The sequence below is a fragment of the Piliocolobus tephrosceles genome, chromosome 20 (assembly GCF_002776525.5).
Source record: "Piliocolobus tephrosceles isolate RC106 chromosome 20, ASM277652v3, whole genome shotgun sequence".
NCBI lineage: Eukaryota > Metazoa > Chordata > Mammalia > Primates > Cercopithecidae > Piliocolobus > Piliocolobus tephrosceles.
Genome location: NC_045453.1, coordinates 11,051,925 through 11,189,148, shown reverse-complemented (window position 1 = coordinate 11,189,148; position 137,224 = coordinate 11,051,925). Strand labels below are relative to the sequence as shown.

At 48.3% G+C, this 137,224-nt stretch overlaps 2 protein-coding genes, 1 long non-coding RNA gene and 1 other non-coding gene across 6 annotated transcripts in view; 1 reads left to right on the top strand and 3 right to left on the bottom strand.

The window, feature by feature from the left end:
* The window catches only part of BPI (bactericidal permeability increasing protein), a 33,080-nt gene extending 23,150 nt beyond the window's left edge, over positions 1–9,930 (bottom strand). For 2 of the 3 annotated variants that reach the window (XM_023227976.1, XM_023227978.1), the window contains exons 1-5: positions 9,707–9,930; positions 6,367–6,481; positions 4,991–5,119; positions 3,392–3,553; positions 2,119–2,182 (exon numbers count right to left, since the gene is read on the bottom strand). In XM_023227976.1, coding sequence (XP_023083744.1) covers positions 2,119–2,182; positions 3,392–3,553; positions 4,991–5,119; positions 6,367–6,481; positions 9,707–9,848 — 612 coding nt within the window. In that variant the 5' untranslated portion in view covers positions 9,849–9,930. The remainder of the gene's footprint in view (positions 1–2,118; positions 2,183–3,391; positions 3,554–4,990; positions 5,120–6,366; positions 6,482–9,706) is intronic. The other variant, XM_023227977.2, reaches the window with a different exon arrangement.
* Positions 9,931–12,349: 2,419 nt separating this feature from the next.
* Positions 12,350–12,456, bottom strand: LOC111553326. Its single transcript, XR_002734900.1, has one exon. It is a non-coding gene; the product is annotated as a U6 spliceosomal RNA (small nuclear RNA).
* Positions 12,457–25,536: 13,080 nt separating this feature from the next.
* On the bottom strand, positions 25,537–54,443 carry LOC111553291. Its single transcript, XR_002734882.1, has 2 exons — positions 54,262–54,443; positions 25,537–25,763 (listed from the first exon to the last, which is right to left on the bottom strand). It is a non-coding gene; the product is annotated as an uncharacterized LOC111553291 (long non-coding RNA).
* A 3,074-nt stretch (positions 54,444–57,517) lies between these two features.
* On the top strand, positions 57,518–100,754 carry KIAA1755 (KIAA1755 ortholog). Its single transcript, XM_031934712.1, is given in 14 exon segments — positions 57,518–57,589; positions 67,650–67,847; positions 71,823–73,170; positions 74,014–74,211; positions 82,415–82,538; positions 85,539–85,632; positions 86,541–86,627; positions 87,993–88,109; positions 90,165–90,263; positions 91,198–91,346; positions 94,046–94,184; positions 95,448–95,570; positions 96,341–96,562; positions 100,053–100,754. Coding segments are annotated over 14 exon segments (3,672 nt in total).
* The last annotated feature ends 36,470 nt before the right edge of the window (positions 100,755–137,224 follow it).

Genomic DNA, 137,224 nt, shown 5'->3' with positions numbered 1-137,224 from the left:
CCCACCATCACCATCATCATCCCCACCATCATCATCATCATCCCCACAATCACCATCATCATCATCATCATCCCCACAATCACCATCATCAACATCATCATCCCCACAATCACCATCATCAACATCAACCTCACCATCACCATCATCATCGCCACCATCACCATCATCAACCTCACCATCACCATCATCATCATCCCCACCATCACCATCATCATCATCACCATTATCATCCTCACCATCACCATCACCATTATCATACTCACCATCACCATCATCACCATCATCCCCACCATCACCATCATCAACCTCACCATCACCATCACCATTATTATCCTCACCATCACCATCATCACCATCATCCCCACCATTACCATCACCATTATCAACCTCACCATCATCATCACCATCAACAGTAGTAGCAGCAGCTTTACTACTTATTAGCTTGGCTGCTATAGAGGGGCCACTTTTAAATGGTACTAAGAAATAATTGTAATTGTTCCAAATGTTAAATGTTATCTCAACACTCTTCTCAGACTATTACTTGATTATACAGACAGCTGAACTGTGGGTGAGCTAGCCTAGTGAGTGAGCACATTTTCTGCATTATCTCATGAATCCTTACAGTGCCTTGGTAAAGAAAGTATTAATGTCCTCTTTTTTTTTTTTTTTTTTTGAGACAGAGTTTCGCTCTTGTTGCCCAGGCTGGAGTGCAATGGTATGATCTTGGCTCACCACAACCTCTGCCTCCCGGGTTCAAGCGATTCTCCTGCCTCAGCCTCCCGAATAGCTGGGATTACAGGCATGTGCCACCACGCCCGGCTAATTTTGCATTTTTAGTAGAGACAGGATTTCTCCATGTTGGTCAGGCTGGTCTTGAACTCCTAACCTCAGGTAATCCACCCACCTCGGCCTCCCAAAGTGCTGGGATTACAGGCGTGAGCCACCACGCCCAGCCTAATGTCCCCATTTTAAAGATGGTAAAATTGTGGTTCAAGAAGGTCAAGTCATTTCCTCAAGGTTATACAGCTAGTTAAGCCCTGGAGCCAGGGCCAAAAATTACCCCAAGATGCTACCCTGAGACTTTGGTTGGGGATTGTCCTGCTCATTGGAACTGTCCCATCTAATCCCAACCGAGCCACTGGCTCCATTCTTGCCATGTGACTCTAAAACCCACTCTACAGTCCACTATGTTATGCGTTTTAACAAACATGCATTGATTTCTTGCTTTTTAAGCTTTTGACACAGTATGTTCAGATAGATGATCTCACGATTGATGCCCCCCTACCTGTTTAGTGTCTTTAACAAGGAAACCAACGTCTTCCACCTAGAAGACCACATGAGCCTCCTCAGTGGTCTCCTTGCCCCTACTCTTGGCCCCTCCAGTCATTCCCACAGCGGACAGGGAAATTGTTCTAAAGCACAGATCTGGCCAGGTCACCCCCTTGCCTAAAACCTTCAATGACTTCCATTGCCCTCTGGAGAGAGCCAAAACTCATTGCTTTTTGAGACAGGCTTAGATGATTCTTAAAAACTGATAATTTGTTAATGGAAGACCAGCCGAATGAATGGCCTCGTCCCTTATCTGAAGTATCTGGGTTGTGGATTTAGGCTGTGGGCACGGTTGGAGGAGTGCTGGCTGACACCTGTCCCTTATATTAGTTCCAGCCTCAGGGAATGGGCTACTACCGGGGTTTGGCCAAAGCCCAGAAGTGTAGCTTCATCAATGGCATTTGTTCTGAATGGGGAGCATCAAGGAAGGAACTTGGGGTGGGGTGGGGTGGAGGAAGGAGTCTACCAGGGGTATGGGAAGAGAGGGAGGCAGGAAGAGAATGGCATTTTCTCAGCAAGGAGGAAGGCTGGGGAAAAGCAGAGGTGGCCCAAGCAGGCATGAGAGAAAGTTTACTGGGAGTGTGGGAAGTGATCATCTCTTGGTCTCTTGGTGGACTCTTCAGCAAAACATACATGACTGGCTTTTAGAGCTGGGGTTGTGGTTTCAAAGGGCTATAAGAAGTACCAAGGGGTCTGGAGTGACAGCAGAGTGTCCAGAGAAGGGGGAGGTGTGTGGTCACTGAGGGCCCTTCCCCTCTGTTCGCTGATGGGGCTCCAAGCCCCTCCTACCTGGCTGTTCAACTTGTTTCGAAGCGTAGACTCAATTTTTTTGCGGAAGAGTCGGATCAGCCACCTAGAGATGGACAAGTAGGGAGATAGATGAGGCTTTTCGGTTGTCCCCGGGCTGGATTCAGGAGGCTGCCTCGTCTCAAAAGCTTTCTTCCCTCCTGGAAACAGGCCTTGGCACCCTCGCCCCTGAGCTCTCACTGCACACACCCCATCAGACACCCGATTTAGTGACCTGTTCGTGAGGCTATTTCCTGAATCCCTGCATGGCTGGGCCCCTGCCCCAGTCTCATTCCTCACCAGCCCCCTCCTTCATTGCACACCAGCCACACTGGCCTGCCATGTCCTCTCTCCTGTGTGTCCTCCCACCACCGTGCCTTTGCACATGCTGTTCCCTCTGCTTAAAACACCCCCGTCCCTAACACGTCCCTCACTAATGCCTACTTACCCTTTCATCTCAGTTCAAATGTCATTTTGCCAAGGAAGAATTGGCCTGCCCCCAGATGGGGTCAGAGCCTCCGGTTCTCTGTGTTCATAGAAGTTTGTACCTTTTTTTTCTTAATTCTTATCTCCTTTTGTAATTCTGTGTGAGCCACTCATTCATGCAATGCTTTGGTTAATGATTTTCTTCCCCACTGGGCTGAAAACTTTAAGAGAACAGGACTGTGTGTCTGAGTCTGGGGTGAAATAGACCTGCACTTGAACACTCATCAGCTGTAGCAACTTAAGCTGTTGCCTCTCTCTCCATGCCTTGGTTTTCTCCCCAGAAAACGGGGTAATAATAGACCGATCTCACAGAGTCATGGTGTGGCTTGAATGAGATGAGTGTGCTCAAATCAGTGCTGGGCACAGTCAGCCTCTGATAAATATTAGCTCTTACTAAGTTTTCATTGGTCACTCATTTCCTGACCACGTTGCACAAGCCTGGTGCAGATCGGAGTCTCACTAGATATTTGTTGAATGGATGGATAGATGAATGCCTGCAGATTTGTGATGACGATATAATTTAGTGCATATGTAACGTGCTTAGTATGAGCCTGGGACATAGTAAGTGCTCAGTTAAGTCTGCTGAATGAATATGGACTAAACAAATGATGCCTTGAGAAAGAGAGTGTCTGCTTCATCTGTGGACCCCTGGCTCCCGTGCCATGCCTGAGGCCTCTGAGCAAGGCCTGGCATGCAGGTGGCACTCTGGGTGTATTTTCGCAATACCGGGATGATTGGGAGAGTTCTTCTTTAGGTCCCTCCTCCCAGCCACAGCCCTGGGAGTCCATACCCCACTCTGCTCTTTGAGATGCGCACGTGGACCCTGTTGATGTGGCTGCTGCAGCTGGAGCAGGTGACGGTGGGCTTGCCTGATGTGGAGTTACTGCCCAGCTTCAGATCAGCCGAAATGGACACGCCTTCTACTCTCAGGTCAAAATTGCCGCTTGTTCTTCTGGAGAAAAACAAAGAGGAACGTGGAACAAATCCTTTCTTCCCACTGCCATTCAAACTTTACCCCAGTGCTGGAGGGCGGGTTTTGTTATTATCCCCACTCCAGGCGAGGAGATGCAGTTCAGAGACAAGAGGCAGCTTGCCCAAGGTCACACAGCAGCTGAGTGGGACAGTCAGGATTCCAACCTAAACTCTGAACTCATGTCTGACTGGCAGGAACCTGCTCTTAACCACTGCCTCAGCTGCCGCCCCAGCTGTGTGGCCTTGGGCATGTTTCTTACCTCTCTGAGCTTCCATTTCCTCCCTCAGACCCTGGTTCAGCAGTCAGACACCAGCGTGTGTGTCCCAGCTTTGCTACTAAAAAGCTGGGTGTTTGGGGCCAATGACTTTCATTAATTAATGCCCCCATTAATTCAGTAATGAGGTTAATAACTGCTCCCTCAGGGATGCAATGGGTTTTGGATAAGACAGTGGACATTCTTTTGTTTTGTGTGTGATCAGCAAGGGAAAAGATAGATGCAAAAGAGCCCAGGGAGAGACTTAAGTGATCCTTATTGTGGGGAGGAGACACACCGAGCAGTTCTTGTAAGGGCAGGCAGACTCACGCCCCTTTCATTCGCCAGGGCGGTTTCTCCTCCATTTTCCTCCCTAGATTTCCCACAAAGGAGACCTTCCTAAAGCAATGGTCACTCTGAACCACTATTGTTAGTGGGCAGGGTAGCTGCGGGGAGAGCCCAGGATTTAGATTCGGAGGTGTAGTTTGGGTTATTTGCCCCTATTTTTCACCCTCCCCTGCATTCATACCCTTGCCATTGCCTATCGTGGCAGGGTTGAGGAGGGTGCCTTTGCTTGTCCTTGACTTTGGGCTTGGCCACGTGAAATGATTTGGCCAGTGTTACATAAGTTCCGAGCCTGGGCCTTAAGAGGACCTGTGTGTTCCTGCTTTCCCTTTTTGCACCTCTGCTATCACCAAGAGTATGCTCTGCATAACCCACTGGTCCAAGGAGGAGGAGACACAGGTGGAGCCAAGCCTCCTTTGCTAAGCCCAACCCAGGTCAGCTGAGCCCCAGCCGGCACACAGATATATAAGTGATGACAGCTGATCATTGTTTTAAGCCACGGAGTTTGGGATAGTTTGTTACACAGCAATAGCTAACTGATAAACAGAAGCAATTGAAGGTTCCACCTAGCTTTCCACCGGAAGCCACATGCACCAACTCAGCCTTGCCAGTATTCTGCACTGAGATGTGGATAAATGCTCAGTTATTAACCAAGGGTTATGTAAAATCTTCTCATGTGTAGAATTTCCTGAGGAACCCTGTGGCGATAGGTGGTGACAGACAAGGCAAAAGTTGGGCATTCCAGAGGCCCTGACTCTCTAATCCTGTCCAAATACCACCAAGAGCACACCCAACAAACCGCAAGCGCAGAAACGCACATGAAATGTTTTCGTGCCTTCCATTTCCCGCTGATCTTGATGTTGGCGTTGCTGATGGAGAACTTAAGGCCCACATTGGGCACCATGCTTATCTGGCAACTGGGAAGCTGGAATTCACGGATGTCCATGCTGCAAAGGAGAAATGTGGATTTCATATAATTTCATATAATCCTAGGTGCCCACATGAGGACTTGGTTAATGGTTAATGCAGACTCATCCCCCACCACCTAGTCCTTCACTCCATCCATTCCAGGAGGAGCCCAAAGCTAAGACAGCAGCCTTGACAAATATGTAGGCAACTGGAGTGGCTTAGGTTTTGAAGTCAGAAAAAACTTGCATTTAAATCCTGCTCTTTAATATACTCTTGGGTTACCCTGGGCATAATTACCATGAGCCTCAGTTTCCTCATCTGTAAAGTGGTCACAATGATCTCTATTTTGCAGGGTGTGTGACAATCAATGAAGATAAAATAGGAGGCCCTTTAACTGGAAACTCTGTATAGGAGAGCTCTGTATAGCTCTGTCTTGTTTCACTATTGCAGCCCCAGAGCCTGCTGTGTCAGACATACAGTGGGTGCTCAAAATATCTGTGAATGAATGGATGTGCAAAACTTTGCAGAGGACTTTTAGGAGTTTTCTGCCCAGTGCACAACCCCCTTCTTATGATAACAGAACTACTAGATTATTTAGAGGAAGCCCCTCCCCACATCTGTTCCATGCCACTCCAAAGAAAGTTGCTCTCATGTCCATCTTCAGGGGGTGGAGCTTGCAACTTAGGCTCGGCCAAGTAGTGTATTTCATTCCCTGGCCACAGTGATTGGCTCAGGGCTGTGTACATAACCTAAGGTGGGCCAGTCAGAGTCTTAGGGCTCTCCGTTCAGAGTGCTGAGCAGGAGATCTAGCGAGACTTACTGGTGACTGTCTTGCCTCTGGAGGGGACACACTGCCTGCCAATTAGGCCTGTCCAAGGAAGTGATGCTGAGAGGTGGCAAGAGAGGAAACAGGGCCCAGTGGCATGTAAGCCTGCCTCAAGCTGAACCTGAAGCCAGACTCTTCCAGTGACTTTTCAGTCATGTGAGCCAATGCATTCTGCCTTAAGCCATTTTGGAAAAGATTTTCTGACCTTGAAACCTGGCACATTCTAATTGATATGTGGCACAGAGTTTGGGGGTTCATGACATTTCCTGGGAGTTGTGGTTTTTGTGGCTTTCTCCACGCTCAGCTGGGAGGTTGCCTCTCCTTGGGATGATGTAAACACAGGCTTTGGGATATGAAACTCTGTGGGTTGAGGAGTTTGTGGCTCTGCGTTCTAGCTCTTGGTGGTCCCAGAACACTGCAAGTCCTGCAAATCGAGGATTGAGCTCTGACAGGCCTCACCTGTAGAAGCTATAACGCCCCTTCCCAAGAAGCTTGATCTTAAATCTTCCTGAGTAGTCAGGAATCTTGATCCTCTTCAGCTCCTTTTGCAGCGCGGCTGTCCCCTGCTGGCTGGCTGAAGGGAGAAGGCAGGGGTGACAGTCAGAGGCACGGCCTGGAGCAGGTGACAGAGGGGCAGGGCAGGCTCTGGACCCTGGGCCCCTGTTCATAGCATGAACAGTGGCACTGGAAGGGTCAAAAACAGGGACCAGTTAAGGTTTCCTAGAAAAGGCCAAATAGTAAACTGACCCTTTATAGGAAACCAAACTGCCTCTGTCACAAATACTCAGCTCTGCCGTTACTGCACAAAACAGCCATAGACAATATCATGTTCTTCTGTGTGCCTGTATTCCAATAACACTTTATTTGTTGGCATTGAAATGAGAATTTCATATAATTTTCACATGTTGTGAGATAGTATTTTTCTTCTTTTGTTGTTGTTTTGAGACAGGGTCTCTCTGTGTCACCCAGGCTGGAGTGTGGAGGCATGATCACGGCTCACTGCAACCTTGACCTGCTGGACTCAAGTGATTCTCCCACCTCAGCCTCCCTAGCAGCTGGGATCACAGGTGTTTGCCACCACACCAGGCTAACTTTAAAAAAATTTGTTTAACATTTTTGCAGAGATCTGGGGTTTCACCATGTTGCCCAGCTGGTTTCGAACTCCTGGGCTCAAGTGATCCTTTTGCCTCAGCCTCCCAAAGTGCTGGAGTTACAGGCATGAGCCACTATGCCTGGCCCTTTTGATTTTTCCCCATCATTTAAAGATATTAAGACCATTTTTGGCTTATAGGCCATGCAAAAACTGAGGGCTGTAGTTTGCTGACCCCTGGTCTAAAATATCACCCCTGAAACACCCAGTTATGCATCCTACTAGTATTTGTTGGAACTTAATTTGTTATTTGCTCCATGCTACACCCCCCCAGATCCCCCACCTCTCTGAGTTTTGGGCTGCCTCCCCAGGGCCTTTGCACATGCTATTTCTTCTCCCTAAGAAATTCTTCCCTCCCATATTCACCCAGTCAGCCTCTAGTCAGCTCATTCATCACTTCCTCTGGGAACCCTCCCTGGCCCAGTAGATCAGAGCAACACCCTGTGCTATTCTCATGATGCTGTGGATGGCTCCTCCAGAGCCCCTTTTACCATTTGTAATCATGCACTTATTCACATTACTCTGACTAATGTCTCTCCCCTATTACATGTAAGCCCCCTGAGGTCAGCAGCAATCTGTTTCATTTACTGATGTGTCCGCCATATTCCCATTGTGCCTGACACTTTGAAGGCACTTAAGATTTGTTAGATGAGGCTGGGTGAGGTGGCTCACGCCTATAATCCCAGCACTTTGGAAGGCCAAGGCAAGTGGATCACTTTAGGTCAAGAGTTCAAGAGTTCAGCCTGTTCAACATGGTGAAACCCCGTCTCTACTTAAAATACAAAAAATCTGTTGGGTGTGATGGTGCGGGCCTGTAATCCCAGCTACTTGGGAGGTTGAGGCAGGAGAATCACTTGAACCCCGGAGGCGGAGGTTGCAGTGAGCTGAGATGGCGCCATTGCACTCCAGCCTGGGTGACAGGGCGAGACTCGGTCTCAAAACAAAACAAGAAAAGATTTATTAGATGAATAAATAATGTCCTAATGGCAGGAATTCTACCACCAGTTATGATGTGGCTAACAGCATCAAAGAACCAATTAAAAGGCAGACACATGACCTGAAAAGGAGTAAGTAGTAAGATGAAGGAGCCCAGACTTTGGGTTTTCTCGGAGCTAGTTAGGAAAAAATAATATCAATGAAATGTATTGAGCTTTACTCTGTGCCAAGCGCTGTTCTAGGCTCTGTGCATGTATGAATTTGTACAATCCTAGGAAGTAGGTCCTGTCACTACCCTCATTTCACAGATAAGGAAGCTGAGGTTCAGAAAGCTGACGTGACTTGCTAGGGGCCACACAGCTGACAAGGGGCAGAATTTGAACCCAGGCCTTCTGGTCTCAGAGCCCATGCCCTAGAGAAGGCTTTCTGGGGGTTCAAAAGTAAATGACACATAACTGGTCACCGTGTGGAGGGAAAAAAATGTGCAGTGTCCAGGATCTGTAAGCTGACAGAGACCAGGCCTCGAAGGGTCTCCAATGCCATGCCAAAGGGTCGGGATAGCTTCTGAAGGCAGTAGGGAGCCACGGAGAATGTGAGCCAGGGGAGGACATGAGCAGATTTGCTGCATTTCAGAAAACTCACTCTGATTGGCACAAAGGGACTGGGTAGAAGGGGAAACTGAGGCCGCTATGACGGAGCGTGAAGACCACCGAACTTAAAGACCCTGACTGAGCCTCTGCTTCGACAGGCTTCAGGGCCATACTCCTTCCTCCTAGCTCTTCTGTCTTGTGTGGCCTCCTGTCTGCAGCTCTAGGATTCAGAGACGTCCTGCCGGGCTAGGGTGGGAACTCAGGGATGGGATACCAGCTGCCCCTGAGTCCTGTCTGTTTCCCGAGGACACCCCAACTGGAGAGGCTCTGCCTTCCCCTTGGTCTGATTTCCCTGGGGCTGGGTATCACCCACTGCTCTGCAGGTCATCTCTCTGCCACTGAGAGGCAGCATCGAGCAACCCCACGCTGGGGCATCAGGCAAGACCAGAGCTCAAATCCAGGCTGCCCATTTCTCCCGTGTAAGTGTTGACAGCAGCAGTTTGTCTTACCCAGGCTGAAGTGAGGGTAAATGAGATTGTGTGTGTAAAGTTCCTAGCTCAATGCCTGGCACAGGTTAGAGCAGGACAGCAGGGGCTGTTTCAGGCCCTTCTCTCCTCTGCCTGGGCCTGGGTGAGGGGTCTGGGGGGACCCTCTTTGTGTCACCCAGCGGAGCACTGTGCACAGTATGGCCACCAGCCCCTGCACTGGGGAGAGCACGGGGTGGGGAGGTCCTCCCACTCTCCCTCTGACTCTGCTCAGCCTCCTCAGCATCGAGAAGCAAATGGCAAGGCTGAGAATTGGCTTTGGAAAGAAGAGAAGGGCTTAGAAGTCCAAGGTGGACGTTGCAAAGAGGGAAGGAGGGGACCATGAGGACCCTCAGGGGTCTGAGCACTGGACTTGGAGTCCTCTAGACCAGTTCTCCAGTCCCAGCTCTACCATCCCAGCCCTGTGATCTTAGGCAACTTGCTCTGCCTCAGTTTCTTCATATATAAAATGGGGGCAAGGGGACCTGCCCTGAGGAGCTATGAGTATGCCAGGTGATACGTCTAAAGGGCTGCACACAGTAGATGCTCAATAATTGCTCCTCAGGGGTGGAGAGGAGGGAAGGGAGCCATCCAATTACCATAGTCCAGGCCCTTCTGGGAGATCCTGACCACGACGCCAGGGTTGGCGGCCGCTGTCACGGTGGTGCCCACGGCAACCAGCACCAGCAGGGATGCCCATCTCGACGCATCGTGAAGGCCCCTGGCCATGTCCTCTCTCATCCTCCAGAGCTGCCAAGACCTCAAGGCCTTGAGGTGGGACCACGGAGCTATAAAGGAGTCCACTGGGGAAATGCAAGTCAGTAGAATGCGGAAAGGAGGAAGGAACCTGGCGGAGTGGGAGAGAGGGAGGGCAACTGTGGTTTTCCTTTGTGGTTAGGGCCCCACAGGCAGGGAGAAGTGCAGCCTGGGAGGCTCGCATGTGCATCTATGCATGCCTGTGTGTGCACGGGTGTGCATGTGTGTATGTGTGTGTGCAGATTGGTTCCCCTCCCTAAGCACCCCATCCCCTGTTCTGTGCCCCCACTCAAATCTCCCCACCTACCGACTCCCTTGAAGCTGGGTGGCACAGACATAAGGATTCATATTTTTCTTTCTACTTTTGATTTCTTTTGTATTTTTGATAGTAAAACATTTAAGAAAACAGATGCTTTAGTGTTTTCTTGTCCTGAGAGGCAGTAGTGGTAATGATTAAATGCTCACATTTTAGAGTCTAGTATCTTGGCTATGGTTTTACATCTTAGCCCTGTCTATTTCTCTAGTGGTCTGACCTCATGCAAGCCCTTTAACCTCTCTGAACCTCAGTTTTCTCTTCTGTAGAAGAGAAATATATAGTACTGCTCCCTCTCTGGATTGTGGAGAAGGTCAAATGAGCTTAAAACCACGTAAAGCATTTAGCACAGTGCCCATGCAAAATAAACGTCCAAATACTTAATGTTAAGGTTACCCTAATTTCAAAAGTAATCCATGTTTATTGGCCAAAATTTGAGAAAGAAACAAGAGAATACAAATTACATGTAACTCCCTCTTCCAGAGACAAGCCAAAGTGTATTTTAGAGCATTTCTTTTCTCCCTCTTTTGTTGGTAAGCATAGGTAGAGGGTCCATGTTTGTTTGTTAATGAATATAGGATCACCTGGTCAGTTTGGTAAAGTTGCCTTTTTTCAATAAACAATATGTAGCGAATGTTCTTCTCCAGCATTAAATATTTCATTGCTTCCTCATCCCACAGCTTTCTTATCCAAGCTTCTGTTTTTGTACATTTTTACTCAATCCTTTGGCAGATGTAGGACCTGAGGCTTCACCAGGGGAAGGGTTCTTCCCACAGTCACTCAGCAAGCTGCTAGCAGAGCGAAGATCAAAACACAGCCCTCCAGATGCATCCCACACCGGCCCGAATCCCTCAGCGCCTTGGGAGCTGGGGGGATGTAGACACTCCCCACCGCCAACCCAGCTTTCTAGACAGGTCCCTGTCTGCTCAGCCCCTGCCCCTCCCTCTGCAGCAGCCTCAGGCCTTGGGTGGGCAGGAACCCCACCGGGCAGCCTGCTCTGTCTCCATGGTGATGAGAGGAGGGGCGGGGCTGTAGAGGGGGCAGCCGGCTTCTCTCCCGCTGGGTCCTCATCAGCCCCCTGGTGCCCTGTCTCCCCGACTTTGGATTTTATGAAAGTCTAATGAAGTCCGCTGAGCCTGGAGGACGTGAGACCTTCTGAAGTTTTCTTCTTTTTTTCTTAAAAGTTTTTTTCTTCCTCTCTTTGTTTGGTTCTAAAAGAGTCTCCCCTCCTGCTTCCATCTGCAGCAGCTAGAATTCTTCTGGCTTGCTTCAGAATGAAAGCAGTGGCCGTGTGTGAAGCATCCACTGTGTACCAGATGCTTCACACGCATCATCTCCAAGCCAAAAAACAACCCTGAGAGAGGGATGATTCTTCCTCATTTTGTTTTAATATTATTATTATTATTGTAGAGATGGGGTCTCACTATGTGTCCTGACTGGTCTTGAACTCCTGGGCTCAAGTGATCCTCCTGGCTCAGCCTCTCAAAGTGTTGGGATTAAGGCCGAGCCACACTGTGCCTGACCTCGTCCCCATTTTGGAGAGAAGGAAACTGAGATGCAGCGATCACATCACTGTCATGGTCATTCCTTCTTTCATGGAGAGAAGATTTTCCCTCACCTGAGGCAGGTGCCAGGAGGAGTTATGACTGCAGGCCCTCACCCCGGCTCTCCCTTTTTCCAAGTGATTTGAGCCCCCAGACTCAGATGTCTGCATCTGTACCAGGAAGACTAGCAGCCAGAACACATAGATTGATGACTTGTCACAAAAATTAGATTTTTGAAAAATTATCTTGCACATTTTTGAACACTTCCAGTTCTTAGTTGCTTGAAGTTCCTGAGTTCCCCAAGGCCCAGGTAGATGTGGTATCAGTGAGGGTGTCAGCTAGGAAACGAATGTTAAGATGAAATCACAGGACAACAACCTCCATTGCTATAAAATTAGAATCTTAAAACCAGCTGACAGCTGGGGGTGGTGGTTCACATCTGTAATCTCAGCACTTTGGGAAGCCAAGGCAGGTGGATCACTTACTGCCACGAGTTCGAGACCAGCCTGACCAACATGGTGAAACCCTGTCTCTACTAAAAATACAAAAATTAGCCAGGCGTGGTGGTGTGCATCTGTAATCCCAGCTGTTCAGCGGGCCAAGGCACGAGAATCTCTCTTTTTTTTTTTTTTAATATGGAAAGCTTCACAAATTTGTGTGTCATCCGTGCACAGGGGCCATGCTAATCTTCTCTGTATCGTTCCAGTTTTAGTATATATGCTGCCGAAGTGAGCACCACGAGAATCTCTTGAACCCAGGAGGCAGAGGTTGCAGTGAGTCAAGATCACGCCATTGCACACAAGCCTGGGCGATAGAGCAAGACCCTGTGCTCCCCACCCCACCACCACCACCAAAACAAAAACAACAACAACAACAAAACCAGCTGGCAAGTTTCTGAACAAGCAACCCACTGGCTTCCCTGATGTCTCATGCCCAGCCAAATCTAGATGAGCCCATCAGTGACTTTCCACCGCCTCCTTGTCAGCACTGCTGCTGGCCATGGAGCTGCCCCACTGCTTTAGATCTGACCCTGTATCCTGTATCAGGGAGTGTCTTCATCCCAAGTATCAGAAACCACCAACTCACATTGCTTCAACAATAAACAAATTTATTATCGCAGAGAGGAAGTCCAGAGGGAGGACAGGCTTGAGATTCTGATTGATTCAGCAACTGAGAGACATCTACAGGATCATCTTTCCATCTCTCTGTTCTCCCATCCCCGTGTGTCAGATTTGCTGTTACACTGGCTTCTTTCATGGTTGCAAGATGGCTGCAGCAGCTCCAGCCATCCCATCTAAACAGACTTTCCCCCAAATATCCTTTTCCTCTTCCTCCTCCTCCTGCTTTTTGTTTTTTCTTTTCGCTAAAATTATTATAAAATATTTCAAACCTATGGACAAGAATAGAACACCTGGGTTTATAAAACCTTAACATTCTGCCATATTTGCTTCCTAGAGTTCCTTTTAGTTCTAGGAATTTTGATACATCTATAGCTATGTGTTGTAACCGGGACCACAATCAGGATACAGAAGAATCCTGTCATCCCCCAAAACTCTCTCCTGCTCTTTCAATTTGACGCAGCTTAAATCATAGGGAAAATATATTCTTCTCAGTAGAAATTCACAGATGGAGTGAATCAAGAGTTGGTCAATTCAAGGGCTGGATCTGTCTATTTTCCCGCTCTTCTGTCCTTAGGCTGTCGACTTTTTCCAGAAGAAAGTGAATTGGGTTTAGAGCCAGGCAGACCTGGGTTCATAGTCCCAGCCAGTCTACCCTACTCTGTGAGCCTGGCCAAGTTCCTCCACCTTTCTGAAATTGGGGTTCCTCATTTAAAGATGAGGAAACAGTGCTCCCCATGGAAGTTGTTCCTGAAGATGAAATGAGATAATAGGTGTGAATCGATTTACACAGAGAAGGTGCTGAGTAAATAATCATAAGTCAACCTTCATCATTAGCTGACTGGAGAGCCTCAGAGCCCCCAGGAAAACACGCCAGCGGCACTGGAAACTGGCTCTTGGCCCTCTGGCCTCTGGGTTTGGACTGGACAGGTGCAAAGATAGAGGAATCTGTGGCTGACATTGTCTCTGTGAGCCTTCCACTCTGCCAGGGGCTGTGAGGAGAAGCAGCCATTGCCTGCCTTAGGTGAGCCCCTGAAGCACAGCAAGGCTGTTAAGGGGTGGTTTGGAACCTGACAAATCTGGGTCCAGATCCCAGCTCTGCCACTTCCTCACTCTGTGACTGTGAGCTTCCTGCTTAAACTTGCTGAACCTGTTTCCTCGTTTGTCCCCACACTCCATCCTCAGGCACAGGTCTTGCTCGGGTTTAACAAGAGGTCACCTCTGTGGTCACCTGAGGCCCTGTACTCTCCCTCCCCTCAGCTCTGATTCTCTAGCCCTTTCCCTCCCTCACCCACCAGGGTCCCCCTTCCTCCGTGTGTCTGGCTTCCAGGCTATGCTGCCAGCCATTCTTTGATCCTGAGTGGGGGTTGCAGGTGAAGGAGGAGCTTGTGGTAAATGCTGGAGGGTGAAGGGGAGGAGAGGAGCAGGCCCTCCTGGAGATCCAGCCTCAAGGTGCAGTATGGAAAAGACAGTCAGGCCAGCATGGTAGGAAGCCTAGATGGGCAGATCGTTTGAGTCCAGGAGTTCGAGACCAACCTGGGCAACATGGCAAAACCCGTCACTACAAAAAATACAAAAATTAGCCAGCATGGTGGCCCACACCTGTAGTCCCAGCTGCTTGGGAGGTTGAGATGGGAGGATCACTTGAGCCTGGGAGGCGGAGGTTGCAGTGAGCTGTGATCTGCACTCCAGCCTGGGTGACAGAGCAAGACTCCGTCTCAAAAACAAAAATGAAAGAAAGACAATCAAACATTGTGTACATTTTGTATTACGGCATAAACGCTTAAGAGGGTTTCTCTCCTGCTTTGTTATGCTAAAAAATACACTGTCTCCTTCCCAGCTTCACTTCTCATAAACGGGCTCCTTTCAGTAATCTGGTCAGAAGGATATGAGCTTCCAAGGGGCACCGGGTGGGGGCTGATCTTCTTCATTATTATTAATACTAACATTCATTATTTTTATTACAGCAATCCCAGAGTGGGACACAAGATATACTCAACAGTGAATACATTGAAAAAAGAGTCAGAGCATAGTTCCAGATCCTAAGTGCTTGGAGACTACGGACAAGCTCGGTCTGGCCTGGCAAACCCCCAAGGCTTCCAGTGGGAGGCGTCTGCCTCGGTGCCCGGGGGCTGATGGAAGGAGGGTGGTTTTTCAGACTAAAGGCCTGAGCCCTGAACAAAGGGCAGTTTCTGGGACCAGCTGAAGGCTGAGGGAAAGGAAAACAAGATGGAGCAGCTCTCCAGGGGTGGGTGGACGGGAGGGTGCCCCTCTGGCTTCTTTTGCGCAGGAAACTGGAGTGTTTCACCTGTGTCACAATGTTGGCTCTCGGGAGGCCTGGTCTCCTCCAGCCCGAAGGAGGATCATGGGAAGAAAAGCAATAGGGGCAGTTGGCTGTTGCCAAATATGAAACGGCCTCTGATAGTTGGGGCTGTTTCCCCTCAGCCACACTAGGAAATTAGCCAAGCCCCAACCGGCTGAGCCCTGAGAGCTGCTGGCGGCAGCTGGTAGAGAGCTGCTCGCTGCCTGGCCCTGCCTTATCCTGGGGAGAGCACGAGCTGGGAACATTGGCAGGCTGGGGTTAGGGGGAGGTTAGTAGGGACCAGGGCCTGGGATGGAGCCTTGGTTTTGCCTCTGCTTGGCTGTGTGAACCTGGACCAGTCTTTGCCCCTTTCTGGGTCCTAGGGTCCTCATTCATAAGAACAGCCACCATCTTTGAAGGGCTTAATCCATATCAGAAACCAAGCCAAGCCCTTGGCTGACATTCTCTTTTAATCCTTATCTAACCCTGAAAGTAGGTATCATTGGCTCCATTTCACAGATGAAAAAATTGAGGCTCAGAGAAGTTATGCAACTTGCCTAAGGCCACACAAGCAGAAAAATGGGAAAGAGATGTTGAAGACTTCAAAATGAGGGGAGGGGGCGCCTCCTGTTGCGTTATGTGATGGAGGTGACTGTGGATTGTGGACTCCTGGAGAAGCATGAGGGGTAATTTGTAGGCAATGACAAAAAGCCAGTGACACTTAATGTGACCACAGTTTTATCCACAGATTGGTGAGGCCCAGAAAAACAACCTCCAGGGAACTATCCTTTCAAGCTTCTGCACCGTTGACTATGCCATTTCTTCTACCTGGAGACTTTCTGTCCATAACTGGAAAACTCCGATACATGCTTCAAGGCCCAGGTCAAATATCGCCTCCTACATGGAGCCTTCCAGGTTCTCTGGGCTCCCTTCAGAGTCTGTCTCCATAATTGCCACCCTGTGTAATTGTCATCTGTTTACTTGCCCATTTCTCCATCTCTCAGAAATGGAGAGCACGGGTTCTTAAGCCAGTTTGGCCTAGGTTCAATTCTGGTGTCTGTTGCTTTCAAGCTGTGTGACCTCAGGAAAGTCACTAACCACTCTGAGACTCTTTCCTTTTCTGTAAAACAGGATTAACAATATCTACCGTGTGTTGTTAATGTTAGATTAAACGAGCGAACGCATTGGAGTCCGTATGAGATGCTCAATTATGGTAGACGTGTCTATTATAATTTGTGGTTGTTAAGACTCTAAAATTGCTTTCTATTTTTTTATTTTGAAATAATACCAAACTTACAGAACAGTTTCAAAAATAGTACAAAAATTCCTATATTTACCTCACACAGATTGTCCAAGTTAGTAAAGTTTTACTAAACTTATCTTTCCAGGTGTATCTATATATGAATACATATGTGCATAGATGTATATATGTAAATATTTTTTCAGAATTATTTGGGTGTAAATGCATGCATAATATTTTAGTTTGTATTTCCTAAAAACAAGGACACTTTCCTGCATAATTACAGCACAAACAGCACTTTTTTTTTTTTTTTTTTAGACAGAATCTCGCTCTGTCACTAGGCTGGAGTGTAGTGGTGCGATCTCAGCTCACTGCAATTTCTGTCTCCCGGATTTAAGCGATTCTCCTGCCTCAGCCTCCCAAGTAGTTGGGATTACAGGCACATGCCGCCACGCCCAGCTACTTTTTGTATTTTTAGTAAAAACAGCGTTTCACCATGTTGGCCAGGATGGTCTCGATTTCTTGATCTTGTGATCTGCCTGCCTCAGCCTCCAAAGTGCTGGGATTACAGGTGTGAGCCACCATGCCTGGCCTATCATAGCACAAACATTAATACAGTATTACCAGCTAATCCACAGACCCCATTCCCATTTCACCAGTGGTACCAATAATGATGTGAGTGGGTCTAGGTTCCAACCCAGGACCTCCTGTTGCGGTTTCTTCTCATGTCTCTTGGTCTTTTTTTTTTTCTTTTTTTTTCAGATGGAGTTTCACTCTTACTGCCCAGGCTGGAGTGCAGTGGTGTGATCTCGGCTCACTGCAACCTTCACCTCCTGGGTTCAAGAGATTCTCCTGCCTTAGCCTCCCGAGTAGCTGAGATTACAGGCATGTGCCACCACGCCTGGCTAATTTTTGTATTTTTTGGTAGAGACGGGGTTTCACCATGTTGGTCAGGCTGGTGTGGAACTCGTGACCTCATGATCTGCCTGCCTCTGCCTCCCAAAGTGTTGGGATTACAGGCGTGAGCCACCGTGCCCAGCCTCTTGGTCTCTTTTAAGCTGGAACAGTTTCTCGGTGTTTTCATGACTTACATTTTTGGAGAGGGCAACCCAGCTGCTTTGCAGAATGTCTGTCAGTTTGGGTTTGGCTGTGTTTCCTCGGGACTGGACTCAGGTCATGCCCTTTGAGCAAGGAAACCACAGAAGGGATGCTGCGTTCTTCTCAGTGCCTCAGGTCATGTGACATTCAACGGTCCTGTTGCAGGGGATATTGACGTTGACTCTCTGATTAAGGTGGAGGTGTAATACATGAGGAGGGACCAGCAGGTGGGAGTCACTGGCCAGTGGGTGCCAGGATGGCCTCCCCAAGGACCTCACCTGAGTCATCCCATCTGGTGTAGCAGGAAGGCACCCAGGGATCTCAGGGCAGTGTCTAGGTACCAACCAGCAGCAAGTGTGGCTGCAGTCATGGCTGTCCTTAGGCAGAGCCCTGGGCAGGCAAATGTTTGGAGTCTCCTCAAATCAGCATGTGAGGACCATTCTGGCAGCCCAATTTCACATGACTCCACCAAAGTAACATCGCGCTGGCCAGCAGGGATGATCAGCTCTCCAGGCATCCTCCTGAAACTGGGACCTGGCTCCAGGGCCCCAGGACACCTCGTAGGATGAGTTCCAGAGCTCTCAGGGCACCTGGCAGGTCCATCCTCAGGGTCCAGGGCTGGAAAGTGCTCCATAAAGAATAAGTGAGGAATGAGACAGCAGATCGGGGACTGACTCCAGGCCTGGGCTGCCCACGCCGATGACACTGCTATCCCTACCTAGCTGGTTCTAGGTGCCAGGTGGGACCTAGAAAGTTCTGAGGAAGGCACTCTAAGGTGTGGGACACCCTGAGGCATAGGGCCTGTGGGGTCCTGACCTGCCCTGGTGTAAGGGCTGCAGTGCTGGCTCGGCTCCACCAGTTCTCCAAACCCAGTTCCCTGTCACCTCCTCCATAAAGCCGGAACCTGGAAGCCCTCTTCAAGCCCTCCTTCTCTCTTTCTCTATTCTTTCTATGCTCTTGACCACTCTGAAGTCCAGACCTGATTCCTGCTGTCTGGCCTCCTGATGGCTGCTCCGGCCTTGTCTCAGGTGCTCAGGCTCCAAGCTGGTCACCTACACCTGCCGAAGAGATCTCTCTGAAGCTGACACCAGCACCGTCCCCCCTCTGCTTCACATCACCAAGGGGCAAGGCCCACTTCCCTAACAGGCTCACAGGGCCCTCCAGATCCCACCCCACGGGTTCTCGCACTGCCACATTGAAGTACAACCGCCCAGGAGCTTGTGACCACGCCAGTTTTCAAAAGCAAGCCCCACGCCCTGATCCTGAGTACAGGGTAGGCGACAAGGCTTGGCAAGCTCCCAGTTGATGCCACCCCTCAAGAAACACTAACTTAGAGAAATAACCTTGAACGTGTGAACCTTTGTCACACCTCCACGCCTTCGAAGATGCATGTCCCACCGTCTGGCATGCAGCACTGCGTCCTCCAGGAAGTCTTCCCTGAACTCCCTCCCTCCCACGGCAACTTGGGTTTATTCCACACAAAATGTACAGCCTTTGGCAAGCCAGGCCTGGACCACGGAGGCAGTTATTACTCTTTGTTGAGGGGATAAATGCTGACTGTGTGGCTCAGTTCAATCCCACTCCCACCCATTAGGAAGGGTTGCTACCTCAGCCACCCTCAGTTTCCTCATCTGTAAAATGGGATAGTAGCACCAGCCTTATAAGACTTGCTAGAGGAGTCAGTGTAATCAAATGTGTGCATGGCACTTAGTAGCCGGTCTGAGTGTCTGCAAAGGTTTGGGTTCCGTTTTCCTTCTCTCTTGAGACTCCAGTTCCTCCCACTAACTGGAGCCATGGGGGAGCCTCTCAGTGGCTCAGGTGACAGCATATATTCAGGCTGGGAAACTTAAGGGGCATTTTTTTTTTTTTGGCTGGGTCTCCCTCTGTCGCCCAGGCTGGAGTGCAGTGGTGCAGTCTTGGCTCACTGCAACCTCTGCCTCCCAGGTTCAAGCTATTCTACCACCTTAGCCTCCTGAGTAGGATTACAGGCACATACCATCACACCCGGCTAATTTTTTTTTTTTTTTTGGTAGAGATGGGATTTTACCATATTGGTTAGGCTGGTCTCAAACTTCTGACCTCAGGTGATCCGCCCACCTTGGCCTCCCAAAGTGCTGGGATTGCAGGTGTGAGCCATCGTGCCCAGGCTTGAGGGGCATCTTATAGGCCAGGAAACAGCAGGACTCACACCTCCTCTGTCAGCCAGGGCAGGAGCCTCCTGTGGAAGGGGAAGGAAGTGAGGCTCAACCTACTTTGCCTGTTGCTTCATATTCCTGATTCTCAGAAACCTAGGCCTAGGTCTGTCACCATCAAACGGCCAGTGTCCCAGAGGAAGATGACTAAGCTAAATGGATGCCTGGTGGAAAACCCAGTAACTAGCTGCAGGGCAGGGCTCAGTGCACTCAAGGTGACCAGGTGTGCATTTCTGGACCAGTCCCTCTGCCTGCTAGATGTATGGGTGGGGTCAGGTACGCAGCACCGAAGGCTAGAGGCTGTGAAGAGGCTGGTGGCACAGTCCAGGTGGGACACCATGCAGCCAGCAGGAACTGCCTCTCTGAGCTGGCATCTGTGATGGCATAGGAGGGGCATGGGGGAAGGGCAGGCCAGGTGGAGGGAACTGTTTAAGCAAAGGCACTGAGAGCCATGCTTTGGTCTTGTACTGGGTGGTGGATGACACTCCAAGTTTTTCAAGTACAAAGGTCCTCTCATGATAGTAGTTAGATTTGCAAAACACTGAGAAAAAGCCGCTGAAAATTTAGCAACTCTTTTAAACACATTTGCATTTTTTAGTCCCCAGTTTACAGACGTCTGAAATGGAGAGCCAGGGGCATGTTGGATGACATTTGATAAAGTTTGGCCAGAGGGACCTTGGAGCAGAAGGCCCCAAACTTGCCCTGCCAGTTCCCTGCCCCCTCTTCCCCACTCTACCTGGGGAAACAAAGTACTGATTCATTGGCAGCTGGGCCCGTGGCCTTTAAGCCACAGAGCCTCCTGCCCACTAGAAAACAAGGCTCAATCAATGTCCCAAAATCCAGCCAATCGGAGTGGCAATGCTGAATTCCTACAGGAGGGAGAAGGAACTAGGAAAGCGGAGAAGCAGGCAGAGGGGTGGAGGATGAGTGCTGGCCTACAGACAATGCTTCATGGGTCTGTGGGTTTGCAGACTCTTGGAAAGAATTTGGAGCCTGCACCACCTCCCCCATCACAAGTATCCACAGCCCAGAGGCCAGGGTTTCCATGTTAGACAATTGGGTCTATGAAAGGATTTTGAGCAGAGGTGTCACACCATAAGATGTGCTTTCATTATTATTGGATAAGAGTTACTGAGCACTTACTCTGTGCAAGGCACAATGCTAAGTGTGCATCTCAACTAATTTTAATAAGGTTCATTCTGCCTTCCAGGTGGAGACCTGGAAAATTTCCTGTGATTCCATAAATCAAATAATATCCTTTTGAGAAATTCCTTTTCTGTTTAAGTCAGTCATGGTTTCTTTCTGTTGCTTGCAACTAGGAACCCTGGTTGATATAATGCTCGTGAGTTTCTGTGTAAACGCGGGGGATACACGAACATGCATGTGTGGCTTGAGTAACTGAGGTGACCATAGGTGGTAAGAGCCACAAAAGGCAGTATCCAGGGGTCTGTCCCCAAGGGCCTGATAGTCTGAAGGTGGAGGCTTTCTTCCTGAGGGAAAAGGGAGAATGAGCACTTACAAAACCCCACATGTCTCCATATGCAGCATCTCATTTAATCCTTTCCACCAAGGAAGAGACTAATACGTGCATTTTACAGATGAAGACACAGAGGGTCAAGGTGGTTGCTGACGTCTCACAGGTACTAAGAGGTGGATCTGAAGATAAGTCCACACCCTCGTCTCCTCCCATTGTACCCACTACCTGACCCATGGGACTCACAGACGTACCTTGAGGACTAATGGATGGGAGATGAGCCAGGGGAGGGTATACAAACAGGTGAGGCACTGTGCTAGCTTTGAGCACGGTGACTTTTAAGAGGAACCCTGGCTGGGCTGGTGAGCACTACTTCCAACCCCACTCCAGCTCGCCTCCCCAGCACATTACTGGATTCTGACATGGGCCTTCTGTGGACTCAGCAAGAGATTCACCTATAGGGTGCCCCAGAGGGCCCTGCCAGCCACCAAGTGCCTACTGTGCACCTTGCCCTGTGCTGCAAGCTCCCCAAGGAGTGAATAGTCACTCCTCGTGCCCCGAACCTGCTGCCAATCCAACTGGGTACAAGGCAACCACTGTACAACGAAGGCACCCTTGATGAACTCCTACTGTTTGCCAGGCTAGGGCTGGTGCTTTCCACAGGTAATGGGACACAGTTGCTGATGACTGAACGTGCCCAGCCTCTGCTGGAGCCCTGCCTACTGGAGAGCCTGGCTTGGCCAACTCAGATCCTTCCTCTCCACCGCCCTCCCAGGAAGGGCTGCAGGGTTTTCTTGGGTTCTGGGTGCAGAATGAGGAAGAAAGGGGCAGGTCAGAGGAAGACCAAGGGTCTGGGCTTTGCTCTGGGGAGACCTCTAGAATCTACATGTGGACAATGGGCATTTTTCATCTATTTTGTTTTCTGATTTATTCTAAGAGCCTAAAACAGCAGCTGGCACATAGCACGTGCCCAATAAACACTGTTGGCTGAATGAAGGAAGTCTGGAGCAGGGGGACCTCCAAAGACATGGCAGGGACTGTGCTGAGGAAGTGGACAGTTGAACTAAGGGAGTGTTAGGAAGTAGTTCTATAGACTGTGCCTATTTCCTTCAGGAAGCTCAGAAGCACAAGTGAAGTCCTTGAGTCATTTTAACATTATTTTTGGGCCGTCAGGACTACGATCCTGTGACACCCACTACGATCCTGTGACACCCACATGCCCTGAGATGGGACCATAGGCTTACACATCAGGCTGCTGGGTTGCCACAACAATCCTCCTAAGCATTTACTGAGCGTGTAAATGGTACCAGGTGGGGCTCTAAGCTCTTTGCACATATGTATATGCATGTATACACACACAACATCCCCACGAGGCAAGCACTGTCTTTATCTCCATGTTTGGAGGAGGACTCGAGGCACAGAGAAGTTGAATAGTTGGCTCAGGGTCACACAGTTAAGTGATTAATTGGGAGTCGATCTGGTGGGCACCAGAGGGCGCCCTTGGCCTTCCACTCATCCACAGGAGTCCAGGCAGAGACAAGGGGCCAGTGAATGGGAGCCACTGGTTCAGAGAGGGCCAGACTGCCTTGTGGCCGCTGGAGGGGGGCTTCTGAGTCTGAATTTCTGGCCCCTTCTTCCAGTCTCCCTCCTTGTCTGCCCAGGGAGGAAAAGTAAACATAGGTTGTCAGCCAGGGTTCATCGGGAGGCTGCGGTTTTCCCAGCTGTGGAGTGGCCACCTCCTCCCAGCCTCCCTGAGCCAGCCATGGACGCCAGCGGGAACACATTGTGGGAAACGTCGTGGGAAAACAGCAAACCCAGGGAGTAAAAGAAAATAAAGACCGGCAGTGACGCCTCCACTCAGAGAGACCTGTGGACACCATTTGCGGTGTTTATCCAGCAGTTTTTTTCTTTCTACCGGTGTGTGCATGTATGCGTGCCTTTGTGTACATAGACTTGTGTATTATTGAGCTATGCAACATGGATATTCATTTGACAATACTGTGAAAGTTTTTCCATGTCATTAAACGTTCTTACATCACGTATTTTTCTTAAGCTTTCACATTGTTGCTGTATTTTAATTTACAAAGCTATTACCTGCAGCGCCTTTTATAGCTTGCGATTCTTTGTTGAGGTGTAATTTACATATTGTAAAATTTATCCTTTCTAGTGGGTAGTTTCTAGTTAGTAGGTTTATGAATTTTGACAAACCCATAGTCATGTAATCATCACCATAATCAAGATACAGAACAGTTCCTTCACCCCCAAAACGTCCCCGTGCCCCTTTATAGTAAATCTCTCCCACTATCCCCGCCCCTGGCAAACACTGACGTTTTGTTTTCCTATAAGAGTGCCTCTTCCAGAATATCCATATAATAAATGGAATCTTAGTGTATGTAGCCTTTTGGGTCTGGCTTCTTTCACTTAGCACAGTGCTCTGAAGTTTATCCGTGGCATTGCATCCATCAATAGTGTTTCTTTTTGTTGCTGAGTAATGCTCCATTGTGTGGATGAACCACAGCTTGTTTATCACGCACTGGTTGAAGGACATCTGGGTTGCCTCCAGCTTTGGGTGAATGGAGCTATGATGAATTTTCACATACTGGCTTTGGTGTCAACATAAATGTTCTCATATTCTTAAGAAAATACCTAGGAATGGGTTGCTGGGTCCTATGGTATTAACCTAAGCATATGCAACATCATGTTTTTTTAACATGGAAAAAGTGAACAATTTTTATTTATGATTGCCTGATATCACTATAAAAATTCATATAATATACTGGGATGCTAAGAAGACAAACTTTTTTTTTAAAGCCAGATAATACAGATAAACCTCTTGCAGTTTGGTATATATCCTTCCTCTTTTGTTATTTGTCTAAGAACATACCTCTAGATTACATAGTGAGGATTATACTGTGTCTGGATATGGTTCCATAGTCTGTGCTTTACAATTTTTCTTTCCATGTCACCACCTTAAAATCTACCATGTCAGGCCGGGCGCGGTGGCTCAAGCCTGTAATCCCAGCACTTTGGGAGGCCGAGACGGGCGGATCACGAGGTCAAGAGATCGAGATCATCCTGGCTAACATGGTGAAACCCCGTCTCTACTAAAAAATACAAAAAAAAAAAACTAGCTGGGCGAGGTGGCGGGCGCCTGTAGTCCCAGCTACTCGGGAGGCTGAAGCAGGAGAATGGCATAAACCTGGGAGGGGGGGCTTGCGGGGAGGTGAGCCCGCCCCACTCCCCCCCCCCGGGCAAAAGAGGGAGACCCCCCCTCAAAAAAAAAAAAAAAAAAAAAAATCTACCATGTCTTTTTAGATTACTCATAATGTTCCATTGTATAGATGTAAGAAAATTTATTTAAACAATTTCTTTTGTTGCATATGCAATGAAATTATTTGCTAATTTTTGGCTCTTATAAACCACATCTTTGAGATAATTTGTTTTTTTTTTTTTTTTTTTTGCATTTACAGTTATTTCTTTAGGATAAGCACTTAGACATAGACTTGCTGGGCCAAAGTGTTGCCTCTACCATTTTATTTTGCTTGGCTTTTTCCTTAACATTTTTTTCTCATCATATATGAAAAGGTGATAAACAACGCAGCCTGCGTCACAAATCCAGGAGAAAAGGATGGTCTTCCCAGGAAATGGTGCCAGAATAACTCACTATTCATATGGAAGAAAATGAAAATGATTCCTTATGTCATCCCACACATTAAAAATCCATTCCAGATGGATTAAGGATTTAAATATAAATGGTAAAACTTTACAACTTTATAATAAAATATAGGAGAGCATCTTTATGAAAAGATTCTTTAATGAAACTTAAAAAAACATGAGATTAAAAAGTTTAACCCATAAAGAAAATAGTTGACAAATTTGACTATATTAAAATTTAGAGGACCCTGTCATGAAAAGACCCCATTCAGAGAATGAAAAGAAGAGTCACAATTTGCAAGATTTGCAACACATGTGACTAACCGAAGAGCAGCATCCATAATATAGAAAAACGCCTATGAACAATAAGAAAAAGATTAATAAATAACACAATAGAAATTGGGCAACAAAAAACAGGAATTTCACAAAAGAAGCATAAATGATTTAAAAACATGAAAAAATGTTCAATCTCATTATCAATCAAAGAAGTGCAGATTAAGACTCACTGAGATATCATTACATATCCACTGGATTGGCAAAAATTTTAAAGTCAGGCTAGGCATGGTGGCTCACACTTGTAATCCCAGCACTTTGGGAGGATGACTTGGGTCCAGGAGTTTGAGACCAGCTTGGGCAACATAGGGAGGCCCCATCTCTATAAATAAATAAACAAACAAATAAAGCCAGACAGCACCAAAGGCAGATGAGGGTCTGGAGGGAGCTGGTGAACATGTAAACTTTCATTTTTAAATTTTTATTCTTAATTTTATTTTTGCATGGTAGTTACATCATGTTAGGCAAGTAAACTTTGGAAAACAGGTTTCCATCTTCAGTAAAAGTGTAGAGGCTGTGCTGTAATTTGACCATGCATGTCTATGCACTCCCATTCCCAGGGATGCCCAGAAGAAGCCTTGCATCTGGATATCAGTCACAGATACGGAGATACTCAAAGAAGCATTGTGCACCTGGAGAGAAATCAGATAGCCATTAACAATTGAACACAGAAACATTGGCTGGGTGCAGTGGCTCACGCCTGTAATCCCAGCACTTTGGGAATCCGGGGCAGGCAGATCATTTGAAGTCAGGAGTTCGAGACCAGCCTGGCCAACATGATGAAATCCCGTCTCTACTAAAAATACAAAAATTAGCTGGGTTTGGTGGCTCACACCTGTAATCCCAGCTACTCAGGAGGCTGAGGCAGGAACATCGCATGAACCCAGGAGGCGGAGGTTGCAGTGAGCTGAGATTGCACCACTGTACTCCAGCCTAGGCCACAGAGCAAGACTCTGTCTCAAAAAAGAAAATAGAAACATTGTAACATGAAGATGATCATATACTATACAGCAACCCTGCTTATCTGTGGTTCCACTTTCTGTGGTTTCAGTTATCCGCGGTCAACCTCGGTCTGAAAATAAATGAAAAGTTCCAGAAATAAACAATTCATAAGTTTTAAATTGTGCACCGTTCTGAGAGCACGATGTTTAGTCTGCCTTGCCTTGCCTTGCCTTTCCCCTGGAAACTCCAATAAAGCCTCGACCTGGTGCTTCTACCTCCTCACCCAAGGGTGTACACTCTTGTGTCTTTGCCCCTGCTTCTACCTCCTCACCCAAGGGTGTACACTCTACAGGGTGCACAGGAAGCATGACGCAGGCATCTGCACGGCTTCCTGGTGCTGCCCCCATGGCCCTCTGTGGCATTGTGTGATGCTTTGTCTTGGAATTGGAAGTAATGCATTCTTCTTTCTCTCTCTGTCATCAGTCACCCCCATATATTAACATTCCTGCTTCAATCACTGAGGCAGGGGGGTGTGATCAGGAAGGAGCATGCAGAGTGTCAGGGGTAACAGTAATATTATATTTCTTAAATGTATTGGTGAGTTCAAGGGTATTTATTGTTATTCTTCAGACCGTATATATGTGCCTTTGTCTCTATGGCATGTTCCACAATAAAAACGAAAAAAGTCCATAATTACTTTCATTTCCTACAAAAGTAACAAGTCATTGTACCAATGTTGATGTCTTAGTTTTGTAAATGTGCTATGGTGTTGTAAGACGTTAACGTGAGGGGAACCAGAGAAAAGGTATCCTGGAATTTTTCATACTGTCTTTGCAACTCTTCTGTAAATCTAAAATTATTTCAAGATAAAAAGCTGCTACAAAGCAATGCAGAAGCTGAAGCATGCAGAGCCTTGGAGGTCACTTTAAAGTGTCTGGGTTTTGTTCTCTGAGCAGTCGGGGGTCCCTGGAGGGTTTTCAAAAGGTGGGCAGGACCCGATGGGTGTGATAACATAAAATGCAACTTCTGAAGAATTTCAAATATTGTCATAGATGTGGAGGCGGAACTTCCCTGCGGCCAGATGGAGATTGCTTTGACCACAGGCCTGTGCACCCCCGGGGTGAGGCCATGGCCCCTGCGAGGCGGGGACACGTGGAGGGGAGCCAGAGAGAACACAGCATCCATTGATCAGCAGGACAGCTGTGGGGAGGGACAGACCCACAGGCCGTAGGAGGGGCCCTGGGAGAGATGAGAAGGAAACGGAAGGACAGAAGCTGCCAGGATGGGTTGGGGATTGGGAGGGAGGTCTGGGGGCTGAGAGAGGGCTGGGAGCCCCCGCTTCCTGCAAGCTTCCTGTGTCCCTCAGCCAAACCCTGAGCCTTCTCCCTCCTCAGGGCCCTTGCAGCCTGGCACCTCCTCACTCAGCAGATCTCCTACCCCACACCATGAACATACACCTGCCTCTCCTCCGTCTCTCTCTTCCTCTCCGCACCCAGAAGAGGCCCGTCCCTCCACCTGCGGCCTTGCCCTCCTTTTCTGATTTTTGTTTTTGTCTTTTCAGCTTACAAGATTTTTCATCATAAAATCAGATAAGACTCCCTCTTGATCCCAGGTTTCCCTCCAGCCACCACCCCGGGCTCCCTGCTCAGCCAAAGCTCCTCAAAGCTGCACATGTCTCCTGGTGACTCTCCACCCTCTGTCCGCTTCTTCTGCTCCCCACCCCACTTTCTACCTACAGGCCACCCCTCCTTTTGCCCATCATGGACCTCCCCCGGGCTGCCTTCTCCCTCTCCATCTCCCCGGGCTCCTCAGGTGTTATAGACCCCTTTGCTTATCATCTCCCTCACTCAGGTTATGAGTTAAATTGTGTCCCCCCTCTGAAAATTCCTATGTTGAATTCCCAACCCCCTCAATGTCACAGAATGTGACCTTATTTGAAGAAATGGTCTTTACAAAGGAACCCACATTAAAATGAGGTCATTAGGGTAGGGCCTAATCCAATAGACTGGTGTCCTTATAAAAAGGGGAAATGTGGGCACTCGTACATATGGCAAGGATGCCACTTGAACGTGAAGACGGCTGTCCACAAGTTAAGAAGCCAGCCTGCAACAGGCCCTCCCCTCACAGCCCTCAACATAACCGGCCCAGTTGACACCTTGATTTCAAACTTCTAGCCCCCAGAATGGTGAGACGATACACTTCTCTTGCTTATGGGACTCCATCAGTGGCATTTTGTTATGGCAGCCCTAGGAAAAGAACCTAGCCCGTGAGGGAGGCGAAGCCCTGTTCCCTTCACCATTTCCAGTGCCAAGAACAAAGCTTGGCGCACAGTAGGAGCTTCACAAATATTTGTGGTTTGGATATATGAAAAAACTTCTTTCCAAACTCCGTGGACACTCCTTTTGATTATCTGATAATCATTTTTAAAATATGTATTTATTAGAAGAGGAGAAAAATGTGAGATTCAAAAAGTTCGTGAAAAGTACATCTTTCCAGAGATGTTCTATGAAAGTATAAGTACATAGCTTTTGTATTAGTCCATTCTTGCACTGCTATAAAGGAATACCTGAGACTGCATAATTTATAAAGAAGAGACATTTGGCTCACGATTCCACAGGGTGGACAGGAAGCAGGATGCTGGCATCTGCTTGGCTTCTGGGGAGGCCTCAGGAAACTTATAATCGTGGTGGAAGGTGAAGGGGAAGCCAGCACTTCACGCGGCTGGAGCAGGAGGAAGAGAGAGAGCAGGGAGGTGCCACACCCTTAACCAGATCTTGTGAGAACTCACTCATTATACCAGAGGGGATGGTGTTAAATCATTCATGAAAACTCTGCCCCCATGATCCAATCACCTCCCATCAGGCCCCATCTCCAACCCTGGGGATTACAATTCGACATGAGATTTGGTGGCGACACAGATCCAAACCGTATCAGCTATCGTGTGTTATGTAATTGGGGAGCCTTTAAAAAGCTTCCACAAATCTTTGTGAATGAAACATACTGCTGAGAACTTCATGTTTACACTTTGTTTGTCTTGGGGATGCCAGCCTCAGATGGTTCCCAGGAACCCCTGTCTTCATGAATATCCCCTCCCACACTGGATAGGGCTGACTGCACTAAGACATTGTGGAAACAGTGACAGTGTGTGACTTCTGAGGTTAGGTCATGAGACACAGTGGCCCATGGTGCTCCCTCTGGGATCACTCACTCTGGGGGAGGCCGGTCACCATGCTGTGAGGACACTCAGGCAGCCTTGGGGAGAGGTCTGCAGGATGAGGAACTGAGGCCTCCTGCCAACACCAGCACCAGCTCATCAGCCATGTGAGTGAGCCATCTTGGAAGCAGATCCATCAGCCCCTGTTGAGCCTTCAGATGACTGTAGCCCTGGCCAGCAGCACTGTGACTGCAAACTCATGAGAGGCTCTGAGCCAGAGCCACCCAGCTAAGCCATTCCTGAATTCCTGGACCACAGAAACTGTTTGTTGCCACTTTAAGCCCCTAGGCTGGGGAGTCATTTGGTACCTAGCAGTAGGGAACAAATACAACCTTTCTTTTAATTTAATTGTGTTTTTTTGAGACAGGGTCTTGTTCTGTCACCCAGGCTGGAATGCAGTGGTGTGATCTCCGTGCACTGCATCCTCGACCTCCCAGGCTCTGGTGATCTTCCCACCTCAGACTTCCCAGTAGCTGGGACTACAGGCATGCACCACCATGCCTGGCTAATTTTTGTAGTTTTTATAGAGATGGGGTTTCATCATGTTACCCAGGCTGGTCTTGAACTCTTGGGCTTAAGTGATCTGCCTACCTTGGCCTCCCAAAGTACTGGGATTACAGGCATGAACCATTGCACCTGGCCTCTTTTAATTTTTATTTTTAGAGATGGGGGGATCTTGCTTCATCACCCAGTCTGGAATGCAGTGGTGCAATCTTGGCTCACTGCAGCCTCCACCTCCCAGGCCCAGGTGGTCTTCCCTCCTCAGCCTCCTGAGTAGCTGGGGCTACAGGCATGTGCCACCACACCTATCAAATTTTTGTATTTTTTGTAGAGATGGGGTTTTGTCACGTCGCCCAGGCTGGTGTCAAACGCCTGGGCTCGTGATCTGCCTGCTTTGGCCTCCCAAAGTGTTGGGATTACAGGTATGAGCCACCGTGCCTGGTCCTCTTAAACTTTTACTTTTAGAGATGGGGTCTCATTCTGTCACTCAGGCTGGAGTGCAGTGGTGCAATCATAGCTTACTGTAACCTCAAACCCCTGGGTTCAAGCGATCCTCCCACCTCAGCCTCCCGAGTAACTGGGACTACAGACACATGCCAACCTTGCAGATAGATCCACATTAGTCTGTTAAGAGAGGTGTCATTCTGTTTACTGTCTGCCAACATTCCAGGAACATATTTTCATCCTTGATTTAGTAGGTCTGGGGAAAACCTTAACATTGCCTGTCTCTTTCCCACTGAATCATCCTTTGAAACTCTCTCCTCATTCTCCCTGGGGCCTAGACGACTCCCTGGTTCCCTTGTGAGCTTCAATTCCACCCTTTAAACCCTGGGGGTTTCCTGGGTTCTGAGGTTCTGTCCTGGGCCTCCTTATCTCCCAGTTCAATAGTCACAAACCACGGCAAATGACGAGTGGGTCAGGCACTACTCCCAACCCCCCATCATGATGACAACTCCTCAACCTCCTTTCCGGCTCAGATCTCTCTGGAGCCCCAGATCGTCATCCCCAAGACAGGGATGTCCCATAGGAGCCTCAGGTTCAGGCGTTCAAAACTAAATGTGTCTTTTCCCCAGTCCTGCTCATCCCTGTTTGCCTCTGTCTAAGAGATGGGCCTGCCTTCCTCCCATGGCCTCCCATCATCCTGACCAACCCAGCAACAGCAACCAACCTAGCCCTATGGGTTTGCCTCCTTGATAGTTAGTTCAGCACCCCCATTTTTCCTCCTCAGCGCCCCATGCCCTCCATCCACCATCCAGGCCACCATCACTTCCAGCCCGGACCACATAACAGATGCCTCACTGGCCCTCCTGCTGCCACCTGGTCCATTCTCCACATGGAAGTCAGAGGAACTTCAAAATCTAACCTGGGGCGTGCCCCCTCATCTCTACTTAAACCTTTTGCTGACACAGGGGCCAAGGGAGAGCCTTCTCCTTGGCCCCCTAAAGGTTCTCTGAAAAATCACCTCGCAAAAGGCACATTAACTAGAGAAAAGGTACACAAATTTATTTAACATGTGTTCATGGGAGTCTTTAGAATGAAGACCCAAAGATACAGAGGAAATTGTTCATTTTTTGCTTATGTTCAATGAAGTACAAACAGCCATGTAGAAATACGACTGGACAAAAAGGGTCTAATCTAAAGCTGATAGACTGAGTGGGAAAACCCAGCACGGCCTGCCTGTCTAGATTCTTGTTGGTCTCTCTGAGCAGTACTTCTTCCTTCTGGGGATGGAGCAGGACCTTTTCTGGAATGGGGGTCTTATGACCTACAGTCAAAGGAAAGATCATTTCTTTATGGCCAGTTTTTATACAGAAAGTTGGAGGGAAAGTTAGAGTAGTATTTTTAGGTTTTATGACTAGCTTTGGGGAGAAGAGGTTCTGGTTTCTACAGCCCATGTTGTGGAAGAACGATTCTAGTTTCTATGCCTAGCCTTCAGGAATAGGACTGAGAGCTAGGAGGGCAGGAGGGAGTCAGAGAAGAAACTCGCTTCTGAGGCCTTCATTTCTGTTTTCTAAGTCTGATATGGTTAGGCTGTGTCCCCACCCAAAATCTCATTTTGAATTATAATCCCCATAATCCCCAAGTGTCAAAGGTGGGACCAGGTGGAGGTTTCCCCCATACTGTTCTCATGACAGTGAGTGAGTCTCACGAGAGCTGATGGTTTTATAAGTGGCTCTTCCCCCTTTGCTTGGCACTCACTCCCTCCTGCCACCCTGTGAAGAAAATGCCTGCTTCTCTTTTGCCCTCCACCATGTTTATAAGTTTCCTGAGGCCTCCCCAGCAATGTGGAACTGTGAGCCAATTAAATCTCATTCCTTTATAAATGACCCAGTCTTAGATATTTCTTCACAGCAGTGTGAGAACAGACTAATACAGTAAATTGGTACCAGGAGTGGGGCGCTGCTGTAAAGATGCTAAAAAATGTGAAATTGACTTTGGAACTGGGTAACGGGCAGAGGCTGGAACAGTTTGAAGGGCTCAGAAGAAGACAGGAAGATATGAGAAAGTTTGGAACTACCTAGAGACTTGTTGAGTGACTTTGACCAAAATGCTGATAGTGATATGGACAATGAAGTCCAGGCTGAGGTGGTCTCAGATGGAGATGAGGAACTTTTTGGGAGCTGGAGTAAAGGTCACTCTTGCTATGCTTTAGCAAAGAGACTGGTGGCATTTTGCCCCTGCCCTAGAGATCTGTGGAACTTTGAACTTCAAAGAGATGATTTAGGGTATCTGACAGAAGAAATTTCTAAGTGGCAAAGCATTCAAAAGGAAGTAGAGAATAAAAGTTTGGAAAATTTGCAGACTGAGGAGGCAATAGAAAAAGAAAAGCCCATTTTCTGGGGAGAAATTTAAGCCTGCTGCGGAAATTTGCTTAAGTAACCTGGAGCCAAATGTTAATCACCAAGACAAAGGGGAAAATGTCTCCAGGGCATGTCAGAGACCTTCATGGCAACCACTCCCATGACAGGTCCTGAGGTCTAGGTGGGGGAACAGTTTTGTGGGATGGGCCCAGGCTCCCCCCGGCTCTGTGAAGCCTTGAGACATGGTGTTGTGTGTCCCAGCTGCTTCAGTTCCAGTCGTGGCTAAAGGGGCCCAAGGTATCACTCACGTCATTGCTTCAGAGGGTGAAAACCCCAGGCTTTGGTGGCTTCCACTTAGTGTTCAGCCTGTGGGTGCACAGAAGTCAAGAATTGAGTTTTGGGAGGCTGTGCCTAGATTTCACAGCATGTATGGAAATGCCTGGATGTCCAGGCAGAAGTCTGTGGCAGGGATGGAACCCTCATGGGGAGCCTCTGCTAGGACAGTGTGGAAGGGAAATGTGGAGTTGGAGCCCCCACATAGAGTTCCCACTGGGGCACTGCCTAGTGGAGCTGTGAGAAGAGGGCCACTGTCTTCCAGATCCCAGAATGGTAGATCCATTGACAGCTTGCACCATGCACCTGGAAAAGCCACAGGCACTCAATGCCAGCCAACTAAAGCAGCTGAGAGGGGGGCTATACCCTCCAAAGCCACAGGGGCAGAGCTTCCCAAGGCTTTGGAAGCCCACCCCTTGCATCAGTGTGACCTAGATGTGAGACATGGAGTCAAAGGAGATCATTTTGGTTTACTTAAAGTTTACATGGTAAACTTAAAGGTTTAATGACTACCCTATTGGATTTCAGACTTGTATGGGACCTGTAGCTCCGTTGTTTTGGTCAATTTCTCCCATTTGGAATGGGTGTATTTACCCAATGCCTGGATCCCCATTGTATCTAGGAAGTAACTAACTTGGTTTCGATTTTACAGGCTCATAGGCAGAAGGGACTTGCTTTGTCTCAGATGAGACTTTGGACTTGGACTTTTGGGTTATTGCTGGAATGAATTAAGACTTTGGGGGACTGTTGGAAAGGCATGATTGTGTTTTGAAATGTGAGGATATAAAATTTGGAAGGGGCCAGGGCAGAATGATATGGTTTGGCTGTGTCCCCACCCAAAATCTCATCTTGAATTATAATCCCCATAATCCCCACATGTCAAGAGCAGGACCAGGTGGAGGTAATTGGATCATGCAGGCAGTTTCCCCCATGCTGTTCTCATGATAGTGAGTGTGTCTCATGATATCTGATGGTTTTATAAGGGGCCCTTCCCCCTTCACTTGGTACTCACTTCATCCTGTCACCCTGTAAAGAAGGTGCCTGCTTCTCCTTTGCCTTCTGCCATGTTTGTAAGTTTCCTGAATCCTCACCAGCAATGTACAACTGTGAGTTAATTAAACCTCTTTCTTGAATAAATTACCAGTCTCAGGTCTTTTCTTTCTTTCTCTTTCTTTCTTTCTTTCTTTCTTTCTTTCTTTCTTTCTTTCTTTCTTTCTTTCTTTCCTTTCTTTCTTCCTTTCTTCCTTTCTTCCTTTCTTTCTTCTTTCTTCTTTTTTTTTTTTGTGACAGAGTCTCACTCTATCACCAGGCTGGAGTGCAGTGGCATGATCTTGGCTCACTGTAACCTCCTTCTCCCAGGTTCAAGCGATTCTTCCGCCTCAACCTCTTAAGTAGCTGGGATTACAGGCCTGTGACATGATGCCTGGCTAATTTTTGTATTTTTAGTAGAGATGGGGTTTTGCCATGTTGGCCAGGCTGGTCTTGAACTCCTGACCTCAAGTGATCTGCCTGCCTTGGCCTCCTGAAGTGCTGGGATTACAGGCGTGAGTCACTGCACCCAGCTGGGGATTTTTTTTATAGCAGTGTGAGAATGGACTAACAAAGCCCCAACGCTGGCTTCTTACACTTTACAAAAAGAAGAGGAAAGATAATTCTTAGCATGTCATGTAAGGTCCTTTTCTGAATTGGCCTCTGCCAACCTGTCTCCGGCCTCACCTTGCTTAGGCCTTAGGACCTTTGTGCTCGCTGTTCCCTCCTCCTTGAGCGTACCTTACCCAGATGCTTTGCCACTCACTGCCCTGTCTCCTTCAGGTCTCCACTAAGGATATGTTCATCAAGAGGCCTTTTCTGGCTACATGTCATGAAATAGGAGCCCCTTACTCCACGTTATTTCCCCCCTCAGCACTTACCTCCTCATGAATATTATGCCTTGGTTTGCTTATTGGTTTGGTTTTTTTCTCCTCTTTCCCTTAGAATGGAAGAGCCATGAGGGCAGGGGCTTTGTGTACATTTGCTCATGGTGCCTAAACCCAGTGCCTGAATAGGGCCCTGCATACAGTAAACACTCAGCAGGTGCGATAAACTTCTTGCCTCTTCCTGCCACACAAATCTGGGCTCCTGCAACACTGAACTGCTTTTTGCTGCCGTCTCACACCACTCTTACCTCCAAGTCTCTGCCCACGCTGATCCTCCTGCCTGGAGGGGCCTTCCTCCTTTGTTTTTCAAATTTTCATTTAATTAAAAAAAAATGTGTATATATATTTTCCAGAGATGGGGTCTCACTCTGTTGCCAGGCTGAAGTGCAGTGGCACAGTCATAGCTCACTGGAGCCTCAACCACCTAGACTCAAGCCATCCTCCCACCTCAGCCTTCCAAGTAGCTAGGTGCACACCACCATGCCCAGCTAATTTTGTATTTTCTGTAGAGATGAGGTCTTGCTCCTCTGGTCTCAAACAAACAAGTTCAACCAACTCCTTGCTCAGGCTGGTTTCAAACTTCTGGCCTCCCAAACAACCTTCAGCCTCAGCCTCCCAAAGTATTGAGATTATAGGCATGAGCCGTAGTGCCTGGTCATTTGCATATTCCATGGCTCCTTTAGGATTCTACTTGTGTTGTCACCTCCCCTAGGCATCCCTCCCTGACTATTTCCCCTCTGCCTGGTCAAGTACCCTTCCTGGGCTCCTGCAGTATCTCAGACATCTCAATTGCAGTACTCATCATTGCACTTTTGAAGGATGTTTGTTGTTTACATGCTTGCTTGTTGTGAGCATCCTGTGAGCAAACTCCCGCCCTGGTAAACCCTTGGCAAAGGGCCTGAAGTAGTCAATGCTGAGTGAATTTTTTATGAATGAATGAATGAATGAATGAATGGAGTTAGCTTGGGTTTGGCCATAGGTCTTATTTAGTGACCCTGAACAATCTCTGTCCCTCTCTGGGCCCCAGTTTTTCTCAATCTGTATAGTCAAGCTGGGTCTACCTAACCATCTGTGTTTATTAACACTGCAATTCTGGTCTCCTAGCCCCTGGGGTTCTAATCCTATTGGGGGAGGCAGATGTCTGCCTGGATTGCATCCCCATGGGTCATTCTGATGTGGCAACAGCTGGATCCATGAAGACCTGTTCCCACCCTGCAGACCTCAGACTCTGCTTTATAAGAAGCCAGGTGAAAGGAGCACATGTGGGCTCCTGGAGGACAGTCTTGGAGGACTCCCTGGGATGGGGGAACTCAGGCAGGAGAAAAAGTGACCGCCTCCAGCTTATCCCTTTCCCTATCAGGGCTGCGGACTGAAAGGGGGGAAGAAAAACAAGCACAGCTGCACAGGACAATTTAGCTCTTTCACCGTGAGTTAAGTTCCCAGCCGCCTGTTGGGTGAGGCCGCAGCATGACCCCGGCCCCCTCCGTGGCGCCACCGCCATAGCATCTGCCCAGTTTTTTTCATACTGTAAGGAAGAGGCCTGGGGTGTCCTTGGGTGGCCCCAGAGTTCTGAAGTGGGGCCATAGAGGGAAAGGGGCCGTCCCCGTGGGAAAGGAGGGAGAGGAAGCTAGAATGTTGGGGAGGGAGATAGCTCAGTGCTGAGAATCCAGGGATGGGAGGAAGCTGAGCTAAGCTGTGGCTGTTTGGGGTGTGTGTGGCTTGTGGAGCCCCTCTACTATTTTTTTTGTCGAGATCTTTTTTGCTTTTTTTTGCAGCTGGACCACTCTAAGAGGATGTGGGCAAATTGCACAAGCCCTCAGGGTCCCCTTTACCTTCTCTGTGAAACAGGTGCGGCAACTCTGATGATGCTGTGAAGAGGCCAGTCAGGTGTTTGCCACTCCCAGCATGCTGTGTGGCCCTGGAGAAGACAGTTACACTCTCTCTGAGGACATCTTTGCAAGGCAGGTGGGGGCAGAATAGAGATGCCTAAGGCAGCCTGTATCTGAAGCGCCCCATCCTTACACAGCATATCAAGACTGTGTAGTATTAACACAATTTATTACTGTTGATGTTGGCCTTGATCACCTGGCCGAGGTCGTATTTGTCAGATTTCTCCATGGTAAAGTTACTTCTCCTCTTTCCCATGCTGTAACTTTTGGAAGGAAGTCACTATGTGCAGTCCACACTTTAGGAGTGGAAGTTGTTTATTTATGCTCTATCGCCTTGGGGGTGAAGTATCTACATAAACTATTTGGAATTCTTCTGCATGGGAAATTTGCCTAATCTCTCCCACTTACAGTCATGTGCCGCATAATAACACTTCCGTCAACAACGATGGTGGTCCCGTAAGCCTAGACCTTCCAGTAGGACGAGATGTGGAGGTGACAGGCAGTGATATTGATGATCCTGATCCAGTGTAGGCCTAGGCTAATACGTGTGTTTGCTTTTTTTTTTTTTTTTTTTTTTTTTTTGAGATGGAGTTTTGCTCTTGTTGCCCAGGCTGGAGTGCAGTGGTACAATCTTGGCTCATTGCAACCTTCACCTCCTGGGTTCAAGCAACTTCTCTGCCTCAGCCTCCCAAATAGCTGGGATTACAGGCATATGTCACCACACCTGGCTAATTTTTGTATTTTTAGTAGAGATGGGGTTTCCCCATGTTGGCCAGGTTGGTCTCGAACTCCCGACCTCAGGTGATCCACCAGCCTTGGCCTCCCAAAGTCCTGGGATTACAGGTGTGAGCCACCACACCCGGCCCATGTTTGCAGTTTAGTTATTTTTATTTTTTGTTTTAATTTTTAGCAACAAGTTCTCACTCTGTGGCTCAGACTGGAGGGCAGTGGAGGGATCCTAGCTCACTGCAGTCTTCACTTCCTGGGTTGAAGCTATCCTCCTGTATCAGCCTCCCGAGTAGCTGAGACTACAGGCATGCATCACCATGCCCGGCTAATTTTTCTTTTAATAGATAAGTCTTGCTATGTTGCCCAGGCTTGCCTTGAACTCCTGGCCTCAAACTATCCTCCTGCCCTCAAACTATCCTCCTGCCTCTGCCTTCCAAAGTGCTGGGATTATAGGCACGAGCCACTGCATCTGGCCTTCCATTTTAGTTTTTAACAAAAAAAGTTTAAAAATTAAAACAAATTTAAAAATAGAAAAAAGCTTATGGAATAAAGATATAAATCTTTATATATAAATATATATAATTATATATAAAGCTTATATATATAAATATTTCTTTAAATCTTTTTTTGTACACTTGCTTAATGTGTTTGTGTTTTAAGTTGTCATTACAAGAGTCAAAAGTTTTAAAAATTAAAAAGTTTAGAAAGTAAAAAATTACAGCTAAGGTTAATTTATTATTGAAGAAAGAAAAATATTTTTAGGGCCGGGCGCGGTGGCTCACTCCTGTAATCCCAGCACTTTGGGAGGCCAAGGTGGGTGGATCATCTGAGGTCAGGAGTTCATAGACCAGCCTGGCCAACATGGTGACTCTCCGCCTCTACTAAAAATACAAAAATTAGCCAGGCGTGGTGGCTGGCATTTGTAATTCCAGCTACTCGGGAGGCTGAGGCAGGAGAATCTCTTGAACCCGGGAGGCAGAGGTTGCAGTTGAGCCAAGATTGTGCCACTGCACTCCAGCATGGGTGACAAAAGCAAAACTCTGTCTCAAAAAAAAAAAAAGAAAGAAAAAGAAAAATATTTTTATAAATTCCATGCAGTCTGAAGGTACAACGTTTATAAAGTTTACGGTAGGGTACAGTAATGTGCTAGGCCTTCAAATTCACTCACAACTCACTCACTGACTCACCCAGAGCAACTTCCAGTCTTGCAAGCTTCATTCATGGTAAGTGTATTTTTACGGTTCCTTTTGTGTGTTTAGATACACAAATATTTACCGTTATGTTACAACTGCCTACAGTATTCAGTACAATAACACAGTGTACAGGTTTGTAGCCTAGGAGTAGTAGGCTATACCATATAGCCTAGATGTGTAGCTGGCTATACCACCTAGGTTTGTGTAAGTACACTGACGTTCACACTATGACGAAACTGCCTAACAGTGCATTTATCAGAACATATCCCCGTAACAATGCATTTATCGGAACGTATCCCTGTCAATAAGGGACATGTGACTGTTTATTTATGCCCTTATTTATTTATATCAGTGTATGCTTTATTTTCTTGTTCAAGTTGTTCCATCCAGCTTTGGTCATTAGAAGCTCTTTCAGTTGTTTTCTGTGTCCCTTTCACATCCTTCCATCATTGTGGATTTCTTTGATGTTTTAGGCATTTTCTTACCTTCTGTCATTGTACGATGCTCCAGGCTCATCTTGTACATTGTACATTTTCTAACCCAGTCCTTGCTTGAATCAGCCATTTCTCTCTAAATTTCTCTCTCTCTCTCTTTCTCTCTCTAAGACAGATCTCGCTCTGTTGCCCAGGCTGGAGTGTAGCGGTGTGATCTCAGCTCACTGCAACCTCTGCCTCCCAGGCTCAAGCCATCCTCCCATGTCATCTTCCTGAGCAGCTGGGACTACAGGCACCTGCCACCATGCCCAGCTGATTTTTTTATTTTTTGTAGAGACAGGGTTTCGTCATGTTGATCAGGCTGGCCTGAACTCCTGGGCTCAAGCAATCCACCTGCCTCAGACTCCTAATGTGTTGGGATTATAGGCATAAGTCACCATGTCCAGCCTGAATCAGCCATTTCTCCAGGGATCCCTGTTTTCTTTTACTGGAGAATGTAATCAGACACCAAAATCTGGATGTTAAGTGTGCTTATTACTACCACAATATCGATGCTTCTAAGTACTCTTAGCTGATAGAACAAGGAAATATATGTATATATGAACTTTTGTATATACACATACCTATAAACATTTCTGTATGCAACTATCAACTTACCTGTCTGCATTGGGAGGCTACTGTCTCCAACTCAAATCCATTGCCACATGGATCATTCCAGCCCCTTGCTTGTCAGTAATCTCTCACTCCAACGGTGAGAAACCTCATCATTCTTCTCTTGAGAATCAAATTGTCTAGACTTTGGCTAGTGGGAGCCCCTTTAAGTTGGCTCCTTTAGACTTGGCCTCATCATTCATTGAGTGTTTCCTTGCATTTTGACATGAGATGCTTCAGGTTCACCGTGCACTTTCCCTGCCCAATCCTGGAATCAGCCATTTCTCTAAGGACACTAGTTCTGTTTAGTGGGGAAGGCATTTAGGAGACAAGATCTGGACCCTGAGCGTGCTAATTGCTATAGATATGTTGCTTTTCCCTGGTCTGCTCATATCAATGTCTCCAATTAACACTCATAGCCATAGCCACAGATCCTTCCTCCACTCCACGTTTTTTACTTCCTTTCCCCCATAGTCAGAACGCTGAGTCCCAAAACATCAGCACGTTTACTCATTTCTTCCATCATACAACACAGAGATAGTAGTTTTAGAATTATAACACTAAATACCTAGACACCTGTGGTTAAACTTATTTATTTTCTTTGTGTGGCTATATTATTATTTGACATTCAGTTAAGCTCATCTCTTTTCTCTTGTTTACAAGTTTACAGTTTACATTTTTATCTTTTTATTTGATTTTATTTTTGAAAATGTAAAATATTTGCATAGTTAAAAAGTCAAAAATCCTGTACAAATATATTCAGAGGAATCTCACTCCCGTCTCTTTCTTCTCCATCGATATTCCCAGTAACTCCTTAAGAGTAACCATTTGCAATAAGTTTCTGATTTATCCTTCCTGGGTTTCTTTTGCATAATTATTTAAATATGTATGTAAATACATAAATGTTTCTTTTTTATTTTCTTAAAGGTTTGTTTAGTATAGGTAGTCCTTTATTTTGCTTTTATCTTATTTTGTTGTTTAACAATATATGCTGGAAATCACTCCCTGTAGGTTTATAGAGATCTTCCTTCTTGCCTTCACGGCTGCATAACGTTCTCTCATGTGGTACCATAGTTTATTCGTCCAGTTTCTACAGATGGGCATTTGGGTATTTTCAACATTTTGTATTATAAATAATTCCTCAATAAATAACCTTGCATATACATTTTTCATATTTGTGGAATTATATCTTTAGGTTAAATCCTAGAAGTAAATATCCAGGGTCAAAGAGTAAATGCATATGCTGTTTTGTTCTATATTACAAATTCCTTCCTAGGTTTATTGCCAACAGGCATTACTGACAATTTATAAGAATAGCTATTTGCTCAAAGCCTCACCAACAGGTATTGTCAAGCTTTTGAAATTTTGTCAATGTGATTGATGAAAAATGGCATTTCAGTGCAGTTTTGATTTACTTAAAAAATTCTTGTATGTGCCAGGCCCATTGTACATATGTTTCCCGAGGACATGTGTTGGGTCATTTCAAACAACTCCAATACACTGGATCTTAGGGCTGACCTAATCCTATGGATGTTTGGTGGCTGTGGCTCTCCACCATGCCTTTGGGGCCAGGAGGGTCTCCACAGAGGGTCCCAGCTTCTCAATACACTCCTCTGGTTCTGCAGGCTACTGACCCTGCCCTGAGTCCCCCACCAGCTGAGAAACTGCTTCCTCCACACAAAGAAGACTCTGACTGAGGAGGATGACTTGGCTTCTGAAAAATGCTGAAGTCTTGACCTCCTCCACAATTCCGAGGGCCAGCTGGGGCCAAGGAATGATGGAGCCAGGACCCCAGGGTAGGAAGGACTAGTATGGACTGCTGCTTGAGGAAGCTGGATTTGGAGACACAGAGTGGCCTGTCTCCCCAGGATGAGTGGTCTAGCCTCTGATGACCTCTTGGCTTCAAAACTCACTAACTCTCTCCTTCTCTGGCTGCCTGAATAACCTCCCTAAAGCTTAGAGATGACCAGGGATTACAAACCTCTTCTGGCTCTCCAGGCTCTGACCCTCACTTTTTCAGTGGGACTTCCCCCGTTACCTAGTGCACTCTGTGTAAATCCATCCAGTCATCCAACTATCCAGTCATCCACCCATATTAGTTATCTATTGATGCATAACATAACATTATTTCACAGCTCAGCATCTGAGACAACAATAAACATTTATTGTTTCACACAGTTTCTGTGGATCAGGTGTTTGGAAGCAGCCTCACTGGGTGGTTGTAACTCAGGGTCTCTCATGAGGTTGCAGTCAAGCTGTCAGCTGGGGCTGCGATCATCTAAGGCCAGATGGGGCTGGAGGAGCCGCTTCCGAGGTGACTCACTCACATGGTTGGCAAGTTGGTGCCGGCCATTGGCAAGACGCCTCAGTTCCTCGACAGCTGGGTGTTTCCACAGGACTGTTTGAGTATCCTAACAACATGGCAGCTGGCTTTCCCCATAGCAAGCAATCCAAGAAACAGCCAGGCAGAAGTCACAGTGTCTTTTGTGACCTAGTCTCTGAAATCACAAGTTATTACTTCTACATGTGGCTGTTTACAGGGGAGTCTCTGAGTTCAGCCCACACTGAAGGGGGCTCCGGAGTGTTAAGAAATTTGGGGACATATTTTAAAATCATCACACCATCTACCCACTTAGCCAACAAAGATTTATTGGGCACCTGCTGTGTGCCTGGCCCTGTGAATAGCTCACAGTCCAGAATCTTGAGGAGTATAACATCTAGGTAGGAGTGCAAATTCAAATGTCCACAGGGTTCAGGAAGTAGTATGAATGAGTGAACTGAGCCAGGTGAGGACTCTGGTGAGCTGGATAGCATGTACCTAGATAAAGGCAGAGGCTGCTGCCCAGTTCTGGAGTGTCTGTGAAGCCTCCCAGCTTTTAGATGTTGACAATTGATTCCATTTTCATGGTTTTTTCTTTGCTTTTTTTTTTTTTTTTTTTTTACCTTCTCTTTGCCTGATTTGGCCTATCCACTGGCAGTTTGCAAGCTCTGATGCAGCCACACCAAATTTCTCAATGTTCCCTCAAACATTGATTCATTCAACAAACATTTGCATGCACTGGGCCCCTTTCACACATTACAGAAATAACTTGCGATCACCCCCTGCACACGCTGTTTCTTTGGCTTGGAACGCCTTCTTATTTTTCTCCCCACGATGAACTTCTATTTCTCCTTCAAAACCTAGGTGTACATGTCCCTTCCTCTGGAAAACCTCGTCTGACCCAATCTCTAGGGGTTTTATTGGTTCCCTCCTCTAGGTTCCTACCATATTTGTGTCCACAGTTCCATCAATGCACCCCTGCCTCACTCACCAGAAGGTGGGCTCCTGGGGGTTGAATAAAAAGACAGGTTGGAGAAGATTGTCTCTGGCCACCTGGCAGGGCTTCCCAAGGGAGGCGGTCCTGGAAGGAGGAACAGGACTTGCAGAACAGGGGTCACCTGGTGGGGGAAAGAGGAGAGCAAAACCAGAGGCAGGAAAGCATGGGTGGGGCCTGAAGCTGGGAGGGTCCCGGCTCCTTCCTCCACAGAGCTCACCCAGCCACCAAGGTTCTTGGCTGCCTCCCCAGCTGATGAGGGGCGAGGCCTGCAGGCCCCCACAGAGGAGCCCAAAGTAATCAGGGGAAGGGAGACTGCTGGAACAAGAAACCCAAGTCCTGAATGAGTCATCGATGGAGTCTGTCCTACAATAACAAGAAAGGGCTGGACTGGGAGGGAAAGAGAAACTCCAGAGGTGCAGGACTTCTCCAGAGGCTCCGGGATGTGCTGGGGGAGCTGCACAGCCCTCTGTGTCCCCTGCCTTGGAGTCTGCAGCCCCAAGTCCCCCCAGAGCCCTGACTTTTGGCTTCCACCACCCTTGGAGCCCAACTTTTCTCCAGCCCCTCATGTCAGCCCCCTTGCTAGTGGGTCTCTCTGCAGCCCCTGCCCCTCCCATGGTCTCCTCCACCCAGCACTGGAGGAACCTTTTGAAGGGAGGTGGGGGCAAGAAAAACCTAATCTGATCACATTACTCCCTCCTGAATTCCTTCCCATGGGTTTTCATGACTGTAAGGAGAAAATTCAAACTCTCTGGTATACAGAGCCTTGCCCATGCCTCCCATCTCCTCTTGTGTCCCTGTCCCATCATTCTCTGGCTTTTTTCTGCCTCCAACATGCTCTCTTGCTACAGGCCTTTTGCATGTGCTGTTCCCTCTGACTGTAATGCTTTTCTCTGACTTCTTTTTTTTTGTTTGTTTTGAGACAGAGTCTCGCTCTGTCGCTAGGCTGGAGTGCAGTGGCGCGATCTCTGCTCACTGCAACCTCCGACTCTCTGGTTCAAGCGATTTTCCTGCCTCAGCTTCCCGAGTAGCTGGGATTACAGGCATGCGCCACCACACCCAGCTAATTTTTGTATTTTTACTAAAGACAGGGTTTCATCATGTTGGCCAGGATGGTCTCTATCTCCTGACCTTGTGATCTGCCTGCCTCAGCCTCCCAAAGTGCTGGAATTGCAGGCGTGAGCCACCGAGTCCAAACTTCCCTGACTTCTTATGTTTTCTCTTTGAATCTCAGCTTAAGCCCTCTGGGCCACCCTCCTGGACTTCCACTGGGTTCCATTGATTTGTGCTTTTTTTTCCCTTTAAGACCTTACCACCATTTGTATGAGGCATTCATTATTAACATCTGACTGTCTTCTAGACTGTGAGCTACATGAAGGCAGGGGCTGTCTGTCATGTTCACCCTGATACGGCCAGCATCCAGCACGCTGTCTCTGGCACAGACTGGACACTCAATAAATGCATCTCGTGACCTCCATCCCTAGGGAGACGTGACATATGCATGTGTTGTTGCCTCACAGCAGACAGGGGCAAGAGGCAAAGCAGAGGTTATGGGTTCCATTTTACAGGTTAGAAAACTGAGGTTCTGAGAATTCAGGCAAACCCCCAAGATGTCTCAAGGAGTTAGTGGGCACAGAGGGACCTGAATTCCAAGGTCTCTGCTTATATATCACAGGTTTCTCCATCAGGAGGCCATTTTAGGGGCAGATGAAGTATAACAGATTGTTGTCCTGGCTGGACAGTGCGACGATGTGAGTCATACCTCCCTACGTGAAGCTCCCTGGCATAAATCAGGACGGTTAAACAAGGTAAGTTTTCAGTCTTTTTTAGGAGCTCTAAGAGGTTTTATTCCCACAGGTCATTTCCATCTCATCCTTCCCACCAAGATTGTGGGCACCCTAGGAAAGGGTGAGACAGTGTCTGAAGTCCCTAATGTACCCACAGGTCACTCTCCAAAGTCCGTCCTAGGACCTGATCAGGAAACATTTAAACATCAGATTTTCCCCTGTGAAAAGAGGAGGTCATTGAGAGAAGAAGCTGTCTTTTTTTTGGTCTTTTTCCTCCTCAGTGTTTCTAAGTGGGTAATGATCACCAAAGGTTTTGTTGTTTACCTTGTGTTCCCATCCCCCTCCTTCTGTTTGTTTTGGAGAGCTTCTCCTCTCTCCATGCAGCCCTGGTAGAGCCATCATCATGTGCTTCCACCCAAGGGTGGGCATAGAATCTATTCCAGCCAATCAGAATATCTTCATTACCTTGGTCACAGTGATTCGTTCAAGAATTGACATGTGACCCAAGCAAAGCCAATCAGGGTCTTCCCTGAGATTACTATTTTGATGATGTCTCTATATTAGGATTGCCAGCTTGAGACCTTATAGGCCTGGAGGCCAACTTCTCTAGTCATAGGGAAGAAGCTATCAGAATGATGACAGAGCTCCTGCACCACTTCTCTGTTATAAGGCGCTTAAAGTCCCTTTTTACTTTGAGATTGAGTTGAGTTTCTATCATTTGCAATCAAGAGTCCTTGGCCAGGCGTAGTGGCTCATGCCTGTCATCCCAGCACTTTGAGACCAAGGTGAGTGGATCACCTGAGGTCAGGTCGAGCCCAGCCTGGCCAACACGGTGAAACCCCGTCTCTACTAAAAATACAAAAATTAGCTGGGTGTGGTGGTGGGGCACCTGTAATCCCAGCTACTCGGGAGGCTGAGGCAGGAGAATCACTTGAACCTGGGAGGCAGAGGTTGCAGTGAGCCGAGACCACACCATTGCACTCTAGCTTGGGCAACAAGAGCAAAAACTCTCTCTCAAAAATAAAAATAAGAGTCCGTGATGGGGAAGGCCAATTTCATGCTGAGGGAGGTGCCCTTCAGCCTCCCTGTCCTGGGTCATTCTTTGCCCCTAGCACTCACAATAATCTCTGTGCCACCCCTATTCTCCCCATTAGAGAAGATGAGGATCACTCCTTTTCAGCCCAGTCTTCTGCAGCTCACAGCTAATGTCACCTGTGTCCTCTGAGAAACAGAGGCCAAAGACAGAGTTAAGAATGCCAAGAGATGCATGGGGGTAATGCCTGCAAAGGATAATGGGGAGAGGGAGCAGGAGAAAAAATGGGAGCCTTTGGACGTTGATGCAGGTCTATGAAAGAAGACGGGGAAGGAAGAAGGATTGGGTAGAAAGAGCTTCAGACTGTGGTGCATCTCTTAGACAGTCTTGGACAGCCCAACAGGGGACTCTGGCACAGAGATTATTCATAGAGAAATCCTATATTAGGCAGAAATAATGAACCCTCATTCACAGTGTGCTTAGCTGCAAGCTGCCCAGGAAGCAGGTGGCCTCAGCTCAAAACCTGAAGCAGATCCTAAAGATATCTGCAGCTCACACAATCTATCTTGAAGGGAGATCTCAGTGGACTCTATGGTTGATACGCTCTCTTAGTGCCTATACATTATCATAAGGGCCTATGGCAAAATGCAAACCCAAGCCTTCTGTCTCTGGAGCCTTCTGCCTCTGGAGCCCATTTCCTTACACGTTGTGAACTTCAGATGGTGAATAAGCATCGTCTTCATGTCAATATGTATTGATTGGTAGCAGCTGCCTGCACTTTCTGTTGAGGAGGACTCTGGGGCAGTTTCTAGGTTTAGCAGAAATTTCCAATATGGATTAGTGATGTCTGTCATGGGTATGGGAGGGGTGAGTATATGCACACATGCCAAGTATTTAGCATCCTCATAGTAGGAGCAAATAAATTTTTATTAAACGATTGAATGAATGCATTCTGAATCCCGTGACATCCTGCTTAAATTAGGCAACTCCCTTCCCCCAAGTAAGCCTGTCCCCTGGTGAGGTGTCCTGGCACGTGGGCCTGGGAATCTCAAAACCACAGGCAGAGCTTCCATTTGCTGAGAACCTGTTATATGCCAAGCATTGTGTTAAACGCTTTCAGTGCATTCTTTCACTGGATTCTTACAAGAGCCTTACGAAGAGAGATTATATAATCACCATTTTATGCTGAGGAAACTGTGGCCCCGTGCGGAGAACTGCACAGTGAACCAGTAGCAGAGCCCATTTCCACAGTCCTTCCCCATTTTCTCACTCCACCATGTATGTAAGACCAGTGATGGATTTTGTTATTTCTCAAAATTTAGTGTAGCAATTGGCACATGATTCAGTTATTTGTTTGCCAGAGAGAGAGAGGGAGGAAGTGAATACTTGAAGTCCTTGGAAGATCCACTGGAAATTCCCAGAGAGATGAACCAAGTCCAGTCCAGCAGTTAAGCCTGTGTATTTGAAGGGTGAATTCACAACCCCTAGCCCCTAACACAACACTATTTTATTCTATTTTTATTTTTATTTCTGTGGGTACATAGTAGGTGTATATATTTATGGAGCACATCAGATGTTTTGATACAGGCATTCGATGTATAATAATCACATAATGAAGAATGGGGTATCCATCCCCTCAAGCATTTGTCCTTTGTGTTGCAAACAATCCAATTATACAGTTAGATATTTTTAAATGCAGTTAAATTATTATTTGCTATAGTTATCCTGTTGTGCTACCAAATACTAGGTCTTATTCATTCTTACTATTTTTTTTGTACCTATCAACCAACCCCACCCCCCCCCCCCCCACCCCCCCACCACTACCCTTCCTAGCCTCTGGTAAACATCCTTCTACTCTCTGTCTCCACTCATTCAATTGTTTTGATTTTTAGATCCCACACATAAGTGTAGCATGTGATGTTTGTCTTTCTGTGTCTGGCTTATTTCCCTTTGCATACTGATCTCCAGTTCCATCTATGTTGTTGCAAATAACAACATCTCATCCTTTTTTTATGGCTGAGCAGTACTCCATTGTGTGTAAGTACCACATTTTCTTTAGCCACTCATCTGTTGATGGACACTTAGGCTGCTTCCAAACTTTGGCTATTGTGAAGAGTGCCGCAACAAACATGGGAGTGCAGATGATCTCTTCCATATACTGACTTCCTTTCTTTTGGGTATAGACCTAGTAGTGGGATTGCTGGGTCATATGGTAGATCTATATTTGGTTTTTTGAGGAACCTTCCAGCTGTTCTCCATAGTGCTTGTACTACTTTACATTCCCACCGAGAGTGTAAGAGAGTTCCTTTTTCTCCACATCCTTGCTGGCATTTGTTAATGCCTGTCTTTTGGATAAAAGCCATGCTCACTGGGGTGAGATGATACCTCATTGTAGTTTTGATTTGCATTCCTCTGATGATCAGTGACGTTGAGCACCTTTTCATATACCTGTTTGCCATTTGTATGCCATCTTCTTTTGAGAAATATCTATTCAAATTTTTTTGCATGTTTTAAAATCAAATTATTAGATTTTGTCCTTTATAGTTGTCTCAGCTTCTTATATATTCTGGTTGTTAATCCCTTGTCAGATGGATAGTTTGCAAATATTTTCTCCCATTCTGTGTGTTGTCTTTTCACTTTGTTGATTGTTTTCTTTGCTGTGCAAGAGCTTTTTAACTTGATGTGATCTCATTTGTCCATCTTTGCTTTGGTTGCCTGTGCTTGTTGGGTATTACTCAAGAAATTTTTGCCCAGAACAAAGTCCTGGAGAGTTTCCCCAATGTTTTATTGTTGTGGTTTCACAGTTTAAAGTCTTAGATTCAAGTCTTTAATTCATTTTGATTTGATTTTTGTATATGGCAAGAGATAGGGGTCTAGTTTCATTCTTCTGCATATGGATATCCAGTTTTCCCAGCATCATTTGTTGGACTATCTTTTTCCTCATGTATGTTCTTGGCACCTTTGTCAAAAATGAGTTCATTGTAGGTAAGCGGAATTCTTTCTGGGTTCTCTATTCTGTTCCATTGTTCTATGTATTTGTTTTTATGTCAGTAACATGCTGTTTTGGTTACTATAGCTCTGAAGTATAATTTGAAGTCAGGTAATGTGATTACTCCACTCTTCTTTTGGTTTAGAATAGTTTTGACTATTCTGGGTCTTTTGTGGTTCCACATAAATTTTAGGATTGTTTTTTCTATTCCCGTGAAGAATGTCAATGATATTTTGATAGGGATTGCATTGAATCTGTATATTGCTTTGGGAGTATCTTTCCATTGTTTGGTGTCCTCTTCAATTTCTTTCATTTTATATTTTATAGTTTTCATTATAGAGATCTTGTATGTCTTTGGTTAAATTAGTTCCTAGGTATTTAATTTTATTTTTAGCTATTTTAAATGGGATTACTTTTTAAATTTCTTTTTCAGATTGTTCACTGGTGGCATATAGAAATGCTGCTGATTTTCATATGTTGATTTTGTATCCTGCAATCTTACTGAATTTGTTTATCAGTTCTAATAGTTTTGTGGTGGAGTCTTTAGGCTTTCTCAAATATAAGATTATGTCATCTGCAAACAAGTATATTTTGACTTCTACCTTTCCAATTTGGATGCCCTTTATTTCTTCCTGTTGCCTGATTGCTCTATCTAGGACTTCCAGTACTATGTTGAAAAACAGTGACAAAAGTGGTCATCCTTGTTGTGTTCCAGATCTTAGAGGAAAGGCTTTCATTTTTTCCCCATTCTGTATGATACTAGCTATAGGTCTGTCGTATATGGCTTTTATTATGTTGAGGTATTTTCCTTCTATACCTGGTTTTTTGAGGGTTTTTAATCATGAGCGGAAGTTGACTTTTATCAAATGCATTTTCAGTATCAATTGAAATGACCCTATGGTTTTTGTCCTTCATTCTGTTGATGTGATGTATTACATCAACAGAATGGATTGATTTGCATATGTTGAACCATCCTTGCATCGCAGAGATAAATCCCACTTAGTCATGATGAATGATCTTTTTAATGTATTGCTGATTTCAGTTTGCTAGTATTTTGTTGAGAATTTTTGCATCCATATTCATAAGAGATATTGGCCTGTAGTTTTCTTTTTTAGATGTGTCTTTGTCTGGTTTTGGTAATACTGGCCTCATAGAATGAGTTTGGAAGTATTCCCTCCTCCCTATTTTTTGGAATAACAGCACTATTTTATAAGATGCATGTTAATTCTATGTACCAGACACAGTGCAAAGCACTTTACAGTCATTAACTTATTCTCCACCACAGTCCATTGAGGAAGTATGATTCTCTCTCTTTTACAGAAGATGAATCTGAAGCTCAGAAAGGTGAACCTCCCTGAGGTCATACATAGTATGACTACAAACCATAGGGGTGTGTGTGTGTGTGTGTGTGTGTGTGCACATTGTTGGTTGCATATGGAATTGCTATACCGTGTCAGTAGAGAAAAGTTTTGGAAGAACATGCCTGTGAACAAGGATATAAAGTATGTTGAGAGGCCCAAGGGGTAGAATGTAATTGCACCTTTTTGTTGTTGTTGTTGTTGTTTTGAGACAGAGTCTCACTCTGTCACCCAGGCTGGAGTGTAGTGGTGTGAATCTCAGCTCACTGCAACCTCCACCTCCCAAGTTCAAGTGATTCTCTGCCTCAACCTCCCAGTAGCTGGGATTACAAGTGTGTGCCACCATGCCTGGTTAATCTTTTGCATTTTTAGTAGAGACAAGGTTTTGACATGTTGCCCGGGCTAGTCTCAAACTCCTGAGCTCAGGCAATCTGCCCGCCTCGGCCTCCCAAAGTGCTGGGATTACAGGCATGAGCCACTGTGCCCAGTCTGTAATTGCACTTGTTTATGGACAATTTCATATTCATTTATTCTCCTTTTTATGCAATTTAATTTCCTTTTGGGTGACCAACTATTCCTGATATGTGCAGGTACAGTCTTAGTGAGGCCCTGGGCACATGACCCAGTTAGAATTTCTCTATAAAGGCTTTATTTTGTTTGTTTGTTTGTTTTTTAGAGACGATTCTCACTCTGTCTCCCAGGTTGGAGTGCAATGGTGAATCATAGCTCACTGCAGCCTCGAACTCCTGGGCTCAAGTGATCCTCCCACCTTGGCCTCCTAAGTAGCTGGGATTACAGGAGCGTGCCACCATGCCTGGCTCTTTTAAGGTTCTGAGTCCATCAGTGAGGAACATGAGGGCAGAGAGAATGGTTGGGATTTACTCAGGTAGCATAGCAAAGTGGTTAATAACGTAACTTACGGAATTGGATAGCTGTGTCCAATTCGGAAATCCACAGTTTACTAGCTGTCTGACATTGGGCAGGCTACATACCCTCTCGGTGCCTCAGTTTTTCACCTGTAAAGTGAGGACAACAACAGAATCTTCTTCATAACTGTTATATACTTAGAAAAGTACCTGACACATGTAAAGTTCTACTTTGGTGTGTTTGTTTGTCTTAATGTAATGCCATGTGTTCAAACATTTCCAACTCTTTCCTGATAACGAGACCCCTGGAGCATCCTACTTACTCCAGTGCTTTCCAGAGGATAGACCCCAGCCTCCTCATTGATTCTCTGACTGCCGATCCATTCTTTTCTGCTTAATTAACTCGGAACCCATTTCTGTTGCCTGCAACCCCAGAATGCTGCCTGTCATGTCAATTCTGTCTCATGGCAACCTGGGACTCTAAAACCTTCAAGCAGTGATCCCCCAACTCTCAGTGGAATTCAGTACTGGACATCAAGTCTGTTCTCTCCTTAATTCACATCTGGAGTCATGATACTAAAACCATCCAGACCGTCTCCTGTAGAGAGGGTTTACTTGATTGCTGGGCTGTGTAGCGTAATGGAACTATCGCGGGGGGATTAGTAGTCCCAAATCAGTGATGAGCAAGTGAAGGTCGGGGATGTGAACAAACTCATCAGAAGTTGGGATAGGATGGCTCCTAGGTCAGGTTTTCTCTGCTAAAAGACTGATTAACCTGTGTGGGGAGGGAGATTGGCTGTGGATAAGGCTTGGGTCTCAACTCTAACCCTTACAACTACACTCGTCTTTTTCAGTTCTTCACTTACTCCCCAGTTCCTTTAAGCTGAATATTGCCTCAGAGCTTTTGCACATGCTGTTCTCTCTGCTTAGAACTTGGTTTCTCTGCATCTCCCCGTCTCCACTCTTCTAATTTCTCCCCTTTCAGATCTAGGCTTTTCCCCCTTTCAGATCTAGGCTTTCAGATCTAGGCTTCCTAGACCACCAGCTATAAGCTGATCCCTCTACAGTTCCCAACGTCAACATTTGTTTGCTTCCTTCTTAGCAGTTACCACAGTTATTGTTTTTTTATTTTTCCTGTTTATCTGTTCCTTGCCTGTCTCCCCCACTAGACTGTACATTACTTGAGGGCAGGGACTCTCAAGTAATGTATAGTCTAGTGGGGGAGACAGGCTGACTCAGTGCACAGTGTTTGATAAATAAATGGACAAATCCCCGAGTCATCTAACCAGGAATAACTTTGGTCACTATTTTAGTCTGGGCTGCTGTAACAACATACCTTAGACTGAGAGGCTTACACACAACAGAAATTCTCTTCTCACAGTTCTGGAGGCTGGGAAGCCCTAGATCAAGGCACAGGCAAGTTGGGTGTTTGGTAAGAGCCTTCTTTCTGGACCTTATGTTTCTGGGCCTATCTGGCTGATAGACAGTCCCTTCTCGCTGTGTCTTCACATGGTGGAAGGAGCAAGGCAGCTAGCTCTCTGGGGCCTCTTGGGCACTAGGCTGGGCACAGTGGCTCATGCCTGTAATCCCAGCACTTTGGAAGGGTGAGACAGGCAGATCATCTGAGGTCAGGAGTTTGAGACCAGCCTGGCCAACATGGCGAAATCCTGTCTCTACTAAAAATACAAAAATTGGCCAGGTGTGGTGGCGAGTGCCTAAAATCCCAGCTGCTTGGGAGACTGAGGCAGGAGAATTGCTTGAACCTGGGAGGTAGAGGTTACAGTCAGCTGAGATCATGCCATTGCACTCCAGCCTGGGTGGGCAACAGAGTGAGACTCCATCTCAAATATATATGTGTGTGTGTATATGTATATGTATATATATGTGTGTGTGTGTATATGCCTATATATTAGTCCCTATATATACACATACATATATATGTGTGTGTGTGTGTGTGTGTGTGTATATATATATATATATAGAGAGAGAGAGAGAGGCACTAATCCCATTCGTGAGGGCTCTGTCCTCATGACCCAATCACTTCCCAAAGGCCCCACCTCCTAACACCATCATACTGAGGATTAGGTTTGGGCCTATGAATTTGGGAGGGGACACACACATATAGACCCTAGCAGTCATCTAGTTTCTTAGTGTCACTCCAAAGCTGAGAGGTTCAGGAGGAAATACCGACTTGACCAAGGTCATTATCTGAGAGTCAAGAACAGAACTCGCACACAGCCGTCATCACCTCAAAGCCTTGAATTAGGCCGTCATGATCGGGCCTAATGTGGGAGAATTCAAGGGCCCTGGGACAGATGCTTACTCCTCATCACCAAATCTAAGCAGCAGGCACTGTCGTCGTCGTCATCATCATCATCATCATCATCCCACCCCATTTTGCAGATGAAGAAATCGAAGCTTAAGAGAGTCTGTGACTTGCTGGGAAGTGGATGAGGAGGAGACTCGAACTCGGGCCTGCCAGCTAGGTCCGCCGGCGCTTAACCCGGCTGCTGCGGCTCGAGGCCTCGCTCTGCCCCTCTGTACAATGGGGCCCGGGCGCGCCGTGGGAAGGGCGAGGAGCGAGGAGGAAAACTCGGCGGGGCGGGCTGGGGTTCCTAGGGTTCCAGCTGGCGGCCGAGGGGGTGGGCGGAGGGAAGGGGGGCGGTGGGGGCGGGGCGCGCGGGCTGGGGGCGAGGGAGCAGGCACAAAGGGGCCGCTGTCGCGCCGCGCCCCGCCCCGCCCCGCCTCTGCTGCCGCCCCCGGTCGGGTGGCCCGACCCGCGCCGCCCATGGCTCTCTTGTGTCTCTCGCCGTCTTCAGCCTCAGTCCTTCTCTGTCTCTCTCTCTCCGTTTCTCTCCCTGTCCTCCTCGGCCGCTCCTCCAAGATGATGCCGGGGTCGGTGCCCCGGGCCTGCCCTCTCCCCTGGCTCCAGGGCTAGGCGGGACCGAGGGCTGCCCCAGACAGACGGACCCGCGGACCCACAGACCCTGCGCCCAGTAGAGGAGCCGCGCCGCCCGCCGCTGGCAGCCCGTCACCATGGTAACGCGCCAAGGCCTGGACCACCTCGCTCTGCCCCCTTTCAGCGGGCACAGCCCTCCCCATTCCCTACAGAACAACCCCGGGTGGCCCCGGCCTTTTACGCTGAGACGACCCTCAGTGCTTCGGCAGGGTTGTGCTTACCTGCTTCCACCCCAGCAGGGGTTCAGGGACAGGAGCCCGTCTCTGGCCGCGTCCTCTCCCGGCTTCTCCATGTGTGTGCATGGATGGAGTAAGATTGGACTTGTAAACTTTAATATTCCCCAAACCCTAGACCTGAGCCTGAATCTGAGCCCTCAGGCTGAGGGCTGAAACGGGGTGGTTTTGCATATTAGTTGTGGAACTGACTGTGATAATGCACATTGTCCCGGCAGGGAGTTTGGATGGGGGAGACTGGTGGTGGGGGTTAAAGTCCCCTCCCAGGCCAGCCAGGCAGTGCAGAGCGAGGAGGGTTAAGGGTCCAGAGTGAAAAGGAGAGAACCGCTTACCCGCTTACCAAAACTTGGGATGCTTTTGCTATTTTAGACTCAGCTATGGAAAGTCAGATAGACACATTGAACACAGGGTGCTTCCATGGGAATTGGCTGGGGAGAGGGAAGAGGAAGGGACTTTTGGGGCTGGAACCTTGAAAAAGTTGGGACATTCTGAAAGAATTTGTGTGTGTGTTTGTGTGTGTGTGTGTGTGGTGGGGATGCGTTTGTGCCAGTATCTGGCAACAGGGAATGAAAGAAAAGTCTGTTTTCAGAGGATTTCAGCCCAGTTCCAGACAGATACAAAAGCCTCAGGCAGATTCACGGGGGCTGTAAGGATTTGAAAAAAGCTGTGAAGACAGGCCAAGGCTTTAACCCCGTGACTGTGACCAACCATGTTGAATTTGTATGGGTTTTCACTCACAAAAATGCATCTCCACAAGCAGAAGAATTCCATATAGAGGTGTTCATACTCTCTCTCTCACACACACACAAACGCATGCATGCACATACACGTACACATGCACGCACACGTACACATGCACGCACACGTACACATGCACGCACAGAGCACACCTGAATGCTCCCGCTGACTCACACGGCTGAACACATGTTCACGCCTTCTCATACACCCATGCCTTCTCCACCTGCTCCCCCATACCGCTAAACTATGGACACACACTGACATACACACCACAGACATTTTACAAAACCAGGCACCTACATCTGTGCACTGGTGGGACAGGTGTACACACACATGGCTCTTGGAGCTGTTTGAAAATGCTCTCATAAGCCAATGGCTATGCACCTCTCCCTACAGTCAAACCCCATGCTAGGGTTTTGGTGACTCATACCCACCGACTCAGGAGTCGGTGACTCATACCAACTCTAAGATTAGACCTGCTGCTATCTCCAACAGATGGGGACCTCAGGCTCTGGGAACTTAAGTAGCTGCCCAAGGTCACTCCAACTAGAAAGTGCAAGTTATGACAGTCTGAATTCTGAGCCTGCAGTCAGCGGTCACGGTCACTCCAGGGCCACAGCCTGCACCTGGTGTTTGCCAAGCCTCTCCTGGCTTCACACCTAACCTAGTTATTAGAAATCCCTCACTGAACCCCAGATCCTCAGATCAAGGGTCAGGCACTGGTCTGTCCCCTGTCAAAGGGTAAGCAACTCTTTCCAGATTGGGAACAACGTGCAGATTTCCTTCCCCTGCCTGTCTTTAAATAATAAAGGTTGTTGCCAGCCTACCTCCCTGGTCTCACTTCTGTGCTCCAGCGGCTCCAGCCTTGCTTCAGATCCTCTTATGGTTCATGCTCCCTGCTGCCCCAGGGCCTTTGTACATGCTGTTCCTGCTTGGAGGAATACCTTCACCTAATGAATTCTTATTCACCCAGTAAATCTTCACCCAAATGTCACCTTTTCAGGAAAGCCTTCCCTGATTTCTCTGACTCTTACTCTAGCATGTCATGTATCTTTCCTTTATGATAACCCATCATAGCTGTAATTTTTGTGGGGCATTTGATTAATAGCTGTCTAGTGTTTGGGGGCACCCCCATGTCAGATAATCTTATGGCACAGGGGCTTAGGGTTGATCCTGTCCCATGGTTCCCAAAGTTTAGTATCACTGGAACAACTTTTACACATCCACTTACTGGATAAAATTTATAAGAAAATAATAAAATCTACTACTTATTATTTGCTCAATATTTTTCTTTAAATCAACTTACTTTGTACACTGAAAAATATACCTAAATAGAAAATTTTATATCACAACCATGAAAAAATTAGTATCCATTGTCATAAATAGGAGGTAACTAAGCCAGGCGTGGTGGCTCACGCCTGTAATCCCAGCACTTTGGAAGGCCGAGGTGGGTGGATCACCTGAGGTCAGGAGTTCAGGACCAGCCTGGCCAACATGGTGAAACCCCGTCTCTACTGAAAACACAAAAATTAGCCGGGAATGGTGGCAGGCACCTGTAATCCCAGCTACTTGGGAGGCTGAGGCGGGAGAATGGCTTGAACCCGGGAGGCGGAGGTTGCAGTAAGTTGAGATCGTGCCATTGCACTCCAGCCTGGTTCCTACCTTGGGGGCCGGCAGTCCATGGAGAAGGCAGGTTCATCCACAGATAATTCTAGGCTGTATCTGATGGGTGGTGGGGGTCCATCCCTCAAGCACATGTGTCCTGAAAAGCAAAGAGAAGAAAGGCAAGTCTGGAAGGGCTCTGCCTGGAAGCACATGTGTCCTAAAAAGCAAAGAGAAGAGAGGCAAGTCTGGAAGGGCTCTGAAGGGTGGGCAGGAGGTTGCCCAGTCCAGGGAGCAGGCAGTGGAAGCAGACACCCAGAGATGTGTGTCCAGGCAGCACTTTCCAAGGTGGGGCATCCACCAAGGGTTCCAGAAGGGGAGATTTTAGATGGCGTTTAGACGAACGTTTTTTAGTTTACAGCTTTTCATCTTAATGAGTATTAGGAAGTAATTTAAACAGCACAAACACATAATAATAAATATAAATAATTTTTTTTGAGACAGGGTCTCGCTCCATCACCTGGGCTGGATGGAGTACAGTGGTATGATCATAGCTCACTGCAGCCTCTATCTCCCAGGCTCAAGTAATCCTCCCACCTCAGACTCCCAAGCAGCTAGGACTACAGGTGTGTGCCACCATGCTCAGCTAACTTCTTATTTTTTGTAGAGATAGGGCCTCCCTGTGTTGCCTAGGCTGGTCTTGAACTCCTGGGCTCAAGTGAGTCTCCTGCCTTGGCCTCCCAAAAGTGCTGGGATTATAGGCATGAGTCACCACACCCAGTCAAAAACTAAATTTAAGTTGAAAAAGAATTGACAAAAAGTCAAACATTAAGTAAACAATAATTAATAAAAAATATTAAACCAATAACAAATTAGAATATGTGAACATGGCAGAAAGAACCTCATGAATGGGGCCCATGATGATTGGAAAGCCCTGGGCTACAGCATAAAGTATGGTTTAGAAGAAGTAGGGAAGGTAAGCTGGGAACCGACTGACGGGCCACAGCACCAGGCCAGTGAGTTGCTAAGGCAATAGGGAGCCACCCGAGGTTGTTGAGCAGTGGAGGGTCACAGTTGGATCTCTGTGTTAGGAAGCCCACTGTGATGGCTAAGAGGAGCCTGGCGTGGTAGCAGGGAGCCCGGGGAAAGAGACAGGACAGCTGGTGGTTATGTGCCCAGGGTCATACCCCAGCTCTACCATTTACTAGCTGTAGAGCCTTGAGCTCAGTTTCTTAACTTGTAAAATGAGAATAAAAATACCCAGCCCATAGAATTATTGAGATAAAATAGTTAATGGAAAATGCTTAGCACGGGCCTAACACACAAGACAGTAGGAAGCAGCTCTGGTTACAATTGTGATCATGATGTGATTTGGGTGGGAGATGGTGAGCCCAGGGCAGAGGGAAAGGGGAGAGGGAGAGAAAGGAACAAATACAAAACTAAGGCTGAGTGAGGGGAAGGGGGTCGAGGCCATGCAGATGATACAGACAGAACTGAACTTGAACGTGGGTCTTCTGACACCCACTCGCTTCTCGGTTCACGGCATCAGGGCTGTTTTTCCAGTTTCTGATAGTTTTTTATACGAGCCAATACTCACTCATACCTCCACCCACACAAAAATAAAAAGGACTTGAAGCAGAAGTTTTAATTGGAAGTGAGCAAGAACTTCCTGGCAGCCAGAGCCACGGAATGCTGGTTCTAGAATCCCCAGCCTGGAGAAGTTCAGGAGGAGTGTCCCAGGTCATTGAGACTGGAAGTTACAACCTGACACCCGCTGGGCCGTATCTGGCTCACAAATGTGTTTGGCTTGGCCAACTTTGTCAAAATTGGGAGGTTTTACTGAAAAATCAGTAGATCAGGTGGTGCTGGGCCGAAGCAACACTCGGCTGATGCGGATGAGAAGGGGCGTGTGCCCCAAGCCCCTCTATTCCCTATTGCTTCTCTGGTGCTGAGGCTGACTATCTCCAAAGGGTGGAAGTGAGTGCTTTCTCACATTCAGCCAATGTCTGTCTTCATGTTACCTGTCAGGCCCCTGGAAGCATTTATTTATACCTGTGGCTGTTGGTTTAGACTGACTCTCCCTAGGCCTGAGGCAGGAAGATGAATGAGACAGACTTTTTTTTTTTTTTTTTGAGACGGATCTCACTCTGTCGCCCAGGCTAGAGTGCAGTGGCCTGGATCTCTGCTCACTGCAGCTTCTGCCTCCAGTTTCAAGCAATTCTCCTGCCTCGGCCTTCTGAGTAGCTGTGATTATCGGCACCCGCCACCACACCCGGCTAGTTTTTGTATTTTTAGTAGAGACGGGGTTTCACTATGTTGGCCAGGCTGGTCTTGAACTCCTGACCTTAGGTGATCTGCCTGCCTCAGCCTCCCAAAGTGCTGGGATTACAGGCGTGAGCCACTGCGCCTAGCCAAGACAGATCTTTTTAAACCTTCTCACCAACTGAGGATTAACTGATCCCATTTAGAAACCACATCCCAGCTCCAAACCTTCCTGAACTCGAATATACTTTTTTTTTTTTTTTTTGGAGCTGGGGACTCGCTCTGCCCAGGCTGGAGTGCAGTGGTGTGATCATAGTTTACTGCAGTCTCCACCTCCTGGGCTCAAGTGATCCTCCTGTCTCAGTGCCTCAAGCAACTGGGACTACCATGAGCTACCATGCCTGGCTAAGTTTTTCTATTTTTTGTAGAGACAGGCTGTCACTATGTTGGCCAGGCTGGTCTCGAACTTCTGGCCCCAAGGGATCCTCCTGCCTCAGACTCCCAAGGTGCTGGGATTATAGGCATGAGCCACTGCACCTGGCCCCTGATTATACTTTGAATTCTAGAATGCCCCTACTGGAAGGGCCCTTGGAGATAGATATGCCCAGTACCTCCCTTTTGTAGATGGGGAAGGGTCACCCAGCAAGTCAGGGGCAGAATCTCACCTTCCCTAGGCATTTTTTCCCCCCAAGGAACAGGGCAGAGGTTGAAGGTAGTCCTAGGACTCTGTCCATTTTAGCTTTTATCAGTCCTCTCTTCCCAAGTAAGGAGGCGGCAGATGCTAAGTGATACTAAAATCTTTGCCCGTTTCAGTAAATGGATAAATCTGTACCTGTAAGAAAAGCTGAGTCCAGCTGGGCACGGTGGCTCACACCTGTAATCCCAGCACTTTGGGAGGCCAAGGTGGGTGGATCACCTGAGGTCAGGAGTCTGAGACCAGCCTGGCCAACAGGATGAAACCCCATCTCTACTAAAAATACAAAAAATTAGCTGGGCATGTTGGCAGGTGCCTGTAATCCCAGCTACCTGGGAGGCTGAGGCAGGAGAATCGCTTGAACCCAGGAGGTGGAGGTTGCAGTGAGTCGAGATTGCACCATTGCACTCCAGCCTGGAGTAAGAGCAAAACTCTGTCTTGAAAAAGAAAAGAAAGGCTTAGTCTACATCTCAGAAGGTCCAGCTAACAACATCTGGTGAGAGCATTTACAAAGGGAACCAGCCTTAAAAACACATACACTCACACTTTTATTTTTTCCTCTCCTGATTATAAAAGCTATACAAGCTGGTTACGAAATGTTTGGAAAATCCAGCAAACTATGAAGAAAATTAAAAGGCTGCCTTACGAGGCCCCTGCCCTGCACAGTCCTCAGGGGTAACTGCAGTTAACACTTAATGTCTACTTGGACTTTTTTCTAGGCTTACGTGGTTTTACTCCTACTATAGATCATACTGTATGACACTGTTTTCTTTAAAAAAAAATTCCAATAGTCAGGGGTGGGAGAGTTGGTTGGCAAGGGGCCTCATTCTGGAGTGGTGGAGGTCTTTTGTCTCTTGATCTGGGTAAGTGGCTACAGGGTTCATACATAGGTAAAAAAGCATCATCCTGTGTCTTTTATACATGTGTATTTTACTTGATAAAAATGGTACTTAAGTAGTAGCTCATTGCAAATACATTGAAATAGAAGTATACACACGCCCCTATTCCCTTGCCCAGGTATAACCGCTGTGAGCAAGTAGTCCCTCCGAACCTACAAGCTTCCCTGGGTCAGTCCGGAAGGTCATGAGCATGGTATAGGGGCCAGCAGTGCAGGCCTGGTTCTGCCTGTCCCCTTGGTGAACTCCTTCTCTGGCCTTGGACTGCAGGGGAGGGGGCTGTGGCTCGTCTGGCCTTCTTCCTTTTCAGCCTCACACCCGCTGGCTCCTGCCTGGGAACAGTTAAAGGCCCAGGCGGGCTGCGGGCTGTGCTCACTGGGAAGGAATGGAAACATGTCTATTAAGTTTCATGGAAATCATGTTGAGATGCCCACGTCTGGTGTTTGGGTTCCTGTGGTCCCAGGCTGGGCTGCTGGTGGATTGGGAATGAGAGTGGCTAGCGTTCCTTCCTGCAGCCGCCTGGGCACCCCCACACCCACCACGGTGTGCTTCCTCCAATACTTGGACGGCTTATGAGGCCCTGGGGTTCAGGCCTGTAGTGGGTAGTGTGCTGGCCAAGAGCTCGAAGCCCTGTTAACTTGGAACATTCTTCCTTTGTACTGGCTCCCCCTGAAATGGTAACAGTGTGTGGCAAACCGAGCCAATTTGTGAAAGCCAAGGGCGTCCCAGTCTCTGAGCCTTGCTCTGTGAGAGGTAAACAAGTTTCTTCAGGTTCCTCTAGAAACTGGGAAGGACAGGCAGCTGGGATCATCAGTCCCCACAGCTGGTGGTCCCCAGGCAGAGGGGGCGGCAGGAGACAGGGCAGGATCTGGGCAGACTTGGCAGGCCCCAATCTGGATTGGATCCAGGCTCTGTCTTTCTCTTCTCTGTGGTCTTGGGCAAGATCAGCCTCGGTTTCTTGACTTGCAAAGTGGGTCGTTCCTACTTGGCTCCTGGCATCGTCGTGTGGGCTAAGCAAGAGAATGCAAGTAGGGGACCTGGGCACAGTAGCCACCTGGAGACTGTTGTTATAATTGCAGTGACAGCAGTGGACACAGGGAGAGACGAGGAGAGGGGTGATGCTTCACACAGAGGCTGGGACTTAAGCTTGGGCTGACAGGATGAATAAAAGTAAGTAAGAATGAATAACAATAACAGCAGTGGCGATGCCTTTGACTTTCCTCAAGACCCTCTACATCCACTAGCTCCTTGTGTCTCTAGAACGATCATCTGAATTAGGTAGGATAGTAATCAGCATCCCATCTATGTGCAGAAGGGGAAACTGAGGCACATCAGGGAAAGATAGTTTAACTCACTGTTTCCCTGAGGTTAGGATGCAGATCACAGTGATGACATAGATAACTGGCAAGGGGCCTCTTTCTGGAGTATGGAGATCTTTTGTCTCTTGATCTGGGTAAGTGGTTACAGGGGCTCATACATAGGTTAAAAAGGCATCAACCTGTGCCCTTTATATTTGTCTATTTTACTTGACAAAAATGATACTTAAGATTATAACGGGGTCAGGCACAGTGTCTCATGCCTGTAATCCCAGCACTTTGGGAGGCCGAGGCGGGCGGATCACCTGAGGTCAGGAGTTCAAGACCAGCTTGGCCAACATGGTGAAACCCCATCTCTACTAAAACTACAAAAATTAGCCGCTCATGGTGGTGGGTGCCTGTAATCCCAACTACACGGGAGGCTGAGGCAGGAGAATCGCTTGAGCCCGGAAGGTGGAGGTTGCAGTGAGCCAGGATTGCACCACTGTACTCCAGCCTGGGCAACAAAGTGAGACTCTGTCTCAAAAAAAAAAAAAAAAAAAAAGATTATAATAGCAGTGGCTCACTGCAAAGACATTGAAATATACACACACACACTCCCGCTCCACTGCCCAGATATAACCACTCTGAGCAGGTACTTTTCTATGTCCCTCGGCACCTGCAAGATTCCCTGGGTCAGTCCAGAAGGTCATGAGCGTAGTATAGGGGCCAGGAATGCGGGCCTGGTTAGACACAAGGTATGTCACAGACTGGAACTAAATGACATGGAATCAGTGATGAGACAGTCAGTTCCTTTCAAATTCTCTGAGCTTCTCCAGTCCTAAGGAGAAAGCCTTCCTCTGGTGATAAGATGTCTTTAACATCTCCCTGATGCATTTGGGAGAAAGAGAGGGAGAAGACACGCTTAGGCTCCAAGAGGTGACCAGACGTCCCTAGAATTTAATGGCACTGTTCATTTACATTGTTTACTTTTATTTTTTTAAAGTAGTTTATTTTCATAGAAATACAAAGAGTAAACAAAAAAACCTGATATAATGAGTAATATATTTAAATATATTTTTATAAATGAAATAATATAAAAACCATCCAATGCATCATCAGTTTATTTTTGGAGTTATATTCTATTTACGCCAGTTTACAGTTATTTTTCCGTTTACAGTGATGATGTAACAACAATTATAATATTGCCACAGATCCACCCAAACATGGTGATTCCTACCTTCTTTTTGTCCTTGCCCTGACATGTGCCTGGTAACAGAGCCGCCCCCACATATCCCCACGTGTGTAGAACATCATGGCGCCCTGCATTTGCATATTAAAAGGCTAGGGTAGGAAGGCCAGTTTTTTCGTGGACTACATGAGTGACATGCTTGGTCAAACCAATTCCCTGAGCCCTGTGCAAATCAGACACCACCTCCTCCAGCCTCCTTATATAAGCAGCCACTTTTCCTGCAGCACACGGGATTTTCTCTTTGTTAGAATCTCCCCCTCCTCTGTCTCCATACGGGGGAGCTGTTTTCTTCTTCCTTCTTTCTTTCTTGCTTATTAAGCTCTCTGCTCCTTAAGACCACAAAATAATATTAACAATAATAATATGACCACAGAACTTGTAGTGATGGCTCTTACTTAATGAGCACCTACTAAATGCTAGGCCTGTGCAGAGAATTAGCATGTATTACCTCACCCAATCTTGATCAGCTCTTTAAGGTGGGTGTAATTACAGTCTCCGTTTTATAGGTGACGAAACTGAGGCACAACGAGTTAAATCTGACTTGCCAGGTACACACAGCCAGTAGGTGACAGAACCAGAGTTTGAAGCCAGGCAGTCTGGCTGCACTCGCGTAACTGCTGTATGATAGAGAGTCTCACTGAAAAACACAATTATGTACGTTTTGAAAAAGTGTGTGGCTTTGAAGAAAAAGAGTAAGTGCTAATAGTATACATGATATGAGGAGATGCTAAAAATCATAAAAGTCATCATGAATGATTAAATTTCCACAACCAAAACAAAACAAGCTTAGCCCAGCTCAGTATGCTTTCTTTACACAAGGAAAGAGGCCCAGAGAGGGAAAGGACCTACTCAAGGCTGCACAGAGAGGCCGGAGCTGACGTCTCAACAGAAAGTCCACGTCTCAGGAGAGTCCACGTCTCAGGAGAGAGGAGAGAGGGAGTGGGGAGGGCACACGGCAGGGGAGGGAACTGCTCCCAGGATTGCATGGGGTGGGAAATGTCAGGGTTTGACCATGATTGGTGGGGGTTGGGGGGGATTAGAAGAGGATACCAGGCCAGAGGAGGTTTCCCCTGTTCTGCCAAGTTGAAGGTCCCTCCCCCCACCTCAGTGTAAAACCTCCTGGGTACGTGTGATTTCAGCACCAGGTGCCTGTCGGTCCATCATCCTGTCTGAGCTCACGGCCATGGCAATGCCTGCACCCTGTTTCCGTCACAACGGGCTATGGACAGTCATTCATTCACTCATTCATTCTACAAATAGTGATGGCGGCTCCCTGCGCCCAGCACTGTGTGGGCTACAGCTGGGAGGGAGCCTCGGTCCTCCGTAAAAGCCTCCTGGCATTGGAATCTTGCTGGCATTGAGAAATGCCACCCTCCTCCTCCTCAGAGTTCCTATTGTATTTCTCTTTCTTCAGGGGCCTCATTTACTGAAATGACTTTTCCTTCCTGAGTAAGCTCCCTTTGAGTGGGGTCCTTATTTATTCTCATCTCCCTTTGTACCCCTGGGCAGCAGGTGGACCTGGAGCTTACAACCAGGCTGGGGCAACCAGAAGGGCCCCCATGAGGTTCATGACCCATGGGTCCTAAGACCATACCTGGGTGGAAACCTCTGGCCTAGTCCAGCTTGTCTATTTGACAGAAAAATGGTAGTTCCGACCAGGCGCAGTGGCCCATGCCTGTAATCCAGCACTTTGGGAAGGCAAGGTGGGTGAAAAGCTTGAGCTCAGGAGTTCCAGACCAGCCTGGGCAACATGGTGAAACCCCATCTCTACCAAAAATACGAAAATCAGCCAGGCATGGTGGTGGGTGCCTGTGGTCCACAGCTACTCGGGAGGTTGAGGTGGAAGGATTGCTGGAGCCCAGGAAGTCAAGGCTGCAGTGAGCCGAGATAGCACCACTGCACTCCAGCCTGGCGACAGAGCAAGACCCTGTCTTTGAAAAAAAAAAAAAAGGCTGAGCATGGTGGCTCATGCCTGTAATTCCAGTTATTCAGGCTGAGGCAGGAGAATCGCTTGAAACAGGGAGGCAGAGGTTGCAGTGAGCAGAGATGGGGCCACTGCACTCCAGCCTGGGCAACAGAGCAAGACTCCTTCTCAATAAAAAAGAAAAGAAAAGAAAAATTGTGGTTCAGAGAGGGACATTTTGTTCCCTCTGCCATAAAATTTATGAAGCACCTGTTTGTGCTGCTTCCTGTGCAGACACTGAGGCCGGAGAGAGGAAAAGAAGCCAGTGCTTGCTGTACCTGCCTCCTGTTGCCAGTGTAGCAAATGATCATGCACTTTAGTTTCAAGCTACACAAGTGTAGTATCTTGCAGGTAATAAAAGATCAGAGGCCTGACATGCATCTCATTGGGCCAAAAACAAAGTCTTGCACGGCTGTTTCTCTTCTGGAGGCTCTAGGGGAGAATCCATTTGCTTGCCTTCTCCAGCTCCTAGGAGACGCCCACATTCCTTGGCTCCTGCTCTGTGTTCCAAGCCAGCAACATAACATCTCTCTGATCCTGCTTCTGTTGTCATATTTCCTCTATTTATTTATTATTTTATTTTATTTATTATTGCTCTGTCGCCTAGGCTGGAGTGCAGTGGCACCATCTTGGCTCACTGAAACCTCGGTCTCCTAGGTTCAAGCAATTCTCATGCCTTGGCCTCCCAAGTAGCTGGGATTACAGGCACGCATCACCACACCTGGCTACTTTTTGTATTTTTAGTAAAGATGGAGTTTTGCTATGTTGGCCAGGCTGGCCTTGAACTCCTGACCTCAGGGATCCACCTGCCTCAGCCTCCCTAAGTGCTGGGATACAGGCATGAGCCACCACACCCAGCCTATTTATTATTTTTAATGTAAGAAGCGATGGGATGTCATTATGTTGCCCAGGCTGGTCTCAAATTCCTAGCCTCAGGCGATCCTCCCACCTCACCTTCCCAAAGTGCTGAGATTACAGGTGTGAGCCACTGCCCCTGGCCCAGAGTCACATTTCCTCTTACCCTTCCCTCTTCTGCATCCTCTTCCACCTGGCGATTATACTGGGCCCATTTGTCTAATCCAGGATGGTCTCCTTGTTTTAAAGTCAGCTGATCAGCAAACTTAATTCCATCGGTAGCCTTAACTCACCTTTGTCTTGTAAGGGAGCACATTCACAGGTTCCAGAGATTAGGATGTGGGCATCATTGGAGGTCATTCTACCTATTACACCTGCCTTTAGATGGGAACTGCTGTAATAGGGGCACTATAGGAGCCCAGAAAAGGGGACACCTGATCTCACTGGGTAGTGGGAGGTGCCCAAGAAAATCACCTGGAGGAGGTAACGGCTGACCTGAGTCTTGAATGAGGAGTTGGCCAGGTGAGGAGGGGTGGAAGTGAAGGGCATTCTAGCAGGAAGACACTGCATGTGCGGAGGCCTGGAGGTGAACGAGGGAAGGCATGTGCCACTGTGGCCGAAGCACGGAGGGGGGTGGTAAGGCTGGAGGGGAGGTGGGCGGAGGGCAGCTGCCAGATCTCAGGGGAGCTGGATGACTGGAGGCTAATGCTTCCTGAAGACGTGGGAACCTTTGAGAGGTTTGGAGCAGAGACTGATGAGGTCAGGTTTGTGTTTGAGAAAGGTCACTCTGGGGTCCTGGTGGAAACTGGCTGGGGTGAGGAAGACGAGAATTTGGCAGCCAAGGAGAGGAGTCAGGTGATCCTGGATCCTGGGCCTGGTGTTCCTTCTCCTGGACTCTGACTGCCAGGGGAACGGGCTGACTGCCTTCTGGATCCCTTCCTGGAAGAGGCGGTGAAGGCTGGATCAGGGCGGGGAGCAGGGGACAGAGTGGAGTACCTGGCTGGAGAGCTGTTGGTGGAGGGGAAGTGGTGTGGGACACACTGAGGGCTGTTTGTGGGTCGGGAGGCAGCAGGAGAAGCAGTGTTGTGAGCAGATTTCTGGCCGAGGAGCCTGACTGGGCGGTGGGGTCATCACTGAGGTAGGACTGGGGGAGGAGCAGGTTTGGGAAGTTGCCAGGTTGGGTCTGATGTGTTGGCGGTTGGTGGCGGAGAGGCATCTAGGAGGTCCATGGGAGGCAGCTGGCTGTACGGTCTACAGCCGTGGGCTTGTATCAGTTATTGCCGAGTGACAAATGACCCCAAAGCGCAGTGGCAAAACAGCAATCACTTATTCTCACTCTCCCGTCTGCATGTGGACTGGGGCTGTCTGATCTGGGCTGGGCTTCCCTTGTGGCTCAGCTTCAGGCTACAGGCCTGCAGGCCAGCCAGGCGGTCAGACTGGGGCAATGCCAGAATCCTTTCTCTTTGACCCTGACCTGAATGCCCACCCCCGACCCCTATTCCTATGCGTCTCCTTGGATCAGCAGATGACATTTGAGCAAAGACCTGCAAGAGGTGTGGGAATGAGGCTGTCTTGAGGAAGAGCACTCTAGGCAGAGGGAACAGCCAGTGCAAAGGCCCTGAGGTGAGACTGTGCCTAGTGTGTTTGAGGAACAGGAAAGGCCAGTGTGGCTGGCAGTGGTGAGTGAGGGGGGTGGGGTAGGAGAGGAGGTCAGAGAGTTAGCAGGGGCCTTAGGCATACGGGGCCTGGAAGGTCACAGGAAGTGGCCTCTGTCCTTATTATCGTTGCTATTATCACCCTCTCCTCCTGTCCCCCACAGGACCCTCCACCCCTCGACACAGCTGTCCAGCATGCCCTGGCGGGCCTCTATCCTCCTTTCGAGGCCACAGCGCCCACCGTCCTGGGTCAGGTGTTCCGTCTCCTGGACTCTGACTTCCAAGGGGATGGACTGAGCTTCCTTCTGGATTTCCTGATCCCTGCCAAGCGCCTGTGTGAGCAAGTGCGAGAAGCAGCCTGCGTAAGTCGAGAGGGAAACAGGGCCAGGGGAAAAGCTATCCCAGAAAGTCTTGGGGCTAGAGGCGGGCAGAGAAGGAGGTGGGCTGGCGTGTGTCTTGTTTCACGGGGAACTGAGTGTGTGGGGGGACTTTCCAAGTATCATTGCTTGCCCAAGGGGAGATGTCAGCCCCCCAGATTGAGGGGGCTTTACCCTGTGACATTTATGAGTTCATTACATTGTACTGTCACCAGCAGAGAAGGTGGCCTGAATAAAAGCATCCTTGGGGGCTCCCTGGTCCTGGGGAGCCTGCCCTGCACCTGACATTGTGGGCATTGCCAAGTGCCTTGGGTGAAGTGGGGCAGCTTCAGTGGAAATAGCAGAGAAGGTCCTAGAGCTTCCCCCGAGCCCCTGAGGCATCAGGACTCTTGCTTACTTCCCCTGTGACCTCTTCAAACTCAGATCTCAGGGAGGCCTCTGCCAAGGCAAAGTGGAGAGAAAACTGTTTTAGCCAGACTCATGGGCTGCAAACGACAGAATCCTCACTCAGACCAGGAAAGGGTGGATCAGGCCTCAGGCCCAAGTTGACCCACTGATCAAACCCCTTGAAGACCCTTTCTGTCCTTAGTCTATGCTTCGCACTGCATGTTGGCATTATTCTTCCAGGCTAAGTGTTCCCACGAGGCTGGAACCCAGGGAAGCTCAAGGATTTATCTTCTACCCTAGAGAGGAAAATAAACTCTTTCCCATCCACTGCACATAGAAAAATCTCAAGGAAGGATCCTGACTGGCCAGGCTTGGGTCACATGCTCATTCCTGGACCAATCACTGTGGCCAGAGGAGTGGGGAACCAGGATTGACAAAGCTTGAGTCATGTGTCTACCTCTGTGGTCAGAGGGTGGAGCTGTTTTAAGAAAAGGATGAGAAGGCTGGCAGTGGTGGCTCATGCCTCTAATCCCAGCACTTTGGGAGGCCAAGGCAGGCGGATCACAAAGTCAGGGGTTCAAGACCAGCCTGGCTAAGATGGTGAAACCCCGTCTCTACTAAAAATACAAAAATTAGCTGGGTGTGGTGGCACACACCTGTAGTCCCAGCTACTCGGGAGGCTGAGGCAGGAGAATCGCTTGAACGCAGGAGGCAGAGGTTGCAGTGAGCTGAGATCATGCCATTGCACTCCAGCCTGGGTGGCAGAGCGAGACTTCATCTCAAAAAAAAAAAAAAAAAAAAAAAAAAAGAAAAGGAAAGGATGAGAGAAGCCTGAGGAGACCAAGCCCTCAAATGTCCACCGCAGGAACTTGCCATTCCCTTCATGGGTTTCCCGACTGTTCCCTGCCCTATTGTTATTCATGCTCACCCTCCTGCTACCCCAGCCTCAAGAATCACAATGAGGTTCTAAGGTCCCATCAGCCTGTCCTGAGTTGCTCACTGCCTGTCAGGGACACAGCTCATCAGAAGCAACAAGAAAGGGTGGGGACTGCGTGCATCATTTCAGTGGTACAAGTAAATTGAATGTGGCAGCTAAAAGTCCAGGGTTAGGAACCAGAAGCAAAATGAGATAATCTATTTTACTTGCTTAGCACAGAGCCTGGTTCATAGAAATAGCTCAATACATGGGAATTGGTATTGGAGAAGAAGGGAGCTTCTCATGGAAACATTTGCAGCCACTTTCACATGACACTATTTCATGCAGATGCTCTCCTATCTTTATTTCTTCTCCCTGACAAGCTACACAATTGCCCACTTCCCTTATTTGGCTATTTAAACTTCATTTGCACTGGCCCCTTCCTCAAGGTAACCTTTCCATGTCTTTATTTTTCCTTGTAGGTGAGTTTCATGTAATTGTAACAATAGGCAAATATCTGTCAACCTCAGAGCAGTGGGAAGTCATGTGGGATTAACAGGATGGCTTCTGGGGTCAGATGCCCCAGGTTCAAATCCAAACTCATCACTGTGAACTTGGGAGATCCATGTCACCTCTCTGAGTTTCAGTTTCCTTATCTGTCAAGCAGAAACATTAATAGCACAGCACCTAACACATGGAGATGACACACATGGCTTAGGGCAGACTCTGACATGCAGCAAGTGCCCAGTAGCAGCTATTGGCTATCACTATCCCACTTCCTTGTTTCTCCATCTGAAATAAGAGCATGGCAGCCTCAAAGTCTGCCTCTCCAGCCACCATCACCCAGAGGCAACCACCTTCACATAAAGTCCGGTGGGGCTTGGAGACAGATACAGCTGACTTCAAATGTGAAGGCCTAGGTCCAAGTCCATGATGCTTATCCACTGTGTGGCTATGAGCCAAATGTTTTACCACACTGAGCCTCAGTTGCATCATCTGTAAAATGAGAATAATAATGCCTGAACTGCCTACACCAAACTGAGTTACTGTGAAAGTCAAGTGAGATGATCAAAGCCATCATCACTATGGTGCTTTGCTATTTGCAAAAAAATGGTTGGGATGTTTTTTCTCATTCAATGAGAAAGTGAGAGAGAAAGCATGTTGCAAATCCAAGAGGGCTAAGTTAAAAGGGTCGAGAAACCTACAGACTCAGGAAGGTTTATGGATATTAAGCTTCTCTGAGGCAGCCCAATCTGCAATATAACTGATATAAATGGGTTTATCAACGTAAGATATAACTATGGTCAGATCTCACTATTTCCCGAATCAATAATTCCAGGAAATACCTACTTCATTAGCAGGAAATTCAGTCTCACTCTCTGTACATCTCCCACACAAACATCCAAATTATATAAGATTGTCTGGGACTTACTCAATCCAAAGAACTGAGACTCTTTTTCCAAAAGCCGGTTAAAGAAAGACCTGTTGTCAGTCCAGTGGAGCTGTTGTTTCCGTTGTTGCCACATGGCGTCACTGTTGAACACTGGTCCCGCACAGGCCAGTGGAGAGGCTCAACTGAGAAGGATCACTTGGGTCACAGCCTGTTCCAGAATGACCCGCTCTGCCCACCTATACAGGGAATTGCTGGCAACTCCTGTTAAAAAAATTTTTTTTTTCAGTTTTGCTTCACTTTCATGTTGTAATCCATTAATGGGAAATAAATAAACAATAAACAAATAAACCTTCATGTTAGCCATTAATGAGAAATAAATAAACAAACAAATAAATAATAAATATTCTGGCCCAGAATAACCTTTGGGTCAGGAAAAACTGGACAGTCATCTAATAAGTTAGTGGCAGGGTCAGATTTCCTGACTTTTCATTCAATACTGTTTCTACTTCACCCTCAGTACACTATCCAAATTCAATAAGATATTCAATACTTTATTATAAAATAGGCATTGTACTAGATGATTTTGGCCAACTATAGGCTGATGTAAGCGCTCTGTGCACATTTAAGATAGGCTACTCTAAATAAGCTATGATCTGTAGATTAGGTACATTAAATGCATTTTTGACTTACGATGTTTTCAATTTATGATGGATTTACCAGGATGTAACCCCACCATAAATCGAGGCATATCTGTATAATCTCACTTAATCCTCATACCATCCCAGTAATACTGACATGTATTATTATCCTATTTGCAGATAGGGAAATTGGGGCTCAAAGAAGTTAAGCAATTTACACAAATTAGTGATGTAGACCTTTGTCTAAACCATGTCTCCCTGGCTTTCACATGGAGGGCTAAGGCTTGAACTGGGTTGGGAGATGTTCTGAATAGATGGGGAGAGAAAGGGAGCATGAGCCAAGCAAGGGGACCACTTGGGAAAGCCGATTGCTAACTAGTACATGGTGCTCTGAGCTTTCTCACTTAGGTCAGTAGGCTAGCAAGAATTTCCAAGGTCAGGGCCAGGACGAGGGTGGGTCAGGAGAGGCAACCTTTGCACAACCTTGACAGTGAGTGCCTCCTAAATGCTGCCTCATCCTAGTCCCTGACCTGTTCCAGATTCCACTTGGGAGAGGGAATGGAGCAGATCCAAGGGTGGAGCCTTTCAGGGCCAGGTTCTCTGACGCCATCCCCTTCTCTCCACAGGCTCCCTACTCCCACTGCCTCTTCCTACATGAAGGCTGGCCACTCTGTCTGAGGGATGAAGTTGTGGTCCACTTGGCTCCCCTCAACCCTCTCTTACTGCGCCAGGGTGACTTCTACCTCCAAGTGGAGCCCCAGGAGGAGCAGTCTGTCTGCATCATGATCAAATGCCTCTCCCTGGACCTTTGCACAGTGGAGAAGAAGCCTGTTCCTGAGCCAGCCTATCCTATACTTTTCACCCAAGAATGGCTGGAGTCCATCAACAGCAACTTTGAGGGAAGTCCACTACACAACTGCTTGGTAGCATCAGAAAATGGAATTGCCTCTGTGCCTTGGACCAAGATAACCAGCCCAGAGTTTGTGGATGACCAACCCCAAGTAGTGAATACCCTCTGCCCAGCCTGGGGGCCCCTTCCATTAGAGGCACTGGATTTGAGCAGCCCTCAAGAGTTGCACCAGGCCAGCTCTACGGATAACCGGGTGCTTTTCGCCCAGAGTTTGGCCAAGGGTAAGGGCAGGACATATGGGAGCAAGTATCCAGGACTTATCAAGGTGGAGCAAGCCCGGCGTGGGGAGATGGCCTTCAGGATGGGTGAGGTGGTCAGCCAGGACTTTGAGGGAGACTATGTGGCTCTCCTAGGCTTTTCCCAAAAGAGCAGAGGAGAGTCTCCCAGTAGAGAGGTGGGCACATCCAGTGGGTGTACTTCTGGGGCACTAGAGGAGATATCTGGAACTAAGGAAACTCCCTTATCTCAAAAGATACTGCCTCTCTCAGAGGCCAATGAAGGACCTTGCTTGGGAAATCGGGCTTGCACAAAGCCAGAAAGCTCTGAGGAGGAGCCCTGCAATTTGGGCTTGAGAAGAAAGGTCAATCATAAAGAACCCACCCACGACTCAGAAAGGCCACCCCAATGCTCCTACATGAATGTCCCTGAGGACCCACTGGACTGTGCCTCTGGCCTCAGGGCAGGTGTTTCACAAGAGCTAGCTGCCTCCAAGGTGCAGGGACCTCTAGGAAACCCAGAGAATATGGTGCAGCTCAGGCCTAGACCAAGACAAGCTTCCTCTCCCCGCCTGTCCCCAGCTTCTCCTGCAGCTCCAGCCTCTGAAATAAAGATGGAGATGAAGACCAAACAGAGAAATGGGAGACTTCCCAAGCCCATGCCCTGCCCTAGCAGAAACACCTCCTCCCCTGAGTCCCCCACTCCTGGGCTCAAGTTCTCATTCTTGAAAGGGCAGAGGCAACCCTCTGTGACTCCGGAGAAAGCCTCACTCCAGCACGATGGGCCCTGGAAAGTCCTGTGTTCCCTCTACTCTCCTAAACCCAACCGAGCCAAATCTTTGGGGAAAGGTAAGATGCCCACATGCTCAGCTGTACAGGGAGGTTATTGTCTGGTTGAGATCACATTTCAGGTGGTTTTGGTTGTAAGCGACAGAGACCACCTGGGCTGGCTCAGCTTCAGGGGTTTAGTATGCAGTGTGGCATGTTAAGGGGCTTGAAGTCTCATATGTCTGTAATTGAGCAAGGCACTGTGACTGTGTTACAACTGCCTGAGTTCACACCCCACCTTTGCCACACACTGGATGTGTGACGTTGGCCAAGTACTGAGTTTCTCTGAGTCCGGGTCTCCCTATCAGTGCAATGGGAATGTCACCTATTTCATAGTGTTATTTTAAGGGCTCAAAGGGACACGAGAAGCCAGGTGTGGTGGCTTATCCCGTAATCCCAGTGCTTTGGGTGACTGAGGCAGGAGAATTTGGGTGGCTTGAGGCCAGGAATTTACAAGAAAGAAAAGAAGGAAAAAAGAAAGGAAGGAAGGAAGGAAAGGAGGGAGGGAGGGAGGGAGGGAAAAAAAAAAGCTGGACATGGTGGTGCGTGCCTATAGTCTCAGCTACTCAGGAGGCTGAGGTGAGAGGATCTTTCAAGCCCAGGAGTTCAAAGCTGCAGTAAGCTATGTTCATGCCACTGCATTCCAGCCTGGGCGACAGAGTGAGACTCTGTCTCTAAAGAAGAAAAAGTGAGGTGTCGGGAGGGGTAACACTAGAAGTAAGGGGCTTAGTGCAATGCCTGGCACATGGGAGAGATCAATAGTTGTAAGCTATTATTAGTCAGAAGGAGAAAGAGGAAACATTTTCCCCTTAGAAAGCCCATCTTCTGCTTAGCATCCTTTTCTTTGTTGTTGCTTTTTCCCAGCTGGAACAACTCAGACCAAAACATCTGGCCCAGCCACTGCCTCCAGCCCACTGACTGAGGAAAAGGCTACCTTCCTAGAAGCTTCTGCAGGCTCCCCAGAGGAAGGCCCCACCCTGGAGGAGGAGCCGCCAGAGCCTGAGCCCAGGATTGGGGCTCTCGGTGTCAGGGTTTTCCGCTCCAGGATAGCATGCCTGCCAGGTTCCAGGGGATTCAAGCAGGAGGTGGTGGGGAGGGAGCTGGGGGCCCCAGAGCATCCTCAGGTGCTGGTGGGTGGAGGGGAGGCAGGGAAAGCCCTGGAGGCCTAGGTCCTAGACAAAGCCTCCTTGGGCCTCAGTTTCCTCATCTTTCCCATGGGAGAGCTGGAATAGATGAAAGCAATTTGTTGGTGTCCATCCACCCATCTATATGTCTGTCTGTCTGTCTACTTGTCTATGCATCAGTGAGGCAGCCAAGGTGGATGTCGGGTTCCCCAGAAGCACAGCCTGAGACATAGACTTTTGGGAAAGTGACTTATTGGAGGAGGGCTCTGAGAAGAAGGACAGAGGGTCAGGGCCGGGGAAGGAACCAAGCAAGGCTGTGGACTGACCCCAGGGAGAACGCTGGGGCATGACCCGCCCCACAGAGTTGGCTCCAGCTTAAGGCATAGGGGACTGGCCTTTCATAATCCTTGTCTGTCAGTCATTAACTGTGGGCTGATCCCCAGTCTGTCTGTCATTAATGAACTGCAGGAACTGCGGGCTAAGCCTGGAATGGGGTGGGGCAGGGGGAGCCAGTGATCCAGTTCAGTCCAGGGCGCTTCTTCAGAGGGGGCATCGGTGAGCCACTGACAGCTGGTACTTCCGGACTCTGGGGATAGGTTCTCTGCCTGCTGAGGGGATCTGGGTTTGGGGTACTAGCAGCATCCAATACAGAAGGTCTTATCACTCCTATTTAATATTTCCTCATTGTTGTAACAGACGTCTACTGGGTCCTGGGTTTAGCACTGGAGATTCATAAGAGAACAACTCTGATGTGTTCTCTGTTCTCAGGAAACCTATATTCTAGTGGTGGGGAAAAGCCAACAGGTTATCACAACAGATTATTGCAACCCAGTGTAAACAAAGTGTGACAGTTGGGAGGGACAGGGGGCTGTGGAAGCACAGATGAGTCCCCTCGTTGAGGCTTAGAGTAGTAGAGGTCAAGGAAGACTTCCTGGAGGAAGTAACGGAAAGCCTAGTCCTATGGTATGAATAGGAATTATCCAGGTGAAGAGTTGGCAACAGTGTTCCAGACAAAGGGAACAGCATGTGCAAAGGTCCAGAGGCAAGAGAACCACAGTGCTTTCTGGAGACTGACTGTCCTGAAATACTATTTCACTTTACAGACTTCTACATCTCTCCAGGACCTTGGGCACTGCCCTGTCTTTTTGTAGCTCCCAGGAGACCTTATCTGTCCTTTTCCCGGTCATCTTTGCTGAGGCTCCTGCTGTGTGTTCCTATATTAATTGTACACAAAGGAGCTCATGATCCTCTTAGGGCTGTTATGTGCCAAGGGCTCAGATTTTGTCCATGGAAGGCTCTGCTGTGGGAGGAAGAAGACCTTTGTTTTAGTTCTAACTCTGTCATTAGCTCCCTGTGTGCCCCTGGAGAAGTCACTGCCCTCTCTGGGCCTCCTCAAGAGGAGAACAGGCAGATAGCACCTGGCTCATTGTCACTCTTTCCTCAGTTACTCTCGTAATTCTTGGGAATTGCAACATGCACTGTTAGCTCTCACATGCCTGATGCGTGGTACATGTGCAAAAAGCATTTGCTGCGTGAATGAGCAATGTCCACACGCATGCTCCTTCTGTTCGTTTTTTGTCCTGCTCTTCTCTAGTGATCTTGTCCTTGTTCCCCACGTGACTCCCCCCATGGCATCCCCTGTAACCAACTTCTCCCAGCTGGGTTTTCATGTTAAGGCTCCCACTCCTTCATTACCACTGCTTCTCTTTCCAGCTCACCCACTGCCCCAAGTTTCATCATCTTCAGGCCTCCCAAAACCTTGAACCTGTTGGCTCAACCACCTTTTCACTTCCCTTCCCCAGCATGTCTCCCCCCACCCTCCACCACATCCCTTCCCCGTTACCACGTCTGCCCCCATCATATCCTTTCCCCATCATGTCTTCCCACTGTCCACCACATCCCTTCCCCATCACCATGTCTTCTTCCACCACATCCCTTCCCCATCACCATGTCTCCCCCACCACATCCCTTCCCCATCATCAAGTCTCCCCCACCACATCCCTCCCATCATCATGTCTCCTCCACCACATCCCTTCCCATCATCATATTTCCCCCATCACATTCTTCCCCATCATCATTTCTCCCCCACCACATCCCTTCCCCATCATCATGTCTCCCCCACCACATCCCTTCCCATCATCATGTTTCCCCCATCCCCTTCCCCCCCATCATCATGTCTCCCCCACCACATCCCTTCCCATCATCATGTCTCCCCACCCCAATCACATCCGTTCTCCATCATTATGTCTCCCCCACCTTCTGTCACATCCTGACATCCCTTCTTCCTAGCTTAGATTCCAGGCTCACATTGTAATCACTTCCTTTCAAACACTCACTTGCTTGCTTTTCTTTTCCACCTTCACACTTACCTGGAGAAATCCCAACCTCCGTAAGATCCAACTCTCTACCTGCACCCTCAAGCTGAACAAAGATGGAAAAATCCACACATTTGTGCAGGCTAATTGTGTTAGATTCCTGACCACTGACCTCTGGGGGTCCCAGTGGTGCTGGTGGATCCTACTTCACCTCCAGAGTCCTGAATGACTCCCCCACAGTCCTGTGTGATGACTTCACACCTTCTCTCTCCTTTGACCTTCAACACCACCTTCCCCAACTTAAATCTCAGCTGATGACCTTCCTTCTGGTCTTACTGAGTAAGCAGAAGCAATTGGAAGGAAGTCTGTGAACTCCTTCTGTGTGAACCACATTCACCTGCTTGCTGGCATCGGTACCCACAGGCTCAGCATTCTAGTACGGATGAATTGTCCATGTGCCCGAGGCTGACCCTGAACCAGTGCTCTGTTCCTCTCTACCTCCTCAAATACGTCCCTCCAGCAAGATTCTCCTCTCCTTCCTACAGGATCATCTTCCCTCTTTGGCTCTGGGCCATTCCCATCAGCTTGAAAACATGCTGCAATATTGCCCAGTTTGAAACCAGCCATTCTAGGTCCCCATGTTCCCACCCTCACCCTTGTACATTAAAACTCCACAGAAGAGTTGTCTGTGTTCCCTGTCTCCACACCTTCTCTCTTCCACTCACTCTAATCAGAACCCGTTCCCCCCTGTGCTGCTGAGACAGGTCTTGTCAAGGTTGTCATTGTATTCCATGTTTCTAGATCCAGGGGTCAATTCTTAGTCCTCATCACCCTTGACCCTTCCGCAGCATTTGGCATCGATGGCCACTTCCGCCTGTTGAAAGGCTTTCTTCACTTGCCATGAGATCTTCAGTCACCCAGTCCTCCTCTCACCTCACTGGCCACACTTTTGCAGCCTCCTTTCCTGTCTCCTCCTCATCTCCACACCCTGTAAATCCTGGAGGGCCCCCAAAGCCCAGTTCTTGGTCTCTTTTTCCTCTCCATCCACACTCACTTCCTAGGCGATCTCATCCAGGAGGCAGAATATTTTCTGTAAATGCTCTCTCCACACTGACAACCCCGACACTGATTTTTCCAGACTTATCCATCCAGTTGTTTACTACTTGATGCCTCTGGGTGGAGGACTCACAGGCATCTCTAACTTAGCATGTCCAAATATGGACTCCTGACTTCACATCCCCTTACCTCACACTTCCCAACTTTCCAGTCTTTCCTCATGGCAGTAAAAATGATGACATCATCCTTGATTGCTCTCTTTCTCTTACACCCCACATTCAATTTAACTGTCAACTCTTCCATTAAATTGTATTCAGAATCTGTTGACTTCACCCCACCCAAGTCCAACCCAGCATGGTCTCTTGCCTGCTATAGTGGTCTCCTCGCTGGTGTCTCTGCATCCACACTGGCCTCTGTTGGAGTTTCCTCGTAGCGCAAATAGTCCCCAGAGCCTGTGCTTCAAGATCTAGATCTGCTCCAAGCCAGCCCCATGAAGCAGGTCTCCCTGTAAAATTCCCATTAAGATCTGTTCTCAGGAAAGAAACTGATCGACACGCAGATGTGAATGTCTGCTCCCATGCTGGGGATGGGGTTTTGTTTAATAGGCACTGTATTTGTTTCCCATTGTGGCCATAACAAGTTATTACAAATTAGTGATGTAAAACAACACAAATGTATTATCTGATAGCTCTGTACGTTAGAAGCCCAACATGGATCTCGCTGGGCTAAATCCAGATGTCTGCAGGGCTGCATTCTTTCCTGGAGGCTCTAAGGGAGACTCCATTTCCTTGCCTTTTCCGGTTTCTAGAGACCACTACTTTCCTTGGCTTGTGGCCCCTTCCTCCACCCTCAAAGCCAGCAATGTTGCATCTCCCTCACCCTCCATCCATCTTGGCACTTGCTCCTACCAAAGCCAGGAAAAGTTCTGTGCTTTTAAGGATTCCTATGATTAGACTGGATGATCCAGGATAATCTCCCCACCTCAAGGTCCTGCCCTTCACTATATCTGCAATGTCCCTTTTGCCATGTAAGGTAACATATTCAAGGTTCTGGGGATTAGGGCATAGACATCTTTGGGGCCACAGGCACGAAGCCTTAGGAGAGGGCTTCCCTGTCTTTTCACTGGAAAATCCCTAATGCGGAAGAGAATGAACAGAGCCCCTGGGATTGAGACCTCACCCTGAGCTCTCAGTTGCTCCATACAGATCTCTGAAATCCTTTTTGTCTTTAAAATTTCTATACAGTTTAAATATCCATAAATATAATACATTCACACTTGTTTTGACATGAAAACTGCTTTTAATTGCTTGCAAATTCAATTACTTACCATTCCTCCCTCCCCAAACTTGGAGTGCCTCTTCTTGCTGCTGGCAGATACAGCACATTTTTCAGCAACTTTGGGCAACCCCGGCTTACCCACCACCCTCATTTTGCAATCCTCATTTTCACCTGAGGCTCATAGTATCTGTGAACAGCACAGCTTCGAGCCAAGGTTCTGAGATGCTAATGATGGTTTTCTGGTGCCAACTGGTAAGCGAGGATAACATTTGGGGCAAAAGGATCTCCTTGGCCCAGCTGAAGACAAATCAGGTGGAGAACTGCCCCTTGCTGTAATCAACTCAGCTGGCACTGGGTGTGGGAGTGCAGGGCCCTGTTCCAGGCAGTGTGGGGAACCAGACATGTGAACTAATCGCATGACCACTGTGTCCCGGTGTGGTATGTCCTGAGTGTGTGAACCCTTTGCAGATCAAAGTGAAGTCTGGGGACTACCTACATCAGCATGACCTTGGAGCTAGGGAGAGAGGCAGAATCGCAGGCCTGCTGAACTGGCATCTGCATTCTAGCAAGATCCCCAGGCCCATCAGTGTTTGAGAGGTGTTGCTCTAACCCTCCATTCCTTCCTGAATCAATCACAGACATTGATTATCCAGCCTTGTGCTGAGCACAGAGATGCAACAATGAGTTTGACCCAGTGCACACCCATAAGGGCTCTCAGTCTTGCAGGATCTCACAGAGGCCTACATTTGCTTTGGGAACCTGGGACTGGGGAAGAGCTTCTAAAGAGGGAAGGCAGTAGGGAGGTCTTCCTGGAGGAGGTGGCATCTTGGCTGGTCTTTGAACGATAAGGGGGATTTCGCCATTTGGAGATAGGACAGAAGGGCATACCTGGCAGAAGGAATAGGGTGAACAAAGCTGGGTGGTATCTTCTGTTGTTGGTGGCAAGGGGAGACATAGTATATTAGTGTCCCAGGACTGCCATAACATGGGTGGCTTAAGCAACAGAGATTCATTTTCTCATAGGTCTGGAGGCTGGAAGTCCAAGATCAAGGTGTTGGCAGGGTTGGTTCCTTCTGTGGCCTCTCTCCTTGCCTTGCAAATGCCTATCTTCTCCCTGTGTCTTCATGGGGTCTTCCCTCTGTGTCCAAATTTCTTCTTACAAGGACACTGGTCATATTCTATTAGGGCCCACAGTAACCTCATTTTAACTGAATTACCTCTTTAAACGCCCTATCTCCAAATGCAGTCACATGTGATGTACTGGGGGTTAAGACTTCCACAAATAAATTTGGAGGAGTGGGGGTCACAGCTTTGCCCCTAACACCTAGTGTATGAAATGAGGGTGGAAGAGTGTGCAGGGCCTGGGACACTTCAGTGCCAGGTCCAGAAGCTTGCAGTTTCTCTTCAAGGCCATAAGGAGCCATAGAAGGTTATAGAGCAGGGGAGTGCAGCACCATCAGAGCTGCAATTGAGTTCCAGGCCTCAGGTTTATAGCAGACAAAAGGCTCACCATCACCCCTAATTCAAGGGGTGAATCAGCCATGGTCTCTTGCAGAGAGTTTGGGGACCTAGGCCTATGGGGGACTGGGAAGCTGCTTCCTCACCGCCATTTCCTCATCAGCAAAATGGACCTAGGTATGTGATGTAGCATTGCCTGACCCAAGGGATCCAGCAGCTGTGATAGGATTTTGGCGGGACCTGTACCAGCACCTCCATCTTCACAAGTTGTGCATTTTTTTCATGGTTTAACGACTTCACCTTCTTTTTGACTTTTATATTATGAAAAATTTCAAACCTATAGAAGAGTAGACAGAAGAGTATCATGAATACCCATGTACCTATTACCCAGATTTAATAAATCTTAACATTTGGTCATGCTTCATCTATTTTTTCTGAAGTATTTATAAAAATATTACAAATCTTCATATTCTATCCCCTAAATATTTCAGCACATTCCCTAATAATCACAATACCATTAGTACACTTAACAGATTAAAAAAACAAAAAGTTTTTTTGAGGCAGGGTCTCACTCTGTCACCCAGGCTGGAGTGCAGTGGCACAATTATGGTTCTTGCAGCCTCAACCTCCCCAGCGCAAAAGATTCTCTCACCTCAGTCTCCTGCGCAGCTGGGACCACAGGCACACACCACCACACCTGGCTAATTATTTTTTTAATTTTTAGTAAAGACAAAGTCTTGCTATGTTGCCCAGGCTGGTCTCAAACTCCTGAGCTCAAGCCGTCTCCTACCTTGGTCTCCCAAAGTGCTGGGATTACAGGCATGAGCCACTGCGCCCGGCCCCCTAACAAAATGAAAAATAATGTCCTCATACTAATCAATTTCCAGTTCCTATTCAAGTCTCCCCTCTTAGCCCCAACAAAATGTCTTTACTTCTGAAATTTGTAAGTGAATATTAGGAAAAAGATCAAATCCATAATATCAAGAGGATATAACATTGATATATATGGATGCACATTTATATACACACAAATATTTGTTATTGTTTTAAAAATTATGTCAGATTTTAAGACATACGTGAAAGAATGTTCCAGGTGGTTGGACTCTTGCGAGGCAGCACTTGTGAAGGTGGTTAGGTTTGTCCAAGGCTTCGCGAGCTGTGAAGGGTTTTGCACGTTGCAGAGGGTGGTGCCCACATGGAGTGGCTGGTGGCCATCGCAGGGCATCCTGGAGTGAGGTGACTGAAGTGCAGGGCTCTGAGTCCAGGCTGCGGGACAGGCGTGGTTTCCCGAAGCCTGGGCCTCTTTCCCCGCTGCTGTACTTCCCCTCCCCTTTCCTCCCATGAGGATGGGCTGTACTGGCTCCCGGAGCCTCAGCCTCATAACCCCTGTGGGGAGAGTGAGGCACACGGCCTAGATTTCTGGAACAGGAAGTAGCCTGTCAGGAACCCAGGGTTGAAAGTCTGCAAGAAGAAATCGTGAGCTGATGGCCACGGGGCTGCACACTCACCACCCCTTGGACTGGAGATGAGAACAGAGACGGTGATCATTGTAACGACCAATGATTGAGCAACTCAGTCATTCACTGAGCTCTTGCTGTGTGTTAAGTGCTTCTCAGGAGCTGTCTGATTTCATCCTCGAAATAACCTAATAAGCTCAGCAGATTATTCCCGCTGTTTAGCTGATGAGGAAACTGAAGCTCAGAGGTGCACTGACTTGCCCACAGACACACAGTGAGTCAGTGCAGAGACTTGACCCCTTTCTGTGTGACCCCACACCATGAGATTTGCCTGCCCGCGTACTCTACACAGAGGGAGTGCTCTGCACAGAGGAGATTCAGGGAAGCCTTTTCTCACGAAGTTACATTTGAGCTGGGTCTCGAAGGATGAGTAGAAGTCAGAGTTCACAGGAGAAGGACAGAAACGGTGTTCCAGACAAAGGAACCGTTATGGCCAAAGTTGTGAAGGCCACAGGAGAGGTTCCCTAGAGGGCCCCACCAAAGTTCTCACTGCTCACGTGTGCCCTCTGTCCTCCAGGTGGCCGGGACAGGGCTGGGCGGCCCCTGCTTCTGGTGTCAACTACAGAGGGTGCCTGGGAGGCACCGTGGTGCACAGCCTCAGAGGTCACCAAGCTACTCTCCTACCTGTGCACCATCCCCAGGTAAGGGTCTGGGCCACCCTGACTGCTCCAGCCCCACCTCAACCTTCTGGGCCCAGAGCCCTGGACCAGACACTGAGTGGAGAGGCACCATATCCTTCCATCCAGTCGTCTGTTCACAGAGCCAGTCCCCAGAGAGATGCTGGGGGAAAGCAGAACAGCCTCAGTCCCTGCCATCGGGGGGTTGTCAGGCTGGTGGGAGAGACAGACAGAGTGCGAGAAACAAACCATGGCCAAGAAACTTTCAGGAGTGTCATTGTGATGAAGAGAAGAGCGATGTTTGTAGATCAGTGGTTTTCGAATTTTTTTTTTTTGAGACAGAGTTTCACTCTTGTTGCCCAGGTTGGAGTGTAATGGCACAATCTGAGCTCACTGCAACCTCCGCCTCCCGGGTTCAAGCGATTCTCCTACCTTAGCCTCCTGAGTAGCTGGGATTACAGGCATGCGCCACCACACCCAGCTAATTTTGTATTTTCAGTAGACACGGGGTTTCTCCATGTTGGTCAGGCTGGTCTTGAACTCCCGACCTCAGGTGATCCACCTGCCTTGGTCTCCCAAAGTGCTGGGATTACAGGTGTGAGCCACTGCACCTGGCCGGTTTTCAAACGTGAGGGTGCATTAGAATCATCTGGTGGGCTGTTAAAACAGATTGCAGGGGCCCATCCCCCAGATTTTCTGATTCAGTTGATGAAGGTGGGTGGGACCTGAAAATCTGCATTTGTAACAAATTTCCTGGCGATAACAGATGCTGGGTCTGGGACCACACTTTGAGAACCACTGTTGTAGAGTGAGAAGAATGGGGGATGTTAATTTCAATTGGGAAATCTGGGAAGCCTTCCCTGAGGAGGTGATAATTGAACTGTCATCTGAATTATAAATATTTGAATAAACAAAGGAAAGGGGTGAATGAGTAAATGAATGAATGAGAGAGTGAAAGAGTGAGTGAGTGAGTGAATGAGTGAGTGAATGAGTGAGTGAGTGAATGAGTGAGTGAATGAGTGAGTGAGTGAGTGAATGATGAGTGGACTCAGGCTGATTTCTAATGCTCCTCCTAACGCTCCTACTCCCACCACCGTTCAGACAGAATGGACTGGCTGGGGAAGTGGCACCCTCCTTTCCTGTGGGACCCAGCCCCTAGCCAGGGCAGTTTTAGAGGGGACGCTGCTCAGTACTGGCTAATAAGCTCCAACTCAACCTAGAGGTCTGCTGCTAGGGGTAAGGGGTGGAAGGTGATGGAACCCTCTGGAACTTTCTTCATGCATCCCACCCCACTGGAGCCCTCACTGCCACCTGCTGGTCACTGACATTTTTTTTCCTCTTTTCCAAGGTGGAGTGGCTTTTCTGGACTGAGTGGGAGATGGGACCCCCTTTTCTGTGGTGGAAAGTGACTAGCGTGGTAGACAGAGCTCTGGGATCCCACCCACTGGCTATGCGACCGTAGGAAAATAACCTCCCCTCCCCAAGGCTCGCCTGAATAAAGAGCATGACCAAGAGGGCTCTAAGGACCAAGCTGGGCACGAGTGGCAGGGATGAGGGTGTGTGGACGATGTAAACTGTGGAGTGCAGTGCACACCAGATGCTTGTGTGCTGGGCTGGTTTTCTCCACTTGTGCTCTGAATGAACCTTGGCTGGGCCCCTGCTCTGGGCTTGGCTTCATGCTACATGGTGCTAGGGACAGAGGCTCCTTACACCGGGCCCTGACTTTTAAGGGCCTCCAGGTTGGTAGCAAAGACAGGTCTGGAAACAAATCACTGACCAGCATGGGCATCGCCAGAGGGCAGCAAGGACATAAAGCCAGAGACTTGAAATCACCTCCCAGAGCCTCCTGTCACTATCTGTCACTGGGCCTTTCTGTGCTCAGTTTCCCCTTCTAGGATAATCATAGCAAATATTTACATTCCGTTTACTTGCTCTGTGCAGTCACTGAGTGCTTTACACGAATGAATTCGTCAGTCCTCACTACAGCCCATAAGGCCAGTACTATCATTATTAAATTGACTCAGGGAGATGAAATCACTTGCCCAGATCACACGGTACTAATGGCAGCACCACAGCTCTACCCTTCCTCTGGGCCACCTCAGGTTTTGCCTGTGCACTGAGTGGTTGTAAGGCTTGAAGGCAGTTAGGGGCTATTTTTCAGTCCTGCCTGATCATCAGACTGGCCAAGGTACTTGGAACCACACAGATTCCCTGGCCACCCTTCACCCACTGGCCAGATGGCTAGAGGGGTGGGGATGGGGAAGGAAAGGGGTGAGGAATCTGTACTTTAACAAGTCTTGAAAATTGGGCCAGTTTGGAAAATCCTAAGATAGTCACTGAAAAGTGGCCCACTGTAAGCTCAGTGCAATGTGGCTGAACTAGGGAGAGTGTTTTGGCTGTAATTAACAGAAATTCCCATTTAAAATGTTTTATCTGTTAAGGAAATGTATCATTCTATGGCTCTGCCTCATATCTCTTTGTAAGAATTTTCTAAAGGAGAGAATGTCTTTCCCAGAAGCCCCTTTCCCCAGAAAACTTCCCCTCACATCTCATTGGCCAGAAATGTCACATGACCCTCCCCCATCTAAACCAGTCACTGGCCAGAGGAATTAGGTCACTACTGTTGGCCTCAACCAATCAGAAGCCAGGCTCTGGGGGAACATGGCTTTTTGGAAGGAGTTCGATTCTTGAACAAAGTAAGGATTCTGCCTACACAAAAAAGTGGGTGAGTCCCAAGTGACTCACTTACGGTACCTGGGTTAGTTGCTGGAGTTAGGAATAGTAGGGCTATAAACGAAGGCTGTATGAGGTATTGCAGGAGCACCAAAGAGGAAGCAAAGGGCTCTGCCTGGAGACGAACCATGGAGGACTTCCTGGAAGGGGCATTGGAACCTGGTCTTACAGGATGAAGGGTTCACCAGTCAATCAAGGTTTCTAGCAGCCAGGTTCCCTCACCTTCCACTAGGTTCTGCCCCCTGTCCAAGGCCATCCAGCAAGACCGTCCATTCTGTTTACCACCCACAGGCCTGAAGATAAAGCCAAGGGGCTGGCGGTCCTGATCGATGCCAGGAAACAGCCCCCACAGCCTGGTCTGGTCAGTGCCCTGCAGGCCACCCAGGTGAGTGGGAGGTGGAGAGCCTTAGCCTAGTAAGTCCTGGAAGCCACCAGGGGCCTCCTGACATTCACAGAGCCCAGGAGTACTTAGGGCTGGGACCAGGACTCTCAAGCAGGGACTTTTACCGCAGACAACAGAAAACTCAGCCCTAACAAGCTTGAAGCTCATTGGTTCATGTCACTGGACAGTCCAGGAGCCAAGTCCAGTTTCAAATATGGCTCGATCCAAGGGCTCAGCTGTTGTCACTAGAATCTGGTTCCTCTCTCTCCATTTCTGACCCCGTTCTTTTTGGAGGATGCCAAGCCACCCCGCTTGGCACCCCGTGCCCCTTGGTGGCCGGATGGCTCCCAGCAGCTCTGACTTCACATGGTCTCTAATTTAAATCCACTAGGAAAGAGTAAGAGATCGTTTTCCCAGAGGTCTCAGCAAACATTTATTTGTGTCTCAGTTACAGTGGGTTCAGGAGTCCCTCCACACCCAACCCTGTGGCCTGGGCGTGAATGCTACGCACTGATTGGCTTAGACTTAGATCACATACAGCTCATGAGCTGAGAAGGGAGGAGAGAAGAGATTCCTATCCAGCCATTATGGGCAGCAGAGTCAATGGAGGTTCTGCATCTGCTTACCTTATGGTCTGACCTCCTTCGCTTTGTAGATGGGCAAACTGAGGCCCAGAGGGGCAGGTCATCTAGAAAGGTTTGCAACACAGCTTGAACCTACTGCTCTCATGACTTCCAACCAATGATTCACGGTCCAAACATATCACACAAATATCCCAGCCATGGGGGGGCCCCATCCTGTCCTTGTGGCCCATTTGCCTGCATCTTACAGGGGATGAAGGAGGAAATCAAAGTGTGTGAGGCTTCATGAAGGCTTGGGCAGAGCAACTCTGCAGTGGTTGTCTTTGACAGGTTCAGGTCCCAGCCTCCATCCGAGCTATTCTCTTCCTGGGGGAGAAGGAGGCGGCTCTTCAGCTGCAGACATTACCTGACATCCAGGTGAGGGGGACTCAGGGTCGGCAGTTGAGGAGGGGAGCCGTTGGGCTCTAGCTGAGCTGGGGTTAAGGGGAGGGAGAACTGCAGAATTCATGAGCTAGAAGAGACCTTGAAATAATCTAGTGTAGGGCAATAAATACGAGGCCTGAGTGCTACCACTCCCCAGTATAGCTCTGTGGCAGGCATCGTCAAATCAGTCACAGAATGATTTCTCTCTGGCTATCCTAGCAACTCCTGGTGGGTGCTGCCGCATAATCAAGAATTGCACATGGCATGGAACCTATCTGAAAAGCTTCATCTGGTCCATCCCTCCTCCCTTTCTTTTCAGAGGGGGAAACTGAAGCCTAAGGCCACACAGCAAGCTAGACGCAGAGCTGGAGTTACCTGACTCCAGTGCCTTTTTCACACTGCGGTCAGACCTGCTCTTCCTGTATTTCTCACTCTAATTAATACAAATGTGGAGCTGAAGTGGGACTTTGCAGGAAAGAGCCCTGCAGCTCCCTTTAATTAGTGCTATACACCACAATAATGAGTATGGGCAGTCAGTCCTCTGTCCTGCTTCGGGATGTGATTTTCAAACTCTCCTTCCTTCTGGTGAGTGAAGAGGCACATTGTGGGTTGGAGACGTGCTTTTCCAACTTTAATGTGCTTACTGATCTCTTGGGGAAATACATTAATGTGCAGGTTCTGATTGAGTAGTTCTGGATGGGTCCTGGGACTCTGAATTTCCAACATGTCCTAGGTGATGCTGGTGCTGCTGGCCCATGCACCACACTTTGAGTAGCAGGAATATCAGGTGGGTCCAAAAAAACCACAGAATCCACCAAATCCCAAGCCTAGGTACTGGAGCTATTCCCAGCATAAACCTCAAATGTCTCTGCCTGGGAGAAGCAGTCACCTAGTTCTTCTTCCATCTCTTAGGGGACACTGTTGGGATTTAGTGACTTTTCTCACCAGCCCCAAGAAGGAAACAGCTCTTGGTGGCTGTGCAAGGATTACAAAGAAGTTTCATCACAAGGGCCAGCTTCAATCCATTTGTGTGATTGCCCGGAGAGCTGTATTGGGAAGGAGCTAAGCTCAGAGGGAGCGAGTGCTATGATTGATTAATGATGCCTGCCTTGGGCACAGGCCAGGAAAGTGGCAGTATGAGTGCTGTTTATTTGCCATTCCTTAACTGGGGTCTGGTTCTGAATTTTGATTTGTAAGAGTTTCCAGAGAAGATTGGTTGCCCACAAAGCAACTTTTAAAGCTGGAGTCAGCCTTACTTGTGGGAGGTGAACTGGTGCTGGGGCAGGGATCTGGGCAGGACCTTCTAAAATGACTGTCCTCACATTGAGTCTCTGGTTCTCCTGATTCTTTGGTCTGCAGGTGGAGGTGCTGACCTCACTGAAGGCCCTCAGCCACCATGTGGACCCCAGCCAGCTGCCCGCAGCCCTGGAAGGCCCCTTCCCCTACTGCCACACCGAGTGGGTGCAATTCTTCCAGGTGTTTACCATCACAGCCTTTAGCCCCTGACCTCCACTCCTTCTCTTCCTCTCTTCACTCCTGCCTCAACCCTGCTATGCTAAAAAATGAACAGTCACTCAACAAATGTTTACAATGAAGGTACAGAGTAGAATGATTAAGAGCTCAGGCTCTGGGGCCAGGCTGCGTGCGCTGCAATCCCAACTCTGCTGTGTGATTTTGGATAAGTTACTTACCTTCTCTGAGCCTTGGTTTCCGCATCAGCTAAATAGGGGATAATAACAGTACCTCCTCATGGGATTTTTGTGAAGATTAATTTAGTTAATGTGGGCAAAGAGCTTAGAAGAGTGTCTGGCACATAAGAGCTATGTCTATGTTAACTGAAAATAAATTTACAGGGCTGGGCGCTGTGGTTCACACCTGTAATCCCAGCATGTTGAGAGGCCGAGGTGGGTGGATCACATGAGGTCAGGAGTTTCAGACCAGCCTGGCCAACATGGTAAAACCTCATATCTACTAAAAATACAAGAAAGAAAAAGCCATGCATGGTGGTATGCACCTGTAGTCCCAGCTACTCGGGAGGCTGAGGCATGAGAATCACTTGAACCCAGAAGGCGGAGATTGCAGTGAGCCAAGATCACACCACTACACTCCAGCCTGGGTGGCAGAGTGAGACTCTGTCTCAAAAATAATCATAAAATAAAATAAAATAAAATAAATAAAATAACATTTACAGGCACTTGCTCTATGGACCCACACAACTCAGGAAGCTCAGGGTCTGGTTCCCTCCGATAAGAGGGAGGAAATAAGGCAGCTGCCAGTGCTGGGCTCCTTTCCTGTGTGATCGCAGTCCCTCCTCCCCACAGCCCCAAGAGGGGACATTTCATACCCAATGTAGTACATGAGGACACATAGGGCGAGGGTGCCTTTCAGTGGGCTTAAACCACACCAAAACCCGTGCCCGTCAATGACCCTGGCTTCTCTCTAGACCAGGGTTGTTCAACCGTAACCTATTCACATTTGGGGTCGAGCAATTCTGTTTTGTGGGGAGCTGTCTTGTGCATTGCGACATGCTAGGTACCAGCCCCGGCTCTACCCACTGTTCACACCCCACAAATTATGACAATTAAAGAATGTCTCCTGACATTGCTGAATGTCCCCGGGGGGCAAAGTGTCACCCCTCATTGAGAACCACTGGTCTATACTAACAGTCTAACATGGTGGCTTATTTACTTTTTCCCCAGGTGATTTTTTTTAAATTATGTGTTTTTGAATAGGCAGTAAGTATATTCACATTTCAAATGGTACAAAAAGATACCTACTGAACAATTCCCTTTTCTGCTTGTCCCCCAGGGTCCTAGCTTCCCTTTCCAGAGGCCTCCAATGAATCCACTGGTTTTTGAACTGTGTTTTAGCTTTAAACCCTTTCCTTTACATGAAATCTTACCAATAGGCCCGCTACATAGATCTGAGAATGACGATAAACACAGTACGGGCTGGGCTGTGTTCTAAGTGCCTTGCATATATTAATGGGTTTAATCCTGACACAACCCTATAAGGCAGGAACTACTATGGTGTCCATTTTAAAGAGGAGGAAGCAGAGACACAGGTTAAGTAACTCGCCCCCCCCAAGGCCTCACAGCTTGTAAGTGATGGAGCTGGGCTGAAGTGGGACTCAGCTGAGAATGTTGCCCTAACTCTGCCCTCTTCCTTCCCTTACCAACCATGGTATCCCCACCGGCCTGGGAGTCGCTCAGGCCTGTCTCCTTTCTTCTCCCTCACTCATATGCAACACCAGTGGTTCTCAAAGTGTGGTCCCCCAGGCCGGCAGCATGAGCAACACCTGGGAACTCATTAGAAATGCACTTTCTACCATGCCTTGCCCCAGAGGAACTGAAGCAGAAACTCAGGAGCAGAGCCCAGAGCCTGTGTTTTAACCAGCTCTCCAGATGCTTCTGATGCACCTGGAGTTGGAGAGCCACTGCTTCCCACTTGCCCTGTGCGCTCCTGGGATGGAAGAGGCATGCTCTGGGTTGGCCTGGACTGACACCCACCCTCTGGTCCTCTGTCCTGCAGAAGCTGGACCCTTTCCTTGCTGACCTCCAGCAGGCCTCTTCCCTGCTACAAGCTTCCATCGAGGAATTCGAGAAGGCCGACCCCCCTGGCGGGATGCAGGTGAGCCTGGAGCACAGTGGGTGGGGAAGCCACGCTACATCCCAGACTCCCGGGACCAAGGACTTTGAGAAGGGGGCAGCCTGGGGAAAAGGGGGAGGACATTATCATCCCTGTTTTTCATCATTCACTTGACTCATATTTGAGGGGCACCCACTTTGTACCCTGCACTGGAGACCAGCCTGGGGCAAACTGACTTGTCCCTGCCCTCTCGGGGTTCATGGTGCTGTGGCAGAAGTGGTAGTTTAAAAAGCAAACAAATAAATGGGTATGTCATTTCAAATTATGTCAAGTCCTGTGGAAGTAAGACTGGGAATAATGAGGGAGGAGGGCCTCTTTGAAGAGCTGGAGTTTAAGTTGAGGCTTGAAGTTTGAGAAGGAGCCTGCCTTTGTGGGAGGCTGTGTTCCAGGCAGGGGGCAAACACTTGCAAAGGCCCTGAGGTGGGATTATACCTGGGGTGTTCAGGAGTAGCAAGGAGGCCAATGTGGAGCAGAATGAGTGGGAGAGAAGCACGAGTGGAGCTTCTAGATGCAGCGGGAGCTGGACCAAGGAAGAGTTGGTCTGAGATTCCATTTGAAGCCTGCAGGGAAGCCACTGGAGAGTTTTAAACCAGGGGTTATCAGATTTGCACTGAGATCTGTTCAACTGTCATGTGGAGAACAGACTGTAGGGGGAGCCAGAGGGCAGCAGGGAGATCAGTGAAGAGGCTGGAATGGGTGTCCCAGCAAGAGATGCTGGAGGGTGGACCAGAGAGGTTGCCATGGTGATGAGAGGGGGCATGGCTACAGGGGATATTTTAGAGACAGAAACGACAGACTTTCTGGAGGACCTTGAATGCCAAACTGGGAGTTGGACTTGGTCTGGGTGTGGGGAGCCCTGGAAGGTTGCAAAGGGAGAGTGGGGATGGAGCCTCAGAGCACCTCTCTATACTGGCAGGAGGCCACCAGGTGCCTGAGCAAGTCCAAGGAGCTGATGGAGGCTGTGCTGAGGGACCCGGGCCTACTGGGCCTCCAGCGGGAAGGTGGAGCCACCCTGGCCAGGCTGCAGCGTGATGCCAGCAGGCTGGACTTCAGCCCTGATGTCAGGTACAGACGTCCAGGCCTTTCCTCCTCCACCCCATCCTGTTTCTGGCCCAGGAGCTTGGAGCTGGGACCACACCACCTAGGGGTCACATAGGCAAGCCCTGAGGGTGCCCAGCTTTGCAGTAGTTGCAGGGCCTGTATCCCAGACTGAGGCCTAGTCACAGAAACCCACCCTGAGCCCTGGCAATTTCCTCGCCCCTTCTCTGCTTCCCCTTCTTCAGCCCCAGCCGTCTCGAGCCTGGGATGGGCATCGGAGGATGTCGCCTACCCATTTCTGGTCACCCTTGTGGACAAAGCATTTTCTCCGACCCACACACCAGGCTAAGCCTCTCCAAGAGCCTGTCTCATTTATTTCTGGCAAGAATGCTGTGAGGTCCACATTGTCCATTTGGCTGCTGGGTAACTGAGGCTCAGCGAACGGAACTAGCGGCTAGGCACCAGCTGGTTGGGGATTTGAAGCCAGGCCTTCTGGGCATTGAACCCCTACCCGGGCCTGCCTTTCCCGGTAGGCTGCTCAGACACACTTGTGAGAACCTCATGGTGTCTCGGGGGTCTCAGAGCTGGAATAAATTATAGACATTCCTGGAAAGTTCCAGCTTTCTTAAATTTAGGGGGTGGGGGAAAGTCAGTCATTAAATTGGTCAGTAATTGCAAATATTTTCACCCTCTTAGAACACAGTTACTTATATTCAAAGTCAAGAGCTGGTATGCATGAGTTTTTAAGAACATTTTATTTACAGAACCAAGACCTAAATAGCACTTTGTATGTGTCCAGCATTTTCTCAGGGCTTTACAAATACCAACTCATTTAATTCACTCCTGAGGTAGCTGTAAGTATTATCTCTATTTTACAGTGGAGGAACCTGAGGCTCAGAGAGGGTAAGTGATTCGTCCAGGGTCACACAGCTGGGATGTGGTGGGGCCCGGACTTGAATCCAGGCAGTCTGGCCCGAGAATCTTGAACAAACCACCCAGAGCTGCGCTAGACTTGAGAGCAGGATCACACAGATGGACGCACGGGCAGCATTGGGTGTGGGGTCATCTCCCTGCCCCTCAGTGCCTGGTGGGGGCTGGCACTGCCTTTCTCAGCCTGTTCCACCTTCACCTGCCTGCCGGGCCCAGGCTCCTCCTGTGCACCGGAGGCCCCGCAGACCCACAGCTACCAGAAGCTCCAGCAGGGGGCACTGTGGTCCCACATGAGCTGCTGCAGGCGTTTGTTCTGCAGCGGGTCCCTGCAGCCCCAGGCTGTCCGTGTCCCTCCGTTCCTCCCTCTCCAGGCAGGCAGGTATTTTCTATCCCACTCACGCACCCTCGGCCCACACCTCTTCCCTGCAAGGGTGGCAACCCGTGGGGAGCTGCAGTCAGATGGGGAGGCCGAGGTAGAGCAAGGCACCCTTCAGGAAGTTAAAAGCTTTTCTTCCACCTTCTCTCTTCCATTTTCCCTCTGAAGGCAGAGCCTCTAAAGGCAGAGGAGGGCACAGCAGGGTTTGAAATTCCTCCCTTCACGCAAGTATCACTATGCCTGAAATCCCATCCACACTTCTTCCTTAGTGTCCTGTGGCTTTGAGCATTTTAAAAAATTATGTGCAGAAACAGCCCTGGGTGGGGTTCCAACTCAGGCTGCCATCTGCAAGTCGGTTCCCCTCCCTTGACCTCAGTTTTCCCATCTGTGAAATGGAGGCAGGGCCGGCAGGCGTGTTGCAGCTACTTCCCACCATTGCAATAGAAATAGCGCGAACCTGACAAACATCGTGCGCTGGGCACAGTGTTAAGTGTTTTGCACGCTGAGCGCTGGTTCTCTGCCCTGGCTGCCCCTGGAACCGCCTGAGGTGCTTTAGAACGCATCAGTGTCCCAGCTGGGCGCAGTGGCTCATGCCTGTAATCCCAGCACTTTTGGAGGCCGAGGCAGACAGATCACCTGAAGTCAGGAGTTCAAGACCAGCCTGGCCAACATGTGAAACCCCATCTCTATAAAAAATACAAAAATTAGCCGGGCGTGGTGGTGCATGCCTGTAATCCCAACTACCCGGGAGGCTGAGGCAGGAGACTCGCTAGAACCCAGGAGGCAGAGGCTGCAGTGAGCAGAGATCACGCTACTGCACTCTAGCCTGGGTGACCAGCCTGGGTGACAGAGCGAGACTCTGTCTCAAAAAAAAAAAAAAGAAGAAAAAGAAAACATCAGTGTGTTGGCTTCACTCAGAGTCTGCTGACTTCGTTGGCCTGGGGCAGGGCACTAAGATTTGTTAAAGCTCCCAGGGCAGGTTATAATGTATAGCTGGAGTTAAGGGCCAGGGCGTTAGATCATTGAATCCTTACAACCATGCTATGAAATGGGTTCTGTGATTATCTCCACCTCACAGAAGAAAAAGCAGAGACACAGAGAGGTTGAGAAATTTGCACAGAGCCTCCTACTAGAAGGTAGCAGAGCTGGGCTTTGAACCCTGTCCGGGCCAGCTTCATACCCTTCTAGGGAAGGGGGAGGGTCATTTCACTTCCTACTGTGTTCTCTTGGCCTCCCAGTCCCATGGAAGACCAAGGGTGAGGCCCAGAAAGGTGTAGGGCCCTGCCCACAGTCACACAGCAAGTTAGCTGGGAACCCAGGCTGGGGCCACAGAGGCGGAGGGACAGGCCTCTGTGGGGCAGAAGTACAGCAGGGTGGAGAGGGCAACACAGGCCTTTTCTCACCTCCGCCCACCTCCCAGGAGCCATCTGGCTGCAGCCACTGCCTTGTACAGCCTTGTGGACGAGCAGCTTCATGTTCTGGTCACTGCATCCAACAGCCTCCTGGGGAAGCTGGAGCTCCGTGTCCGCCTGGGCCGCCTGGAAGCTGCCATTCACCAGGTGAAAGGGGGTTTGGCTTGGGGTGTGGGGATTCTGCCTGGCCACATTCCACAGGAAAGCCCTGACTCTGGGCCCGGCCCTAGCCAGGTGCTTTGTTCTGGAGAAAGGACACCAGGCTGGCAGTCCTTCAAAGGCCAGGCAGGCATCCTTGGGGCATAGCACATGACATGGTGCTCAATAAGTGCTCAATGAGTGAGAACATGGCCCCAAGAGCTGCATTTATTGAGCACCAACTCTGTGCCAAGCCCTGGGCCAAAGCCGTTGTGAACATCATTGCTTTCCAAACTCATCTTGGGGAAGGTGCTAGGATTTCACTCACTGCACAGACAAGGAAACTGAGGCTGGGAGACATTATGTCACCTGCGTGTGGTTGCATATCTCAGAGTCTGATTCTGGAACCTGCACCTGGTGTGGCTTCATCTGACTGCGGGTGCTGAGAATCAACACATTCCTTTCTGCCTGGAGCTGCGGGGCACGGCGCACTCCTGCATCAGACCGTGCTGGTCCATTCCCGGCTCCAGCGCTTACTCATGGTGTGGTCCTGGACAAGATATTTAACTCTTCAGTGCTTCAGTATCTTCATGTGTTGAATGGGGGGTAACATTAGCACCTGCTACGTTGGATCTGTGAGGATAAAGTGAGTGAATAGGCTCTTTAAGATGCCCCAGAATAAGAAAAGAACTTCCACTCAGGGGGTTGAGAGCCATTATGTACCCACTGTCCCTCACTGCATCTTTATGTCTACCCCATTTTACCACTGAGTAAACTGAGGCCCAGAAAGGAGGAGTGGCTTACCATGTTCACACAGTGAGTTCCCAGCAGGCCCATGGACTTTCCTCTGCAGCCTGCAGCTTCTCCAGCACTGTTTGCATGTGCACACGCGTGCGCACGCACACATACAGGAACAGGGAGCTCAACACCCCTGAGGCCACCCCTTTTTTGATCCGGCGTCACTGAGTGGTTAGAGTGGCCTGAAGTTCACCACCCTGTGACTTCATTCAGATAACAGTGTGCACTGAGGGCGTCGGCCAGGCCAGAGGCCCCCTGGGGTCCCACTTTGAAGAACGTGACCACGCATTCCCCTCCGCAAGCCATTTCTTCCCATGCCCAGAACTGGGAGAGTGTCAGTCCGAGCCAGTGGCCACAGGCCTAGCCACTGAATGAGTGAGGACAGAAGACCTCAGCCTCCAAGGAAGTGGGGACGCTGGACAAGGGAGGTCGCCTAGCAGCCCCTCATGTCCAAATCTGCCTCTCCTGCCCCAGGTCAGCGACTGGATGGAGCAGGAAGGAAGTCGGTGCCTGCAAACGCTGACCCCCAAGGATGGAAGTTTGGAGACAGTGGAGAAAGCCCACACAGAGTTTGAGAACTTCTTCCTCCAGGCTGCAGTGCGTTCCAGACAACAGCAGAGCAGGACTGGAGCAGATGGAGAGGGCATTAGAGGGGGTGGCACTGCCAGGGAAAAGCTGCGGAGGGGGGAAAGAGCAAGGAAAGTTCCAGAGACAGTGAGGGAACCAGCTTGGATTGCAGAGTTCAGCTGAGATGTTATCTGCCCCAGGGGTTCTTACCACATGGCCAAGCCCAAAGAATATTCCGAATTCCCCAGAGGGTTTCTTAAAATGCCATTTCCAGGGCCTCACCCTAGACCTGATAACTCAGCCTCACAGAGCCGGAGGTTGAGGGGCAGGGAAGCTGCATCAACATGATGCGATGTGACAAGGCTCCGGACCACAGGGTGATTCAGCCCGGTATCAGTGCTCAGAATTCCCAGGCCAGTGAGGAGCGAGGGCGGGGGTGGGGACAAACAGGGAAACGTGCACAGAAAGGGAGAATGTGGGGACTCAGAGCAGGAGCCTTTGGAGTCAGAGAAGTTTTCCAGAAGGGACATCTAAGCAGAGTCCGGCTAGGCAAAGTGAACTGCCATGGCGAGGGCCTGGAGACTTCCAGAAGCATGGTAACTGCTCTTTATTGTTCACCCCTCACCAGGAGCTAAGCCCTGTAAGGTGGGTGCTGTTAGGGTCCCCATTCTACAGATGAGGAAACCGAAGCTCAGGAAGTCTCCTGGCTTGGCAGCAGGGCAGCTGGAGGTTGTTGACCTTTGAGGGAGGTCCCAGCCAAGGCGGGAGCTGAGTCAGCACCACCTTCTCTCCCCTCTCAGGCCCAGTACTGCCGAGGCCTGGAGCTGTCCAAGCAGGCCGCTCAGCTGGGAGCTGCAGCCAGAGGGGCTGGAGGGGCAGAAGGAGCAGAGTTCCCAGAGCTGGCAGCCTTTGTCTCTACCCAGCGGGCCTTCCAGGCTAAACTGACCCACTTTTACATGGCGGCCGAGCGGCAACGCACAGACCTCGAGACGCTGCTCCACCTGCACCGCTTCTGCAAGAGGGTGAGCCCCGCGGCCCACCTGTACGGATCCCCCCGATCCCCTGGCTGGGGGTATGGTGGGGACACGGATACCTAGACACAGCCCCATGGCCTACCTCCATAGACACCCCCCATCCCCTGGATACCTAGGCACAGCCCCCCCGCCCACTTGCACAGACACCACGCCCATCCCCTGGCTGGGGGCACAGCGGGGACAGGGATACCTACACAGCCCGAGGCTCTCTGTGATTCACTCCCAAGTCTCGTAACAGGAAAAAAACAGTGGGAAGGAGAAGAGCTGAGATTTGAACATAGATGTGTCCGTGGTGCCCCGTGACATGCCCTATATGCTTCCCCAAAGAGAGAAGAGATGATGACAGAGTCCCTTCTCCAAGCAGACTTGACGATGATGATGAGGATGGGTTGTTGGGAGGGTAGTGCACATTTGGGAGTGTGTGCACCACAGCAGACCCTCCTGTGAGCACTTCACACACCTTACCTGACTTCGTTCTTACCCGTACCTCTTTGATGACAGGACACCAATGTTGTTCCCACTTTACAGATGAGAAAACTGCCCAAAGAGGGCAGCGGTGAAGGAGGATTTGATTTAAGAGCTGCCACCCATCCTAAATTCATGTAGCTAAATCTCTCTTTAAAAAAATTTTTCTTATGGGAAAACTGAGGTCTGTGGGGACAAAGGAGCAGGCTGGGAGAGTGTGGTCCAGCTGGGACAGGGCCCCCATGGCTGGCCCAGGCCCAGTGCCCTCAGCTGCCCCTTGCACTTGCCACCAAGGACAGAGTATGAGAAAGCCCTGCCCCAGCCTCCCAGCTGTCAGGCCGGCCCAGCGTGCAGACCACAGCGATCACAGGCTGCTTCAGAGGGCAGCAGGAAGGGTTCTGGTCAACTCACACCTGGGGCCCTGGGAGGACAGGGCACTCTCTGTCTGCTTGGGACAGCAGGCAAGGGAGGCAGGTGTCGGCAGTGGCAGCAAAGGGCTCCCCCAGTTCCAGCTGTGCACAGTTAAGAGCACGATACAGGCAGAATCCTAGCCTTGGAGCCCAGGGCTTCGTGTCCTTGAGTGAGTTCTGTGACCTCAACCACCATCTTCACTGCTCTAGGCCTCAGCTCTTTGCTAAGACCATAGTTAATGGTTGTGTGGTTCTTATGATGAGCAAGGCCTTGTTCTAGTCATTTCACATATTGTTTTATTGTCACCCCAATCCTATGAGGCGGGTACTACTATTATGCCCGTTTCCACATAAGGAAAGAGACAGGTCAGATAACTCGCCCAGGGTCACACAGCTAACTGAGTGGGCAGAGATTCAAACCCAGACCATCTGGCTCTACTGCCAGCCTTACCAGGTAGTGACAGATTTCAGTGGAAGTAACCCCTGGCACAGGGCTTTGTTCAAATTCAGAATTATTATTAACATCAACATTATTATCATTAGGAGGAGGAAGAAGAGGAGTAGAGCCTCTAGGATTAAGGACATCTGGAAGCTTCTTTGCCTTGCCCACTGATTTCAGCCAATTCCAGCCCCACTGGCCTTCCTGGATCAATCAAACGTGCTCCAGCTCTGAGGCCTTTGCATGTGCTGTTCCCTCAGCCTGGGAAGCTCTTCCCATTTACCAGCTGGCTTCTTGTCTTTCTTCTACTCTCAGCTCACACATCCCCTCCTTGCAGACGCTCTTTCTGACCACCCACCCCTGTCTCTGTCATCACCCTGTTTTGTCACTTCTGGGTGCCCACTTTGATCTGAAGTTGTCCTGGTGCTTGTCACTCACTTGTCTCTTGCATGGTGTCCACGAGGCAAGCTCCCTGAGGCAGGGACTGGGTCCGAGTTGGTCCTAGCTCTATCCACGGTTCCTGGCACAGGCTCGGCCCACAGGGGCTCAGGGAGGCTGTGCAGGGAGTCAGGATAGGCCGGAAGCCTGGGGATGGCCTGTGTGGAGGTGGTGTCTGTGCCAGGCCTAGAAGTCATGCAGAGGAGGAAGCAACCCTGACTTTGAGTCCAACTCTCGCTGTTGGATCGGGGCTGGCCCTGTTTCCTCTCTGGCCCTGAATTTCAATTCGTTCCACAAGGGGTTGGGCAAGATGATTTCTGAGGTGCTATCCATCTCTGTCCAGCTTAGCCTGGAAGGTCAAGTCCTGGACAGACAGACAGATGATGGGACAGCCCAGCACCAGGCTCAGCCCCTGGTGGGGAACGTTGTGCAGCAGCTTTGGTCCTAAATAATAATAACACAATGGTGCCACTAACGGAGATTTATGGAGCTCTTTCCCGGCCATGAGCTCCGTGTGCTTGCACGAATATGAAGCCATTTATCTAAAGACAAGTTCCCTTAATCCGTGGAAAGATGGTCTCTTCGGAGAAAATGGTTCTCCAATCCCTACAGCCTAACAGCTCGCCGTCGGGTTCTAAATTAATGGAGAGAAAGATTATGTTTTTCACAAGCTGCTGGGAATGTGTTGGCTTCTTTGCAGTCTGCAGACATTTTGTGGGGGAAGCGGGGACAGACAGAATCACAAAATGGGGCAGAGGCTCGGCTGGAGGGAGGGGGCCTCCGGGCCTGGTGTGGCTGATGGTCTCGAGGTGTGATGGTGAGGGCACACCCCTGCCTGGCCCGTTTCTCCTTCTGCCCACTGAGGTGCTTGGAGGACAGATCTGAGGTGGAATCCTAGCTCCTCCCTGACTTGCTGTGTGAGTTCACTTCTCTGACCTTCAGTTTTCTTCTCTGTGAAATGGGCTCCTGGTGCAGTTCAGTGCAATCCTGCTTGAGACACACAGAACCTGGCACATAGTCAGCGCTCAATAAACATTAGCTAGACTCTCCCTCACAGCACTCACAGGGGTTAATACAACAACGGATAGGAATTTCACCTCTCCAAAGGCTTTTCATGCTCATCTAGTGCAACTTCCATTTTACAGAAGAAGAAACTGAGCCCCAGAGAGAGCTAAGTGCCTGCTGGCCCGTAGGTCTATTAGAACGTGTCTGATGGGCCGGGCGCAGTGGCTCATACATATAATCCCAGCACTTTGGGAGGCCAAGGCGGGTGGATCACCTGAGGTCAGGAGTTCGAGACCAGCCTGACCAACAAGGTGAAACGCCGTCTCTACTAAAAATACAAAAATTATCTGGGCATGGCAGCAGGTGCCTATAGCCTCAGCTACTCAGGAGGCTGAGACAGGAGAATTGTTTGAACCCAGGAAGCAGAGCTTGCAGTGAGCCGAGATCACGCCACTGCACTCCAGCCTGGGTGATGGAACAAGACTCCATCTCAAAAAAAAAAAAAAAAAAGTGTCTGATGATCCTCAGGGTGCTTGGGGGCTGTTTCCAGATGGCAGGTGTGTGAACCCCGGGGAAGAGAGGGAAACCAGGATCATCATGGTCAGTGGAGAAGATCATGGCCAAGCCGAGTGAGGCCCTGGCATGGGGCACGTATTAATTCAGTCCTCCACGGTCCCACTTCTAGCCTGAGTCCCCACCTCCCTCTCTTCTTGTCCCCCAGATGACCTGGTTCCACATGGACTGTCAGGACCTGATGGCCCAGCTCAGGCTGGACAAGGCCTCAAGGGTCAGTCCTGGGGACCAGCGCCGCCTCCACCGCTACCTGCAACGACTGGCATCTGAGTTCCCTGCTGAGAAGCTCGCAGCCGTGGGGCTGCAGGTGGCCTCCCTGAGCCGGGTGGGCCTGGGCCAGGAGCTCTGGGAGGAGGCCCGGATCAGGCATGAGGAGATCCGGATGCTCCTGGAGAAGGCACTGACCCAGTGCTCTTGCCCAGAGACTCCCACTGCTCACTCAGTGCGACCAGAACGAAGAGGGGCGGCGGCCAAGGGCCAGGGTCTGAGTGTAGAGGTCGCTTGTAAGGGGAGGTGGGACCAGCCCCCACTAGACTCACTGGGCATGGACCGTTTGCCAAAGTCCTGTTGGCTTCCTGGGGCCCCCAGAGGGGAACAGAACAGAACTTTGCAGGCAGGCTTTCCACCCCAGGAAGCTGGCCGGGCTGCAGAGGCTGAAGACGGCAAAGGCGCCCACGAGCTCCCTGACCCTGCCCGGGAGCATTCACTTGCCACCACTTTCTTCTGGCAGCAGCCCCCAAGGCAGAGCCAGGTCCCTCGCCCCACTGGGGGCAGCTTCTCCTCAGAGGGGACAGACTCACAGACATCCCTTGAGGACTGACCCCAGACAAGTCCCCTTGCCTCCCTCTAGCTGAGAGCCCCCTTCAGTGGCACCAGCCTCCGGGAGCACTGGGACAGGGCCCGGCTGGAGGGGCAGCTGGGAGCTCTGGTCAGTCCCAGTGAGACGTCGCCATGGAGCACTGGTTTTACATTCTGCCTCTGCTGGGACGGTGAGAACTGTCGACCTGCCTCTGGCTCCAGAAAACTCCTGGAAGACCCGATCCTCACCCATGCAGAGTAGCGAGAGTGGGCGTCAGAACCAGGGCGCAATAAAGCATGTGATTGGCTCCATCCCTCCAGGCTCTCATTGTGGAAAGAACTGTTGGCACAGACCCCTCCAGAGGTCTCCCTCGCAGGCAGGCAGACACCCACCTGTAGCTCAGGAACCTACACAGCTCTCCTCTCGGCCACGAAGTCCAGCGTTGCCCTCATACAGAATCTTTGGGGAGATTTGGGAGTGGTTCCTTGTCTTGGATTCCAGGAAAATGTACCCTGAGATGAGGATTTAAGGATCAGTGTGTTTGGTGCTGATCCAGGAACCTCAGCTGGGGGAGTAGGAGGTAAGTCTGCAAAGGGAATAAAGAGGACGTTGTCAAGCAAATTTTCTTTTTTTTTTTTTAATTTTTAAAAATTCATTGTATTTTATTTTTAGAGATGAGGCCTCACTACATTGCCCAGGCTGGTCTCAAACTCCTGGGCTCAAGTGGTCCTCCTGCCTTGGCCTGCCAAAGTGCTGGGATTGCCTCCCCCTGCTCCACCTCCCCACCCAGGGACAAGGTCTCACTCTGGTGTTCAGGCTGGAGTGCGGTGGTACAACCATAGCCTCAAATTCCTGGGTTCAACCGATCTTCCCACCTCAGCCTCCTGAGTAGCTGGGACTACAGGCATGCACCACCATGCTCAGCTTATTATTTATTTATTTTTTTGTAGACATGGGGTCTCGCTATGTTGCCCAGGCAGGCTGATCTCAAGCTCAATCGATCCTGTGGACTCAGCTTCCCAAAGTGCTGGGATTATAGGTATGAGCCACTGTGCCCCACCCTCAAACAAATTTCCATGTTGGCAACTGGAGCTAGATCTTGCTGGAGATCTCTGAAAGACAGCATGGACTCCTCGAACACCCTCTGAGGGGTGAGGCATCCAGGGCATTTATCTGCCAACCCTCAGGAGTTGGCACTTGTAGACGGCATGCACAGCCAGCTCCACTGGCCTTGGCAAAGAGAATTGCCTCATGGAGCCGGAGGCCAGTTCCTGTGCTCAGAAGGGAAGGACATGTGTTCTGTGCTCCCTGTCTCACGAGGCCCCTTCGATAGGCATGGACCTTCATCCTCAAGTTCAAGGAACCCTGTGGAATCTTGTCCTTGTCCTCCAGAGAGAATCCTTTCCACCCTCAAGGTCCCCCCTCTCTCTCATCTCCCCACCAAGCCTCCCTGGACTCAATGTCTTCTGTCCCCTTCCCTGCCCAACATCCACCTCTCTAGGCTCAGCCTCTGTGATCCAGTGCCATTGGGGCTCCGTGGGTGACTGGGTCCTGGTGGTTGGGGACTGTGAAAAGGGTCCTATCTGTCGGATCTTAGATGGGGCATCCAGAAGCCCCATCCTTCCTACTGCCCCAAGTGGCCCCTGCCAGTGCCTCTCTGGAGTGTCATTAAGCTGAAAGTGTTTGCCTTGCCTCTGCAGTAGGATGCATTACTGAAGTGGCCTCTTGGTCACCTAGCTCTGAATTTTCCTGGCTCCAGAAAGAGGCTGGTGGGCACAGGTCCCCCACAATGAGGTTGTGAAGGGGAGAGAGGCAGGCCTGGGCCAGGCATAGGAGGACAACTAGGGCTTCTCAGGATCTGTCTCAGCCAAGAGTCGCACACTCAATACTTAAAATGGCTTCAGGAATCTTCCGAGACTGAAGATTTCCCCAGGCGTGGTCTAGGGCCTGCCTGCCTCAGAGTCATGAGCAGAGCCGGTCAAAAGGCTTGCTAGGGCTGCCTACAGAAGAGTTAAAATAGACTCTTGGGGCTGGCAGGTGGCTGGAATCTGCGTTTGTAGCCAAGTGCTCTTCCTGTGTGACTCAGCAAAGTGGGGGTGCGTTTGGGGGAACACCCGGGGCTGGGGCCTGAGCCCCCCACCCAAAGCCAGTTTTGATTCTTGCATTTCACTCCCTGCCTTCCATCCAGACAGGCCCAAGGATGCATGAGGTGTGGGATTAGCCCGTCTCCATCAATGCCTGTTGCCTCAGAGAGGTCCGAAGTCTCTTAAAATGCGGTTGCCATAGCAACAGCATCCAGCCAGTGGGGACCACAGACAGGGAGCCATGGAACCTGGGGTGCTGGGATGGAAACTGACTTGTGAGAGACCAGAGCTACTGCTAGAAGGAAGGGGGCAAAGGGGACATAGGTAATCTAAGAATCCTTGGGCAGGAGGAGTCCCCAAGGCTACCTTGTGCATCCTTCTATCCCCAAAAAGAACTGTACCCCGACAATCTCTCCCCTCGCCGCATCCCCTGGGGAAGAAGGGAATGCAGAAATGAAATATCATAATGAGTAACAATGTATAAAAATAACAATAACAGCTAATGTTTCTTTTGCATTTTCTTTGTGCCTAGCTTTGAGCTAAATCCTTTAAAAACTTTACAGGACTTGTTGATTTTTTTTTTTTTTTTTTTTTTTTTTTTTTACATTGTGAGGAGTGATTCCACCCTATTTTACTGAGAATGAAGCTGAAACTCAGAGAGGTTTGGAGGTACCTTGCCCAGTGCCACCATGAGGGGCAGAGCTAGACTTGCCCTGGGCCTAGTTTATTGGCTTTGCCCAAGCCTGCCCACAGTAGGGGCATGGCATGGCCTCCCCCGGCGATTCCCTGTGAGTGATGACACAGCTTTGAATCAGCAAAGCCTCGGCCCCTGAGAGGCTGCTCTGAGGAGGCAGAGGCCACAGGGCCCCTCTATGGGATTTTTAAACAAAGTTTGAAGCCTGCTCTGGTGGAAGAAGACGGGCTTTCAAGGAACCCCAAGTCAGCTAGTGATGTGACTGTGTACATCCCACTGTGATGGGAACACTTTTTTCAAGCTCGAGGGGCTGGTAGGCAAGAGGCAGAAGGAGCACAGCCTGGAAGTCAGGCACTTCAGGTGCCACTCTTCCTGTTGCTGATGGCCTGGTCACCCGAGGCAGGTTGCTTCCTCTCTCGGGTGCTCAGTTTACCCCATCTTTCCAATGGAGGCATTGGATGGGTAAGGATCTTTCTCATCTTGGAGAGCCCTGCTTTTGAATCCAGGATTAATAGCCTAGTGCCTGTGAATAGACAGGTGCCCCTCAGTTTTCCCATCTGTTCACAGGATTTGTCAAGCCTGCTGGGTCAGGAAAATAAGATCTCTGGATCCTTGTGTTCTGCACCAAGCCTTCTTCTTTTCCAGAGGAGTAGCCATCTTGTGAAGGAACAAAGCTTTGAAAAGACTTTTCACTGCTGGGCAGTGATGTGGGGCAGACATAGGACTGAGCCCAAACAGAAGTCTAGGCACTTTAACAGTTTGCAGAACACTTTTTTGTCCATCTATTTCCCATCTGATATTTACTACAACCCTTTCGGTCACAGAGGTCATACTCTGAGATGGCCCCATTTTACAGATGGGAAGACTAAAGCCTGGAGAGGGGTAATGACTTGCCCAAGGTCACACAGCCAGGAAAGGGGCCAAGAAGGGGAAAGTACAGGGTCTCGGCCTGGTTCTGGATCAATGCCAAATCCAGGATTGTGGATGACTCTGTGCTTTGTCAGCCACTCTGAGGTAGGCCCCTCACACCCTTGTGACACAGACAGGGTGGCTGTCACACCCACTTTAGATCCAGACAGGGTGGCTGGCTGGGGTCAGAATACAGTCTGACCCCATAAAGCAGAGACGTCCTGTTCTCCAGGGGCTGTGAATTGGCCTCCAGCCCAGGACAGATTTGCCTGGTCCCAAACCCCAGCTGAAAATAGCTCTCTGAGGCCAGAGAGTCCCCTGCAGAGCTAGTGCTCTGGATAGGCCGCAGGACTCCGGGAGTCCCATTGCCTTCTGCCTGGGGCATGCTGGGGAACTCTGGGTAGCCATGTTCTTCCTTAGGACCTCCTTTCCCCATCTGTGAAATGGAGGGATTTGGTCAGACCAGGGAAGGAAAATTGGTGTTGTTTTGTATGTGGAACCTCTGACCTGCCCTCCCAAGCCTGCTTCCCTCTCTGTGCACTGACCATCCATCCAGGCACCCAGGCTGGAAACTTGCAAGTTGTCCTCAAACCTCCCCTTAACTCCTAAATTCACTCTCCTGATCTCTCTGATATCTTCTACTTCTTTCTCCCTCCATTGTCCTCACCCTCATCCCAGCCTCCATCCTCTAGCCCCAGACAACTATAACAGGGTCCTCAGTGGTCTTCCTGCAGTCACTTGGATCCCTTTTATCTGTTCTCCACCCAGAAACTAGAGAGGTCTTTCAAAATGTAAAATAATGTCAGCCCTGCTTAACCCTGAACAGTAGCACCCCATAGCTCTCCAGACAGAAAACCCAACCTTCCTGTGATCTACAAAGCCTGTGTCGTCAGCCTCTACCCTCCACTTCAGCTTCATCTCAATCTCCATGTCTTCTGAGTCCCAGAAGCAATAACTTGCTTTCAGTTCCTCAGCCATTCCAAGCTTTTTCTGAGGTCAAGTTCCCCAGAAGTGGACCTTGGGGTGAGGATTCAGGTACAGGTGATTCATTGAAGAGGCGATCACAAGAGAAACCAGGAAGTGAAGCAGAACGGGGATGGGAGGGAAGGCAAGGTGCAGTTTCAGACCAAGTCCCAGCCTCTGCCTGACTGCCTGGGGGAACTCTGGAGGATATTTTACACCTCCAAGGCACGTCAGGCTTTCTGCAGAATCATGTGGCACAAAGCAGAGTCCGATAGTTCCAGGGCAGACCTTGGGAGAAAGTTGCAAGTGTGGGCCCATAAAAGATAATATTCTGCACCAATAATATGTAAAAAGCTCTCACAACTAAATATTACTAATAATAATAATAATAAATTTTAAACTGGACAGAGGACCTGAATAGGCTTTTCTCCAAAGAAGAGGCACAGATGGCCAATAAGCACATGACAAGATATTCAACATTACTGGCCATCAGGGAAATGCAAATCGAAACCACAAGGAGATGTTGTCTCACATCCACAAAGACGGCTATAATAAAAAGACATATAACAAGTGTTGGAGAAGATGTGTAAAATGGTGCAACTACTTTGGCAAGCAGTTTGCCAGTTCCTCAAACTGTTAAACATCAAGTCATCATATGACCAAACAATTCCATTACTAGGTATATACCCAAGAGAAATGAAAACATATCCACACAAAAATTTATACATGCATGCTTATTGAGAATTATTCCTGATAGTCAAAAAGTAGAAGCAACCCAAATGTTGATTAGCTATTGAATGGATTTTTAAAATATGGTATATACACATAATGAAATATTATTTAGCTATTAAAAAGGAATGGAGTCACTTCTTAACATTTTATGAAGCCACTGTTGTCCTGATATCAAAGCCAAATATGGGCATAACAAAGAAAATCATTAATCTCATGCATATACCTTATGAATATAAATGCAAAAATCTTCAACAAAATGCTAGCAAATCAAACATGACAGCATCTTAAAAGGATTATACAGCATGACCAAGTGGGATTTATTCTAGAAGTGCAAAGATAGCTAAACATAAGAAAATCAATCAGTGTAATATGCCAAATTAATGGAATGAAGGAAAATAAACCACATGACCATCTCAATCAATGCAATAGCTTTTCATGATAAAAACACTCAGAAAAATAGGAATAAAAGTGAACTTACTCAACATGATAAAAGGCATTTATGAAAAACCCACAATGAACATCAAACTTAATGGTGAAAGACTGAAAGCTTTCTCTCTGAGGTCAGGAGGAAGACAAGAATACCCACTTGCAGCACTGCTATTCAGTATTTTACTGTTAAGTTCTAGCCTGCACAATTAGACAAGAAAAAGGGAAAAAGGCATCCAAATGGAAAAGCAGAAGTAAAACTATTTATATATTTAAAAGGTCAGATCTCATTATTTTATATCTCAAAAATCCCAAAGAATCCACACGAAAGCTACTACAGCTAATAAATTCAGCGAAATTTCAGGTTACAAGATCAACACACAAAAATCAGTTGTGTTTTATATACCAGAAACAAACAATTCAAAAAAGAAATTAAGAAAGCAAAATTTCATTTACAACAGCACTAAAAGAATAAAATACCCAGTAATAAATTTAGCCAAGGAGATGAAAGATGTATACACGGAAACCTACAAAATATTACTGAAAGAAATTAAAGAAGACCTAAATAAATGGAAAGACACACTATATTCATGGATAGGATTGTTAAGATGTCAATACCACTCAAAGCAATATATAGGTTCAACGTAATCCTGTCAAAATTCCAACTGCTTTTTTGTCCAGAAATAAAAAATCAATTCTCAAATTTAAAACAGATTGCAATAAGCCCCAAATGGCCAAAACATCTTGCAAAAGAAGGTCAAAGTTGGAGGACTCAGAGTTTTCAGTTTCAAAAATTACTGCAAAGGTATAGTAATCAAAACAGTGTGGTACTGCCATAAAGATAAATGTATGGACAAAGGAATAGAATTTTGAATCCCAAAATAATACCGTGCATCTATGGCCAATTGATTTTTGGCAAGGATCCCAAGTCCATTCAATGGAGAAAAAATAGTCTCTTCAACAAAGTAAGCTGAGATAACTGGATTTCCAAATGTAAAAGAATAAAGTTGGACCCCTGCTTCACACCATATAAAAAAGATTACTAAAAATAGATCAACAACTTAAATATAAGAACTAAAACTATAAAACTCACAGAAAAAGCCAGGTGCAGTGGCTCATGCCTGTAATCCCAGCACTTTGGGAGGCCGAGACGGGTGGATCACGAGGTCAGGAGATCGAGACCATCCTGGATAACACGGTGAAACCCCGTCTCTACTAAAAATACAAAACAAATCAAAACAAAAAAATTAGCTGGGCATGGTGGTGGGCACCTGCAGTCCCAGCTACTCGGGAGGCTGAGGCAGGAGAATGGCGTGACAACCCAGGAGGTGGAGCTTGCAGTGAGAGGCGATTGTACCACTGCACTCCAGCCCGGGCAACAGAGCGAGACTCCGTCTCAGAAAAAAAAAAAAATCGTAGAAAAAAACATAGGGGTAAATCTTAATGAGCTTGGATTTGCCAATAAATACTTAGATATGACACCAAAGGTATGATCAATGTAAATAAAAATGGATAAATTAGACTTTATCAAAATTAAAATATTTAGTGCATCAAAGGAAATTATCAAGAAAGTGAAAAGGTAACATATAGAATGGGAGAAAATATTTGCAAATTGTCTATTTGATAAGAGTTTAATATACAGAATATGTGAAGAATTTATACTACAACAACAAAAAAAAAATACAACCCAATTACCAAGTAGATAAAGAACTTGAATACTTATTTCTCCAAAGAAGATGTACAGATGGCCAACAAGCACATGAAAAGATACATCACCAGTCAACAGGGAAATACAAATCAAAATCACAATGTGATACCATCTCATAGCTACTAGGATGGCTATAATTTTTTAAATGCAGAAAATCACAAATGTTGGCAAGAACGTGAAGAAATTAGAACCCTTATACATTGTTAGTGGGAATGTAAAACGGTGCAGCTGCTGTGTAAAACAGTTTGGAAGTTCCTCAAAAAGTTAAACATAGAATGACCTAGCAATTCCATTCCTAGTTATACACCCAAAACGTTTGAAAACAGAAACTCAAAGAGATACTTGTATGCCAGTGTTTATTGCAGCTTTATTCACAATAGCTCAAACATGGAAATAACCCAAGTGTCCATTAACAGATGAATGAATAAACAAAATACACACATAATCCCACTTGTTTTATATAATCACATTTTGTTTTATATATATACACACACGCACACACATACAATGGAATATTATCCTGCCACATAAAACGGAATGAAGTTCTGATACATGCTACAACATGGATGCACCTTGAAAAGATTATGCTAAGTGAAATATGCCAGACACAAAAGGACCAATATGTATGAGTCCATTATATGAAATATCTAGAATAGGCAAATTCATAGAAGCATAAAGTAGATAAGAGGTTACCAGTGGCTGAGAGGAGGTGGGAATAGGGAGTTATTGCCTAATAGGTAGGGAGTTTCTGTTTGGAGTGATGAAAAACTTTTGGAAAGAGATAGTGGTGATGGGTGTACATTGCAAATGTAATTAATGTCGCTGAATTGTGCACTTAAAAACAAAATGGTAAATGTTATATATATTTTACCACAATAAAAAGTGTTTAAAGGAAAGAAGTGCTGATACATGTAATAATATAGATGACTTTGTAAACATTATGCTAAATGAAAGAAGTTAATCATAAGAGACTACATATTATATGTCTCCATGTATAGAAATGTCCAGAATAGGTAAATCTATTTACAGAGAAAGTAGATTAGTGTTCACTTAGGGCTGGGGATAGGGGAGGTGGGAGATACGGCAGTGATCCCTCGAGGATACAGGATTTCTTTTGAGATGATAAAAATGTTCCAGAATTGACTGTGGTGGTTATACATATCAGTGAATATACTAAAAACTATTGAATTGTACACTTTAAATGAGTGAATTGCATGGTGAATTGGCTATATCTCAACATAAGTTGTTTAAAACACACAGACACACACACAGAGAGAAGCCAGAGGAGGGAAGCACAACATTCCTCAGTGTGATTTTGATTTGCATTTCCCTATAGACTGGTGATGCATCTTTTCATGTGCTTGTTGGCCATCTGTACATCTTCTTTGGAGAAATAACTATTCAAGTTCTTTACCTATTTGGTAATTGGGTTGTATTTTTTTGTTGTTGTAGCAGAGATTCTTTACATATTCTGTATATTAAAGGTATCTGGGTGTAGCACTGACAGTGTCTGCTACAAGCTCTTTCTCATCTCAAGGCTTCAACCTTTTCAACTAGCTAAGCCCTCCTTATCCTTCAGATACCAGCAAGAGGTTCAGCCTTTCCTGACCACTCTGAAGTGGTCAAAATCCTCTTTTGTTAAAAACCAGGTACTTCTTCATAGCATGTATCTCAATTGTCATTTTGCAATATTTTATTTAATGCTTATATCCCCTACTAAACTGTGAGTTTCTTGAGAGCAGAAATTGAGTCTACCTGTTCAATGTATGCTTTGCACAGGGAAGAAACTTAACAAAGTTTGTCAGATGAATTGAACGAATGGATGAATGCCAGATCTTTTCGATTAGTAGGGGCTGCCTCCAGCACTTGATTGGCTCAGTAAGGAAGAATTCTATGGTTGATTAATGATGTCTGCCATGGGTGCCAGCAGGGATATAAGTAGTAGATGTGCCCTAAATTTGCTGTCCTTGAAGTAAATTTAGAGCCACACCTCAGGGTCCCCTATCAGAGAGGGTTCAGGTCTGCCTAGAAACAAGAGTCTCACCTCTCCCCCAGCTCCCAGGAGTGCAGTTGTCATCCCAGCTGGCCTTGCTAATCAATCACACAGCCACGCAGTGCCCGTTAGGATTTGTCACTGAGCCACATCCAGGTGCGCCAGGCAGGAGCAGGCAGGCTCGTTTGCATCTCATCTACATGAAATTTGCATACACCTCCGCAGCTCCCATCTCCTTGCAATTTTCAAGTTAAAATGTCATTACCGCTCCTGTGAAGCCTGTTATTTCTTGATTTCATTCTCCCTGTTCCTCTCCCCCTACTCCCTCCTATGCCTTAGACACTCAAGCCTGGGCTGGGAAAAAGAAGGTGGGAGTTTTAGCTCGGGTTCTGGTGCTGATTCACTAGACTGCGCTCTCTAGGCCGTGTCCGTGGCTCCAGGCACAGGGGCAGGAATGTGGCTAAAAGAGCTGCCCTTCAAGCAGCCACAGGAAGGCTAATAGGAACTTAGCCACTCAGTGTTCTCCACACTAAGCACCCAATTCCCCGCTGCCAAAGCCTTTGCCCATGCTGTACGCTCCTCCTGGAAAAAAAGCCTTCTCCCTTTTCTACATGTCAAAGTATTACCTACCCACAGTAAATGTCCAACAACCTCCATCCATCAGTTCTGTTTCTACCGTGCCACCGGCCACTGGTTGTAGGCTGACTGGGTGCGGCGATAGACACGTGACTCAAGGTAGCCAATAAGATTCTTTTCTCCCAGGATTTGGCTTTGGGAATCAGAGATGCTAGGTAGGTTCTGGTGGGAGCATGTTCGGAGGACCACTGTGTCCAGCTATGTCCGTAGAAAACAGAAAGGTGGTCCCCACTGAGGAAGAACGAAAGCTGACAGGCTCAGAGCCAGACTCAAGAGGCCCAGAGGCAGCAGCGGCCCTGGCTCTGGGCTCAGGCCCTTCCCTCCACCCCCAGGCCAGGCTGCCCTGCATACTAGGGTTCCCCTGGTCACCACCCTGCTCCAAGCCTCCTCTTCCATCCTCCATTCATGCTTGGGCAAGCTCTAGGGCTTCTGTTCCTTGCCTGGGTGGAACAATAAGCAGATTTAATGTGAGCTCAATGAATTTTTTGGGGGAAAGAACTTGATGTTTGACATCTCAAAGAGACCATTGAAGTTGCCATGAAGATAAAAAGCTGAACTTCAGTGAGCTTTTATGTTTGTAGTTATACTGAGAAAAGGGAGCACGATAAACTCTTTAGAAACAGGTGTTTCTTAGGACCTTAATCTTTTTTTTATTTTTTATTTTTGAGACGGAGTCTCACTCTGTCGCCCAGGCTGGAGTGCAGTGGCCGGATCTCAGCTCACTGCAAGCTCCGCCTCCTGGGTTTACGCCATTCTCCTGCCTCAGCCTCCGGAGTAGCTGGGACTACAGGCGTCCGCCACCTCGCCTGGCTAGTTTTTTGTGTTTTTTTAGTAGAGACGGGGTTTCACCGTGTTAGCCAGGATGGTCTCGATCTCCTGACCTCGTGATCCGCCCGTCTCGGCCTCCCAAAGTGCTGGGATTACAGGCTTGAGCCACCGTGCCCGGCCGGACCTTAATCTTGACATGACTATGACCCTGCCCAGGGGCCACCTCCTCCAGGAAGCCCACCCTGATGCCCCTACCCAAACCTCTCCTACATCTCTGAACCCCACAACCCTCAGTGTGTCCTTCATGCCCAGCACTCACTCCCTTAGCCTGGCCTTCATTCCCTGCAACACTGTGAGTAACCCCAAGGCAAGGCCATATCTGAAAGTGTGAGGTGTGCCTTTTTCAGCATAGTTAATAATAACATTAGTACAAAATATGAATGACCTCTTATTTACTGAGCATATATGCTGTGTCAGCATTGTGGGTCATTTACCCTGTGTCATCTCATTTTAATCCCCCAACAGTTCTACAGGGGTCAATTGGTTCTATAGATCAGAAAACTCAGGGTCAGAGGGATTAGGTAATGGGTCTGAGCTCATATAGCCCTTACGTGGTAGAACCAGGATGCAAACTCAGCAGTCTTATTTCAAAGTATGTCCTACATGTAGACTTGAATTCCCCTAGGGGTGCCCCCTGACTTGAGGAATCCTCAAAAATATACCTGCCCCAGAACACTTTGGCCCTAACCTGTGGCCAATGCCTGAGCGACTGACGTTGGTGCGTCTAGTACTTGGAGTTAGGCAATGACTATTCAGTAGAGAGACCAGACATCCCTGCTTGTCTTGGCCAGAACTGGTTAATGCCAACAATCACCACATCATTATTAATAGCTCTCCAAAGTGTTCTGGTTTGGCCAATAAATGACATGGTCACCCCACCCATCTGTTGTGTTTCATTAAGAACAATGTCTCCCCAGGCTTGGGTGGAGAGGAAGTGTAGATCTGGTGTCCACACCGCTGAGCAACGAAACGGGGGCTAGGAAGTCCGAGGCCAGGGCAGCCTCAGGGCTGATGGGATGTGGGGATGAGTCACAGCGGCTGTCTGATCTGCTGAGATCTGCAGGGAGGAAGCCGCTCACTCGTGCCTGCTCCTCCACGGTTCCCATGCATCCAGCTCACCCTGGGGAAGGAGCTAGGGTCCAGCTGCAGCTTCTGCTCCTCACCTCAACCCTTCTGGAAAGGGTTGCCTGGTTTCCTCTCTGAGCCTCGGTTTGCCTATCTGTTAAAATGGGGACAATTGGCCGGGCACATGGCTCATGCCTGTAATCCCAGCACCTTGGGAGGCCAAGGCGGGTGAATCACTTGAAGCCAGGAGTTCGAGACTAGCCTGGCCGACATGGTGAAACCCCGTCTCTACTAAAAATACAAAAAATTAGCCGGGCGTGGTGGCACATGCCTGTCATCCCAGCTACTCTGGAGGCTGATGCACAAGAATCGCTTGAACCCAGGAGGTGGAGGTTGCAGTGAGCCAAGATCGCATCACTGCATTCTAGCCTGGTCAGAGTGAGACTCTGTTTCCCCCCTCCCCAAAAAAATGGGGACAATTATCCTGGCTGCAGCTGCTAGGATAGCTGGGGCTGGGAAGTCTGTAGGGCCCACCTGCTTCCACACTTGCCAGGAACTCCTGACAACATAGCCGGATTCAGCCAGGGGCCCTGGGAGTTCTGGTTGCCAGTGGCCTGCGTCAGGGAGCTTCGAAGCACTTGAACAGGGCTGGGAGTATGCCAGCATGCCAGCACTTTCAGGGAGGCCGCTTCCCACCCACAAAACGTGCCCCTGAGCGCGAGTGCTAGGCTTGGGGTCTTGTCCCAGCTCCACCATTCTCTAAGTCACATATCCTCCTCTGGAAATGGGGGTGACAGAGGAGTCCTACCCTCCAGCGCTGCTGCGGGTTGTGTGAAGGGAAGCACTGGCATGTGAGTGCCATGAGTGGGAGGTGGCATGGTTATTAATATTAGACCCTTTTTTTTTTGAGACAGAGTCTCACTGTTGCCCAGGCTGGAGTGCAATGGTGCGATCTCGGCTCACTGCAGCCTCCACCTCCTGGGTTCAAGCGATTCTCCTGCCTCAGCCTCTCAAGTAGCTGGGATTACAGGCATGTGCCACCACACCTGGCTAATTTTTTTTTTTTTTTTTTCAGTAGAGACAGGGTTTCACTATGTTGGCCAGGCTGGTCTCGAACTCCTGACCTCAGGTGATCTACCTGCCTTGGTCTCCCAAAGTGCTAGGATTACAGGTGTGAGCCACTGTGGCCGGCATAGACCCATTTACATACAAGGGATTCTGAACCCCCAGAGGCCTCTGCTGGACCGCCTCAGTGGAAGAGGCAGGGCCCTGGGTTCTAGTCTCAGCTCAGCCTCTGGCTTATTGTGAGACCCCAGCAAGTCCCTCCCTGTCTCTGAGTCCAGAGGTCCTCCTCCAACTCACTCTCATTGCTGGGGAGAGGATCAGATGGTGGAGGAGGTGGATTTGAGAATGAGCCAGTTCAGGGAGCCATTGTTAATTTGACGGGGCTGCTCAGGCTTTCAGATCTCCCCGCAGAGCCTCAGCAACCCTGACCTCAGTGGTTCCTTCCACTCTGCAATCATCTGTGGCAGCCGTGTGACCCTGGTGCACCCCAGCCTCTGGCAGGGACCCCATTCCACCCAGCTGCTCTCTGAAGGCCTCCGCTCTGGGGGTCCGTGTCAGGGCCCCAGCTCCACCCTCCAGCCCATCACACATAATCACATCCTGTGGCTTGGGAGGCATTTCCCAGCTGGTTTTGTCTCAGCATTTCCCCATGTGCTTGGCCAACTCTACTGCAAATGCTGGGGTCACCAGGGCTGATGTGTGGGTGGGAGCTGTTTGCTTTTATTCCTTCTTTTTTTTTTTTTCAACAGACTCACTCTGTTGCCCAGGCTGGAGCCCAGGCTCAGTCTTGGCTCACTGCAACCTCCGCCTCCCAAGTTCAAGCAATTTTCCTGCCTCAGCTTCCCAAGTAGCTGGGATTACAGGCGCCCGCCACCATGCATGGCTAATTTTTTGTATTTTTAGCAGAGAGGAGGTTTCACCATGTTGACCAGGCTAGTCTCCAACTCCTGACCTCGTGATCTGCCTGCCTCGTCCTCCCAAAGTGCTGGGATTACAGGTGTGAACCACCATGCACCTGGCCGTCCTTATTGTTTGTAGGAAAAAAGGCTGTGAATACAGTCCTACTGCAGCAATGGCTCAGGGTTACTTTGGAAGAAGACCCAGGATTAAGCATGGGCTGGTTTTGACCAGAAAAGGCTTGGATGGGTCTGGAGGGAGGAGTCTGAACAGCTTGGGCTCCCAGTAACAGGGCTGATGCTGCCTTGAATCAGTGAAGCACGGTTTTAGGCCCAGACTCCACGTGGGGGCCTCCCACCATGAGCATGGGGTAGGTTGTATTGGCCATAGTTGGCCACATCACCCATCCCATATAGTTTTCTTACACTGTGACCTTGACTCTCCTTCTGTTGAGCAGCGGGGTTCTATGTTCCTTCCCCTTTGTGACTGCCTTGACAATAGAGTGTGACGGAAGTGACGACATGTGGCTTCCATGGCTAGGTCATAAAAATGCATTTCCACCTACCTCGCTTGGAGCCCAGCCACCATGCTGTGGGAAAAGCCAAACAGTCCACGCGGAGAGACCCCTCAGAGAGGCCACATGGAGGTGCTCTGGCAACGGCCCAGCTGAACTCCCAGCTGACAGCCAGTGTCAGTCCCCAGACCTGCAAGTGCGGATGCTTCCAGATGATTCCAGCCTCCAGCCATTGAGTCACCCTTCAAGTGTTCCCAGCTGACATCACGTATCAGGACAAACTGTCTCTCCCTGTGCTATGCCTGCTTTCCTGACCCACAGCACCCTGCGTGTTTTACACCACAAAGTTGCGATGCAGTGATAGCAGCCAAACAGTGTCTTGCCAGGGCCTACCCCACCCAAAGTTCAGGGCAGCATCTCCCTTCCTAGGGGCGGCTTCACCCCCCTCTCATCACTGAACCTCACCCAGAACATTCCTTCATCGTCCAGGTGAAGAAACAGGATCAGAGGGATGAGGGACTTGCCTAGAGTCCCACGGCCTTCCGTGGTTAACTGCTTTGCGCAGGGGAAGCTCTGACCCAGTCAGATCCCTTAGAGCAATCAGCAAACTGCAGCCTGTAGATTGGCCTCGGGACCTGTTTTTGTAAATAAAGTTTTATTGCAACACAGCCATGCCTATTCATTGATAGATTATCCGTGGCTGCTTTCAAACTACAAAGACACAGTCGGTTCTGGCCTACAAAGCCTACTATCTGGCCCTTTACAGAAAAGGTTTGCAGATAATTCCTGCCTTAAAGATGTAAGGAAGCTGCAGTCCCTTCTAAAAGCTCAAACCTCTGCAAGGGACAAGTTGAAAATTTTTTTAGCAAAGAGCTCTAAGGAGATCTGGGTTCTAATCTCCACGCCCTCTCCAAGCCTCAGTTTTCTCTTCCACAAAACAGGGTAGTAACTGTTCCTGCTAATTGAGAGTAAACTAAGGTAAAGCGCCCCTCTGCGCCCAAGTGCCAGCAGGCAGCAGGCCCTCTTGTGAGCCCCTGCCCACCCCCTTTCCTTCCACCCACAGACGTTTCCGGCATTCAGGGAGGGCAAGAAAGGAGCTGGAGCCCCCAGGGAAATCAGCTCCTCGGCCCTGGTGGCTTCACCTCATTTAGGATGTTAATTAAATAGATTTGCATAATATGCTCACCGAGGTGTTACTTTACTTGCACGTTTAAATCATTTAATCATCTGTGTTTTCCCCTCTCTGAATCATGATGATGCCAAGATGGGGAGGGGGTGGTGGAAGAAAGAAAGGAAACTAGGAGTCTCCAGCTCTCTCTGTGTCTCCTTTCTCTCTGTCTCTGTCTCTGTCCATCTCTCTCCCTCTCTGTCTCTCTCTCTCACACACACACACACACATATGCAAACACATTGAGAAAATGCACCCAGGTTTGTAACCCCAATGTGCAATGCATCCACCATCTCCATCACTGGACTCCAGCCACACCGGCCTTCTTGCCATTCCTCACAAATCAAGTGCATTCCTGCCCCGGGATCTTTGCACTTACTCTTCCCTTGGCTTTGTATACCCTTGGTGCACTCATTCCCCAGATATCCACATAGTTTCCTCTCTCGCTTCCTTTAGGTCTTTACTCAAACGTTACCTCTTGGGAGAGGACTTTCTTGACCTCACTGTCTTATTTAGCAGTTCTGTCCCTCTGTATTTTCCTGCAAAGTACTTATCACCAGCCAATATTATGTATACACGTTTGTTCATTTGTCTGTTGTTGGACTCCCTTAGCAGAATGTAAGCTCCACAAGGGCAGGCCTTTAAGTTTTGGGTTTTGCTCTTTTGCTTGTTTTTTGTTTACTGCTGTCTCCCCTAGTGTTTAGAACGTTGCCTGGCTCACAGCAGGTACTCAGTAAGTATTTGTTGAATGAATGAACACGCATGGAAGGTTTGCAGGTCCCCAAAGGATAGGCTGTGATACCGTGAGGTTACAGGCTACCCAGGGATGCACACCAAGCCGCTGCCAGCTCTGGGTCTAGCAACCAGTCTTGCTATGGCACAGGCTGGGCTTTCTCCAGAAATGGAGCTGTTTCTGCAATAGCTCTGAAAGCGCTGACTCCACGTCAGCTTCCCCTGAGGGCTGATATTTCTCAAGCAGCCTTCTAGGGAACTGGGCAATTGTTTTGCAACTCAGGCATCATCCGTGGGGTACCCTAGGGGCCAGGCTGATAAGCCCCAGAGGTCACAGTCTGACCACAGAGGGCACCGGGAGGTAGGCTCTGGGGTCACAGGGCCAGAGGTCACTGAGAGTCCTGAGACAGCTGCTGTGCCCACTTCTCAGTGGATATTTTGAGCCAAGGTCAGAGCTGGAAGCCCAGGCTTCTTCTGCACCCTTGCATAGATGAGGAAACTGAGGCTCGATGAAGGGATTCAGCTTGTCCAAGTCTCCTGAACAGGACTGGCCTCCCCCAGGAGCTCCTGGGGCTGAGAGAGCCGCGTCAGGGAAGCTCTGGGCGGCTGGCTGCTCCACTGTCTGTGTTGTGTCTCTTCCCCCACCAGACCTCAGCTCAGATGCCACTTCCTCAGGAAAGCTCTCCTTGATGCCCTCAGTTCACATCCAGTTTTTCTATTCTCAGAGAACCTCCCTCTTTCCTTTCAGAGCTCACATCTCTTTGCAGTGATGACCTGATGTCTGTCTCCAGCCAGCCTCTAAGCTCCATAAGGGGAAAGACCAAGCCAGGCTGCTCCGTTCACCGCCCTGCTCCTGAGCCTAGCTCATAGTGGGTGCGTAGTAGGGTCTTGAGGACTATTTGATGAATGAATGAGCACAGCATGTGCAAAAGTGTGGAGGCGAAAAAGTACGGAAGCATTTTTGCAGACAACGAGGTGAGCACAGAGACTAGCCAGGTCCTGGGATGGTTGCTCAGCTCCTCTGGGCACCTGTAGAGCCTAGGAATCTCTTTCTGGTCTCCAGCACAGCAGCTCCTGCTATGCACTTAGCCCCAGCAGCCTGCACCTGTGTCTCTCGTGGGCTGCCCCAGCTGCCAGAATTCCCCTTGCCTGGGCATAGGGGGAGCTGGAAGTGCCCGAAAACTGATGCCTCCTCTCATTCCCTTGGGGGTGCAGCCACTACCCAACAACTGCCAGGGCAGGGGCAGTAGAGACTCCAGCTCTCCTCTTCCTCTGCCTTGCCTGAGGACTCACCTTGCTGGCATCCCTATACTTGGCCTCTTTCACTTCCCTATCCAGCATCCCGCCTGGCTCTGGTGTTTCTTGTACTTGGCCTCCTTCCCTTCCCTACCCAGCATCCTGCTTGGCTCTGGTGTTTCCTGGGGTCACTCCCTAATAAGCCACTTTCACACAAATCCTGTCTCCGGGCCTGCTTCGGGGTCCCACCTGCAACAGCCCCTCCCACTGAGGAACCCTTTCACACCTGGCTGAAGCTTGAGTCAGATACCCTTGGATCCAATCCCAGCTCTGCTTCTGAGCAGCTGTAGGATCCTAGGTGAAACTTCATCAACCTCCCTGACCTCCACAGCAAATGGTGTGGCAACAATTAGAACCAGTATTTGTAAGAAACCTGATCCAGGCCAGGCCCTTATCCAGGGATAAGTGGTCATCGTCATCATCATCATTTTCTAACTCTAAGCATCTAGGAGTCCACCACCTGTTGAGCCTCAAATGGGAAATGCATGTTCAGAAAAGCAAGCACCGTGGTCCTGAGCCGTGGACATGCCAGGAACTTGGAGGTCTTATTCCAGGAAGTTCCAAATAATCTGCCTGGTTCTCCAGCTGCCTCTGCTCCGTGTTCGTGGCCCAGCCCCCAGCATCTCAATAACCTCCTCCTGACCCTTGTCAGAGCAAAAACCTAAATATCAGGGCTTGGGGAAGCCTCAGAAAATCCACGTGGGTTGGCCCCGCTTCGTCTTTCCTCAAGCCTCCTTCAGGGTGACTGGCTTCCCAGCAGTTCCTTAAAGAGGCTTCACTGTCTTGCTCCACCAGGCCTTGGCTCCTGCTGTTCCCACTCACCTACCTGGCTAACTCCTACATATCGTTTCAAGGATAGCTCCAACATCACCTCCTCCTGGATGCCTTCCCTGACCATGTGCTTTCCCAGGTTGGGTTTGGTGCCCTCTTTTGGCACCTACATCTGCTGTTCTTGACCCAACAGCATGGAGCTGGCTACACTTGTGCGTATTGATACTTGCCTCTTGTCTGTTTCCAGGAGAATTGAGGCTGGTTTGTGAAAAGCTGAATCCCAATCACCCAGCATAGGGCCTGGAATACATTAGGTGGGTAAACAAATGTTTGATGAATGGATGGATGGATGCATGGATGGATGGATGGAGACACCAAGCCACCTCACAATCTTCCATCTGAGTTTGTTCCCCCATGTCAGGGAGTGATGAGTATGACCGCTCACTGTGGGTTTCACTGTGTGTGTTTTTATTTTTTGCTTTGTTTTTGGTTTTCCCCTTTTCTAAGGAAACAGTTTTAGTCCTGAGGGGCTCTGTCCTAACTCTCCTGTTACCAGGAAAGTGTGGGCCCTGGCATCACAGGAGCATCTGGCTGACACATTCCTCTTTGGGAGTGTTCCAAGCATACCCTGCACTCTCCCAAGCCTCTCCTCTCCTTCTCTTTGAAGCCCTGCAGTGCAGTGGATGGCTAGACTTGAGACTGACTCAGATCTGAGTTCTAGTCCCAGGCCCACCACTTTACCAGCAGACTAATCTTAGTAAGCCACTTCCCTACTGTGTGCCTCAGTTTCCCCAGCTGTTAAATGGACAGCTTAGATGTCGTTACAGGCATTCAGGGGCTCCTCTCCCTGCTTCTTGCCTCTGCGGAAAATAGAGAGTTAAAATATGTGCTCAGGGAGAGAACAGAGGTCTCTTTTCAGAAAAAAAGGCTGGAGCTCAGGGCAGGGCTGGGGGCCTCAGGCTTTGGGGCCTGAATGTCCTGAAAGCCCAGCCTTGGCCCTGGGGATGGCGGCTTTGCCACTGAGGCCTCCAGCAGGGCTGGGCAGGCTGAGCTGGCAGAAGAAGGAGGCTTGTTTTTCAGGGCCTGGCCTTCCCTGGGGGTGTCTCCTCCTTGGCCTGCAGGGCTTGACCCAGCGCCTGGCAGAGCCAAGCTCAGCTAGGGGTGGGTGGTACTGAGGGTGAGCCTGCCTTGGCCCGTCTCCCTCTGCGATACTGACCCAGCCCCGCTTTAGCCTTCCCTGCTTTTTAGCCTGGACATACCTTCCCTGGAGGCTACTTCCCAATGCTTGGTTCTCTTGGACCAGGGACAGGCAGTGGTGAGAGCTGAGGGGCTGCCTGAAGCAGTGACCATAGAAATTGATCAGGGCAAGATTTCTGGACACCAGAGCATGGTGGTTAAGGGCCTGATGGCCACTTTTTAAAAATCCCAGCTCTGCCTTTTGACCTTTCCGGGACTTAGTTTACTTAGTAAAATGGACTAATGATAGTATCAATGCTGGTTTTTGTTTTGTTTTGTTTTTTGAGATGGAGTCTCGCTCTGTCACCCAGGCTGGAGCACAGCGGTGCCATCTCGGCTCACTACAACCTCCACCTACTGGGTTCAAGCTATTCCCCTGCCTTAGCCTCCCGAGTAGCTGGGATTACAGGTGCAGGCCACCACGCCCAGCTAATGTTGGTATTTTTCGTAGAGACGGAGTTTCACCATGTTGGTCAGGATGGTCTCGAACTCCTGACCTCATGATTCACCCACCTTAGCCTCCCAAGGTGCTGGGATTACAGGCGTGAGCCACCGCACCACACCAGTATCAATGTCTTTAGGTTGCTAAGAGGATTGGTAAGTGATTGATTGCTCATAACAGTATTTGGCACACAGTAAATGCTCTATAAACTTTATACTTGGATCCATGGACCCATAGAAGCCAGAAGTCTCGACTTTTCTCTGAAGGTTGAATTCATGGGGGGCTAGAGAGAATGTCCAGGCAGGGAGGAATGAGAAAAGAGGGAGGCTCCCTGGCAAAGTAGAACACGAGTTGCGGTGGAAGGAATGTTTCTTTGTCTAGGAAGTGGGCTGCTTTAAGTTCAGAGACCCTGGGAGTGTGTGTATGCGGTGAGGAGGCAGGGTGAGGGCAGTCACCTGAACTGAGCTCAGGAGAGCCTGGGTCCTAGCCCCAGTTCAAACCTGTGTTGCTGTGTGACATAGGAAAGCCACCACCCATTCCTAAGCTTTGAGTTTCCTCTCCTTCTTGGAACTATCTGGTCTCCAGGAGTTGCTTCCAGAACAATCAGTGATTCTGGCTGAACCCAGAAGACCAGCTCAGGAGCTGAGTCAGTGGGCAGAAGATGTGATCCTGAACTCCGCTCTGCTTGTCACTTCCCTTGTGCCCATTTTACAGATGAGGACGCAGGCTCAAAGGCTGACTCACTAATAGTTCCCCACCTGTTCGTGGCAGGGATGGGTTCAGAGCTCTCCTGCGTGCATAATAATCCACCTACAGGAAATAAACATATCTGTCACTGCAGTGCACAAAAACAACTGCGTAGATTTTTACACACTGGGGGGTGTTCCTTTGGGATGATCTGATTTTTTCTTTTTCTTTTCTTTTCTTTTTTTTTTTTTCTTTAAGAGATGAAATCTTGCCCAGGCTGGAGTGCAGTGGTACAGTCGCTCACTGCAGTCTCAAACTCCTGGGCTAAAGAGATGGGATGATCTGATTTTAAATACAGGCTGCCTCAAGTATTCAGAGGTTGCTTTTGGGGTTTCCAGGTCGATCCAGAGTGTCTCAGACAAAAAGCAACTATCCATGGAGTGGGGCTGGAACTGAGGCACCAGGGGAGACACAGGAGATGAGACGAGTATGTTAAGAAGCTGAGCAGACGGAGAAAACAGTGGCCAGGGGTAGGCGCTTGAATGCTGACATTCATGTCTGACCAAGCTGCCATTTCTTAGAACACTGAGTCCAAGGTGTTGAAGTCATGTGCTCCTCAGGAGGCAGCAGTACTTATTTATTTAATGATAACAGACCTGACATTTCCATTTGGATGTCTGAGGCAACTCAAACTTCACGTGTCTTGAACTCAATCTTCTGCTTTCGCCCCACTAAACCAGCAACTCCTGCAACCTTCCCATCCCGGACAATGGCAACTCCTACTTAGGTCAAAACCCTTGGAATCACCTTTGACACCCCTCTCACACGCACACTCAATCTGTTAGCAAATTATGTTGGCTCTGCTTTCAAGATGTATCCAGAACTTGACCCTTTCTCACCAGCTCCCCTACCTCCACCATTGTCCCTGGCCTAGATTATTTCAATAGTCTCCTTACTGGTCCAGCAGCTCCAAGCTTCCCTGTAAGGTGATCTGTTCCTCACACAGTATCTGGAACATCCTTTTAAAAATCTAAGGCACATTGCTTCTCTCCTCTGTTCAAACTCCTTCAGTGGCTCCCATCTCTCTCAGAGCAAAGGACAATGTCTTTGGAATGTTCCAGAAGGCCTAAACAGTCTAGTCCTCTTTGTTGGTTCCTTACAATACCTCTGGGAAGTAAGCAAGGGAGGAAGGATTGCTCCCACTTTACAGGTAGGAGAACTGAGGCCCAGGGGGTAGAGATTATGTTCTTAGGTCTGAAGCACAGAGCATCTGGGGGCTCTGTCCATCACTCAGTCCCAGAAGCTTGAGTGGGCAGCTGCTGGTGCCTCTCATCAGACGGGTCCGCTCAACCCACCCTCTCCGCAGAGCACTGGCTCCCTGCCCATTCTCCAGAGTCAGACCGGATGCCAAAATAGGCTAATGGACACTGTGTGCTTGGCCGGGGCAGGCCCTCGGATTCCACCCCTTTTTAGGCTAGATCAGAGTAGTGCATGGTCCACTCTGAGCTGCTGAGTAGCCATCAGAGGAATTTAAATCCCCCAAGCCCTGGAGTGGGTGAGTCTTAGGCTGCTTACTTTGTCCCTGCTCTGACACTGACTTGCTGAGTGAGCCTAGGCAAGTCACTTCTCTCTTCTGAGATACACTCCCTCCACCTGCATGGAGTTCTAACTTTTAGGCATTGGAAGAACAAATTGATGGAGCCTGGACTATATCCCTATGAGGCTGACAAAGAACCAGAAGCCAGAAGATATCAACGATCAATTTTTGCCATTGCCCTTAACAAAGGTCCATGGTGGAATGTCACAGGGCTCTGCCCCCAGCCCCACCTGTTCAACAGGACTATAGATCATTTTAAGGTGGGAAGATGGCCCAGTACAGCATAGCTAGGAGGGGCAATAAGGCATTGGATATCGGAACCAGGATGTCCAAAGATCCTGACCAGCAGGACCAATGAGCAGAATATAAGCAAATAAAATATAATAAGAGTGGCTGGGCACAGTGGCTTGTGCCTGTAATCCCAGCAATTTGGGAGGCTGAGGATGGAGGATCACTTAAGGCCAGGAGCTTAAGACCACCCTGGGCAACAGGACCACCCAGCAATTAAGGCTGCAGTGAGCTATGAATGTGTCACTGCACTCCAAGCTGGGTGACAAAGCAAGATCCCGTCTCTAAAAAAATTTAAAAACTATTTAAGAAGAGTGACTGCCAACCCCCGAACTTGGACTCAAATGCCAACAACTAAGTGTGGGGTGAAGAGGTTAAGACTGAGATGGAATGGGTTTAAATTGGTCGTTCTCTAGGGGACATTTTACATAATGCATGGGGTCGTTTTTGCACTGGGGGCTCTAGTGACATTTACAGGGCAAGAATAGGGAATGCTGGGCATCCCAAAGTGAATGGGACAGTCCCACACAACAGAAATTTGCCCCACATCCTTCGTAGTTTTCAAACATACGCCAGATGCAAACCTACGACAACTGTAAGTCGGTCAGCCTTTACTACATTGCAGTACTGAAAGGTTTCTACAAGAAGTTCCGTGAAAAACTCAGTAACTTAGAAAAAGGTTGTTATTGACAAGGACACATAAATGGAATGGCAGTGAGTCAATTATTGAATAACATTCTCATTCCTCACAGCCTGTCTAGTCAATGTGTTAGACCATCGCCAACTACATATCTAGAGGAAAAGGGTTCCAGGGCATGAACGCAGTTACAGCAAAAACAGTGAAACCAACTGCAGATACTTATAACAGAGGAGATGTGTGACTCTTTTTTACAGTCTTAGAGACAAGTATTAGTAAATTAGTAGAGATGCAAGAAATCTCACTGAATCTCACAAAATGACCATAGGATGATCATTTTAAATCTCTGTTGTGAAAAGGATGCATTGAGATGATGAGGTCACCATTTGTTTTCCAGTCTTGCTCGGAAATTGTTTCCACAGGTGCCCCACATGGCTCCTCCATAGCGCTTTGGATTAAAGCTGCTTTCATGATCTATTTGCTTGTCGCCTCTGCCTCATGAGGGATCTGAAGGCAGAATGCACCCCTCTGTTGCAGGTGGGATTTTCAAGGAAGATGCATTTTCTGGGTGACCACACAGCTACCCTGGCCTGTGTCATAAAATGGTAGTTCTTTATCACTGCACACTGAGGCTCACCTTCCTTATTTCCCCCACTGACAGGCTGCAGCGTGCCTTGGGGGTACTCTTCTTACTCAAATTAAAGTCTTTCTTTCTGTTATCACATACAAATAAGTCAAGTCTGTTATGTCTTGCCCAAACAGCAGGTTTTATTTCAATCTTCACCCTCACCTCCTGCCATTTCATTTTTTGGAACTTCTTTTGTGTCATGGCGTCTGGTCTGCTTACATCTCTGGAATCCAGACTTACTAATTACTGGCATACAGGGTTCTGGCACCTTCACTATGCCTTGTTGGGTAGTTGTGCCCAAGAACATATTGAAATATACTTTATTTTTTTTTATCACAAATCACTTCCATTTTATGTCTCCTTTATATTAGAGACATTGCATTGATGTATGTATGTATTATCATCCATAAGTTTCATTTCAGAACATTTAAATGAAAGAAAGCATAAAATATTTGATAGAAAAAGGGGGCTTGGGTAATCATACTTGTGGGCTTAAACTCAGCTAGAATGTGTTCATGTGTTCATCAAAAGATATGTGGCCAGGTGCAGGAGCTCACACCTGTCATCCCAACACTTTGGGAGGCCGAGGCAGGTAGATTGCTTGAGCACAGGAGTTTGAGACCAGCCTGGGCAACATGACGAAACCTCGTCTCTACCAAAAAATACAAAAATTAGCCAAGTATAGTGGCACACACCTGTAGTCCCAGCTACCTGGGAGGCTGAGGTGGGAGGATCGCTGGAGCCCAGGGAGGTAGAGGCTGCAGAGAGCCCTGATGGTGCCACACCACTCCAGCCTGGGTGACAGAGTGAGACCCTGTCTGAAAAATAAAAAAAATAAAAGATATGTGCAGGAATGTTTACAGCAGCACCATTTGTAATAGTTCCAAACTGGAAACAACACGAATATCTCAAATATCTCCAAGCTGAATGGATACATAAACTGAGGTGGGGCGCACAAAGGAACACCCACAGCAGGGAGAATCAGTCACTCACAGCTACACTCAGCAGTACAGATGGGTCTCACATGAGCATGCGGTTGAGTGACAGAAGCCAGCCACAAAAGAGTGTGTGCTGAATGACACCACTTATAGAAAGTTCTAGAATCAGCACAACTCATCCATGCTGTTAGAAGGCAAGAGAGTAATTACCTTTGAGGGATGAAGGGTGGATGGAAGCACAAGGGGAACTTCCGGCGTGATGATCGTGTTCCTGTTTTGTGGATGGAAGGTGGATGGAAGCATAACGGGAACTTCCGGGGTGATGGTCGTGTTCCTGTTTTGTGATCAGATGGGTTCAGTTTGTGAAAATGTATCAAGTTGTACAGTGATGTGCACTCTTCTGTATATAGGCTCATGTTAGGGTTCTCCAGAGAAACAGAAAACAGAGCCAATGGGGTGTGTGTGTGTGTGTGTGTGTGTAAAGAGACAGAGAGAGACAGAGACAGAGCAGAGAAGAGGGGAGAGATTTATTTTATTTTAAGGAATTGGTTTACATGACTGGAGACTGGGAAGTCCCGAATCTGCAGGTTAGGCTGGCAGGCCAGAGACCCAGAAAGCTGACATTGCAGTTCAAGTCTGAAGGCCACCTGCTGCCAGAATTCAGTCCTTTCCTATGAAGGTTTTCAATGGATTGACCAAGGCCCACCCACACTGTAGACAGATTGCTGCACTCTGTCTGCTGCTTTACTTCCGCGATCTGCTTTACTCAAGTCGGCTGATTTAAATACCAATTTCATCTTTAAAAAGATTGTGGCCTAGCCAAATTGACACATAAAATCAATTGTCACAATGCTATACCTCAATTAAAAAGTGATTAAAGTGGGGCGTGCTTTGGACTGAGGGTTGAGAACCACTAATTTAGTTGAAAGCTCATAAAGGGACCCACATTTTTTTTTTTTTTTTTTTTTTGAGATGGAGTCTTGTTTTGACTCCCAGGCTGGAGTGCAGTGGCGTGATCTCGGCTCACTGCAACCTCTGCCTCCCGGGTTCAAGCAATTATCCTATCTCAGCCTCCTGAGTAGCTGGGACTACAGGCACACACTGCCACACCTAGCTAATATTTTGTGTTTTTAGTAGAGACAGGGTTTTGCCATGTTGGCCAGGCTGGTCTCGAACTCCTGATCTCAGGTGATCTGTCTGCCTTGGCCTCCCAAAGTGCTGGGATTACAGGCGTGAGCCACTGTGCCCAGCCAGGGACCCACATTTTAATTACAATCACCAAAGGGCGAGTTCTGCATTTGGTTGCACAAGCAGGAGTATTGTAACCGGATCAAGGAAGAGGATGTGTGTTCCCCCTGTCCTCCCCCCTCCCTCCTCCACCCCCTCTCCCCCTTTCTGCTGATTATTCATCACCTGGAGAATTCTGGTCATTTCTGAAAGCTGTTCCTTCACAGTGACCCAGCTTGTCATGGGAGTTATGTGGCCAAGGGAGTAGCCAAGAAAGAATGATTGGTATCTCAAAGAAGCACGATTCACACAACACAACAAAAGCCTTCAAAAAAAAAAAACAGGTGCCCTTAACCTCATAAAGGGCATCGATGAAAAACCTACAGCTAACATCATACTTCCTGGCAAAAGATTAGATGTTTCCCTCCCAAAGATCAGGAACAAAACAGTGATGCTCATTCTTGCCACTTCTATTCGACATTGTACTGGAGCTTCCAACCAGAGCAATTAGTTAAGAATATGAAAAAAAAAGGCATCCAGATGGGAAAGAAATAAAACTATATTTGCAGATGATATAATCTTTTATATACAAGAAGATGGTAAGGAATCAACTAGAAAATCACTGAAACTAATAAACAAATTCAGCAAGGTTGTGGAACCTGTATGTAAAAACAATATATAAAAAGCAATTGTATTTCTATACACTAGCAATGAACAATCTAAAATCCAACTAAGAAAACAACTTAATTTACAATAGCATCAACAAGAATAAATTGTTAGGTATAAATTTAACAAAAGGTATACAAGACTTGTATACATAAAACTACCAAATACTGTTGAAAGAAATGAAAGATCTAAGTAAATGGAGACACGTTCCATGTTCATGGATCAAAGAACTTAATATCGTTAAGATGGCAATACTCTTGGAATTCGTCTAAAGAGTCAATGCAATCTCTGTCAAAATTCCAGCTGGCTTTTCTTTTTTTTTTTTTTTTTTGGCAGAAATTGGCAAGATGATCCTAAAACTCATATGGAATTGCAAGAGGCCCCAAATAAACTAACTACAATGCTCAGGTAATCAGGACAGTTTGGTACCAGCCTAAGGATAGACATATAGATTAAGGGAATAAAATTGAGCATCCAGAGATAAACCTTTATGCTTATGACCAATTGACTTTGAACAAGGGTGTCAAGACCATTCATTCAACAGGGGAAAGAAGAGTCTTTCAACAAATGATGCTAGGACAACTAGATATTCACATCCATACCACACACAAAAACCAACTCAAAATGGATCTTAGACCTAAATGTAAGTTAAAAGTATAAAACTCTTAGAAAAAAACACAGGAGTAAACTTTCATGACCTTGGGTTAATCTAAATCTTCTTAGATACAACACTAAAGGCACAAATGGCTAAAGAAAAAAAGACTGAACTTCATCGCAATTAAAAGGTTCTCTGTTGCAAACAATATCATCCAGAAAGTGGAAAGACAACCCACAGAAATTTTTTTAAAAAAAGGAAAATCACATATCTTATTAAGGGATTTGTATCCAGAGTATACAAGGAAGCTTTGCAACTCATATAAATATGCAGTGGTTTACACCTGTAATCCCAGCACTTTGGCAAGGCAGGTGGATCACTTGAGGTCAGGAGTTCGAGACCAACCTGGTCAACGTGGTGAAATCCCGTCTTACCAAAAATACAAAATTTAGCTGGTCGTGGTGGCTGGCACCTGTAGTCCCAGCTACTGGGGGGCTGAGGCACAAGAATCACTTGAACTCGGGAGGTGGAAGTTGCAGTGAGCCGAATGCATGCCACTGCACTCCAGCCTGGGAAACAGAGTGAGACTCCATCTCTAAATAAATAAATAAAAGTCATATAACTCAATCTAAAAATGGGCAAAGGATTTGAAGAGACAATTCTCCAAAGAAGATATGCAAATGGGTAGTAAGCACATGAAAAGATGTTCAGCATCTTCAGTCATTAGGGAACTGTCTATCTAAACCATGAAATACGACTTCATACCCACTAGACTGGCTCTAACAAAAATGAGAGACAATATTAAGTGTTGACAAGAATATGGAACAATTGGAAATTCATACATTGCTAGTGGGAATGTGAAATCGTGCAACAACTTTGGAAGGCAGTTTGGTAGTCCCTGAAAAAGTTAAACATTGAGTTACCATGTGATCTAGCAATTCCACTTCTAGGTATATATATCCAAGATAAATCTTTTTTTCTCTGCTAAAAATTCCTTTATTAGAGAAGAAGAGGAAGACAAGTCCCAAGAGACAACCAACAATAACTCCCACCACCACCCTTTCTTTTTCTTTTCTTTTTTTCTTTGTTTTTCATTGAGACAGAGTCTCACTCTGTCGCCTAGGCTGTAGTGCAGTGGCACGACCTCGGCTTACTGCATCCTCCGCTTCCTGGATTCAAGCAATTCTCATGCTTCAGCCTCCCGAGTAGCTGGAACTGACTACAGGCGTGTGCCACCACACCCAGCTAATTTTTTTGTATTTTTAGTAGAGATGGGGTTTCGCCATGTTGGCCAGGCTGGTCTTGAACTCCTGACCTCACGTGATCCACCCGCCTCAGCCTCCCAAAGTGCTGGGATTACAGGCATGAGCCACCACGCCTGGCCTCTTTTTCAAACAGAAGCAGTCCAATCTGGCAAAAATATCAATCCTTGGATTTGGAGAAAAAACTCATAACAGGCTTCTCTGACTTTGCCAGACATCTTCCATCCACACATAGACGGAGCCAGAGACTGTAATAAATCAGCGTCGGGGGAGGAAGCTCCAAGTTTGATGACACATGTGTCAGAATATCTGTCTGAGTAAATTCCTGACTTTTCACCTGGGTGAGCTCTTAGAAGAGTAAACTGTTCTGCTGGCTAAAGGTAGACAGCAATATCAAAATTCCATGTACACGCTCCAGTTGACTGAATACCATGAAGCAATCTCAGCACAACAATATAGAAAACTTCAAAGGAAGGATTCTTCCTCTAAGTTCCACCAATTACATTACTTGGGCCTGAAACCATCTTGTTAGACTGCATGTTGAGGCTCGTTATTCTAGATTTGTTTGGTGTTGTCTTTGCACTCAAGTCTTGTTTTCCAGAAGAAATGCAGGCACAATCCAATTGCAATTTTATCATCATGTGTTTTGGATGTTACAGTTAGCCTCCATTCCCCTTCCTTCTCCTTCTTAAGTATCACTAAAGCCTTCTCGGCCCCTGACCAACACCCCGACTTTCACTGACACAAGCCTCCCCAAGAGAAATTAAAATATACATCTACACAAAAACACGTACACAAATGTTCACAGTATCATTATTCACAAGAATTAAAAAGTGGAAACAAGCCAGGCTCGGTAGCTCATGACTGTAATCCTAACACTTTGGGAGGCTGAGGCAGGAGGATCACTTGAGCCCAGGAGTTTGAGATTAGGTTAGGCAACACAGCGAGACCTTGTCTCTACAATAAAATAAAATAAGAAAAAATTAGCCAAGTGTGGTAGCACACATCTGTAGTCTCAGCTACTCAGGAGGCTAAGGTGGGAGGATTGCTAGAGCCCAGGAGGTTGAGACTGCAGTAAGCCATGATTGTGCCACTGCACTGCAGCCTGGGCTACAGAACAAGACCCTGTCTCTAAAAATAAAATAAAAGTGGAGACTACCCAAATGTCTGTCAGCTGATGAATGGATAAATAAAATGCGGTACATTCATATAATGGAACATTATCTAGCAATAAAAAGAAATATAATTCTGATATGTGCCATGACATGGATGAACCTTGAAAACATTATGCTAAGTGAAAGAAGCCAGCCACAAAAGATGACATATTGTATAATTTGATTTATATGAAATGTCCAGAATAAGTAAACCTATAAAGATAGGAAATAGGCTCACGGTTGCCTAGGACTGGGGAGAGAGGTAAGGAGTTGACTCCTAATGGGTATGAAATTTCTTTTTTGGGTGAAAAAATGTTCTAAAACGAGATGATGATGATAGATCTACAACTTTGTGAATACACTAAGTATCAAATTGTACCCTTTAAATATGGTATGTTCATTATGTCTCAGTAAAACTATTTAAATAAACAAAAAGAACAAATCCTTGACTTGTAAGTTCCATGGTAGACATTTAGTCTAAGGAAATAGTTGCCAACAAGCTCAAAGATGTAGCTTATATCACCCAGAGTTCAGGTGCAGGTCACAGAAACCACATTCACTACTTTCAACATAAGGAGATTTAATGCGAGAAGTTGTGTTCTTGCAAAATCATGAAAAGTTCTGAAGCAAGGGACCTGGGCTTCTAGGAGTGATTCTTAGAATGTCACCGCTAAACTGGCCTGCCCAGGAAAGATGCTGCCTCTGCCACCACCCAGAAACTTGGGAACTATTGTCTTCAGGAATTTGTCACCTTAGCTTCACTCCAGCCATCAGATGTGGCTGATGTCCCATCACCACTTCTCAACACCCAAGAGTTGGTGACCAGGCACTGCAGACACAGCTGTAGGAGGTCTCAATGGCTTCACAACTGGCAAAAGCAGGAGGATGACGTCTCTCTTACTTTTGCCTTCAAAACCTCACACAAGTGCATTTAATGGGAACTACTTAATTGGTCTCTAAACCCTAGCTGCAAGGGAGTTGGGAAATGCAGTCTTCACCCTTCCAGCCCCTGCAGTTGAGGAAGACATATAAGAGGAGGTTGAAATTGATATGGAATAAGTCAATCCACCTTCTGAGCCCAAGGCTGCAGGGATGGCACTGTTCACAGTAGTGAAAAAAATGAGAAACAACTTAAATGTGCAAGAAAAGTGGGGCTTGATAAGTTAGGATTCAGCCATGTGATGAAGTTCTAGAAAACCAATAAATATGTTGTAGAAATATATATGATTTGAAAATGTTAGGCACACAGTGAAAAAAGGCAAGGGACAAAATGTGCTTAGAGTCAACTTTCATGACAGTAGGAACCACATTCTCTGGTCCACTGCCTGCCACATGCTTGGCACAGGGTGAATGTTCAACAAATATTTCCTGGACAATTGAGTGATTCCATTTTTAGAAATTAAATACATAATTATGTGAGTTTGTATATACACATACACTTAAATATGATGTAGCAACATCGAACAAGATAAAACAAAATGTTAACACTTGTTCTCTTTGTTGGTGATATTTGGATTGACTTTAACTTTCATCTTTTCACTGTTCTGTATTTTATAAATTTTAAACAGTGAGCATGTATTATGCGTAATTACAGGGAAATCACAGATGTTCTTAGAGCCACAGAGAGAAAGTAGGCTGGCCTCATTTTTTCATCTCTCCCAGGGCCAGGCACAGAGCTGGATCCAGAGTGGGCGCCAGGTTGACCAAGTTGACCTCCATTTGCTGCCTGAGAGATTTCAGGGTCTTTCTTCAGGAACTCATGGGTAGAGCTGGCTTTCTAAGACAATCTAGACTCTAACACAGTAGTGCTTCTCGCCATCTAAAACTGGCCAAGTACCAAAGCCATGTGACCTTTCCCAAGTGCCAGTCTTGAGTGCTTGCTGAGGCTGTCCCAGGGTGACTTCAAGCTCAAGGATCTTTAAGAGCTAGATCAACAACTCAGCTCTGCCCCTCCCGAACACCTGTCAGGCCCTGGGGCCATTGCTGTTTTGATCTACCAAGCCAGGCCTGACCTCACTACTCCCAGCTGTGCTCAGTCAGGCAGAGGCTTTTTAGGGATTGAGAGGAGGATTGGTCTGTCCTCTGAGGCTGCCCCTGGCATCATGAGATGTCTCTCAGGGGTTGCTTTGTTTGTTCCACTTTCACTTACACAGCTGTTAAGGTTTTAGGTCACACGAAGAGGGGAGTAGGGACCAGAATGAGAAAAATGAGAGTCCCAGTTGGCTCTGTGCCATCCAGAACCACACAGGCTAGTGAGGTAAATTTTGAGCCTTGCTTTCCACAACCAGCTCTGCCTCACGCTTTCTGCCAGTGGACGGGGCACTGACAATGGCAGGCCCTCTTCTTCCTCAGGGCCTTTGGGAGAATTGGAGGAGATCCCCGAGTGCTTGATAGTCACTGCCAGCCATCACCCCACTGATCACCCCCATTAGCCAGATGGGGAAACCAAAGCTCCAGAGAGGAAGGACACAGCTAGGGTCACACAACTGGAAAAGGAACGTGTAACAAGAGAGTTTCCACATCAGCCACGATATTCGGAGACTGCAGGGCAGGCCCGAATGGGAGAAGCAGAGAGAGGGATGTCACAGAGGACTGGGAACTGGTCCCACTGGGAACAGCTCACTTCACAGGACCTGCAAACACACCCCAGCATCAGGCTCAGCCCCACCTACAGAGACCAGGGTGGGGGCAAACGCTTCTGCCCCTGATGAACAGTTGGGTGCCATTTCCCTTTCTGGCCTCAATTTGCTCTTCTTTTCAAAAGGGCCCAGGGATGATGATAATCACTAAATTCAAGATCTAAAATTCTGGCCAGGCACGGTGGCTCATGTCTGCAATCCCAGCACTTTGGGAGGTCAAGGTGGGAGGATCACATGAGGTCAGGAATTCAAGACCAGCCTGGCCAATATGGTGAAACCCTGTCTCTACTAAAAACACACACAAAAATTAGCCGGGCATGGTGGTGCAGGCCTGTAATCCCAGCTACTCAGGAGGCTGAGGCAGGAGAATGACTCCAACCCAGGAGGCAGAGGTTTCAGTGAGCCAAGATTGCACCATTGCACTCTAGCCTGGGCAACAGAGCAAGACTCTGCCTCTAAAAAAAAAAAAAGAAAGAAAGAAAGAAAAAAAAAAAGATTTAAAATTCCATGATGAAATTCCAGCACTATTTTCCCGGAATGCAGCCTTGACTATGCCACTTCTCTGCTTTAAAATTTCCCACGGCTCCCTGTGTCTTAAACTGAGCCTGGTAGACATAGACCTTTGTTGTCCAAGCCCCACTAACCTCTCCAGTCTTGACATTCCTTCCAAGTACCCCCAAACCCCGGCCATATTGTTTGACTCCTTCTTCCTGTGAATTCTCCACACTATTACTCACTTCTGTAACTTTACCCCTGTGTGCACAGACAAGTCTCTTTGCGTGTCTGTTAGGCTGTTTTTACGTTGCTGTAAAGGAATGTCTGAAGCTGGGTAATTTATAAAGAAAAGACGTTGAATTGGCTCAGGGTTCTGTAGGCCATACAAGCATGGTACTGACATCTGCTTGGCTTCTAGGGAGGCCTCAGGGAGCTTCTACTCATGGTAGAAGGTGAAGGTGAAGTGGGAGCAGGTATATTACGTAGTAGGAGCAGGTGCAAGAGAGAGAGGGGGAAGACGCCACACACCTTTAAACAGCCAGATCTCATTAGAACTCACTCACTATCATGAGGATAGTGCCAAGGGTATGATGCTAAACCATTCATGAGAAATCCACTTTTTAAACAAATTTTACTTTAAGTTCTGGAATACATGTGCTGAATGTGCAGGTTTGTTACATAGGTATACAAGTGTCATGGTGGTTTGCTGCACCTATCAACCCATTATCTAGGTTTTAAGCCCCACATGCATTAGGTATTTGTCCTAATGCTCTCCTTCCCCTTTCTCCTCACCCCTCAACAGGCCCCAGGGTGTGATGTTCCCCTCCCTGTGTCCATGTGTTCTCATTGTTCAACTCCCACTTATGAGTGAGAACATGTGGTGTTTGCTGAGGATGAGGGTTTCCAGTTTCATCCATGTCCCTGCAAAGGACATGAACTCATTCTTTTTTATGGCTACAGAGAAATCCACTTTTCATGATCCAATCACCTCCCACCAGACCCCACCTCCAACACTAGGGATTACAATTCAACATGAGATTTAGAGCAGACAACATCCAAAATCTATCAGTGTGAAATGCTCCTCTTTACCTTATCTGCAAAACTCATATTCAAACTGGAAAACCCACATTGTGTCACCTTCTCCATGGAGGCTGCCCTGATCTGTCACACAGAGAGAATCCCTTTTTCATCTGGGGGTCTCTTAGGTCCCAAGCCTTCTTCCACCACGACCCTGAACACAGATTGTGAAAATTAATTGTTGTTCTTATTTTTTGTTGTTGTTTTTGTTGTTACTGTTTTGAGACAGGATCTCACTCTGTTGCCCACACTGGTATGCAATGGCACGATCATGGCTCACTGCAGTCTCAGCTTCCTAGGCTCAAGCAATCCTCCTACCTCAGCCTCCCTCAAGTAGCTAGGTCTACAGGCATGTGCCACCATGCCTGGCTAATATTTTATTTTTATTTTTGTAAAGACAAAGTCTCACTATGTTGCCCAAGCTGGTTTTGAACTCTTGGGCTCAAGCGATCCTCCCACCTTGGCCTCCCAAAGTGTTGGGATTACAGGGGTTAGCCATCATGCCAGGCCAGGAATTACTATTTGCATAGTGAGCACCTTGTCATCTGTTTCGTCCACTGAGCTGAGAGTTCCTTGCCAGCAGAAACTGTCTTGCTCACAATTAAGCATACAATAGGTACTCAATAAACGTTAAATAAATAAATTATCCAATAAGTAAATTAATCTTTCAAAAATCCCGTAGCTCTGTCTCTGTTCATGGGTCCTTGGACACTGGGACTCCTCTCTGGCCTCAGTGTTCCCAGTTCTACAACGGCAGGTTGACCAGACAGTTTCTGAGGGCATGACCACTTTCTTCCCACAAGCTACAACGAGTCAGGGACCCCAGTAATGTCATCAGCTCACTTAGAGCCCGTTTGGCTAAAGAGGAAATTGAGACACAGTTAAGCAATCTCCGGGGTCACACAGCATCTAATGTGTGTGGGTCAAATCTCTGTCCCTTCATCATCAAGTTCCCTCCACACTCTCCAGAGCCTGCTGTGTGGATGCAGCACAGACTTCTCAGGCGCCACACTACACCCAGGCTACCAACTCAAAGAAGAGGATGCCAGGCCAAGGGAACGACCAGTGCAAAAGTTCTAAACAGAGGACACATCAGGAATTTTGAGGAGGTGATTAGAAACCTGGACCTGGGATTTAAGAATAAGGACAGGGCTGAAGATGCAAATGTGGGAGCCTTCAGCATATAGATGGCATTTAAAGTCAGGGATGGTGAGTAGACTGAAGATGATGCATGTAAATTTCAGGGCCCCTGCACTCAGTGAGCCCTTGGCAAATGATGGCCAAGCGGTCGTTGATGAGATGGTTGTCATCAAGACGTGATCCTGGAGTTAAGCTGTGAAGGATAAAAAAAGCATGAGAAACAGTATGCACAAACAGGGTGTGAGCAGGGTCCTCCCACCTCCCAGCCCAGCCTCCATCCTCTCTCACCTGGACAACAGTACCACCCACCTCCTTCTGCTGCTCTTCTCGTCCTTACTCCCTCCTTAGCTAATGCTGGTATTTTGCAAAAAGCATGGGTTTGGGACCTGGGCAGATCTGGTCCTGGGCAAGTGCCTCACTTTCTGCATCTATAGTCTGTGCCGGAGCATGGGACCAGGACCGACAGAGAAGGAATCAGACCAAATGTGAATCCATCCAGACAGACCACAGGGCCCACCCTAGCTCCAGTGACCAGAGGCATGCTCCTTGCTCTCTCTGACCCCTACTTTTTTTATTTTCTTGAGACGGAGTCTTGCTCTGTTACCCAGACTGGAGTGCAGTAGTGCGATCTCGGCTCACTGCAAGCTCCGCCTCCCGGGTTCACACCATTCTCCTGCTTCAACCTCCTGAGTAGCTGGGACTACAGGCACCCGCCACCACACTCGGCTAATTTCTTGTGTTTTTAGTAGAGGCAGGGTTCACCATGTTTGACAGGATAGTCTCGATCTCCTGACCTCGTTATCCACCTGCCTCGGCTTCCCAAAGCGCTGGGATTACAGGTATGAGCCACTGTGCCCGGCCTCTGGCCCCTACTCTTTACATCTGGAAATTGGGTGATAGAGCCATTTGTCATCTAGACATAGAACTACCTGGGAGAAGGATTAACTTATGGTCCTTGTGCGGCCAGATGGGGCTGAGAACAAACAAACAATCAAAAGGCAATCACGGCCAGGCGCGGTGGCTCACGCCTGTAATCCCAGCACTTTGGGAGGCCAAGGTGGGCAGATCACCTGAGGTCAGGAGTTCGAGCCCAGCCTGGCCAACATGGTGAAACCCCATCTCTATGAAAAATACAAAATTAGCCAGGCATGGTGGCACATGCCTGTAATCTCAGCTACTCAGGAGGCTGAGACAGGAGAATTGCTTGAATCCAGGAGATGGAGGTTGCAGTGAGCTGAGATCGCGCCACTGCACTCCAGCCTAGGCGATAGAGCAAAAGACTCCATCTCAAAAAAAAAAAAAAAAAAAAAAAAAAAAAAAAAAAAAAAAAAA